The sequence below is a fragment of the Maylandia zebra genome, linkage group LG10, assembly GCF_041146795.1.
Source record: "Maylandia zebra isolate NMK-2024a linkage group LG10, Mzebra_GT3a, whole genome shotgun sequence".
NCBI classification, from domain to species: domain Eukaryota; kingdom Metazoa; phylum Chordata; class Actinopteri; order Cichliformes; family Cichlidae; genus Maylandia; species Maylandia zebra.
In genome coordinates, this window is record NC_135176.1 from 30,564,562 (window position 1) to 30,708,740 (window position 144,179).

The window sequence follows — 144,179 nt, forward strand, 5'->3', positions numbered from 1 at the left end:
TCAGGACTGCTTGGTGCAGCACCACATAATTCTTTAACTACACACTAGCACCAGACAGCAATCTCTGGCAAAAGCTTGCCAACCGGTTATGCAATACACACTTTACACTAGTGACCACTGGTTTCCAGGGTGTCACTCAGCTAGGGTCTGTAAAGCGGGATTAGCAATCAATTTCACAGCAATTGCCAGCAACCTTTGACAACACTTGCCAGAAGAGGGAAAACATATTCAGCATATTAGTTTTCAACATGCCGAACAGTAGTAAATTCTTAAATTTGTCACTACTATCTAAAACGTGTGAGGAAAAAAAGGATATTGACAATCATCTATGTTGTTTGATTTTAACTATCAATGCAAACCATGTTGAAACCACTTTAAATTTAAAGCTACTCTCCAAAACAAAGCCTGTTTTGGTTCCACACATGAGCCTTTGTTTTCCACACATGGGTAGACAGAATTGAATGATAAAAGGCAGGCATGTACAGACTCAGTCTAAATTCTAGACTACATATAGATTAAAGCAAAAAACTTGTCTACTTTAATTCAATGAACAATTAATTCTATAAATAAGATTTAATTTGGTATTTAGTTTATAAATCATTTCCAGATAGTGTTTCATGTATAATTGATTCCCCTGATTTAGCTTTTGGGTCTCTGCTCATTTTATCATATAATCAAGCATATAGCAAAAGACTTGAAGACAGTAGATTGGTTTTCTGATCTCTTAGGCATTTCTTTGATCTTATAATTACAGATATGCAGCTAATGGGCTCTTTTGAAATAAAGAATTGCCTTACTTTAGAGTATTCTTTTTCTTCCCCATATATGGTTTATTTCATTGTCAGAGGAACAAGCACCTCTGTGCTTTAAACCCTGATGTGAAATATGTAATTATCTCTACTGGATGGATGAGGTGAACAGAGCCGGTGTTTCTGAGGTGCAGAAAGAAGCCCACGAGCAACTGAGGTCTGAGGAAAATCAATGTGTAGATTAATCACAATCGACCACCTGGGTTACAGAACGTGAAGATGTCACCGCGGAGATTCACGAGATCGATAAAACATAGCAGTTATTTAAGGGTGAATTCCAAAATTAATTGGGAGGAAGTATGTGGGGCCTGAACTGAGAAGATGTCTGGCCAACACAAATGCTGCGTGTCACATTTTGAAGGAGATAAAGACAGTAAATTACTGTTTTTAAGATTTTTAAGAGAAGCATGGTTGCTATTGTGATGCTTAAAGTTGGGAGAGAAAAAAACACTAATTTTCACTCTATCGTCATTGATTTCTGCAAAATGCTTTATCTTGCAAATTTGATGAGGACTGTTGAAGCAGAAATTTCCGAAATCTTCCAATTTAAGTGGAAGTCGATGAGACAGGTTTGGGTGTAAATGAGTACACCGAGTAAATTAAAACCACTTGATCACAAAATACCTCCTGGAGCACAGAGAACATCAGAGTGCAGAGATGTAGCAGGGTGAAATGGCGGATTTTTCTTTGGTTGTCATCATCCTATCAGAGAAAGCCCTCGAGCATTTGGATAAATGACTCAAATTGAGGATTGAGCACACTGCATGCCATAAGGTGTTACTTTAAACAAGATGAAATGGAATTAAAATGATAGGCTATCTCAGGAGTGCAGAAGGAAGTGTTTTTCCTTTTCAGCATTCTGACTTTCAAGAGGGCACTTTAGCGTGATTTTTTTGGAACCCAGACTTAACACCCATCTTAGCTCCACCCTTTCTCTGTGAATATGTCAGTTTGATAAAGAATGCCATGTTATTTCCTCGAAGATTGGCCTAATTTGCAGATGTCATTCCACAATGGCCTTGGAGCCAGTCTCAGTACGGTTTTTAGAGCGCAATGTCTCCTGCAATATACTGAAAGGAATGACATTAAAGTAAAGTATGTGATAACGTGCTATTTTTTAGGCGTTGCCATGTAAGACTATCCCCCAGAGCCACACTGTTCTTTGTATTCCATTATATATAAAGTTGTGGACAGAGCTTTGTACTTCAGGAAATGTTTTGGTTATTCATATTCAGAGACTTCATCTTTGGGGTAACATGACATTTATTATCATGCTGTGAAAAAGTATTTACACCATTTCAGATTTCTTTTCCTTTTTTTGCTTATTGGTCCCACTTGTTTGATTAAGATCATCAGACAAATTTGAATATTAGATAAACATTTGTTTATTTATCATTTATAATCAAAGGAACAAAAGTTATCTAAACGTTCCTACGATCGTGGCTCAAGAGTTGGGAGTTCGCCTTGTAATCGGAAGGTTGCCGGTTCGAGCCCCGGCTTGGACAGTCTCGGTTGTTGTGTCCTTGGGCAAGACACTTCACCCGTTGCCTACTGGTGGTGGTCAGAGGGCCTGGTGGTACCAGTGTCCAGCAACCTCGCCTCTGTCAGTGCGCCCCAGGGTGGCTGTGGCTACAATGTGTGTGAATGGGTGGATGACTGGTTGTGTAAAGCGCTTTGGGGTCCTTAGGGACTAGGAAAGCGCTATACAAATACAGGCCGTTTACCATTTACTCTGTGCGCAGATTTGTTTTAATTCAGCCACACTGGAGGGATTTTGAGCATGTTTAAGGTCATGCCAAATCATATCAGGTGGGTGAAAGTCCAGACTTTCATCATCACTTCATTACTGGAAATTCTCCTTCAGGATTTCCTGGTAGAGAGCAGAATTCACAGTTCTGTCAGTTATCGCAAGTCATCCAGAAGAAGCAAAGGAGCCCAAGACCAATCACAACCACCACCATATTTAACGCCCATGGTCTCATCATATGATGTTCTTTTAACCAGATGTATCGGTTCAACTTTTTTCTCATCAGTCCCCAAGATTCAGTGATCATCAAAATGAATAAGCGTTTGCCTTTTTTTTTTGTACGGTCTCTTTCTATTTGTTGAGTCATGAACACTGGCTTTAAGTGAAAAAAGCAATGATTGCAGTTGTTGTTCTGTTTGATGTTGTTTTTGGTCCTGGATGAGTCATCGAAGGACTTTTGGTGTAATGCTGGTAGGCCGGCCACTGCTGGGAAGGTTCACCACTATTCCAGGTTTTCTCCATTTATGGATAATGGCTCTCACCGTGGTTCACTGCAGTCCCAAAGTCTTTGAAATGGTTTTGTAACTCTTTCCAATTTCTCCGCTGTGCCATTGTTCATTATTCTACAAGAGGGAGCAATTTCCCACAAGGCTAGGTATGTTTGGACATGTTTTTCCCTTAATAAATGGAATTATCATTAAAAATAGAATTTTGAATTTACTTGGCTCTCTTAGTTTTAACATTAAAAATTGTTTTATCTAAAAAAAAAAGTTAAGTGTAACAAAGAAAAAAAGAAAAGAAAACTATGTGTAAACACATAGCGAGTGAAAAAGTGACTGAAGAAGAAACACTCAATGCATCATGGGAACACCTAATGAAAGTAACAAAGGGAGGACTCAGGGTCACCTGAGCCAACCTGAACTAAATGCTATATTTGCCTAAGGAATTAAGTTGTCAAAAGATTTGGAGATTGCTGGCATTTGCATTTAAAGTTTCTTTCTGTGGACCTAAATAAGCTCTCACTGCAAGAGCAGCACACTGGTGAGATACAAGAAAAACGAACTACAGAGGACAGCTGCTGTGGATGATTAGAAGACCCTTTCTATGGTATAGATAAATCACTTCACCACATCAAGCCAAGTGAAGAACACTCTCTAGGAGGTAGGCGCATCATTAGCCAAGTGGACAAGAGTTCACTACAAGGCGTGAACCAGAAATCACCAGTTTCAAGAACAGAGAGGCCAGAATAGCGTTATTTTGGCCACACAGAACTCAGCGAAATGGAAAAGGCTTGGAACAGCTCCTGATTCAAAATATATATAACCTTATCTTAAAAAAAAAAAAAAAAAAAAACACAGTGGAGGCATTATGATTGGAATGCATGATCTCTGTTTATTTTACTGTTTATTGGTGATTTTACAAAAGACAGAAACAGCAGCCATATGAACTGAGAAGTTTATGGAGCGATACTTTCTGCTTACATATAGACAAATGCAATAATCGTGTTTTGACAGCACCTCACAGAGCAGATGGGCAGTCAGTGGATCTCAGCTTGATCGAGCTGCATTTCACTCAGTGAGGACAAAACTAAGGCAGAAAAACCCAGAAACAAACAAGTGAAGTCAGCTGCAGCAAAGGCCTGGAAAGGGGTGCCATAAAATGAATTCATTCTTATTTGATGTGATGGATCACCCCGACAGCCTGCAAAACTTCAATATTATATTTTCAGTTATGTTAATATATCCAATGCGATTTATTCCTTTGAAGAAAAGTGAGCCAGCACTTCAGTTGCATGTTGACTGTTTACTCGTACTAAAACTTGTATCATTGTCCAAAGAAATTCCTGACCTACCAGTGTGTGGAGAGCATGGCATACTACTAAAGAACTAGTACTAGAGAAATCCTCAGAGGTCCTTCTGTGCCGCAAGAAACTGAAACTAAATAAAGAGCTGCCTGATATTTCCTGCAGCAGTGGTTGTCAAGGTGAAACATTGCAGTGGTGCTATGTAAAATAACTTATGGAAATAATAAAAAAGTGATCCTCAACAGGAAATGTTGCCTGGATGGTAGCACTAAGATTAACTGGTCAGTGGTTGTTGATCAATGGTCATGAGAATTTGCATAATTAAGATTAAGGAACTGACCTCCCAGCCCATTGTTCCTCAGTGGGCTGGTTTCAGTCATTATGCTGAGACTGAAGAAGTCACTTGGATGACTGACGAAACGTTTCTCCCACAAAACGCTACGTCCAGATGAACAGAATCAACTTTTGGAGATTTACTTACCTGGATGATCGAGCATGCATCAAGACGAAGCCATCTGATGTATATTCTGATTTTCACCCAGTATTATTTTAGGGCCTCACCCCACCCCAGTGAACCTAGTTGGATAAGCAGATAAAAAACTAAATTGATGGATAATTGGAAATACTACAGAAAGAAAAGGATGTAGACAACAGTAATCTGGTTCTGAATGAATGGTATCACCTGCCCAAACACTCAAAAAATGCACATTTCGTGTAAAGATCTCAAAATAGTACATACATGTATCTCTCCTCCCTTTTCCCCCTTTGTTGTTATTCCATTAAGAGTCCCAACAGTTGCTTGCACACACAGCCTATTTGTTCTACTGTCTTCATGCATATTGTGGCACGCTGCAGAGGAACAGAGAATAGAAACAGGCTTTGATTCTCTACTATCTGGCAGCTGCTTTCACCCTGGTTCTCTTCTCCAAGCTGCCTGATTGTCTCTGGCACAGTAGCGGTGGGCGTTGCTGACTTGTTCTATTTGTCTGCATACAATTGTGTTAGCTGGGTTCATCACATGATAACAAAAATGAGAATGAGGGAGAAATAATGTTCATTTATTAGAACCATGTCCTTTCAATAAATACTACTACTATATTCTAGCAGAAAATCCTGATTCTACTGCCCAAAGATCCTAAGCTATTGTCTATTTTGTCTGCTCATCGTTCGTCCAAGGACAGAAGAGGCAGTGAAAAGGCAGCTCCGTGGATAAAGACAACATTAGTGCTGTAGCGTGCAGCCAAGTGTTCTGGGTCAAAATTCTCTTCTTCTGTAACCTGCTACAATCACACACACAAATATTTCAAGGATTTCTCTCTGGTGCAGCTTGTATTCTGCTGATTATGTGCCATGGAACAAACCTGATACTAATCAGCACCGACGTTAGCCAGTGACAAACAACAAAGAAAAAGCTCCAACTTGGCAGCGTTTGCCAAGTTTGGCTAAAGTGGTTTAAAGTGGTAAATAATGTGCACTTTACTGTCATCACTACTGGCCATTTAAGGCATTGTTGCTTTCTCGTATGCAGCCTTGGCTAAAGAAAATCTACTTGCAAATACTTGAAACTTGCACAAGATGTGTCCATCACAACAGACACCATCTCAGTCCTGTTTTTTGTCATAGTTATGACTTCCAACACAAAATTTAAAACTTTAAGACCTTCTGGTGATACTGTATTTCAGGCCTAATCACACCTAGAGACTTGTTGACAACCATCTTGCAGCCACCTGCTGTGAGCCAGTTTCACCTGGTAACAGCCAGCAACTTCCAGCCACACATCACCAATCGGTCAGGAAGTACACATTCTGCCTGAGCGACTGGAGGTTGCCCGGGGGTTTTCTAGTTCTAGTCCTACCCCAGCATTTTCTAACGACCTCTTTCACTCCTTTAGCACATTAGCATAGAAGATCTGCCACATTAAGTGATGGTTTGACAATGCTCTGTGAAGGCGATGTTGTGTCTAACATTGAGGAAACCCCATGGACTTACAGCAGGAAGTTCTGTGTTTATTTCAGAAATGCTACACTCAACAAAAATATAAATGCAACACCTTTGTTACTGCTCCCATTCCCCATGGGATGGACGTAGAGACCTAAAATTCATTCCAGATACACAATATAACCATCCCTCCCAAACAGTGGTCACAAATCAGTCCAAATGTGTGGTAGTGGGCACATCTGCTATATTGAGATAATCCATCCCACCTCACAGGTGTGCCACATCAGGATGCTGATCTGACATCATGAGTAGTGCACAGGTGTACCTCAGACTGCCCACAACAAAAGGCCACCCTGGAATGTGCAGTTTTGTCTCACAGCAAAATGCCACAGATGCCACAAGCAATGAGGGAGCGTGCAATTGGCATGCTGACAGCAGGAATGTCAACCAGATCTGTCGCCCGTGCATTGAATGTTCATTTCTCAACCATAAGCCGTCTCCACAGGCGTTTCAGAGAATATGGCAGCACATCCAACCGGCCTCACAACCGCAGACCTCGTGTAACCACACCAGCCCAGGACCTCCACATCCAGCAGGTTCACCTCCAAGATCGTCTGAGACCAGCCACCCAGACAGCTGCTGGAACAATTGGTTTGCATAACCAAACAATTTCTGCACAAACTGTCAGAAACCGTCTCAGGGACGCTCAACTGCATGCCCGTCGTCCTCATCGGGGTCTTGACCTGACTCCAGCTCGTCGCCGTAACAGACTTGTGTGGGCAAATGCTCACATTCGATGGCGTCTGGCACGTTGGAGAGGTGTGCGCTTCACGGATGAATCATGGTTCACATTGTTCAGGGCAGATGGCAGCTGAGAATGTCCCAGTTCTTGCATGGCCAGCATACTCACCGGACATGTCACCCATTGAGCATGTTCGGGATGTGCTGGTATACGACAGCGTGTACCAGTTCCCACGAATATCCAACAACCTCGCACAGCCATTGAAGTGGAGTGGACCAACATTCCACAGGCCACAATTGACAATCTGATAGACTCCATGCGACGATGTGTTGCACTGCATGAGGCAAATGGTGGTCACACCAGATACTGACCGGTTCTGGGTCCCCAGACCCCCAATAGCGCAAAAAACTGCACATTCCAGGGTGGCCTTTTGTTGTGGGCAGTCTGAGGTACACCTGTGCACTACTCATGATGTCAGATCAGCATCCTGATGTGGCACACCTGTGAGGTGGGATGGATTATCTCAATATAGCAGATGTGCCCACTACCACACATTTGGACTGATTTGTGACCACTGTTTGGGAGGGATGGTTATATTGTGTATCTGGAATGAATTTTAGGTCTCTACGTCCATCCCATGGGGAATGGGAGCAGTAACAAAGGTGTTGCGTTTATATTTTTGTTGAGTGTAGCTTTTCACGTGTAGACACGTGTAAAAGTCCACTGGACTCACATTATACACATTGTGGGCAATTTTTCAAAAAACAGTATTAATGATGTGAAAGGATATGTCTGTGAAGGTTCTCAGTCATCCAGGTCATCGTAGTCTAAGGAGCTTGCAAAGAAAAGCGTCTGGACTTCTTTAAGTTGCTTGAATACGTTTCACCTCTCCTCCAAGAAGCTTCTTCATTTCAGTTCTGGATCATTAGGGGGTCCATTGTCTCTCTTGGGGGGACACTCCCACAGAGCTTAAATCTGGAACTCTCCACCATTTGACTCTAGAACTGGAGAAGCTTCTCAGATGAGAGGTGAAACGTCTTCAGTCAACTTAAAAAAGTTCAGGCGCTTTTCTTTCCAAGCTCCTTAGATGATGTGAAAGGATATATCTTTAAAAAAAGGTCCTTCCTTAACCAAAACCAGGAAGCAAATGAAAACAGTGTGAGGCAAAGTGCAAAACTCTCTGCTGACAAATTTGTGACTTGTACCCATCATTACCCTTCCAACCTTTAAATCTACATTTTTCAAAGTCGTCCACTTTCAAGCTATTTGATAGAGTGGTATGAGAACACACAGTGTTTTGAGTTTTAGCTATAGTGTGCTCTAACATGCTGCACTACTAATATATTATAAGTACCTTGAATTATATGTTATCGCCATAACAATCTGCCCCTTGCTCTCTGCTTCTGATCATTTCTCTTGCAAGCATTATTCCTGTGATAGTTTCAGACAGCTGTCAGGGGGTGAGAAAAAAACAGTGAGTAGTATTCAGCATACGCCGTTTCTTTTATGTAAATTATAATCTTTTTTCTGAGCTGAAGAATCATTTAGCGGCAGTTTGGCTCCTGTACATGAGAGCTGCATTTGGACACCTGCCTGGCGTTCAGGCAACCTGAACAGAATATATAGCATACTGTCTAAATCTGTTAAAAGACGGAAGTGGCGGTAGCATATGTGTCGCCAACAACCAGCAAGGAACTGGCTGTTGTACAACAAAGTGCAATTTCTGCTTGTCGCTGTCAAAAAGCTGTTACTCTACAGCTTCAGTCAGCAGTTTACTCACCCAGACTGAAGGGGTTTATGAAAATATAACAACAGGCATTTAACTGCGTGACTGCGCTTCAGACAGATGAGGAAAAAAGAACAAAAAGAAAAGCTTTACCCGGAAGAGGTGATGATGATGAAGAAGGTGTAACACTAATTCTGACTGTATCATATCAAAAGTTGTACTTTAAATGTTTCTGCCAATGACTGTTCCTTTGATTGTTCAGCAATCCACCAACGCAAGACATTTCTATGATTATGTGAGAGACACATTCTGGCTTTCATTCAACCATGCACATAAAATAAACTTGGTTTTGGCTTTGTGACAACCGGACGAAAATAGATCCTCTCTTAATATGCAATTAACAAGCAGTTTGTTTTCATTCGGTGTCACATCACCTAAAAAAGCTTTAAGGATGAAACTAATATGTGCTTTTTTGTGTTCCAAACAGTCAAGCTTGTGGAGGATTTGGCTCAAAAACATCGCCACCAGGTCTCTGGTGGCCTGAGGGTGCCACTGCGACACTACAGTCATGACTTTCCATTTGTGTGTGACAGCGGGGCCATTAATAGCAGCAAAGCCCTGTGGGGAAGCAAGTTAGCTGTAATTATTCAGCTATGAGCAGAACTGGTCTGTCACACTTTCCACAGCTCCCTCGCGGAGCAAATCTTAGGCAAGGAGGAGATTTGGGATATTGCAGTCACACTAGACGGAAGTGTTTCCCCACAGAGTAAAACTGCACTTTCGTAAGGGATCATTGCAAGTTTCACTCAAGACTCTCTAAAAGCTTTATCTCCTACATGTGATTAATACATTTATTACCCTGGTTAATACACATCAAAATAAATGCTCCTGACCTAGTTCTGCAAATATATTATCAAGATTGACAAGATATATCTCGACTCTAAAGGAGAAAAATGGTCCTATTCTTTCATCACATTTTTGTTTTAGGGTTTGTCTCTAGCTTGCATCTTTACATTTCATGCTGTGCACTATTCATATCACACATCATCAAAAAGCAGTGAGAGCAATTGCAGGGTTATAATATGATAGAGGTGAATGTGAAGCTGAATGTGCTACTGGTTCAAAAGAGTGCATTATAGCTCCAGAATAAGTGGCTGTAAACTTACAAGAAAGATTACTATATTGAAGATTATCTGCCATTTGCTTGTGATTATTTATAGATTTGTGCAGAGTTTGTAATGTCAACATTTCAGTCAGAACAACACCTCTGAAGATAATAAAGGGAATGAAAGTATTTCAAATGCTATTTTCACATGAGAAAGACCAAAGAGCTTGTCCACTATTTTGTGAAGGTAAGATTGATTACATGGCAAAACAATATAGATTTAACTGATCATTAAAGAAAGACAAAGGACAAATTCAAAGACATATCCCTTCTGACTCGGTCTAAGATATGATAGCACTACCTCTGTAAAACAAAATAGATTTTAACTGGCACTGAGAAATATGAACATATTACTCCAGTATCAGCAAATTTATAGTGGCTGCCTGTTCCATTTTGTATTGATCTTAAAATCTTACTAAGCTTTAAATAGCCATGTTCTGATTTTTATGAAGAACTTGTTAGTCTCCTATATGCCTGGGTGCTTACTTAGATTGGTGCATGGAGTGCTGGTTATTCCAAGGTCTCAGTTCATAAACAAAGGTCAGTATTTCGTTTTTTTATGCTTTTAACAAATCTGATATTTTTTAATAAAGAAAAATGCAAAACATGGCTTCTGTGAAGCCATTCATAACTATCAAGAAAAATGCCACCCACCTGTCTTTTCAGTCATTTTAGATATTGACTGTATAAAAACTAATATTTGTGATGTTTGTCATGTTTTTGTAGCAACAGAATCTTCAATGAACTTAAAAAAAATAAATAAATAAAACTTCCCTGATTAATCACAGCTGAATTCATCTGCTGGACTCTACAGTATGTGTGTGCTCTAAATTGGTGTAAAAATGTGCATTTTAATATGTCTAATGATGACCATGATATGTTTATTGGATGCTGGGTCTTCAACTCTTCTGCCTAAATTTAAGAATTTGTTCATACTTGTACTGTTTATACGATTCTGCAGCTGCACAAATATGTATTCATGACTGTATTCATGAAGTAAAACTGTTTTGTTTTTTCTCCATGATAAGATAGAATAAGTACATGCTAGAAGTTTAATAATTCATCCTAACTTACTCTCCGATTTCTGCTTCATTTTCATCTCATCAATATTACTCTACCCTCACTGCATGCAAAAATCTCCAGGTTAGGGGTATTTCTGCAGTGGCTTCCACTGTTTGTCTGACCTTGATGGCATTAGACAGCCAATAATTTCTCGGGAACCATACTCAGGTATTGGATTTGCCACTCAGGTTGATGACTCACTCTGTCAATAAAAAAGTGAAAGTGCCGAATGAACTTTGGGCCTCAGCAGCTGCTGTCCTTTGCAGATAATTGTTAGCTTGCTGTGCAGGTTTTATCCCCAGACTGAGCAGAGATGATGAGTTTGCGTGACCTCTGTTTTATCAGATTTCCAATAAGATGTTTTCAGACATATACAGGTGCTGAGTCAAGGATCTGCCTGATCATAGGTTATCCATAGGTTGCCTGTTACTCTAGAGTAGCCGGGAACATATTCTCTCTGTTAAAAAATGACTAGTTTCTCACACAGATTGGGTATATCAATGGTATGATTGTTCCTTTCAGTCATATAGTTTGTGCAACAATGTTTGCATATTATTTTGGGACATATTTGAATTTATCCAACAGGTTGAACACAGTGCTTAGTTTTGAGTAGATTTTTTTCTTCTGTTCATTGTATTTTTATTCAGTTACATGAATGGATTTCTGTTGTTTGTTCTGCCTGTTTTGCATACCATTTATTGGCACCACTGACTGATACGCATTTTATTGACGCACATATTCTGCCTGCAGGCTTGTCTACTAAAAATGACACTCTTATACAACTATACAATTTTCTCTTCTCTGCATGCAATTTCTCATGTGTCACATTTGCAAGTAAATTAGTAATCAGCATATGTGTCTTTTATTTCTTTCTTCTCTAAAATGTCATGTTTTTCTGCAGCTGATGGTGGAGACAACTCATCACTATGATAGTTGAGAAAATGGAAGTGAAGCTTCTAACTTAGCCACTGTTGTGATATGATTTATTTCAACCTGAACTATGTGAAATTAAACTAGTGGAAATGGCAAAAGATTTTTTAAAAAGCAATGCAAAAGTGAAACCTTTGCTCCAATTTAAGTTTTAAAAATAGTTTAGTAAGAAAGACAACTTAACTATGTATAGCAGTTATTAAAACCATTTCACAGCTTTATACACAATAAAAACACGCTGATAAACTATAAAAAGAGCAGAGGGTAATAAAACTTACAGTAGAATCATGCGATACACAAGTGCAAAGTCAGTAATAAAATACTGTGTATTTAAGAAAAAAATATTTTAAAAAATAATTAACAATATTTCTTAAAGCTAACTATGTAGCGTGCTTCAGTTCGGCTGGTCATTCCACAACTGCAGAGTCCCTTTTAGTCTCCAAGCATGAGGTGAAAACAGTCAGCAGGTCCTTGCATGAGGATCCCAGGCTGTGCACCAGAGTCCTGAAATCCCGAGATTTTGAATCCAGTTTGCAAGAGTTTCCTAGATGAAGATAGTTATTACTATCGACTAAAAATAGCATATTTTTTGATGATAGAGATCTGAACAGATTTGAGCTCCTGGAAAAAAAATCTATGCAAGAATGTGGACATCATGCACACTCCATGCGGAGAGGTACAAACCCAAAATCTTATGCTGTAAACCACTGTGCTGCCAATTCTGGACCTCTCTGACCGAATGATCTGTAGATGTGTTTATGAAAAAATGGCCGCCCCTCCCTGAGCCTGGTTCTGCTGGAGGTTTGTCACCAAAGTGCTTGCTCATAGGGGGTCATTTGATTGTTGGGTTTTTCTCTGTATGTTTTATTGTAGGGTCGACCTTACAATATAAAGCGCCTTGAGGCGACTGTTGTTGTGATTTGGCGCTATATAAATAAAATTTAATTGAATTGAATTAAAAGAGTGCACACTGGTTTCTTGCATTTTGTTTAGAAATCAACAATAAAATGATAATGAAACTTTTGGGAGACAGGGCTGTACCCTGAGAATTCCTTTAGCTGTTAGAGAATTGCCAACACATGCAAACAAGCAAAGTGCAACTTCACTTTTGTTTTCTGTAAATGGCATAAATATCTGTTGGTTTACAACTGTTAATCAGTACACATGAGAAAACTGCTTAACCTTGCTTCAGTAGTAGTTTAGCATAGCAGAACATTTAATGAAAATATAATTTTAAAAAAGAAGTTTTTACCTGTAATTTACCAGACAACACAAAATACATTTTGAAATGATGTTCACGTAATATTTAGTTTGTTTATAACATTATACAAAAAAGTTCACTTTAAAGTCTTTGTGCCTTTGAAAAAAGTATATTTTTAGTAAATCTACACACTGTGCAGGATTTTGTCCCTCCTCATTTTCTCAAGTTGTGCCTTTAAAGAACTTGGGGCCGTGAGTAAAAAGATAGCATTGACAAAAATATATAAATAAATGAAATAAAAACTGGATAGCTCATCCATTAAATCCAGCAGTATCGGCATCAGTATCAGTATTTTTACCGCAGTCAAATTAAGTTTTTTCCTCTTATACATTTTTGAGGTCCAAGTCTTCCATCTTTAAAAGCTCCACATTTTCAGGGTTTCCACAAGGCAGTCAGGTCTCACCATCGTTCTCCCATCCTGACGATAAACAGAATCAAAATATTATCAAAATCACAGATTTTATAATAGGCATTTTAAAATGAACTGTGTCTTTGCACTCACTGAGCGTTTCGGGTGCTGGTGCTCAGGCAAGCATGTCCTTCTTTTATCTCCTTTCCCACGACAAGCTTGCGCTTCATGATTGGATTCTGGATGTCACTGCTTGTGGTCCCACCAGCTCTTCAGCTCTCAGGGACTGCACTAGATCACTGTACCACAGGGTATGTCTGGAAAGCTGTGTCTTATTCACTTGTAGCTTTCATTCATACCTTGACAACACTGAAACAAAGGGAAGATATACAGGTTCCATAAATTCTGAGACCATTATAGCTCTATTTAACAGGCTTACTGGGTAATCCTTAAGGAAGTTAAAAAAAAGGCAAACTAGCAAAACATTAATGATAATCGTAATGGTGGTTTCATGTCTAGCTTCTTCACCGTTGTTAAATATTATTGAAGTTGCATCAATAAATGTTCATCACATTGGGCGACATGAAATATAAATATTTTTTAAAGGAGTAAACTTCTTTAAAATCAATCATAGGATTAACACACTGCAGGCCACAAAGTCAAAAAGTCACGATTTTTACTTTTAGTGTGAACGGCCATGATTTTGGGTTTGCTTCGCACACTTTACAGTTTAACTGTGAAGTTTTGGCAAATGTTTGCAGGCAGATCAGCATCTTCCATGCAAAGTACATAAGACACCAGCATTATGCTAGAGAACAAAGCTATAGCGAAGAGATTTTCGGTACAGCACCGTATCTTTTTGCAACCAATTTCACCTAGGGAATGCCAGCAACCACTTGCAAACTGGTTGGGGAACACACAGGTTCCTTACTGACTGACGGTTGCCCAGGTGCAGCAAGGTCTGTGTGACCAGGGCTTTATGATTTATGAGCATGTTTTCCTTCTGTAGTGAGCCTTGACCCTGTTGCCTTACACCGGTTATGCTGGCTGCAAACATAACTACTGGAAGCAACACATACAACCCTGTATGGTGTTTTATGTTTATCAGCCAGGCAAGGACCACTTTTAACATAAAAGTATACTCTAAAATGTACTACCAATAATTTCACGAGTCTTCAGGCCACTACAGTAACAGTGTGAGAAATTAAAAAGCAAAGTAATTTGTCCATTTCAAAACAAAATCAAACATCTCTTCCCTCAGAAAGACTCACTTGAACAAAGATGACCTTTGAGTCATGATCGTTCTTTTTGGAAGACGTGTCATCTCACTGTTCAGTAAGCTCAGTTGGTGCCCTGGTTGAAGTGCTCCAGCACAGTGGTGTTGGTTCTTTCAAACAACCACAGCTGGCTGAGAGAGGCAGGGTCACACGTGTTCATGAAGACTCGCCGCTCACTCGGACTGCTATCAATACAGCTGTTACTGACGGGATGATACAGACTCTTATCCTGGAGGAAAGATAAACATATACATATTATACAAGAAGCTAACTTCTTCACAGGACATTTATTTCCTTCTTTATACAAAGAGAAAAATCTAATACTCTGTGATTAATACACATTTTAAAGCCTTATACTCCACAACGATTAAACCTATTTCTCAAACTTGTTGGTGTTCTATATGGCATATGTACGCATTACTACCGGCAGGATGTTACACTTTGCTCCTGCAAAATTTAAAGTGTCTATCGACCTTTTACCAGGCACACACTGAAATACTTGACATTTCAATTTTTATTTATTTTTTTATTTTTACTTTGGTGACTTTTTAACAAATATAAAACCTTCCTAAGGCCAGGACAGTTGGAGAGCATTGAATAGGATGAATTAGTAAATACACTAATTTTCTACAAGCAGTGAACTCTAGAATTTCTCTATTTCTGTTCATCATACCTTTCTGTACCGCCAAAGCTGGTTTCCCTTCATGCCGTGACAGTCATACAGGGTGACTGGGCTGCTGTGGGAGATGGCATCAAAGCACAGCTTCCTTGTATGTATGGGGTCACCCACCCGGATATCCTCCCTCCAGCCAAATGTTAACACCTGCAGGGAGCACATCTGAGCTGTAACAACATCTGACTGTCCTTCCTTTGTCTACGTGAAATTTCTACCTTTTTTTCTGTCAGATTGATTTTCTTGTTGAAATTGGGGTTATTATGGTAGTGTTGCAGTGTTACATGGTGTAGAGATAGTAAAGCCGATAAAATAAGCATTTTGGATTTATTTGATTTATACAATAGTTTCTCCACATCAGTGTTCAATCGATCTAGCCCAAATAGTTGGAGGTTACATTTACACTCAGGTCCATAAGTTTGTGGATGATGATACATTTTTTAGTAGTAATGCTGTACAAAACCACAGTACACTTAATCAATTAAGATATACAGTACACATATGAATCACTTCCTTTTGTCACTAAAGTTTTTACTGTCTCACCCATTAAGAGTTCATTTCCTATGATCTGTTACCAAATCCAAGTTCAACATTTGGAATCAAATCCAGTTTTTATTTTTATTGAACTTTTGATATTAAAAGAAAAATGTTTTGCCATCCTAAAACATATGGACTGCACCCTATGACCATACAAGCTGCAAAATGTTATGGATGTGATAACTGTACACATTTGGTCACCACATTCTAATTAGAAGTTTTGAAAAAACAAGCTGTTTTTCCACAGGGAAGCATATCACTTTGCAAAAGTTAGAATGAGGTAACTCATTCTCACTCACTCACTATGTGTTAATAGACCTCTCTGCATTGAATCATATCTGTTATTAACCTCTGTCTCTCTTCCACAGCATGTCTTTATCCTGTTTTCCTTCTCTCACCCCAACCGGTCGCAGCAGATGGCCCCGCCCCTCCCTGAGCCTGGTTCTGCTGGAGGTTTCTTCCTGTTAAAAGGGAGTTTTTCCTTCCCACTGTCAGCGAAGTGCTTGCTCATAGGGGGTCATATGATTGTTGGGTTTTTCTCTGTATCTATGAAGTGCCTTGAGGTGACTTTTGTTGTGATTTGGTGCTATATAAATAAAATTGAATTGAATTGAATTAATAGTACTATTAAAATGTATCTCAATTAAGTGATTAGACTTAATTTTGTACAATTATAGGATAAAAATGACAGGGCCAAATGTAATTCAAATATAACAATTTAAATAATGGGACAAATGATCGTTCTTTTGCAGTATTATTTTGACACCGACGTCTTTTCTCCACCTGTTAATTTTCTTTTTTATTTGCTGTTTGTTTAATTTAGCCCAATTAGGGTTTGGCTAAAAATGAATAGCATGACATTAAAAAGGTCCACTTTCTGTCTGTCTGTTTAGTTTTTTTTTCCTCCTTAATATACCTTGTTGGTAAAAACACACTTTCATTAACATGCTACTAAAGTAAGAAAACAAATGAAAATAATTTACCTGAAAAAAAAACAGCTTGTTAACAACCCATCATGTTGCTAGAACATCATCTCAGAGGCTTTAGGATATGAACTGAAAACCCAATAAGCTCATTTAAGAGGGTGCCCTTACCTGTCCGTGACTCCACCCCACCTCACCACGGCCTTTCACACAGTTCTCCAAGCGGATGGGGCTCCCTGACACAAAGTGTTTGACCTCCATACACATTCCACTGCCCACATTCTGTATCTGAAAAGCACATATATAACTATGATAAACTGACATAAACCAGAAACCCATAAACATGCTGAGATTACAATACACAGTATAATCTCCGCTCTTAGTCCTACACAAGTAAATCCATACACTGACTGTAGTCAGCAGATTGATTTTCAGTTTTATCTTTTTTCTTAAGTTCTTTTTTGTGCACTTCCCATGTAAAGGCTTGGAGGCATTTTTTGCCTTCCAGGAGTGTAACTAGGCACCGATAGGAATTGCAGCTTGTTAAAAATACTAAAAAATAGTGTGTTATTGCAAACGTGTTTCATCACTGTTTCTTGTCTTTTTATACCACTGAGAATTCTTTAGCGCATACCTCAATCCTTTATACCTTTTTAACAATTCTTATCAGTAATCTATTTTTCTTAAATCAAAAAACCCTCAAAACATTACAAGTTGAAACCAGTAGAAACGATTTTCCTGCCTTAAGCTAGTTTTTCGTGAACTTGTTACAGTCACATAATACATTCATGATGAAATTTTACAGTGAAATTATAGATTTTTGTTAAGTCTGTTGAAAATTTCAAACTTTGGTAATCTGTTCCTAAAAGAAATTATTTTTGGCTTTGGCTGATCATAGGATAGGGTAACTAGAGTTGTTCATATTTCCAACAGCTTTACTTCTGTGGCTTCAGTTTGGGTACATTGAGAGCAGAATCTGAATATTGTGAATACACTAATTTTTCTTTCCATGAAATGAGTTAGCAAAAGAGCCCTAAGGCATGAAACATGATTCCCAGACAACAAACAGGGGAACTAGAAGATGACGATATTTTCAAAAGAAAGCTGGAAAAATACTTTGACCTTTTCATTACGCAGAGTTAATTTTCATACATTTTGTAATAATTTTCATCTTGATTTGATATAATTATTCATCTTGCTTTTGCCACGAAAATATTCTCTGCAGCACAACTGAAACATGCTCATTAACTGTCTGTTTTCTGATACTAAATGATTTATTTGAGCTACACACCGCAGTATTATATAATATATCTATTTGAATTTATTTATAGCAGCAGAATACAATTTAGCATCCAGGTTCTGAGCTAATTACTTTCAGCAAATAGTTTGCGTACAAAAATTGGTGAGTGATTAGTAAATATTCCCTTTGTGGCTACAGGCGGATGCTCGGCTATTTAAAGGGGAGTTAATGGATTGGAGAAATAGGGAATTTTGCAGCAGATGTCAGAGGCATGTTACACATGTATGACCAAGTGCAGCTAGATGTGACTGTGTGGAGTCATGTTCCTTGAGCCAGCTGGTTACAATTGGGGGCTTGTCCGGGATTCTAAATGAAAAATCAAACACGAAACATACCCTATGCCTGTATAGTCTCTGGAATTATGAAAACACAATGGGAACAAAGTTGGATTCACAGATTTTTTAAAATGTATTTATTATTTTTTATTATGACATCTAACTGCAGACATGTATTCAGTTTAGCGATTCCATATTCATTGTACACACAAAAACCTTTCCAGATGTGTTTTTTCATTTATTTTTTAGTTTGTATCTCTATGCATACATCTATTTATTTAATTTCTCTACATATATGAAAGCAGTTTCATGAACTAATCCAGCTCTTACCTCTCCCCAAGCAGCAGCAGGAGGTTCTACTGGTGGATAGTGTTTGGGAAGATCCCAGGCCACTTCATTCATAAACCACTTAAAGCTTTTACAGTTTAATCGGGTCCTCAGCTCTTTCTGCGCTGTCATGTCACCTGCAGACAGGTGCCGATACTCAGGTCGACGCTGGTACACATACTCTGCGTATTCGTCCATCCAAACTTCTGCTACACGTTTTAGATTCTGAAATCAAGTTAAAAGGAGTTTCACATGGTTGGATTAATTCTTTAAAATAGTTTTTTGTTAGCAGACAATTCAAATTTCACACAATAGGAACCTCTAACACATTATCAATAATGGGAGTCATAAAAAAGGTTTAAGGGTCCACTTATGAGTAATGCAAACTTTAACATTCCCATTCTCTTCAATTTGTTGTGGCTTTATACTTTAATGCAGCGGTCCCCAATCCCCGGGCCTCGGACCGGTACCAGTCCGTGAGTCGTTTGGTACCGAGCCGCGACAGTTGAGGCTCAGGTGTGAAATGTATGGTTTTCAGGGTTTTTAACGGTTTTCAGCATTATTTTGTTATCGTTTTTATTGTTAACTCGGTTTTCCTCCATCTTTTCACGTGTGTTATGAATAAACCTTCTTTTTTTTTTGGTACTAGTTTTATTTTGTTGTATTTATCCGCAACACCTTAAAGGCCGGTCCTTGAAAATATTGTCGGGCATAAACCGGTCCGTGGCACAGAAAAGGCTGGGAACCACTGCTTTAATGCATCAACTATGTGTTGTGTCAATGGATTCTGAAGCTGTCTGTGTTTCCACCTGCAAACAAGTACCCTAGTATAGGTCCTTTAGTTCCTGACAGTGAGACCAATTATATGGAGAGCTGCCATGGACTGGTGTGAATTATGTTTACCTAGTATGCTGGGTTTTTTTTTTACTGTATATTTGTCTCTAGGAATCTGCCAAGACAACGGCATTTTATTGCTGCCGTTTTTGACCATTGTATTTGAGCTACATATATTGAAACTGACCTATAGAGTGCTCTCTTTGATTCAGCTTTGATTGAAATGATACCTCAACAAACGGGAAAAAAAGAACTATCCGCTTTTATGTAAAGGGTCAGGTGATTCAGGGACATCAACATTTCAATGAAGCTAAGTTAGAGACTGTTCCTCAGAAAAACAAAACAAAGCCAGTTACTTTCAGCTACACACTGAGCTATACCGAGCCATGTTTCAGGCTGAGAGCAGAGGCATACATAATGAATGGTGTTTGGCTACACCTCAGATGATTAAGCACTTTTAGACAATTTCCTATTCTGTGTAGGTGCTGAAAAAAAAATAACAAAAGAACTTAAGCTCATTCTTCACAGTAGCACCTGGAAAGGCTATAAGTTGTAGATAGTGGATACCCTGCATATTTCTGCCTCTTGCCTGGTGGTCTTTTATGAGTGAATGCTGAGCAGACTGTAAAGTACACTGAGATGAAAGAGTAGTGTACTTAGCAGAGGATGCAGAAAATACAAACCCTGCACCACTCTGTGTGTGCATGCAAATGTATAGCATGTGTGTTTACATGCAGGGTTAATGTATGTTTCTGTTTACTTGTTTATTGGGGTTAATTAGCTAAAGGTTCATTTAAAAGGCAGGGATGCATTCAGCTTCACTGCTCAGTGGACTTCAGAGGCACAGAAGTTGCTACAGTGTGTGTGTGTGTGTGTGTGTGTGTGTGTGTGTGTGTGTGTGTGTGTGTGTGTGTGTACTTTTATGAATACACACTTACACATACACATATCTACTAAAAACATCCCATCTTCCATATAACGTCATAATTAGCAGAGATCCAAAAATCATGTTTCTGTATTGCTTTTAAACCCTGAGTGTGAATACAACAAAACACTAGTTTGTCAAAAATCTGTTTACCTAAATGTTTACTCTTGTTTGAAGCATGCTGGTTGACAGTTAATCATTCATTCCTTATTAAAAATCTTACTGGCAACAATAAGAATTTTTTTAAAGGGTAGGGGGTGGTGAGTGTGAGCGAGCATGTGATGGGATGCACCATAATCCAGATTGAATACTCCTTCTAGTACTCCTTAGGATATTATAGCATTATACTACCATATACTACTGTAATTCAGTAAAATCAGAATTATTAGTCTTTTAAAAAATGAAAAAAGGAGCTCCTGGAATGGAAAAAAGGATTTTCTTTAATTGATCAGGCTTTTTATCTCATTGACTAGTTCTCTACTAGTTTATAGAATACAATAAATTGTTGCTCTATGACTTAAATGTATCAGAAGTAATGTTAGAGCCTGTGTATTTAGCTTTTATAGTATGCAGAAAATCCATCACTGATCCACTGCACATAGTGAGAAGAATTACCTTTGCCAAGCTGATCCCACCAGGCACTTTGTAGGGGACATACTTCCTATAGATGTGTCCTACCCTGGAGCAAGGGATGTCCTCCATCCGACCACCACACATCCACAGCTTCAGAGACACAAAGAGAGGGAAAGAATACTTTCATCTGATGAATCTTTATGGTGTTTAGAAGCTTTGCTCTTTAAGATTCAAAGAGATGCACAAAGGTAAAGCAAGGTGAAGGAAGGAGATGACGACAGAGATGAGCAGAAGACTGATGGCTGAGCAGAAGGAGGAATAAGGTACAGTGATTCGAAGAGGCTTATAAATCCTGGGAGACCAACAGGAGAGAGAAGATGTAATAAAGATGAGAGGACAGAGCAGAGGAGGCAGGGGGCACAAAAACAAATTATGCCAAGATGGTGACCTGACTTCACCTAAGAAGGAGGACCAGATGAGAAAAGGTCTTTCTGACAAATCACTGATACAATGCTTATGTTACGACACTATTAGAATATTGTTGGTATTCAAAAAACACAACTGGTTTACTAAAACTTCTGCCGTTTTATGGGAAAACAACATTTTTGTTACTTTTTTAATAGCTTTTAAGTACCTTTGTCTGAAGTGTTGTCTGAAGCAAAAACAAAGCATCATTGCTTCTTTTTCTTTTTAGCTGTCTATCTGACATAACAGAGACATTCAACAGTGTGTCTTCATTTTAATCCTCCAGCAATAACAAAGGCAACTGTGATGATTTGCTTACTTGGCTTTCAATGAGGAAAACAGACCATGAGAAGAAAGGGAGGCTATGAAAGGGGCGAGAAATAAAAGAAAGACTTAAATACAGCAGGCAGGATGGAAAATGGGTTTTGTTTTAGCAAAACTAAATGAATAGAAATGAGAAGCTCATTTGAAACATAAGTAAATACTATCAACACAAGTTTGAAGACAGCCAAAGAGAGAGGCAGAGAGAAAGAGTGGTTTGGTGCTGCTGGTCCTGCAAAAAAGTCTGCTAATATGAGACTAAACAGGCTAAACGTGGGGAAAGTTTGACAACTTAGACATGAGCGAAGGAAAAGAACATGTTTTATACATCACTTCTAGTTATACAGACATACATTTCATTAGTTTGCGTTTTTTAAATCGTTGAAGGATCGCGGCAAACCCTTTGAATGAACTGAGCCGATCTCTAACTGTAAACCTATTACTACACAGCAGTTCATATGTAGATGTGTAGATACAAAGAATTTTTTTCTGTAGTTTCCTGAGATGTGTGGCTCAGTGGCTCCCACCCTGCAGAGATGATAACATTGAAACTATAAAGGAACGTAGAGCAGATTGCATCTCAAATGCTGAAGACTGAAATATCAGCTAGTTGTCCTTCCAAGTCATCAAGTGCTGTCAATTCATCAAACCCACAGGCATCTCAAAAATATGCACAGTGTCCTTTGGCACTGAGTTATGGTATTACTCAGACATGTCTCAGTAGCAACATGTCACATATGGATGCTTCTAAAGAATCTCTTGCTGTTACATTTAAATGAACTATTTAATGGATTTTTTCAAAGTTAATGTTAATGCTGCTAAGGTGTTTATGTAATAAACAAAAAGCTGATCTTTTCTTAAACCTAGCCAGCAACTTATGGGGAAGTGAAAACTAAACTTTTAAGCAAATCAAAATAAAACAGAGCAAAAACAGAATTACCTTTGCTGGTGGATCAAAGCACCATGTGCAAATCTGAGATTCTGCCAGATGTTTTTATTGTTGCACAGCTTTTCATATGGCCTGGTCTAGAACCAAAATCAATAAGCTAGCATACACAAACTGTAGATTATGTGAGGAAAAACATTTTTCGAAATGTGGATTTTGAAGTGACCTCACTCTCACCTTATGATTATGAGTTTTTTATTTTTTGTCCTGTCTACATCCCCTCACCCACAACTGGTCACAGCAGATGGCTGCCCCTCCCTGAGCCTGCTGGTGATTTCTTCCTGCCAAAGGGGGGCTTTTCCTTCCCACTGTCGCCACATGCTTGCTCATTGGGGATTGTCTGACTCTGAGGTTTGCAGCTGAATTACTGTACGGTCTTTACCTTGCAAAAAACTGCCTTGAGGCCACTGTTCTTGTGATTTGGTGCCGAACAAATAAAATTTAAGTGAATTTACAGGAGGCAAGGAAAAATAGAAGCCGGTAATTGAATCCCAAATGTTCAAGGAATGTTTAGTGTTTAACTTCAAACAAGTTTGATTATTATTCAAGGATTTTTAGTGATTAAAATACATTAAAAATATTTTTGGTTTCCAATGGATGAATCATTTTCTACGGGCTGCTCTATGAGATTTTTAGCAGTACCTGCATAGCAACACTTTTTTTTCTTCTAGCAGTTTTTAATATCGCTTTTGCAATACAAGTAGATGAAATACCTATCCCGTAGGAACCGCCATAAAGACATGAATCTATTTGTGTTGGGTTTTAACTTTGAGACACTAATGTGTGCCAGTGAATTATTGATATACTTTGAATTATTCTGACAGTCTAAAAATATTAAACTGACAATCTGGTTGGCAACAAAAGGTAAATATTTCAGGTTCTGAAAGCAATTAACATAAACCTTGGCACACATGGCTTGAAAGTTGTATTTTGCTTTTCATTATGAAGACGTTCATTAAACATTAACATGTTTAATTGTTTTGCCAACTGCCGTTTCCAAGGGCAGGAATTAACAGTCAAGCTCAAGCCAAAACATAAAACCTACTCTGGCTCTCTATGTCAGGTTCAAACTTTAACCTCCTAAGAACCGAACTCTTCCATGGCATGCATTTTTAATCTCTCTTTGATATTTGGGCTGATTGGGACCCAATGAATGTAAAAATAAAGAATTGCCAGATTTTTCTTTTTTCCTAATTTTTGTTTCTAAGAAAAATGAGAGCTACATATGAGGATATTCATATAAAATTTAGATAGAACGGTAGCAGCATAATGTCCTCGTAAGTGGATACCAGGCCCTTGTAGAGCAAAACTGATTGTTTTGGTCTAAATAACCCAAAATGTGATATCCACATATGTGAACGCCAGGTCCTAGGAGGTTAAACACATTCGGGGCTCAAATTTTAATTAAACTTGCAGACTAAGCTTACAGACATTAAAACAATAAGACAAAACCACTGACTATCTAGAAATCTACAAAGAAAAAGCGCTATCAGGCCAGTTAATGTTCCTCTATAGCAGCTCGACTTTCATTAATGAGGCGTGTAATCTCGTCACATGAAAATGTGTTTCACGGTCCAAGTAACATTAAACTCATATATCGTCCAGGCATGAAGTTCTCATGACCCTGTGCTGTTATCACTGTCACTCTAGTACAGCTAGAGTCTCTCTGCTCACATGAGTGTTCACAGCTCAGTTCAAGAAAAGAAACTACAGAACCACTGAATTCACTCCAAATGCATAAATAAAATATGTTGCTGCAAGAAAAAAAATCCAGCACTGACTTAAAGTGCAACAAGAACTTGAGCTGTCTGTACTCGTGTCCAAGAATAAATAAAACATGAATGCATACAGTTTGATTTTCTTCTGTGTTTCAGTGGCCTGGTCATGTGTTTTGCTTCCACTGCATGAATAATAATGATCTAACAAAATGCTCGCAGCACTAAATCTAAAGTCAGTATACAATAGCATCAATTGCATTTTAATGCTCTGGGACTAGAACAACAATCTGAATGGACTGACCTTGTGTGGTTTTTTTGTTTGTGTGTGTGTGTGTGTGTGTGTGTGTGTGTGTGTGTGTGTGTGTGTGTGTGTGTGTGTGTGTGTGTGTGTCAGTCAGTGTTTTCTTTCAACAGGATGTTTTATGAGATGCCTTATGAGTCTGGCGTGACACCTGGACTAGATTTACACTGGATGGCATTACCTTGGCATGCTGAGGAACCTCGGAACAGTCTTTGACTGAGATTTGTCCTTTCACTCACACAGCTTCTTTGTTTTTTAGTTTTTTTTTTAAACCTGCACAGCGTTATAAAAATGGGAGCATCCCGTCTCAGGGTAATGCTGAAAAACTAGTCCAAGCATTTGTTACAACTGTAATCTGCTTGCCCTAAACGCACTCTGAAATGCCTTCACTTGATCCAAAACACTGCAGCAAGAGTCTTAAGAAGACCTAGAAAGAGAGCTAGTTCCCCAACAGAAGCTTCTTGTCAAAACCAGAATCAAGTTAAATTTGCCCAATCTTATCCTGAAAACCTCACAGTGAGCAGACAAAACAGAACATCAGCTTTTGACATTATTCTTCAACCAACTAGAGGCTGGACCAGGGTCACCTGAACTATTACCTTGCAGGCCTACTATAGATTGCTACAGGGCATCCTGAGCACTTCTCCATCTCTTCCTTTCTCTTACTCTCCATCCATTAGCTGTACGTTTTCTCTGTTCCAAAGTTTGAGCTTGTCCTGTTTATTATTTTATTTCTATCTATCACGACGTGTTTCCCCAAAGGGATGAGTTATATTTCTGTCTATATTATAGATCTCATCCCTTGAGTTGACTTTTATTGTGATTTTCTGAAATCACAAGTAAATTTAATTGACCAAAGACCAATATAAAAAAAACTATAATAAGCAGGAAGGGGAAAAATCCACATCAAACATAATATGAGCAAATACATATTATTTGATGATGTTGCCGTGGAAACAAGAACCAGAAAGCCAGTGTACTTTTTATTCTTTCAATAAGATGATTTTATCACAGGCAAGGGTAGAAAAGTTAGTCTGTAGCTGTCTATGTCCATCCAGCGCTAAATCCATAAATATGAAATAACATTCTTTTAAAAACATTTTTTTTTCAATTTATGTTTTTAGAAAAGTTTTACCCTGCCAACTATTTGGAAGTTGGCAAATGTTTTCTTTGAACAAATACCCCTTTTCTGGCTCCATCCATGGAGGTTTAATTATTTCTGCCTCCAGAGCAGCTCTGTCTCCAAATGTTTGCATAAATGAAGCTCGTCCGAAGCAATATAAAGACTCCGCAGTTGGTTTTATGCCTGCACTGTCCCTCTCACCCTCGCTGTGAGGTCACATTGCTTCTGCTCTTTGGGCCTTTATGTTCTGACATTATCTTGGTGTGTGAGCTGGAAATGCTTGGTGTTCCCACACCGCTGTCACCAGGATGGAGCTTTAGATTAACTGTACCACTGAGTAAAGTAATTGTGTTTCACATGCAAGCAGGGCCCGGCTGTCTGTGGGAGCAGCAGTTTGGTTGTAAGGATTAGTATGAGAGCCTGTTAATCTTCTCACCTCAGGAGACTGGCTGTCTGCACTATATCAGCTAATGGGGATCTTAATAAAAAGGAAACCAAATTGAATATCTGAGCATATAAAGTAGACTTAAGAGGCACAGCAAGGCATGCGCTAATAGGAAAAATTAATAGTGATAATCTTGACCAAAATAATAACCTTGGTAAAGGGTATTATCTTAATGATTACTTAAGTTAGACAGAAAACTGTATTAAAACATAAAAGCTGTTCTCACCAGGCTCAGCCCTGGGCCATTGATGGCATTAGTCTAGGCCTATCATTTGTTTCACATGCCCGGCTTCTAATCCTCACCTTTTGTTCAGACCTAAAGACACTCAACTGCAGTACAATCCATCATATTATAGTTTTAAAAATGGATTATACTTTTGCATCATGACGCATGGGTATCCAGGTATAGGTGACCTTGGTTTTTGGAATTAATCAGTCATTCAGAAACCGATTTTATTTCCACCCAGACATCCGTACATCAGTTTTCCTCTTCTTCATCTTCTTATTTTGTATAGTGTTGTCATTTATGGTAAGCATTGGGCAAATTCCTTCTCTTATATTCACAACTTTATATACCTACAGTGACTTCACCCATTGGTTTCTTGAAATTTAGACCCCAGACGGTTGTTCTTATCATTGTTTTTTGGAGTCAGAAACCAAAAATTTTGACAAATGAGCGCATTGCTATAATCTAATTCTAACCAGTAAACCTTAAGTTAAAAGATAAGGCCAGCACAGAAGCGCTAAAAGAATCATTGTCTGACATGGCCATTTACAGCTGGCTCCAAAAGCAGGTAAGTCTCCCCATTTCAGACTCCCAAGGTACTACACCCAACTCAATCAAGATTAAAAAAAAGCATGTTTACAGCCTGGTACACACAATGTTGAGGATTCTGTAGATGCTTTCACCTTTCATAGAAACTATACAGTGTCTTAGTGTTATTTTTAAAAATTATGGGCATATAAACAGCACAAAAAGGACAGAAATATGTGTTTGGTTGATTATTTCTTTGTAGTAACGGTGCTTCTAATCTGTAACTCACACGAAAACATTGGCGGACTTGTGACAAATGCTGACAAAAGCAATCTGTGACCAGCATGAGGATGAAGTGCCAAGCTGTTGTGGCTGTGAATGTTTCTTCCAGATGCTACTGAGTGAATAAATAAATGAAAACATTTGTAAATTGCCAGTATGTCTTGTTTCTTAAGAGTTCAATAATCCAATCCAGTAAATGACACCCAACAGGAGTCAATAGAATCTTTGATTTGAAGTTTTTCATGGGTGCAACCCACATATTCAAAGCTGCTTCTCAACCCACAAATGCAATTTTCCAAATGAGGTACCATTTAAGGATAATTAGACTGGTGTTAATCAACCAAACACAAATGTCCTTACTTTTGTGCTAAGCTTAGTCAGATGCAGATGTAGTCAAAAGCATAATATATAGTGTATCTAAAGACTATATGTTTTATTAGTTATATTTTTATAATTAAATTGATAAAAATGTGAATGAAAACATGAACAAAATCAAGAGGTCCAGTTCAGTGATTGGTTTACACATTCAATTAACAAGGAAAAGAAAACTGCTTTGATCCCAGGAGGAGACACAAATACCTTTGGGGTTGCATCAAGATGGGATAAATCAAAGAAGCTACCCGCTGTGGTGATGCCTTGTGTCTAAAGGGGCAGCCGAAAGTAGTTCTCTTTCACTCGAGTGGCTCAACTTACCGTGGTCTGAACTTACTCTGATACTAAATGAAGCTTATGCGTAAATTCACTAAGGAAGCTCCCTAATCAGTCATCTGCCTGCTTTCCTGGGTGTTAAGCTGCTTTCTGTTCATTACATCACTACCACTTTCCCACGCCGTCAATCTCAACACAGTCATCATTACTTTAGTCCAATCATCTCCTTGCCCTTGAGCCAATCAGGCTCTGCGTGTGTTCATTTCTTTCTCCCTTTCAAACTCTCATTCATGCAACTCATCTCCACAAGCACCTCAGTCAGAGCTCCGCCCAAGCCTCAGTCTTCATCTTCACCACCACCATCGTAAATCCTGTAACTGCTGGGATTTTGTTCTGCTATGCCATGTGTAATTGAGTCTAATTGCCAAATACGTTAATTTCTATATCTCATGTTCAGTTATTCCAAGTGATTTTTGCTCATGAAAATAAGCTCACTTTACTTCTGTTTCCAAAACAACCAAGTTGGCAGTGATACACAGCTAAATGAAAGCCTCCAAACACAGGACACATCTTTTATAGGCCACAGTCTGTGCTTTGCACCAATTCATCGGTCCTAGTGACCATACTTCTAATAATGCAAACTTTAAGCTTTAATAATAATAATAATAACAACAATAATAACAATAATAATAATAATAATAATAATAATGGCTGGACTGGTGTAGTGATTCACTGAGCTGGTGTGAGAAACATACTGATGTTATAAATGTGTGCACAACTATTTGTTCTATCTGGTTCTGAGAAACACAAAGGGATTTTCTGTGTTTCTGTCTTCTTCTACTATGAATCTGATCACAGAAATGTTTGGTGAGAGGAGAAGAACACTCCCGTGGACATCTTCCTACCACCTCCACCACCCCCCTCTGTCAACAGCGTTGACGCTAAAGTAGACATAAAAGTAAATAGGCATTACGAGTGTTTTCAGTGCTGTCTGAGCTTGTTAAGATGTGGCTGAAGCGTGTTTAAAAGAGTTAAAAGGAAACATTAGAAATACACTCTCAGCTTGACCCCCAAAGCCAGAACAAAAACAACTCCCTTGGTCCTTTTGAAAAAAAAAAAGTTTAGTATTTTATAGATTTGCCGGAGGGCAATGAAAGGATTATAACATTGTCTGGGAACACCTTTAATTTGCAGGCAATCTTTTATTTAATTTTTTTTTTTTGAACTGATGTAATCATGAAAGGCTAAAACTATGGCAGAGTGGCTCCATACAGAACCATTAACAAACAGGTTACAGGCAAGAATATAATCTGGCTTCACATCCTCAATTTAACGTCAAAAACATAATATAATGGATAATATTATCTATACATATTTACCTTAAAGGAGATCTCATACTGCTCTCCTCCCCAGATCTCCAGACCAGTGTCGTATCCTCCCAGCTCCCAGAACCATTTTCTATCCACAGCAAACAGTCCACCTGCCATCACTGGTGACCTAAAAGACCCAATGTAACACAAACAGTCACTGCTTGCGTTGCATTTCGTGAACAGCTTTTACTTAAAACCCCTCACTTATCCATAAAGAGTAGAAGCATCACAGTAATATCAATCCTGCCAAGGACAACATCTAAACAGACAAATCTAACAGCCCTACCTTTTGTATGAGGCGAAGTGTGGATTTATTCAAAATGACAAACATGTTATCAACAGTGCATATAAATACAGCGCTACTTCAGACCCGTTTCATGAATAATGTGTAGGTTAGTATAGTACTTAAGGTCAGTTAGGGCAGCTTTGTTGAGTAAAATGACATGGTTAAAAGACGTGTATTACACGTGTCAATGCTCTATTTAATGCAAAATACAGTAAATAATGACCAATGTTGGGCAATTAATTATATAGTTACTTCTTCAAAAAAGTAACTGAGTTTTTTGCAGCTGTTTACTTAAAAATGCAGCCAAGACTTTTTTTAAACAAACATTTCAAATTATTTACAGAACAATCAGCTGTTCTGCATCAAGTCTGATGCCACACAAATTAAATCATTTCTGTCCACTATGAGATAAAGGAGAACAACAGCCTGATACCTGCAGGCCTGACAACAGGAGATGTATCACTGCTGTAACACCTGTAACATTCAGCAGTCGCCTCATTGTTCTGACACACACAACAAAACTATTGACTACACTACACACTAACTACACAAGATTTGCGCTAAACGTCACAAATCTCTCACATCTCATTTTTTGATTGGTCGACATGGCACATTTTTCAACCAATAGGAAAGGGTTGGGGTTTTTTTTGGTTTTGTTTGTTCTCACAGTGGAGAGTGCTTTCGAGGGTTTTCCTTACTTTTAATGAGCAGCCAGTCACTTACTGACTAACACCGCAAAACAGAATTATTAAAGTTTTAATCTTAATTTCAATTCAGATTAGATTTTTTTTGTGTGCACAACGCAGATTTTCTGTTCGCAGAGACTGTGCCAGCAGTGCGCAAGCACGTGCGCAGCTTAGAGGGAACATTGGCTACAAGTCCAGGTATGGTTATAAAACATACAGGTTGAAAAGGAATACATCCATAAACCTTCTCAGTGCCTAGCAGGTCCATATTCAACATCCTCTATGCATTACATCCACTATCCCTCCTCTGCACATGTCCAGACCAACTCAGCTTCACTTCACTAACGTTGTCTCCAAAGTTCACAACCAGAGCTCTTGCTCTGATAAACTCGTTTCTATTCCTGTCCTAACCCTAACCCACTCCCAACAAAAATCTACCAGCTCCATCTTTAACTGTTACAAAATAACACTTTTTAAAAAATGAAACTACATGCTTTGGAAGAAAAAAAAGAGTTGATTGTATAGGAAAACATGCATCCTTCTAATATGAATAAAGTTCAGCATCTAACTTGATAGTGAATTAAATCTACAATGGACAGGTAAAGGAAATTTAATATGCTTGAATGTGGCATTAAAAGTTTTCTTGTGGAGTCTAGAGAAGGTTTTCAACCAGACTGACTCCCTCCTTCACCCTTCAGGCCACCCTTAGAGCAAAATCTACAGCTGCTTTTCTTGCAGTGGTGTTGGTATGTATGTATTCATGGGAATCATGAACTCTGACATTTACACAAGATTTTTTAATGCAAAACTAAGCAACCTAGTCAACAAATTATACACCGGAAATGGAACTGTTAGAAGTATAATGGCTCGAAGCTCACCATCCACCTGCTAACAGAATATAAGGAGAAAATGACAGTTTTGAAACAGCTCCAACAGTGCTTGGACCAAAATCACATAAAGTCTGTTTTTGTGGCCTTGAAGAAAAAAAACATCTAAGCTGGTAATTGCTTTCAATGGTATATGACTTTTGGAAGCAAAAATAAAACGATTGAGAATATTCAGAGGAATACAGACAGTAAGTCAGAGTGCATGTATTCCAAGTGGCACCCATTTCTCACCAGAAAATGAAGATGCTCTGCACAGTACAAAACCAATTAACCCACTATAGCACTGTGGTTTCTGTCTGCTGTGTCAAGATCTGTGCTGCTAAGCGCGAGACTTGTTAGCTGTTATGTGGCTGCTATACATGATTGTTGCTGCTGCACACCTGAGGCACAAAAACTGGGGCAGCAGGTAGGCACACAAACACAAGAGTACGTCAGATTTCTTGTGAAGAACTTCACCAACTAGATCCGATCTTTAACCCACAACTTTCCACTCAACACCTGACCCCAAATGGTGCAGCACTAAATCAATCAAACACTGAAGCGCATCATTCTCATCTTTCTATCCCCCAAACGAGATGCGGTCCACTTCACTGCAGAAATATCACAGCACACACACTCGCGGGTACACGCAGGTTGTCATAGCTACAAGCTTTTCATCAGGTGGAAATCGGAGGTGAGTGAGCCAGCAGGTAGTCTGCTCTTGCCAAAGTCGTCCCTGAGGAGGATCAATTAAAGGCAAACAGTGCAGCTACTGTACTGTCAGCGGTGAGAAACACTCTAGGGCTTCTCACACCTCGTGAGCAGTGAGCACAGATATGAGTCCCTTGGTGATAACAGCCAGGTTTCTGCAGTTTTCCCTCTTCAAGGGTGAAAATAATTAAATGAATGAATAAGCAGTGATTACAGAAATCTCTGTACTCCTCTCCAACACTGTTTAATGTCTTTAACACATCATAATTACTCTGGGCACACTGTGTCGGGTTTGCCTCTAACACTCGTGCAGCTTGTTTACGGTCCTTCATTTTTAAAATTAAAATAAAAACCATTTGGCGTGATGAAAACATTTATGCTTCCTGTGCCCTCTGTGGGGCACGCTACCCTAAATTAGCACTCACAGCTCCACAATGCACACACATGATAAACGAATGCCTAAGTGCAGTGTAATAAAATTAACAGATTTTCCAATTTACTTTCTCAATGACAGCAATATTAAACGAAATACTGAAAACTTGGTGGTTTACTCGGTCCATCCCTGCTTTGGCCAGCACATCAAGGTCACCTGATGCTTGATGCTTCCTACAAAACACTGGTATGCCTCTTGGGTCTCTAAATTCCCCTTTTGTTGTTTTAATCACAAAAACCTATCAGCATAAGAATATTTTGCCTGGAAACTGTCCCTGCACAATCACTTTTTTGTCCTGGGACATTTGTTGTCTATTGCAATGCTGTCAACCCTCTCTTGTCATGTTAGTTTCAGGCCAAAAACAATCAACTAGATTTTTAAATTGCTGTTTTATCATGTTTTACTTTGTCAGAGGTTTCTTCCTATTAAATGGGTGTTTTTCCTCCCCGTGTTCACCAAGTGTTACAGTCAGGTGGGCCAATGTGTTTGAGGAGTGGATCCAAAAGCATACGTATGGAAGACAAAACAAAAGGGTAACAAAAGGTGAGCCATTTATTTAGGCTGGTAGTAAAACCTAGAAATCAACTGGACAATGGTGAACTAAGGCAAAGACCAAAAGCTAAACTAAACTGGAAAAAGCTAGAGCTAAACATGAAAACTATGGCAAATACATAAACATAAATCTGAACAGGGGCATACCAAGAGCACAAACATGAACTTGAGCAGGAGCATGAAGACACAAGAAAGCCAGAGGGATACAGGGGACTTAAATACACAGGAGGGTAATGAGGGAAGTGAAAACACCCGGGGACAAATGAGCCTGAATGCCAGAGATGAAGTACGACTAAACGCACTAAACATGGAACACCAGACTCTTCACAATAAAACAGGAACAAGAAAGGGACGTAGACAAGACAACATGAGCTTGACAACATGGAACACGCAGACATGAGACACATGACAGACTGCACGGAAAACAGAAAAGACACATAAACAAGGAGACAGAGAAGAAACATAACTACACCAAAACTTAACTAAACACTAAATAGAATAATAACACAAGAACTTCACAATGTAACCACCAGAAATACAAAATAAACTCAAAAAAACAAAATAAACTCAAAATGCTGAGTCGTGGACCCAGCCTCCCACACTAAGTGTTTGGTCAAGCGGAAATTGTTTGGATTCTCTCTGCATTACTTTATATTTGACCTTTAAACAGCCTCGAGTCTCAAAGACTTACATATCATGATTTATCATATCACAGATGATATGATATGATGATACTTTTTAGCCCAATATATAACCAGTCTTCTACACACTGACTATATTAGAGGGATTAATAAAAAAGGTGTTTTACACAGTTATTTACACAGTGTTTTACGCCTACATCAATCAAGATTTAAGAGATTCTGTTTGATCCGACAGGGCAAGAAGGAAAAAAAACTCAAATTACACAACGCTGCCTGAAAAAAAAGTGTTGCTCCAAACCATTGGTCTAAATCCACATCAATGTAAATATGAGCATAGTCAGTGTGGAAAAATGTGGGGGTAAGGACTTAATTACAGCTGAGACAAAGTGAAGCAAAGGAGCTGAGACGGAGTTGCCAGTCTAATTTCAGCTTCTGTCTTAATTAAGAAAGCTCAGCACTTTGTCGTGTCACAATTATCCTCAGAAACACATCTTTCTTTCTCACACTGTCACATTTGGACACATTGGCAACATACAGCAGGGGAAACCAGTGGATTTTTTTTGTTTTGCTCCAGTCATAAAAGCAGAATTACCAAAAAGCTGCTGCATGCCAACCAGTCAAATTGCATTTTACATGCATGTCTGTGCATGTGTGTAACATGTTACATTTAACATCTAAAACGGTATTTTGTGAGGTCACAATGACCTTGACTTTTTGACATTTAAGCAGAGTTATTCTAATGGTTATTAGTTATCCTTCTAGTTCATCTAATCACTTCATTCTTGTGTCCAAGTGAAACTTTGAGCCAAACTTGCAGAAGCTCCCTTGAGGACTTCCTGAGAAGGGGACAGACAAGTCGAAAACATAAAGCCTCAAAAATTGTTTCCTGTGGTTGTTAAAGTGTCCCAAACCTACAAAACACAGATTATACATATTCATAAGGGAAAAACATCACAAATGGGCATCTGGCACCTGTCTCTAGATGTTCTCACTCGTGAAGCGCTGTTCTATAACAGTGTGATCGTACATAAGAGAACCACTAAGCATACGGTTCAGTTCATCTGTTGCTATATTCTGTATAGTTAGATGAGCACTGCAGTGCACCAGTGAAGTGTCTTCTTGGGAGGGTTTGACTTCCAGTGCAGCATTTGATGTGTGAGAGCACGGATTTTGGGAACATAAATGTAAGAGACAAAAATGTCTGTACATCATTACTAAATACAGAAGGGAAAAAGTGTTGTCAATATTTAAAGTGAGCCAATTGGATAAATGATGGATGGATGAATGAATATGAAGATGTTTTTTCACCTCTCATGTGAAAGGTTTTAGTTTTACAAGCTGATGGAGGTTCTCAGGCATCGTCGCTCTATCTACTTAACATTCAAACCTCTATTTTAGCTCCAGGTTGCGTTCAAATTAAGTGCTTAGAACTACAATGACTGGATGACTCAGAACCCCACACAGATACCTCAAGCATAGAAAATACATAAAAAGACTGCATTAGGCCACCTCTAGAGGCGGAGAGACTGTTCATCAGCATGGCTAAATACACGGACCAGTTTTAGTTAAAGAAAAAACAAAAGTGGAATCAATTTACATTCTACAGTGTTAAAAATGTATACAAAATTACACAAATGTTTTTCACCACAAAAATGAATGTATTCATAGTTAGGGGCAGTTTGCATTACAGAACTTTGATATAATTTGTGTTACTTTCATATTCTGCATAAACTGGCTTATCTGATAAACTTAGCCTTGTGCTAAGCTAGCATAATTTAGCAAACAGCTAGTAGGCCAAAGTATTCCTTGTTAAAAATATTTTACTGTAATCAATACTTATGTTCAAGCAGACAAAAAAATAAGAGCTGATCTCCACTTTAAAAAACATCCGATATATATGCCTGATTCCGCCATTCTTTTTAAAAATCCAGCAGTAACATTACTGGAGTAGGAGTGAATGCATCTTACGTAACTGTTTGAAGTACAATATTTTGAAAGTGAAAAATTCTAAACAAAGCAAACAAAAGTCATCTTCTTAATGGAAGTATCAACATCCTTATCAATACAGTAAACTAGTATCAATTTGGTGATGGGAGGCATCCTGCTAAAAATATTATCATTTCTATAGAGACATTCACTCCCCGTATCATGTCTACTTTCTGTCTGGGCAGCCCATTAGTGATTGTGTGATCCTGGCAACTCACTTACACCAGAGTAGGGAAAAAATAAGCCTCACAAACCAACATCATCTTTACTCACAAGACAAAGTACGACATACGCCTTTATTAGAAAGAGACTTTCAACAGCTCAGCCTGGATAATGAGAAGATTATGCACAATAAAGCATTTTAGAGGAGTGGACTTCAATTACTGTCATTTTATCATTCATCATTTAGGTCATTTAAATAAAATCCTTCAAAATCTAAATGCATATTTAAATGAAATAGGTATGCCGTGGAAGGAAAGCTTTAAGTCACTGATTAGATTTAAAGTGCACTACTTTTAAACTTGCGTTACTCACTCAAAGGGTTCACTGGGGTCATCCCTCTGCATCTCTGGAGGGATTGGAATCCGTTTGTAGTACATTTCCCAGTCAAACGCCCCTCGCATGGCGTCCCCTGCCTGCGTGTCATAGCCAAAGTTGTCGTGGTCGATGACGTCAATCATTGGACATACAATAGCCTTCCTGTTCTGGGCAATTCGATCTGTGAGATGCACATAGAGAGCCATTTGAATAATGTGAGTTAAATAAAAAAAAAAAATAAGACAAGTTACGTGTTTATTTGCTGTATGTTGTGATATGGACAATAATAAATGAAACTCAGTCTTGGTTAACCCTTGTTCTGTTTGGTCCTCTGTTTGTGTTATAATATTTAGTTTTTGTTTAGAGATTCATCCTTTGGTCATAACCTCTCTATCCCCTTTTTCTCTCCTTTGTTTGTATCTAAACTCACCGGCTACTTTACTGCCTTGGACCTCCCTTTGCTTTCACAACCATCTTAATTCTTCATAGCATAGTAGTAGAGTGAATTTTGAACACTGTTATGTTCAAGAAACCAATCTGAGATGATTTGAGCTTTGTGACATGGTGTGTTATCTTGCTGGAAGGAGCCAGCAGAAGATGAGTACAATGTTTTCATAAAGGGATAGAAAATAATCAGCAACAATATTCAGGTAAGGTGCAGTCACTTATCAGAGTAGGTGATATTTTTCCAGTCCTGATATCCAGTTTGGGTGAGCCCATGTGGAGTCCACATTGTGGACTGTGGACTCTGTTTCCTGTTCTTGGCTTAGAGGAAGGGTGCCTGGTGCAGTCTTCTGCTGCTGTAGCCCATTTCAAGGTTTGACACGTTGTGCATTCAGAGATGTGTGTATTATTGTAGGGTCTACTTTACAATATAAAGCGCCTTAAGGTTTGTTGTTGTGATTTGGCACTGCATAAATAAAACTGAATTGAACAGAATAGAATAGAGATGCTTTTCTGCATACCCTGGTATGTTCTCTATAGACAATAGTGAATCCTCAGCTTGTCTGACATCAACAACCACACCAAGTCACTTAGATTAACTTTCTTTTCCATTCTGATGCTTGGTTTGAACTTCAGCAGGTCTTCTTGTCCATGTTTACGTGCCTAATGCACGGAGTTGCTGCCATATGAGTGTGAGTGTATGTGTTCTTCCTTTTACTAACTTCCACATAACATTTACATTTGGATACAGCTGTGAACGGATTCTTGGCAACAGCACTCCATAAGTTAAGGTCTTTGATGATCCAGAAGGGGATAGGAAAATTGTCCACCACAGATGTAGTTTTTAAAAATGCAGCTTTATACCTGAGTTTGAATTTTTTACAGCAAACAATATACGGTAACTTTATATTTGGATTCAACAATTATTAAAATACAGAAAATATTTATAGTTTCTGCTCCTCTTTCAGATGAAAAGCATGTATCATATCAATATTTGTATTCATAATTGCCAATTCAAAGTAATGATACTGCTGCACCTAATGCAAACCTGCAGTGCAACTACAGTATGTTCACTTTTCCACAGCCTCCAGTCCTAACTCTTTCACTCCTGACAACAATCAAAGTGCCACAGTGGGCTGTAATGAACATGGCTGCTTGTTTATGTTACGCACTGGCAGACACACGTCCTATTCCCGCTTGATGTGTAAACAGCTTGACAGAGAGGTAACATGGGTCATAAGGTTTGCTGTGAAATGGTTCCAACTGGGAATGGCGCCATGCTGGGAAACCGAGTTGAACATGGGTCCTTAATTGAAAAAGGTAATTGATAAAGTGAGAATGAGGTAGTGAGCAAGTCCATCAGCCAGAAGAGGAAGCACTCAGTCTCGCAGCAGGGATAGTGTGAGTGCATGTGTGTGTGTGTGCATATATTTCTGTGTTTGAGAATGATTGGCTCTCTCTTAGTGAAAGCAATTTTGCAGCAATAACGTGACTTTGTACATTCCTGTGCTCCGTGACCTTGGGAGTGATACATTTTTCCGAGAGCGATGAAATTTGGAAATTGACATTTGTCAGATTTTGACATTTATAGATGTGTCCTTTTTGTTGCAAAAGTGAGGCATTTTTAAAACAAAAAGTTATTTTTTAAGAAAATTTGAATATTTGTGAAAGTAAAGTAATTTAAAAATATTTGAAAATTAAACTGTCAAAAAGGTTGAAATGTTCTTTTGGAAATTAAGTGATATTTTTGGAGCAATTTTTGAAAGTGAAACGTTTTGGAAAACAGAAATTTCAGGACGTTTTTGTTTATTTAATTTATTTGTTTATTACATGAAAATCACAGTGCTACATTTAAACATTCAGCCAATATTCAAATGCTGAATGACTCTAATATGTTGCCTGGACTGGCTTTTAGTTGTTTACCAGAACGTCTGTAAACATGTTTTTTTTGTTTAATGCAGTAAATGTTATTATTGTGGCCAAAATAATTTATAATAATACATCTGTGTAGAAAATGTGGAAATTCATCCTTATATTTTTGATATTTTAATGGTTCAAGAGGGCAATGTGAACTGGGAGTGTGCAAGAAGCTGGTGGATACAACTGATATATAAAGTAAACACCATTACTATAATGATATATGCTGTAGTTAGCTTGTACACAAAATATCATTAGGCTACAAACTGTGGACACAGCTCTGAGTCACGGCGAGGACCCAGTAGTGCAGTTTAACAGTGAACGAGAGACAGCAAGAACGGACAAAAACTTGGTGATTAAACTATGAATTTATTTCTCAAACTGCACCTGTGTGGTGTCTCACTTTTCAGTGGCACTGCTGTGGGAGATGAGTCTCAGTATGTTGAAAAAAATGTGCCAACAGAAAAGTGAATGGCCTCATTTGTAGTCACCTTACTTTAGTCAACCATAAAGAAAGTAGCTGAGGTAGCAGAATATTAGTCACTGGAAATGTGAACGGGAACAAACCTGGATAAACTATTAAGTGAGTCTGAAACTCTACATACGCACTGCAGTGTTTATGATGTACACATTTTATGTATACATGAACTCATTTTTAAACGTAATGTTTATCCTTAGAACCCTATATCATGGCAGCTCTATCATAACTACGTGATCATAATCACATGCATTTGCTATTTTTATTACAACAATGTGGTCTGATGTCGTACTTTGAAGGAAGCCGTCAGACTGAATTGTTATTGGGTGTGGAAATAACACCCTATCTGGCTTGCAAATATTGGTATAAGACCTCGTACCGATTTTTGGATGGGAGATATGTCATCGGCACCTCATGATTGCTGGATGGATGTGTGCAAGCGTGTTTCTCACCCAGCAGTGGAGGCAGCCAGTTGACATTAGCTTCGCAGTGTGAGTCCAGGAAGGTGATGACTTCTGCCTTGGCAGCAGCGGCTCCAAGAAGACGAGTTCTGATCAGCCCCTCTCTCTTCTTCGTCCTCAAGATTTGAACCTTAGGCATCCGTTTCATGTACTCCTCCAGTGCCACCTTTAGGTGCTCTGCAAAGAGAGGAAGGTAGAGATGATTTGAGGTAAAGGACCACTCTGCTTCAGTAGATTCTTTATCACTTTTAGTCTTTTAAAACCAATCGACCACTTTTTGCTACCAAAAAGTCGTAATTTTTTTTTATCAATACCAAGAAAGGAAAGACTCTCATATTTTCAGTTTTCTAAATACAATATTTTAATGTCATTTGAACACTGCAACAAGCCGTACATGCTGTAATTATTTTCATTCTTTTCACACTTTACCTTCACATCGATCAAGCTCAACAACAAAATCCTTCATCACCGTGCTTTGTGTAAGAAGCTGATGCATATGCTTGAGCATTTAGTTTTTCAGCACAGCACTGTCCTTTGTTTTGTACTGCAAATGTTTGTTCAGGATTAAAATAAATACTATAGTAGCATTGATCATTTTGTTTGGAGTAGAAAATTTAAATAGGGACACATGTCCACAATGCATAGACAACGAACTCTCTCAATGTATTTCTTAAGTGTGAAAGCGTTGGGCAGCACGGTGGCACGGTGGTTAGCACTGTTGCCGCACAGCAAGAAGGTCCTGAGTTCAATTCCAACATCAGGCCGGGGTCTTTCTGTGTGGAGTTTGCATGTTCTCCCCGTGTCTGCGTGGGTTCCCTCCGGGTACTCCGGCTTCCTCCCACCGTCCAAAGACATGAAGCTTGTGGGGATAGGTTAATTGGATAACCCAAATTGTCACTAGGTGTGAATGTGCAAATGAATGTGAGTGCGAATGGTTGTTTGTCCTTGTGTGTTAGCCTTGCGACAGACTGGCGACCTGTCCAGGGTGTACCCCGCCTCTCGCCCTATGACAGCTGGGATTGGCTCCAGCACCCCCCGCGACCCTGAAAAGGATAAGCGGAAGTGAATGGATGGATGGATGGATGAAAGAGTTGTGCTGTGTGTATTACCAGTAACAACATTTCAGTGCTCTTAGTTTTTCCTTGGTCCATCCATTGGTGTTACATCTTCTCTGTATCTGTGTGAGTAAATGTGTGAATGTGTGTGTACCAGTCTTGTGATTTTTCTTTTTCTGTCACTTCTTGTTTTGTTTGGTTATCACCCTCATTGTGCATCTTTGTAGTCTTTGTTTTCCAGCTCCTGTGATTGTGTGCTCAGTCCTAATTGATTCGACCTGCCCTTCACCCACTCAGACAGTAACATCCTGTCGCTCCCATCTGTCCTTTGTCAGTTCAACTGCTGACCTTCCTGCATGTCCTCTTTTATTTTTATCTGAATTACTCTTTGGTAGAATCAGCAGCCATCAGATTTGCATCTGCTACCTTTCACCATTTCCAGTTAGTTTCCCTTTTTTGTTTGTTCAGCCTGTCTGTGTAGTTCTGTCTCTGCAGTTTGGTTCTCCTTGAATCAAGAACTGGCATGTAACACAAAGACTGGCGACCTACTGAGTTTACCTTCCCTCCTGCCCATGCTCCATGCTGGTAGCCGGGATACACTCCAACGCAGTGCAATTCTGCACACAATAAGCAGTTTATACAACAGCTGTTTTGTTTTGTTTTTTTGCAGAGGTACCAAAAGAAAGTTTGGGGATAGGAAAGTTTTACTGTTCACTCACTGTGTCTACTTCACAAATCTTCAAAAAGAAGAAAAAAAAAATCTGTTCTCTGCTTCAGTTTTCTGCCTGTGGGATTTTTCCATTTTAAATGCAGAAATTACAGACAGAACATTTAACCACAGGAGCAACGAATCAGACTGATGAGATGCAGGGCTGTGATGTTTTACCTATGTAGGACAAATATCTGCAAACATGAGTGAAGGTAATCTCAGTTCAGGAAATAGACAAAACAACAACTCTAGCAATCCATTTAATGAGCAAGATCAGACAGCGTTCAAAACCGGCTGCCAGGAGATGCACGAACAATGAAATGTGAAAATCTCATTGTTAAGATCTCATTTGGACAATTGCTTGCACATATGGCTATAAATATATGACTATAAAGAGATAAACTTTACAAATATTTGCTCATACTCACAACGTTTCTCAAAGAATAGTTCTTTATACTTAAAATGTAACAAGCGAATAAAAGCGCATTATAACCTGACATTTGGTTAGGTTAAGATGTGTCACACATTTTTTGCAGAACAATCTGCAATTTGCTAAAAAAGACTGCTGAAACATTTTGGCTGTTAAAATTCAGTCTGTCATTGATTGTAATCATGTCAATGATCTGTAAATGCATAGTTAAGTGTAAGTACCATTATTCATTGAAATGGGCTGGGATAATGGTCTCCCTGAAGAGAGAAGGCTTTGTTTTTGTTTTTTTCGTTGTTACGTTTTAATGCTCTTCATACAAAATTTAAAGGCCTTTAAAAAAATCTAACCTAAAATGTGAGATATTTTATATTATTAGTATGACTGTCTGTGTAGGTGGCCTGGGCTGTTTTGTTTGTATAATAAGTACAATTAATTGCAACATTTTGACAAACCAGAGCATTACAAGTATGAAATACTATTTTACCCAACTGATATCATGGATTATTCTATGAGAACACTTAATTCTGTTATGGTGTCATGGTCTTGGGGCTGTGGTATTTTTGTGATTATTTAGAGTGTTTCTCTCTGACTTATGTTAATGATTTGAGTTTTTGAATTTCCATTTCTTTAGTGTAAAGCTACTGTGTGTAGGTATATATCTAACCTTTGCATTAGTTATTTCCTGTTTTGTTTTGGTACTTATTTGGCTCGTGTGCTTTGTATTCAGTTTTACTTTCTCCTCTTGGATTGTGTCTGTTGTGTGCTCCCATGTCTCATTTCCCTGATTGGCCTTCATTGTGTCTGTGTGAGTAAAGAGAGTCCTGTCTTCTGCTCGTCCTTTGTAGGTTTCGCTTTCCTGAATAACTAGGAAGTTGGAATTTCTGAGTTCCGAGATTTCCCACTCAACCAAGAGTTAACAATCCATTCAGAATCAGAATCCTTCACTTAATCCCTAAGGAAATTATGTAGAACAAAAACTCTCTAGCCACATAATTGAAAGGAAATCTATTAAACAGACGAACATTAAGAACAAAGTAAAGGACAAAAAATAAGTAAGAAAAAGTTAAAGTAAAGAGAAAAGCAGGAGCAACTGTAACAGGCTGCATGCATTGTTGATGCATGCACACTCATGATGGCGCACATCCAAGATGGCGGCCCTGGATGTAAACAATAGCAAATTTGTGAAACTTTCTATATCTATCTATGCTGTCACTGTTGTGTATTTGTGACTCACTACATAAGCCATACTGACCACGCTCTATCCAGTGATGTTTTTAAGCGCAAAAAACTTTTTCGTCACTTTATCTGGAACGAGCTAACTTGGACTCCAGAAGCAATACTCTTAAATTCCGACATCAGAGTTTTGAGTAATCTGGAGCATGGAATATATTCTGAAATCCAAATCCAAGAAAAATCAACAAACTACTGTTTGTTGATTTTGTTTGGATTTTTGTACAGACTTGTTGTGGGCCTTCTGCCAATAAAGCTGCCTTTTTGTTTAACAAGTCTGAATTTAGGTTATTTTCGTGCAATTTTATGACATGAAGAATCACAGTTGATTATCCAATGGGTTGGACATCAAATACCTATGCTCTGTCAGATTCTGTTGGTAAAAGATGAGCATAAGATGCGTAGGAGAGAACCAGCCTCACTGAAGATTGGAATTTGAAGCTTCGGGGACAGCAGTTGTGTTAGCCACACATCGTCAGCTAGAAGAAGATGACGCTTAGAGGCCTGTTTGTTAATTTACTTTTTCTTTGGTTTAGGCTCTAAAACACCATAAACTTTGTTAGTTTGCTAGGTTTGGGATGACAGTGTAGTTTGGGTTAAAATACACCCTTTCATAGCATTAAACACTGCAGATATGGCATCAACTCCTCACAAGGTTTCTGTCGGTCCCCTGATGCACTAGATTTATGCCATTACTAACACTCAAAAGCAGTATTTGATGCCCTGAATGAGGTTGGCATTTCACACCATGAGATGCCCTAACCCTGACCTTATCCCCAATCCTAACCTTTTCACGTTCAAAAAGCCTAAAACACAAAGACATTAAACACAAACGATGCTATTTATACACAATCCCTTAACGTCATGTTTTAATGCTAGGTGATCATTCTTGAGGATAAAAGCAGAAGCCCAGTGGTTTGAATAGAAAACCTTCTTGAAGTACAGAAAACGTGACATATGGTTTTGACAGCTTCTTTACAAACAGTCACAATACTGCCTGTCTAAAGAAGAAGACAGATAGACTAAGAGTAGCTGAAACGTTGACCTTTTAACGTCATCCTTTAGAAACTCTTTGCTTTCATGCCAAATGCAGAAATCGTACTGAGCTGAATTTGATGGAGAGGAAGAGAAATATAAAATTGCTCTGCCTGCTGCCTTTTTTAAATACATGAAGATGACCTGCAGTGGAAGGAAGAATGACTGCAGATGGTTTTATATTTTCAATATGAAGAAAGGTTAAGAAAGAAGAGCTAAACTTTCAACAGACATTAAAAAGACTGTAAATTGGTAAATAAAACAATCTCCACCCAACCCTCATTCTCCCAACTAATATTCCAGGATTTTATTTATTTATCTTTGTTTTGTTTTATTTCCAGAAGATGAAGCACTTTAGAACAGCAGCAGGGAAGTGGGATCATGGCCAAGCTTGAAACCTGGATCCCCTGTAGCCGGTTACCAAGATTACGTGAAGTACCCTCAGAAGGTCTGCTAGATGATGTTAATGCAGCACTACGGGCAATACCTACAACCACAATTACCGACACTAACAAGCTGATCTACAATACGGCAGCAGTGATCAGTGAGATGCTTGGCTACAAGTTGAACAGCGACAAGGGGCAGTACCCTCCATGGAGAAGGAGGCTAGAGGGCAAGATCAAAGTAGCCAACTAACGGAGGTGCAGAAAGGTGCGACAAATAAGGTGCCTAAGAAATACAGCAAGCTGTCCATACCTGAGGCCTTGGAAACTGCCAAGCAAAGACTCACAGCCTTGGCCAGCCGCTTGAGGAGGTACACCAGAGAGATAGAAGGCAGGAGAATAAACCAGCTGTTCTCCACAGAACCAGCAAAGGTGTACTCTCAGTGGCAAGGGAACAATAAGAGACGGAGCAATACTGGAAGAGCATATGGGAGAAGGACGCAACCCATAACGGCAATGCTCAGTGGCTAGTGGATCTGAGGGCAGACCACAGCGACCTCCCTGAACAGGGTCCAGTAACCATCACAGTGGCAGATATCCAAGAAAGGGTCTCCAGTATGAAGAGTTGGACAGCACCAGGCTGGCTGAAGAAGCTGACTGCACTCCACGAGCGTCTGGCAGCACAAATGAACCAGCTGCTAGTTAACGAGAGACACCCAGAATGGCTAACCGAAGGCCGGACGGTCCTGATCCCCAAGGACCCCAAGAAGGGACCAGTCCCCTCCAACTACCGACCAATAACCTGCCTCAGTACTACATGGAAGCTAGAATGCCTAGAATTGCACAAGATCAATGGGACCCTAAGAGCCTTCATCAGGTACTCAATGGGGATGTGGCGTACAACACTAGAGGCCAACTCCAAGCCCATAGCACAAGTCACCATCAAGTGCGGGATCTACCAAGGAGATGCTCTGTCCCCACTGCTGTTCTGCATAGGCCTGAACCCCCTCAGTGAGATCATTAACAAGACTGGCTACGGATACCGACTACGGAACGGAGCAGTTGTCAGTTGTCAGCCAGTACATGGATGACATCAAGCTGTATGCCAAGAGTGAACGAGACATCGATTCACTGATCCACACTACCAGGCTATACAGCAATGACATTGGAATGTCGTTCGGACTGGAGAAGTGTAGTCGGATGGTAACAAAGAGAGGGAAGGTAGTCAGAACTGAGGGGATTGAACTACCAGAAGGCAACATTGCAGACATCAGAATCAGAATCAGAATACTTTATTCATCCCGAGGGAAATTAGGGGACAGTTACAAGTACCTGGGGATCCCGCAGGCGAATGGGAACCATGAAGAGGCCGCTAGAAAAGCTGCAACCACCAAGTACCTGCAGAGGGTCAGGCAAGTCCTGAGGAGTCAGCTGAATGGTAAGAACAAGATCCGGGCCATCAACACGTACGCCCTGCCCGTGATCAGGTACCCTGCTGGGGTAATAAGCTGGCCAAAGGAGGAGATAGAAGACACTGACATAAAGACAAGAAAGCTCCTTACCATGCATGGAGGGTTTCACCCCAAGTCCAGCACCCTGAGGCTGTACGCTAAGAGGAAGGAAGGGGGCCGGGGACTGGTGAGTGTCAGCACCACAGTCCAGGATGAGACAACGAACATCCAAGAATACATTGGGAAGATGGCCCCAACTGACCGAGTGCTCAGTGAATACCCCAGGCAGCAGAAACCCAAGAGAGAGGAGGGAGACGAGGAACCATCATGGAAGGACAGGCCCCTGCACGGTATGTACCACCGGCAGATAGAGGAGGTGGCTGATATCCAGAAATCCTACCAGTGGCTGGACAAAGCTGGACTGAAAGACAGCACAGAGGCACTAATCATGGCAGCACAAGAACAAGCTCTGAGTACAAGATCCATAGAGGCTGGGGTCTATCACACCAGGCAAGATGCTAGCAGGCAAGGCATACATGGAACGCCATAACCAAGTGGCCGGCATAGTGTACAGGAACATCTGTGCCGAGTATAACCTGGAAGTCCCGAGGTCAAAATGGGAGATGCCCCCAAGGGTGGTGGAGAATGACCGAGCTAAGATCCTGTGGGACTTCCAGATACAGACGGACAAAATGGTGGTGGCTAACCAACCGGACATAGTGGTGGTAGACAAGCAGAAGAAGATGGCCGTAGTGATCGATGTAGCGGTTCCGAATGACAGCAATATCAGGAAGAAGGAACACGAGAAGCTGGAGAAATACCAAGGGCTCAGAGAAGAGCTCGAGAGGATGTGGAGGGTGAAGGTAACGGTGGTCCCCGTGGTAATCGGAGCACTAGGTGCGGTGAATCCCAAGCTAGGCGAGTGGCTCCAGCAGATCCCGGGAACAACATCGGAGATCTCTGTCCAGAAGAGCGCAGTCCTGGGAACAGCTAAGATACTGCGCAGGACCCTCAAGCTCCCAGGCCTCTGGTAGAGAACCCGAGCTTGAAGGATAAACCGCCCGCAGGTGCGTGCTGGGTGTTTTTATATATATATATATATATATAAAAAAAACACCCAGCACGCCCCTGGCGTGCTGGGTGTATATATATATATATATATATATATATATATATATATATATATATATATATATATATATATACTGTCTTTGCACCGATCCATATAGCCACCATTTACTGCACGAATGATGCTTTGAATGACACAAACAAGAAGTACTATGTTACTTATTTGAATAGCTAAATGCTATTAGCAAATGAAAAACTGCAGTCCTCACTTGAAAAAGCAAGTCAATCCAGTTTTGATGAGTGACATTCAGAGAATGGTCACTTCTGAGTGATAGAAACCAACATTTACATCTAACATTGAGGCTTCAGGGGAGAGCTTCACAAGCTAATGGCTAACTATGGCGTATAAAGTCTATGCCTTTATGTTCTATATCCTTTTGGTGAAGACTTTGACTGATCTGCAACTCCAAGCAAATCCTCTTTGCACTGTAACCAATGACAACTAGTGGTTATGCAGTCAGCTATTGACTGGACAACTGATTAACTATATTTATTCTATTTTTAATACAAATGGATCAAACTAATCTGATGTATACATGCTGCTGTATTTTTTAGATTTACTTCATATGTTTTGCCCACTTTGATGTTGCTGTTTGAAGACTTTTACTTTTTATTATTCCATCAAAAACTAATCCTAAATTAGTTCTCTCTGCCCTTCCTTGAATTTCATGTTGTTGTTTCCCCTTCCTGCCTTCCATTGGACTGCAGTGAAGATCATTACTTTCAGCCCATGTTACACAGCAGCTGACCTACACCCTATAAAATGTGACATTGCAACAAGGGCGGAAGGTCTCTGTAAGGTCAGCATCAAACTGAGAGGAAAAAGCAGAGTCTCCTCACTTTATGCTCATGCAATAAATCAACCCATTAACTACTGACCATTAAAAGGCTGACTCTTGCTCTTTATGAACACTCACCCCGCTCAAAGTAACGTTTACATCATCCTTCCAATGACAGGAACCGAGGCAAAATTAATCAAAGAACACTCACCCCATGTGTGAAGAGAGCTTGTATGGGGAGAGGTGAGGAAGACAGATCAGAGCATTTAATTATGATTGGTTAATTTTCCCTCAATAAATTGTGATACAGCTCGTACTGTTTACCATAACCAAGGAGGCAATTAATCACTCTAATGAGAGTGAGCTGATGTTGGCAAACACATTAGTCTTTATTAGAATGTGAAGCAGAGGAAACTGGAAGGCTGAGGCGTTGGGGCCATTTCACAGTGTATACAGCAGAGGCATGAATCACTCATCATACAGCAGGCTGGTGATAGGAGTTCAGCCTATTTATTTGGCACAGAGTGGATTCCACCTGAACTCCCGTGATATTATCCATCCATTTTTGTTAGTTTACCTCCCTGGAGTCTGTCACACACATTTTACATGAACAGTCCTGGAGTTTTCCCGCCATCTTTCATCATCTCACATAGGGCCAAACTCAAACATGAATATGTGCTTAGAAGTTGAAAGACATGACAGCAGCCCTCAGGCTTTTGTATGGTGGCCCTGAGAGGTCAAACACACTGCACCTTAAGAAAACACCATGACACAGAAAAATGCTGCAAAAGCAGAAAAAAGGAGAGTTTTTTTTGGGGAGACAATAACGTGACGGAACAACTGTGGAAGTGAGACCAGAGGGTTCATCTGTGAAAAGATACAGTTAATGTGTGTTTTATTTGCATGATTCATATAATATTGTAGAAGCATGTTTGCTAACAGCTTGTCACTTCTGCAGCTGCTCCCTCACATTATTTTCTCCCCCAAAAGACTCCCCTTGTGTTTTGTGAGCTTTCTTCTTATTTTGTATTTATTTAATTTTGTTGTGACCTTTAAAAAAAAAACAGTTGTGTTTTGTGTGCTTTTATAGAATCTATTAGCTGGTGTTTTTTTCACGCTGCAGTGCATTTGACCTCTCAGAGCCACCGTACCTTCGTCTCGGTGATGACATGAGGTTAAAATGTCAAATGTGTCAGAATAAACTTGTGGATTATGTTTGTCTTACTTTGGTTCATGAACTTAAACACTGACCAAGTGGAGCCTCCTCATAGGACTAGTGAGTCACTGCATTATCCTTTGAATATATTAGCTGTACTGTTATTATTAAAATGCCTTAATTAAATAAAATGATAGCCCACAAATCCATCACTTTGCTGAATTGTTTTATAACATCTGTAAATTCACTAATCTTTGCTCAACTGAAATCCCAGAAATTACAATTACTAACTAGTGTTGTCTCACATATAGATATGGGTTAGCTTGAATTCCAGAAAGGCTGCAATCATTGTTTTAAAGGATACTAACACTTAATAAAACGTAAGAATATCTGACTTTATGTAACCAAGATGTAACACATACACACCCTTCCCGCCCCCTAAAACACAAACCTCTGAAAGCTAAAAATAACTACTATTAAGTAAGGTTACTTTTTTATTGGATATTTTTCATTTTAGCACTCTAATATTGTAATGTTCTCATGAAGTATATATAAAGAAATAATAAAAAAAATATTTGCACCGAAGAGAGATCAGGTTTTAAGTCGTAGGGCCTATGAGCTCAAAGTCAAACACACAACACTGCAGTCCACACACGAGCAACATCCTTTCTAATGGATTAAAAAAAAAAAAAAATCAATTAATGCTGAAACACAGCAGGTCCAACATGGCACACTGAGCTGTTTTCAGGGTGGTGGATTAATCCCTAGAAGCGCTGGCACACCACCAAAGACTGGAGCCGCTTGTTTATTCCCCCAGCAAAATATTCCAGTGCCCTTGTGAACTCCATCACACTCTGTCAATTTTCTCTCATGAAATAAATTATTCTCAAGGGAGTGGCTGCGCCTATTGTAGGTCAGTTTTGCCACACTGTTAGGGACAGGAAGCACGAGGAAGTGCACGGCAAACAAATGATGTCAAGTTTGCGACCAGTGTTTCGCTGATCTGCATGTAATTTCACATTCTGTTTTACTCCGAGGAAAGCCTGATGAATTTCCTTAAGTAATTTCTTGAGTCAGCATTGGCTAGGGCTGAAGTGAGGAAAGTAAGTCAGGAAAATGCACTGAATGAATAAAACAACACCTCTTGTTCTGCTGCAGCAAGTTTGAAAGACTTAAACTGTCTACTGGGATTTCAACCTTTGCTGCAATGCCAAATTGGTGGTGTACGCCTTTAAGAAATTTGAAGAAGCCTCTGTTACCAATAACAACGAGCAAATAAATTCTCACTGTAAACCAGCAGTTGGCAGCAATCACTGCTTTCAAACAAAGTAGATCAAACAATGTAGACAGACTAACCAGAATACAATTATTAATTTATTTATTTTATATAGTAAGGAGCTTGGTCTGGCCTGATGACGTGAGATACATCCTGAACACAGTCTGCGCACAGACAGAAGAATGGCTGCCTTTATACTTCCATTTGTCAAAGGCTGAGGGTGTGGTACACATCTGCACAAGCTGTTTTCTTTTCATTGGGGACCTGACACGCTGGCTGCAGAAAAAGCTAGCAGTCGATATTCAGATGGATGAGGACAGATGGATGGATGGATAGTCCTTATTAGATGGCAGAAGTTTGGTTGCAAGTCAAAGATTTCACAGGCAGGGGAGCACAGATTTTGTCTCATTTGCGAGCTTTGTGCTTTTGCACTTTGTTTTCAGTCACATTTTAGTTTCACATTTTGCTGCTTGGCACCAACAGCTTGCCAACATTAAGTTTTTTCACATTGTAAACTTTGCACATTGAAAATTATTTTCAGAGGTATTCAGTGCCTTTACATGTGATGCCAAAGGGCCCTCAAGAAACCACGTTTTACGTCAGTGGCATAACCCTTTAACAAGTCAGCATAGGACAGTGCATCGGGAACAAGTTATAGATGCAAGTGTGGTTTTTTTAAAAGTTCCTTTTTCTACCAAATACAATTTCAATCTTTATTAAAATCAGTGATCTTAGAGCATAATCACACCAACACACTGTCACACTGTCCTGATCACTATCACACTGCAATCAGGAAAGAAACAGATTAAATCAGCACAGAGTCAGGAAAGAATAAAATAACATAGAGGTTCACACAGACAATAATCGGGTGTCAAGCTTTTAAATGGCACCTGGGACTGTGAGATAATAACATTGTATTTTGAGAACATTTTTTGTTACTTTAGGAATTCATAGTTCAGATGCCACAGCGGCAAGAAATCACAAAGGAGCTCAGAACCAGCCTGTTTTCCATTGCAAAACAGTGTCATTCAAGTCCTTACAAAAACAGAGTTTACTCATGCCACAGGCATGCCATCGAAGTACATGAACAGCTTTAAAGTACATTGACAAAACCATAACTGTCAGAAATCAGTAAGAAAAAAAGTATACAAATTACCCACTGTGATGTGTAGTTGTTTTTTTTTATTTATTTATTATCTAAGATCAAAATTAAAACAGATAAACACAACAACTTGATTTTTTTCCTTTTTTTCCCTTTTCAAAGCACAACCTCACTGAAAGATTGAAAGACAGAGATTTGTCAGTAAGAAAAAAAATGCTTTTATTATAGATGATAACTTACTGAAAAAAAATAATGCAAAAGTAATAAAAGAGATCCTTGTGTAACTGAAAGTAAACACAATAGCATCTTACTAAAAGAAGGTTACATAATAATAATAATAATAATAATAATAATAATAATACTTTAAGACTGTATGTATTAAAGCCTGTTAGGCTTATGTAGGCTTTCCACAGATCTTCTAGCATCTGCTGAAAAATTGTCAAACAACAATCTTGCATAATTTACTGACCCTAGCAATCTCAGAATTGAGAGCTTGTTTTTACGACTCTTCATAGTTATCTTTAATCTGAACCTTTAATTGTGCAAGAGTTGGAAGTCTGCTGGTTTCATAAGCTCCATCTAAATGTGCTACTTTATTAAGTAGATATGAAAAAAATCAGTGGGAATGACAAGTGAAAATAAAACTTGTTTAGAATGAGTATCACTCATCTGGAGATTAACAAATATAACAAAAGAAATGTGGGTTTGTACAAGGAATGGCTTTATTTATATAAAACAAGGAACCCTTGTATCTTGCCACAAGACTCTTGTGTGCATTCATCATATTGTTTCTAAACTCACCATCAGCCTTTTTACTTCATTCATTTTTGATCGTGTCTTACTTAGATATAAGAAATACACTTTAATGTTTTTTTAATGTCCATATTATGACATTACTACTTTGAAAAAGAGAGAACAAACAAAAAAAAAAAATGTATCATGATGGCAAATATTCCTCCCCATTGCTTTGTAAGGATGGAAATTGTGTTTCTGTACTTGTGTTTTTCAGTTTTTAGAAGAGCTCAATTTAGTTATAGGAAGAACATATCACTTATTCAATCAGCAGCAAAGAAAGGAAGGCACTAAAGGTTGGCTTAAAAAGAAGTGAATATGGTATGCTGCTTTAAAAGGCAGGCCAAGACTACATTTTACAGGTTTATAACTTAACGCAGAGGCCAGCATATACAATAGCAGCGCTACAGTATATTTCATTTAGTTTGTCTTCACACAGTAAGCATGACTTATCTGGTTGTCTCCTCTTCAGAAAGACGTTTGAATCGATCAGCTCCCAGTGATGGCTCCACATCTCTAAATGGCAACACTCAATTATCTGCTTTTGTCCTCTGTCGTCTGTCTCCCTCTCAACCTCCCTCTTCATATCACTCTCTCCCGCGTATCTCCATCACACTTCACTGAGCGCCATTACCTCATTATCTCCCTTCACCCTCATTCACACACACACACACACACACACACACACACACACACACACACACACACACACACACTTGAATGAATAAACATGGCAAAATTTGTTCTGTGTTTCTGCAATGCCTCCTCTTTCTCCCCCTTTAGTCACCCCCCATCGCTGCCTGTCCCATAAATCATCTCCTATCTCCTCATCACCATTGCTTCCTCTCCCCACTGCTCCATCATGATGGTGAGGCTGCTACTGTTGATAAGACTGTAGCTTGACACTGCTGACAGTAGCTTTCTCAGGCAGCCAAAACAACAAATCTAACTAGACTGTTCCAAAATTTTAACTGATTGTGTATTCAGTAATGTTTATATAATATCCATAGCTAAATCTATATACTGTATCTACAATAATAATAATGGATTGCATTTATATAGCGCTGTACAATTCCACTATTCATTCACTCTCACACACTGGTGGAGGCAGCTACAGTTGTAGCCACAGCTGCCCTGTGGCAGACTGACAGAAGCGAGGCTGCCGTATCGCGCCATCAGCCCCTCTGGCCATCACCAGTAGGCGGAGTGTCTTGCCCAAGGACACAACGGCAGAGACTGTCCGAGCCAGGGCTCGAACCGGCAACCTTCCGGTTACAAGACAAACTGCCAACTCTTTGAGCCACGATCGCCCCAGTATCTGTCTCTCTATATATAGCCAAAAAATGTCAGTGGGTCAGAAGGTGCATGAGTCAGCCTGTGTACCACCTCAAATGTCTTAAAAACTCCAGGACATATTGCTTTGGAATCTAGTGCAAATAATTAAGACCCAAGAAAATAATCGTAATTAAAATTTTTGATCTTGAGAAAGCGGCAGCACGGTGGTTAGCACTGTTGCCTCACAGCAAGAAGTTCAATTCCACCATCAGGCCGGGGTCTTTCTGTGTGGAGTTTGCATGTTCTCCTCGTGTTTGCGTGGGTTCTCTCCGGGTACTCCGGCTTCCTCCCACCGTCCAAAGACATGCAGCTTGTGGGGATAGGTTAATTGGCTTATCCAAATTGCCACTAGGTGTGAATGTGAGTGTGAATGGTTGTCTGTCCCTATGTGTTAGCCCTGCGACAGACTGGCAACCTGTCCAGGGTGTACCCCGCCTTTCGCCCTATGACAGCTGGGATAGGCTACAGCGCCCCCCGCGACCCTGAAAAGGATAAGCGGAAGCGAATGGATGGATGGATCTTGAGAAAATAGAAAACGGTCCATGATCAAGCACGTAGAATGGCACAGGAAAAAAGGAAAGTTTAAAGCTTTTGATTGGGTGGACTTTTTACAGCCTACCTCTAAAGTCACTCGCTCTTTCCTCTTAGCATATACTAGATCATCTGTAACGTGCACAAGTGAAAGTCAAATAGATAGATGGATAATAGATCCAAATAGATGGATTGCCATTAAACTGACCGAGCAGAATGACCACTTTCAAACATTATATAATACAAGTAAGTGCTGATTTATCACGTAATCTAATCAGCATACCATAATGAGACTGACTCATTGCACATAGGATAACTTACTTTCTCTACACTTTCCTCCCCTCAGCCCTAACCAGTCATGGCAGAATGACGCCCCTCCCTGGGCCTGCTTCTGCCTCATGTTTCTTCCTGTTAAAAGGGAGTTTTTCCTTTCCACATTCGCCAAAGCACTTGTACATAGGGGGCCATTTGCTTGTTGGGGTTTTCTCTGTATTACAGTAGGATTGTTATCTTACATTATGAAGCATCTTGAGGCACCTGTTGTTGCGATTTGGCGCTATATAAATAACTGACCTGAATTGAACTACAATTAGCAAAATGCTAATCTGGGCTATAAAAACCTTGAAGAGCAGCTACATGTTATTATTTTTCTGATTTTCAGTCGACTTGCTGAAAAGAAACAATGTTAGAAATTCTGTATGTTTTTGAAAATGGTCCAGTTCATTCTAGCCCGAGTTGGTTTTTGTTTGCTGTTCTGCGCCATGTTTAATAGCTTGCAATATTAGTAACCAACCATGTCAACAAAATATCCAAATACACACAAAATAAAAACAAACACAAGTACTGAGGGAACCCATCCACCACCAGAACGTTCTTATGAAGAAAAAAAAAAAAGACAAACAAATCAAATCACAAGAAAACACATTTGAAAGGCTGTTGAATTTTATAACGAAAATAAATAAAGATAGAGGAAAAACTGAGACATGGTGGAAATCTGACAGATTTCAGCACTCAGACTCTATTAGTGTCACATTTTTCTTTGGCTGGACTCACAGTATTAAAAAAACAACATGAAACAGCATCAGATTCTATCTTGTTGTCATCATTCCAGCCGGCAGAAAAATGGGCCTTCTTTTATTTACTGCTTTATCTTGACAACAAGAGCAACTGGGCAGGTGCAAAAATGTTTCTGGTTTCATTCAACAAGCAGCTGAGACTGGCAGGACTGTGAAACCACACTGGCACATTTGGGAATCATTTTCCATCGCAACACAATCAAAATCTGTCAGTGACATATTTCTGCAAACTTAGCAGCAGGCTTCTTGTGGTCAGCTCTACAGTTGCTGCAGGTTGGAGGCTGTACTGTTGCCTGCTGTGGAAGCCCTGCTATGTGACCACCAGACCGCCTCAACATCTGACTGGAGATAGATCAAAAGTCGCTCTGCATAGTTACAGAGTACAGGCCACTCCTTATTTGAAATAAAGTATTGCAGTGATTTGCTCAATTGATCCCATCAGGGAGTAGAAAGTGGGGAAATAATTGGACGATCAATCTGCCAATGGCAGGTCTCCATCACAGAGTAGCTGATGTGCAGTGAGATTGTGATACCACTGAATAGAACTCGGGGTTTGATTCTGGCTGTAATTCTGAGACACAAGTCCTTTTCATTCAGAATAAAAATCAATGTCACTGAAAAAAGCAACAGAGTATTAATAAGAGAGCCGAAGAAATTACAGAACAGACTCCTGATGACAACCAACAAGCATTTTCATCAGTCAAAATTTTCTACCTTTATTTTAACTGTCACTCAAAAAAACCTGTATGTGGTGAATCATCAGTCAAACCTGATAAAGCAGCAAAAGAATTTAAAAAGTGACTCTACCAAAAATTTAAGCGTACTTGCACTGTTCTTCATTTTTATGCATATTCACCCGTTGCTTCATGTTCTCTTTTTTAAATCATGTGTCCTGTATTCCTCTGTTAATCTGCGGTCTTCTTGTGCATCTGTCACTTCTTGCATGGTCTTTGTCTTCTTGCCTTGTTAGTCCCCAAACTGTTCACCTGTGCCACATCAACAATCAGACCTTTCTGTATATCTAGTCTTGTCTGCCCCGCTATATTTTGACACACACCTGACGTAAGGCTTAAAACCCACAAATTTAGACTTTGAATATACATTAAGTCACATAACCTTAAAGTCAATGGGACCAACAGGACGGCAGGCATGACATGGAATATTTACTTTATTTATTTCTGTGCTAAATCTATGTCATAGGTACATGTTAGTGTATGCCACTCTTTTTCAGGTTTCCTGTTTTCCTCTAATGACAAACATCTCTGAAACCCTATGATGCAATGCAATCTACACCACAAACTAATGTGTGCCTCCAAAGAAATGTAATTACACATGTCGAGATGTCAGCACAGCCCACAATGACCTGTTCTATTGCGTACTGTGTACTCCTATGTATTTCCAGCAGCTTCTCCACAAGGGGATCAGTGAGAGAGTAGTAATCACTGCCTCAAAATAAGGACTCACAGATGTCAGCAAATTCCTGGAGGGAGACTGAAAAGTATTGGAATGGGCATGAGGGAAAGTGTAAAGAAAAGGAAAAGCTTGAGGGTCAAATATGTTAGCTGCTAAGAGGAAATAAAAAATGATCACAACAAAACCAGAGACCTATGTCCCAGCACTGTATTTCTTTCTTTCATGGCTGACACCATATATTTAATACTGGGGACATAACCACAAGGTCATTAACACATGTTTCATACACAAGCATAAATGCTGGCAATGACAGTTAGATTAAAAAGACTTTTATAAAGTTTCACTGCAGAAGTCTAAATCAGTCCTGAAGCAGCAGGTAGCTTGGATGAGATGGACGAACGTAATCGAATGTGAAAAGATATCTGGTGAGCAGAGTCCCAGTGCATAAAATTTTCAATCCAAGCTGTAGATGACATCTTACCTTGCCCTACAAACCTTGACTGAAACACTTTCCTGTCCACTCAAACACATCCTGTCCAGCTGCCAAGAAGCCCTAGGGGAGGGTCACTACCGGTTGGACCATCACCAGATGCTAATGGCAATTGCTGGGACTCTTCTCAGCCATAATAATAATCAGGCCCCACTGTCTCCCCATAAAGTAGGTAATATTAGTCAAGGCAGGAGAAACTGAAACTCCAATCTTGAGCTGCCACTGGTTTTCTTTCCACTACAAAAGAATTGCAGAAAGTGACAGAGACCAAACAACTTATGCTTCTCCCACATATCACATCAACATCCCTGCAACCAGACATTGTAACTTTGTTAGTGGCTTCAAACAGCATGCCCTGATAAAATTAACTATGTGCAAGGAAGATTGTATAGCTGAGGTTTTTGAGAGTAAGCTGGACAAGTACCAGAGGCTTTTTGCCAAGACAATGTTGGCAAGGATATTGCCATCCAGTGGAAGTAGACTGGAGAGGCTTTGCAGGTCGCTTTCTCTACAGTTTAAAGCTTGCGGAACATGAGCGGAATGCACAGAAGGTCAGTTATTAGGATTTCAACAGAGCATCAGAAAGAGCTTCCAGGTAGACATGGATCAAGAGGGTAGAGCAATGACGCAGTTTTGCTGTAAGGCAATTCAAGGCTAGGTTTTATCTTCTGTATTTTTCACTCATAATCATGCTTAGAGAGTTTTCAGATAGTTTCTTTATTCAGGTTTCTTTGACAGCCATTACTCTCTCTTATAATAATTTCACTTAATAATTCGAAGCTGCTTTTTCTCTTTGACCATAGAGATTATTTTTGGACCAACAGTGGGAGACCTATCAAAACATGGCAAGTAGTTTACCCAAGGTAGTTGTTAGAATGAGATGAAAAGTTTTCTACTGCATCTGTTTTCTCCACTCAGTAGTCATCGAAAAATAGGAGAACAAGTGGATGACTAAACTCTAAAAGCAATTCTTTCAAGGTTGTAACAGTTCTTGTTTTAAATTTTTTTTTTTTTTAAAAAGGTAGTACATTAGGGATTTTGGGTTGAGGTTTTAGTACAAGGACACACTCCTCTGCTACAAATGAACATTCAAAGTTTATTAACCCATTATAACCCATTGGTTGTTTGGTTTTAGGTCAAAATAGCGTAAGTCATGAACCAGTGGCAATATTGAAAATTACCAAAAGTTTTTTCAATGATATTATGGACATTACGGTACTTTGTAACTAAAAACTGAAAAGCTATAAACTGAAACTAGAACCACTAACAAACAGTGGGGTGTGAGATCAGTTTCTTAAACATTAATATGTAAATTGTCATGACCATTGATGGGGAAACTCAGTTACACTCAATGTAATTCAGGTAGTTTTTTTTACACATATGCAAGCAGGAAGAGTTGTTTTCTCATATTCCATCTTCATTCCTCTTGGAGATATGAGTTAAATTTATGGATACATTTTTTATTATTATTCCCAATTTCCATGCTATCAAGTAAAGTCATTCAACACTGTATGTCACCTCTCCTTGTGAGCCAATTAGCCCTTTCCTTACAGCTTGTCTGTCATACAACCCTCCTCATCTCCATCTAAAAATCACACAGGCTATCAGGGGCGTCCCATACAAATTTCCCTTTGGTCCTGCCTTCAAATGCGATTCTGTTCTAAAATGTTGCATCGCATCAGATTCCAGTTACCTACTGAAAAGTTATATTGATGGATATTTTTACTTTAAAATAGTCTCTCCTATTGAAATACTGCCAGATAATAACTTGCATTGATGCACATCCACTTAATCAGAACAGTGTGGCATGTGTAAAGATGATCGATATAGTCTGCATTTATATTCATCAAAAATCTATGTGTATCTGGAGATAGATGTCTCCTGTATATCTGATGAACTCGCCACGAAAGATTCATTTCACCTCTCTAACAATTTGAAACATCTCGGGCCTGTTATTTCTGACTGAAGTAATTATGCTCTCAAAAATGACTATGCAAATTATAAAGAGATATAATTTTTGCTTCACTTACAAAAACAAACATAAAAATAGAACCTAGCCCTAACAAATGCAATCTGTCTTTTTAGAAAGCTTTAGAAAGCCAAATGAAGAGTCCAAGAATGAAAAGCAGAGGTGGGGCTTGACCCTTAGGCTGTAATGGTGACTACAGTTGGAAATAAAGACAGATTTAGGAGCTTTGTTGATTTGATCTAACAGCTCTACATTGTAATGCTTACATATAGCAGACATACTGTACATGCATTTCCTCTCTTTGTCTTCCATAGATTCTCTTCCTTGATCTGAGGAGAACGGAGGCAGCTCTTTGTTCTTCTCTGCATGTGTGTGTGTGTGTGTGTGTGTGTGTGTGTGTGTGTGAGTGAGTGAGTGAGTGAGTGAGTGAGTGAGTGAGTGAGTGAGTGAGAGAGAGAGAGAGAGAGAGAGAAAATGAGGGAGAAAAAGAGGGAGAGAGAGAGAGACAAGTTACAGCTACTTTCCCTGCCATGTCTGGCCATAAATCCGTGAAATGACTTGGGCTCCACCAGCAGCATTCATCGCTCATGCTCAACCGCAAATGCTAAGCTGCAAGCGACATAATTCAACCTTTTACTGAGTGAAACCATCTTTACACAGCAGAGGTGAAACTGTTGAACTTTGTTACAGTTGGAGAATTGAATCGATTTCCAATGTTGAAATAATCATGTCGGAATCCATCTGACTCAGTACTTCTAATGATAATGTAACTATATGGACTTTTTATGTTGATTAGCTTTTAGCCTTAGCCACCACCCTTTGGTTACTTAGGTGTGGTTACTTAATCCCAGACATGAGCCACATGTGGACCTATTCTAGGTAAGTTTTTGTGCTCTGTTGTAGTCTAGTATTTTTTGTGGATTAGCATTGTCCTGATGAAATAAGCAGAGCTTATACTAAAGCAAAACAAAAATACCCCCAAAAAAATCAGTGCCGACTGAGGGCCTGACGATCCCGGGCATCCGATTTTGATTTCTGGCCTTGACCCTTGTGTGCAGATATTTCTCCAGATTCTCAGACTCTTTTGCATAAGTCTTCACAATTTTACATTGAAGGACATTATTCAGATATCCTTTAACATTGTTTGGGTGCACATGCAGATTGGTGAACTTCCGCACATCTTTTCTTCAGAGAAAATCTGCCTGTCAAAGATGATCTTTTAGATGAATATTTATATGCTCTGCAAATTACTGCATTTTTTTTATTTTAGTCACATTTTATACAATTACTGGACTGGACTGGATATACTGGACTGGTAACAATGAGAGGTTGAGAGAGGCAGAGGTTGATTTGCGGGGGGGTCATTTTTGCCCTGTCCTCAACTGAAATCTGAAGAAATGTAAAAAATAGATATAAAAAAATTAAATAAAAAATTAAATTAAATTAAATTAAAAATAAGAAATTCAAGAGAGGAGAGACTGGAGGTTGGCTCCCTCACAATGGGTAAGGCCATATACAAGGAAGGTAACATATGCTTTAGCACAAAATCTGCTTCAGGGCGGAAATTAAGGGAATAAAAAGAAAATGAAGGTGCTGCCTCTTGATGTTTTCACTGCTATTTGATAGCAGGGGGTTATTTCATGGAAATTTACCTTTTCCTTGGAAGGCAGTTAAGTTTTGGCAGTTTCAAAAAAGTGAAATGGTGCTTTCCTTCACCCTCACACCCAATTTCTAACCATACCACTGGAGCTCTTGTTGCTATGATACCTCTCCAACATAAATGCCACCTGACAAAAAGAAGTTATTGTGCCATGAAACAGATGGCAGCTAATGCTGGCGTTAGTGCACAACTCGTGAGAGTTGCTTGGAGGTCTTCTTTTATCCTTTATAACTCTAAATGGAAAAATTTCACAGTGTTAATAGTCCATAAGCTATTTTGATGTCATATGCTGTTTAGTGATTAGATTAGGGTGGACCATTGCAATTTATCAGTTTTCCTGACAATGCTGGAATGAGAATACTGAGCCTGGAATGAGATTATATTTGTTCTATCTACTATAAAAGGCAGAATTAAAAATGAAACTGGTGAATGATGAGGCTCTGTCATATCTTGTAGTGCCTCATAGCAAAATGTTATCCCAATATCATTACTCAAAAAAGTAATTATTACATATATTACACAGAACACTTGTTTTAAAAGTAATACATTTGGGTATTTAATTACTCTCAGGATAAGCTAATTCTTTATACTATTCACTAAATTACTTACTCTGTAAAATGACCTCAACAAACTGCCTTATAATTACCATTTAACAATATAAACCTATAGGCTATGTTCCTACACACAAGTAAAAATCCTTATTCTAATGAGGACACATATATGATTTTTCTCAGTTTCTGTATTACACAAAACCGACAGCACAAAGCAAAGATGAAAACTAGCACAAAGAGACTTCAAAGCGATCACCACAGTGATTCTACTATAGAAACATGAACAGGTAGAAATGGAGCCTGCAGCCTGACTGCTCATCAGTTTGTTACTTGTTGAAGTTAAGTGTCTGGCTGTTGGGCTTCACTCAGCATTCACTCAGCTTTGTCACTCTGGGTTCTTGGCTAGCTTAGCATGCTTTCTAGCTACCTTAGCATGTTTGTGATGGTGCTTACAGGGAACAGAAGTTGTGTAACTCTAACTGTTGTGCAACTGTTTGCATTCTCTTCTTTTTGTGCAATTAAAATAAAAGTAATGTTGATCTCCACGCTGTCCAGCACTTAAGTCTAACATCACTTCTGGGTCCAAACTCCTCTTCAATTCCCAAACTCAAACACTACGCGATCACTGAGACAGAAAAAAAAAACAAAAAACCTCTGAATTCTTTCATCTTTAATATATTGATCACTGCGGTTGCTCTACCAAGTGTAACAATAAAGTTTTAACATCCAGGCATCCATGAAAATTTATGAAGTTTAACGATTTAGCTTATTAGTTTCCATCTAAAGATGATATACAACTTCTGACTGAGGGATTTGTGAAAACTAAAACGTACAGCTCTGCTATCACTTTGGACATAAATGAAGACAGAAAACTAAGCAACAGTGATGTTTGTAGGGTTACTGAAGTTAGGCTAGCTAATAATAAGGGTGTGTAAAGTGGTGGCGAGTTAGGATAATATAATAAACACATTAGCATAGTGAAGCTAGAGGATGAATGCTAACTTTTTTGAGCTATGATTAAATGCAATTGCATGGTTCGCATGGCAGGAAAAAGATGCTGAAAACACACCAAATTTCAGTCAGGAGAACTGAAATAGTCCATCCACAATACATTAATATACTGCTGCATGGTTTGAATTACATGCTATGAAAAACTCCTGATCCTCAGCTTCATGTATCCATTCAAATCCTTGCTAGCCTCAGAATGATTCCTTTCTGACCAGTTCAAATATTTAAAGTCTGGCAAACCATGAGCAGATGGGCTGTAGTTACTTTGTAGAAGTAACTAAAAACTGGGCTTTAAAACGTACTTCAAATTGATAGTGATGATAATAAAAACCCAGAGAGGCCAACAGTGATCACTGACTACTTTTAGGGCCTTGTTCAGATTAAATAGAACAAGATACAAGCGTTAAAACACGTTAAAAAGACAACATCCTTAATCCCTAATGAATGCAGTGTAGTTTGGCCCCAGAAGCAGGGATTTTACGTCTTCATTTAACAACTGGATTTTCCTCCTCTGATACACAAACTGAAATCAGATGATTGTAGCCCAAGTGCAAGAACCAATAAGTGGGATTGAAAGGCAAGCAGGCTCACAATTCCAAGGAACTGGACTACTGGGAACTACTTGTTCTTTGCTGGATTTCAATTATATGACCACGAATTCTTTTACCTTTTACTTCTAGTTTCTTCAAATTATATACATATATAAAATATGAGCTTACCACTCATATTTGAAAACTGGTCAACGCAAAAGTGACTTGGAAGACTGTAAACAACTACAAACATCTGCAGCAGACTGATAAGAGAGCGATAATCTCATGTGGAAAATAAGGCTGAGGGAGATCCTTTAATGATTGCATTAATATAAACTGGGGGTCATTTCTATAATTACAACATGTGTAATCTTACACACCTTGCAGGCAAACTTCAAAGTGTTAAAAATAACTGCCTCCTCATGTTTTAATTTGCCTCAGGATAACTGTTACAAGAAATGCTGGTACAGACTGAAGTAACCACATTAGTATGACTGCAGGCTCTGTAGCTGCCGTTAAGCATAGAGAGGTAACTCGGCATCAACAGAACTCACCTGGAGGGTTTCATACCATCTGTTTGTGAGTGTGTATTTTATACCTTCATGCAGACTGATTGGCTACTATTTGGTGAATGAGAATTAGATCCCCTTGTATTTCCTATCAATTTTCAAAACAGGAAGCCGAAAAAAAAAAGCTATAAGGATGAGTTAACTTTGCCTTTCTACGCATCTTAAATTCATACTTGTGCTATATACAACCTCATTAAACCGGCTAAAAACCCTTAAAGTAGCTCAACCTAATTTTTGCAAACTGCTACCAAAAATAGTTTCAGTTTTTAGATAATTGTTATGATTATTTTTAAATGTGTATTATTACTAAAATTATCATTGTTAACCAACAAGTGGACAGAGCTGAACTGTTTTATTCCTTCATTCAGATGAAAATTGGTGATCGGAGAATAACTTCCACATCCTTTCCTCCCACTCAACAAAATCATAAATTATGTATGTGTGTGTTGTTGTAGCCTATGACCCAAACGTGATGGGAAGGATTTGAACATCATTTTAACCTTGTTCAATAATTGCTTTTTTAATTTTACCACACTTAAGTTGGTGAATAAAAAAAGAATATAAAATGAGCAAACCTTGCGTGGGGAGTTTGATGTGAACAGGTATCACACACCCCGGACTGTGATTTGACTCACACTTTTCATTTTTTATTCATTTATTTTGTTTGTGCCTTCTTTAGGAACACTTTCTCTTATTTTTAAGTGCCATGTTTACCACACAAATCCTCAAACTTACTTTATACTCACTTTAACAATAATCAATTGACATTCATCCATACACATGCGATTACAAAACACCTGACGTGGGTATCATTGATTCATCCTCCATTTTTAGTTTGAGTTATTTTTGAGCTTCATAAAATTAATGTGTGGACCAGAAATTAATAACTACCTTATAAGTCTGAACCACACTTACTTCAGACTAAATGACTTTTCCTCTTCCTCCTCTCCATATATATTTTTTTGTATACGAGGGTTTAAAGCTTGACACCGTTTCGTGTGTGCACAGAATCGGTCCAGGATTACTCTCTTTGACATTGTAACACTACTCAACCAGAAACCTGAAGCAACTGAAGTTCACTTTGGCCTCATGCCTCTTAAGCCTTAATTGCTGCCAAACTCATTTCTTATCAAATGACAGTAGTGGTTAGAAGGAACGTCAGAGCAGACGGTCTGCAGAGGTTAAAACCCTTCCCCGTGGCTGTGTAATGTTTTCCCATCAATCCTGATGACATGAGCGCTCACACCCATCCCATTTTTTTCCCTTCACAAAACTAAATTTTTTTGCTTCCCACCTGTCAGGTTGTGTGAGGGGAATGATATAGGACACATTTAAGGTCTTAGCTATTCTATGTTTTGTATGTATCTATTACATATTTTACTTCAAAGTTTACTTCACTGGATTGTTATAAGTCAATTTAAAATTAAAAACCAATTTACAAGGGCTTCTAAGAGACAGTCTTAATGTACTGCTTCACTTATTCAAAAAAAAATATCTTATCATATCTTTTTTTCTGAATAGCTGTATCACAACAAAACACCAGTATGGTTTTTATTGTTTAGCCATATGTTTTGGAACACAACTTCAACATGTATCAAAACAAATGGATACTGATCCATCAATAGCTTTATACACAATGGAGTTTGTACAGCTGCGCATCTGTAACATTGATTAGCCAGACTACACCAAAAATAAATAAATAAATAATAAAACCACAGGGCCTTGACAGAGGACCTCGTGGAGTGTCTTGTGGGTAGCTTGACCCTGAAAATGGAGTGATTTCAGTTTCTGTTTGCTTTTTGGATGTTCAGCTGCTCTGGCTTCTTAGGTTACAAGGAAACAGCGCAATCACAAATATGTGTGTTGCATTATTTATGAGGACATCTTGATTTTGTTTGAAAAAACATGTTCCTGCCAAACTGAAATTAGGACTACTGATGATTTTGAATGGTTCTAATTATGTGTCATCTTTTGGAAAACTCGAAGGCTTGAAATCCACTCAACATTTAATTTACCTATACAAATATTTGAGCACAATAACACTTTTGATTGAAATGACTTAAGCGTCCAGAAACGTGAACATTGAAATCGTTATTGTTTCCACTCCACTTGGCAGCAGCAGGAGGAGGGTTTAGTCTCGGAGCTCTGATGGGTGATAACCTTTAAATGAGTCTGAGGCAGCAGAACATCTCATTACCGTGGAGACGAGAGGTAAACACATCCTTCGACGAAGGACCGTGACAAAGAGCGCTAATTAACAAGGAGTTAAACACTTTAAAAGGCCTGATGAAAGAGTGAGAGGAAACACACAGAAATGCATACACAGACACACACACAGACACCTTAATCTATGCGATGATAAGCAGAACACATTTACCGCAAATAGCTGTTGAAGAAACATTCAAAGCCAAATGTATACTGCTAATCCTATGCCAATTATAAGTTTAAATGAAGACATTCTATAAGAATGTAATCACAATCATGTGTTAACCTTATGTTGTACGGGTGAACAGATGTTCATTAGGAACAGGAACTATTCGGTATTTGCTGGGAACTACATCAATGCATAACTGAGGTAGAGTTATGACAGTAGAACAAATACCAAAACACTGTTTGGTTGATCTTTAAGATGGAGTGTCTTGCTCAAGGAAGCTGCTTTGCAGCCTTAAAATCTTCAGGATATTATCTGAGAAATATGTGAAAACATAACATTTCAGACAGTTGAGGGATATCGTGATCTCTAACCATCTCATCTAACCAGCATCTTTATCATCTGCTTTATCATCTTTATCATCTGGCCTTTCAAAGAAGGCTAGTTGGTGTGCACACTCTGACCAAAAATACAGAAAAGTTATAAGAAAGTATCTGTTACATATAGTCTAGAAAAAGGAACTGGGGACAACATCTCGACTCGATACTCCCATTCATGTGTTAAAAAAGGTGAAAGATTGTATGTAAACTCCCAAGTTCCATGTTTCATTCCCATGCAGACAAGTAAGATTGAGGGTAGGCTTTTTACCAGATTAGCAACTTTTACAGACATCTTTTCATAGACAGATTTTTCTCTTCAGTTCTAGAAATATTTCCGGGTTTTCTATTATTTTTTCCATGTGGCACCAGGCAGGTTTCTAGAGCTTTTTTTCTCTAAAAGAAAATGAAACCTTCATTAAAATACTGCATTTACTGCACGTGTGAGAAATATGTAAGAAACAAAGTCAGAAAGAGGGCAAATCCTTTCCCACAGCACGGTATATCGGGCTTTTACAGCTTAGTGTTCTTTGTAACCTTTCAGAGTTTAGAGAAGCTCTCACTACCTTTGTCACTGAAGTCATCCACCAGTATGACCTCTGTGATGAGCTGCGGGGGAGAGCGGTTGAGCACACTGTGAACAGTCCTTAGCAGAGATGACCAGCCCTCATTGTGGAAAGGGATGATGATACTGGTGTTGGGAAGCTTTTCTGCATACAGCTTCTGTCTGCAGCTAGACACACACACACACGTACACAGACAAAATAGAAATAGATGTAGCACACTTGCAAATACATATATAAACACAGCGTATTCAAGAAAGGACAAGAGCATCTTATTCATATCCTGCATACTGCCTGGAATCATTCTGTTTTTTGTTTTTCTTTTTCTTGCACACTTGTCTCTTCAGTACATCTCAGGTCACAAAGAACATGTATATATATCAGCACTCAAATGAATGTGTATGGGCATGGTGAGCAGATGGCAGCTCTACTCATTTCACTGAAATACAGGTGCAATTTTCTCTGAAAGCTCAACTCAATTCCCTTTCTATCATCTGCTATTACAGAGACAATTGCATTTGTTCACCTCTTAGTAAGAAGAAAACAAAGAACAGCAGAAAACAATTTCAAGGACTGCTTTCCAATACACTCCGGACATAGTAGTGGTGGACAAGCAGACGAAGACGACCACAGTGATAGACGTAGCAATACCGAAAAACAGCAACATCAGGAAGAAGGAACACAAAAAGCTGGAAAAGTACCAAGGGCTCAGAGAAGAGCTCGAGAAGATGTGGAGGGCGAAGGTAACAGTGGTCCCAGTGGTATCAAAGCACTCTATGGAGTGACCGCAAAGCTAGACGAGTGGCTCCAGCAGATCCCAGGAACAACATCCGAGACCTCTTTTATGGTTGAATGTCCCTTAGTAAGGAGGCAAGTTTTGTCCAAAACCCGACATTTTTGCTAGCCATCAACAAGCTGGCATAATTCTGTCTGAATATTTGGCCACTCTTCTTTTCAGAATTGGTAGATTATTTAAATTTGAGGTTGGAGCTTTGAGAAGAGCATTCTAGAAGTGTAATGCTAGCCTGCAAGAATTTGAAGGCAGTCATTTATTATTCCATTTATGCAATGTACCAGCACTACTGGGTGACAATTTGCAGAGTTCTGGAAGTCTTCCCAGACATAGTGACACATCCACATAACCTGCAACCTGTACTCATCAGTTGTTTGAACTGATGAGCTTGGAATCAGCAGTTGTTTAAAAATGTCTTGAAAAGACCTTCCAACCTCATGTAAATTCACAATTCTCCTTCTTAGATCTTCACTGAGTTCCTTTCGCTTTCTCATTGTTCGAAGTATTAGTCAATCCAGTGAGAACTATCAAACAAGTCCTTATCATGCTTTCAAAGACAAATTAGTTTTTATGGTCATGATCATGATCACTAAGGGGATGTTAATAGGCTTTGGCCTTATCAAAAACACTAGAACTTTCAGCACTATTTAATTAAACATTGAAGTGAAATAAAAGTGTCTAAATTATTTTACATTTAACAGAAAAATGAGACATCAGTCTATATTGTTACAAAACTAATCTTAATTTTGAGTTTTTCTTTTGGAATACTTTAACTGCTGAGTTTAACAGGTTTTAGTCTTTGAAAGAAAAGGGAAACAAAAGACCTAAAGTCATATCATGTGGAACACACAGTATGAATAGGGAAAAACAAGGCTGTGTTCCACTGCCTGTCAGTAATTTTACCAGCCTTGTTTAGTCAGTGAAACAGAAGCATTAAGAACTAGAAACCTTTCCTTTAACATACCAAGCAGTGACTGTGCAAGTACAATAGTTAGGCACTGTGACAGGAACGCTTTAAGTTAGTTACATCTAATAGATTGTGATGAAGCCGGAGCCTCACAAAAGTGACCGGCTGAGCGAATCTGACTATATTCACATGTTTATTTTGTGTTCTTCTTCTTTTTTTTGACAGAGGAACTTCAAAGTAAATTTCATGTCTCTACTGTTAAACTTCATCCATCCAATAAGAGCTTCTTTCATCAGCTCAGATTTACAAACATCGAAAATTTGGTCTGCCGTTGGTCTTCAGGAGGTATTGTGGACTTTACATCAGAGATTGTAGTGTTATATTCATTTTTTCACATTTACTTTCATAATGTTTTAAAAGTGCAACCATCATTTTAGATCAATTGTTTTTGAAGCTTTTTGGTTAAAGCCAATGATCTAATCTTTAATTGAGAGTTGCATAAAAAAAGGTTACAAATTTGTTCTCATCATGTATATTTACATGGTTGTCATGTGTTCCAAGGTAGTCATGTGATCAAAGAGAATAAACTGGAGCTAGGATGACAGCTTTGTGACATTTTCTAAAGCAAAGACCTTCAGATATGCTGCTAAATACATACTTAATTACTCGTGTCAAGAATGTCACCGACACGTTCCTCCTGTATCAGGGACAGTTGAACTTAGAGCAGTTATCAGCTGGCAACATGTGCTCTGACGATGGGCTGCAGCTTCCATCTTGTGCATTAGCATCGCAGCAAGAGGCAGGACCCCTGCAGAGGTGTTAATCATAAGAGGACAGTTATATTCCTGCTCTGACAGAGAGAAAGTGTAAGTGTGTAGTGAACTGTGTCAGTCGATCAATGTCTGTGTTGAACATCAGCCTGCGTGTTATTCATTCAAATAAGAACACTGGGAGACAGGCAGGCTGACTGATCGACAGGCAGCTGGCCGACGAATCTTAACAAACCTTGTCCAATTCCACAAGGGGAAGGAGTAAGTGTGTGCTTCAATTAAATCTTTTCAGTGTGCAGAAATCGAATGTGTCAGTCTCAGGTCTGGGACTGGGTGACTCTGGGGCAGTGACAACATGCCAATCACTAAGAGGCAGATGGTGCCTATAGGGCAGACCAGGTGGAGGGGTTGGGTACAGGTGTGTCTGTCTGATTGGTCACACAGGAGTGATGAATGATGGCAGCCAGTTGGAGCAGCACCAGTAATCAATGACACTCCTTCATTTAAGATATTACCATGCTAATAATTCAATTACAGCCCCACGAAACCAAGATGACTGCAGCAGCTGTCATGTAAACACCTGAAGTTTTTATGACCTTCCTAAATCTAAACACACTTCAAACATAGTGATTTCAAATCGGAAGAGAGTGTTCATAGGTATGAAAGTAACTGTGAATAGTATCAGACTAAATGTGGTCGCTCAGAATACAGAATAAGTACCTGTGTAAGGTGTACCTTTACTCGTTCTTTCTTTGTGTAGATCCACACCAGTTGGATTTGGAAATAAAGTGCATACTTGCATAAGAAATTAGCTTACTATGCGGGGATGTTTTGTGATGATAGATTCACGTTTAGTATAAGCAGGAAAACACAGGTCATCACAAGAGATGTGGCAGGTCAAGGAAAGAACGGCTTCTACAAACACTAAAAGAAAGAAACAGTCCTTGTGGAAAGCAGCTTTGAAAGCTTCCTTTCAAAGCTGCTTTCCACATGAAGGAGGAGGAAGGGTCAAGAGTCAGTGGAAAGTTCTCGTCAGGTAAAAGCAAAGCTGTGATTAAAGGTCTTTCACAATGCCAGTCTATGCTTGAAGGAAGCACACAGTTCACAGGAGTCTGGACAGGTTCTTGTTTCTTTCTCTCTCTTTTTTTAAATTCCACTTTTTTCTTGGTGTACCAAAGCCCCAGAAGTAATCCCTGACAAACACTAAACCAAACATGCTCCCTGTGACCTGCTGTTCCTGAGAAGATGAATTGATTCTTTGGGCTTTATTAAATAGGTCAAAATGTTGGCTTCTTATAAACACTTCTGGCGAGACACCAGTTCAAATAATCCATGCAGTGGCATCTGTCATATCTAATCGTAGACATGCATGTCAGTAACACATAATCATTTTCAGGCTCCTCTTGGACTTGAAGGCATTATAAAAATGGAGGAAAAAACACATTATGTTCAAAATTGTTCTTCATTTTCCAAAGTTTCATTGTAGATTTGATACAAGAGGCCCACAAGGTGAGTAATGAGGGCACACATGCTGATTTAACTCTGAACAATTTAGCCTTCAATTCTAAAAGAAAATATTGCTTGCTTTTGCTTATTTTCAGAACCCAGTCTAAAAGAAATGGACATTCATGGAAAAACAACATTTGAATGGAGAGGATGACTACATCAGAAATCCAAAGTATTCAATAAAAACTCAGAAGATTCGATTTCTGGCTTTGGAGTGCATCCATTTACCTGAAGTGCACACAGACACACACAGACACGCAACTCACTTTTCATGGCGGATGTCAGGGAGAGAGCGGTTGAGAGAGATTCGGTCGCTGACATAAATGTTGAAGCCGTTTTCCCTGTAGGCTTGGTCGACTCTGTCATTTTCTGTCAGAGGGAACGGCTTCCCCTGCTCACCATTACCTATCAAACACACATGTATAGGTCAACAAATAAAGAGAAGAAAAAATAACACATTAATTAAAAACGAAAACACCACAAACACAGAAGAGAAGTCCAACTCGGTACCTCGAACATGAAACCTCTCAAACAGTTAGCAACCAATTCAGCACATACCTGTCACTCAAAGTGTCCATGTCCAAGTCATAACTTTTCATTTTAAAGGATAAGTTGTTTTTTTTAACCTCCTAAGACCCGAACTCTTCCACGGCATGCACTTTTAATTTCTCTTTGATATTTGGGCTGCTTGGGACCTGATGAATGTAAAAACAAAGCATTACCAGATTTTTTTTTTTACCTAATTTTTGTTTCTAAGAAAAATGAGAGCTACATATGAGGATATTCGTTTAAAATTTCGATAGAACAGTAGCAGTATAATGTCCTCGTAAGTGGATATCAGGCCCTTGTAGAGCAAAATTGAGTATTTTGGTCTAAATAACCCAAAATGTGATGTCCACATATGTGGACGCCAGGTCCTAGGAGGTTAAAATATCATGCACAGTTGACATAAAAAGGGGAGATTTTTTCTAACAATCAAAATCACCTTTTATAAGATCTAACTAGGCTGTAAACATGTTTATTTCTGCTTTCAAGTTCAGCATTTTAATATATGGTTCTCTAAGACTGGACTTACTTTTGCAGCTAGCCTCAAGTGGTCGTTTAAGTACTTCCAAAATTTAAGTTGTCAAGGTTTATATTTGAAGAATATACATCACTATAGGATTGAGATCTATAAGGTCTATTTATTAATATATATGAGGTACGCAACTCTGAAAGATATTCTTAATAGATAACCAGAACTGTGTTGTTTCTTTGGCTTTAAAGGAGGTTTTTTTCCCTGTTTCTTGGTTATTCAAATCATTTGAATAACAAACATATATGTATATATACACACACACACTTGTATTTTTTTTTCAACACTTGATTTTCCAGCTTGTAACAATAATGTCTGTCTATGTCAGTGTTATCATTTATGTTGTTGAACAACTAGGACAAACAAGTATATATTTGTGTATTAAAGAAAGTAGATTAATATCAGACATGAAGGTAAAATCAAAGTGTTTAACACTTTACAAAGTATTAAAACTTGAACTAAATTTTTAATATTGATGGGAAGACAGCAAGATGTGCTAAAGCTTAAGCCCACACAAAGAACCTAGCAGCTACATTTAAAAAATGATTTGGTACAAGTGAATTCAGAATTACAGTCATCAAAATATAAATAAATGGTAAGCATAATCATTGCATTCGTCTTAGCCTGAAATATACTCAAACCAGGCTCAGCAATCCTGCATAATTAAAAAAACAAAAAACAAACCAAAAACACACATGAGAAATATTCTGCAGTGTCTATTCGTATCTTTCTGCAGAAAATACTTTCTTGCATTTTGGGGACTAAAGTGGCAGAACTACCTAAATAAAACTGTAGAAATTATCTGCCATCCAAACATAAAGAAATGTACAGTATTTTCTGAATGTCATCTGTACAGCAGTGATAAGGTTTACTATATCATATTCACCATATTATATGCCCAAGGCATAATGTTTGCAAAGTAAACAAAAGAAGAAAGAACATCGGCACAAAAGTCAAACAGGAAAAAAAAATACAGATTCAGCCTCAGAAAGCATCATATTCAGCAGAAATCCACTGAGATCCAACAGTATCTACAGTCATATTGCATTAGGCTTTCCATCTACTCCTCATCAAGTTTGAAAAAATAGTTTTAGCTAAAGTTGTTTGGAGAGCAAGGAGTTTGGATTGCTTCAATTCAATTTAAATTCATTTAAATTCAATTAAATGGTAGAAATGGGGATGACATTTGTTCTGTTGCACCTAATTAATGAGTGGCTAATTATTCATACTGATGATGTTAGCACCTTGAGTGAAGTGAGTGAAGAAGCACGTAGCCGACATTTATTCAGCATAACTTGGGTCTGCAAAGAAAAATGCAACTCTAACTTGCTGAATCATTTCCAGACGTGGACACTCTCCTCATATTTCATTGTTTATAATTTAAAGAATTTCCAAAGTATGAGAAAAATGCATATTTTCGCCTTGTGTGTTCCCACGTAATAGTCTTCAATTTGAATATAATTAGTTCATGGCTGTTGTGTTAACAAGGTGCAACAAGCTGTCAATATCGGCTAATCAGTTAATTGTTTAGAGTATGACACATCAAGTGTTTGTACAGTAACTATATAATACATATATTCAGCACATAGTTCAGATGTTTGACATGAACACATACTTGTGTGCCTAATCGTATTCTGTAATCTTTATCAATGCACAAACATTGTGAAGCTTAAGCTCATATCAAAAGTGCATCAAATTACACTGTGCTGCTTGTTTCATTAGCCACTTATCAATGCTCTCCACAAAAATATACACACAGGCGCACAGACGCTCTATAGTCAGAGAAGAGCAACAAATTAAACTGAACTGCCTTGTTCCATTAGGCAGAAATGATCTGTCTATATTCCTGAAGGTAACAACTGTGGAAAATAACTCCTCACTTTAATGGCTCATTTCAGCGATAAACCCTCTTCTACCTAGTTCTGTACTTTTCCCGGTTATTAGAAAGATCTTTGAAATTGGGATTTCTAGCCTTCCTCAGGCAAATACAAACCACACAGAGACAAATTATTTTTTAATATTTTTTGGGGGGTTGTTTTGTGTGGTCTTTCTGGCATCAGATTTATCGTTTTCATTACTTTCATTATGTTAGCAAATACAGTCACTCAGCTGATCATGGGTCTGCGCTAAGGAGAAGAAGCAAAAAGAAGAAATAGATGGAAGAAAATTGGAAGTGTATTATTCTCTGTTTTAATATTGGTCTTTATTTATTGAGAATTTACATATGAGCTGAAAAAAAAAAGAGCGTGAATGAGTGACTTGAATGCAATAATGTCAAGCATTGATTGCAAACACTCTGAAGGGTTTCCATTGTATAAGAAGCTTTAATGTGCCCTCCTAAATTGTGCACATATAAGAAGAGGACATTCATGGGGTTCACTAATGTTGCTTGCAGAACAAGGCACATGAAAGGTTTGAAAATCATCTGTTGGATCTCTTCTTAAGGTACAGTATATCCAAGGACTTTAAGATCTTTTGGTCATGTTCAAGAGTTATGGGAAGGTGGAGCATGAGATGTAGTGTCAGCAATGACACAGGCGCTGTAGTGGTCATTAAGATTATAGGAGAGTTGAGCTGAAAAGCAAAGCTTTTGTTTTGTAAATCTACATTTAAACTATATGTAGTAATGAGCTATGGTTAGTGGCCAAAACAATGATATCCAGGATCTCAAATTTCCTCTCTAAGACATCTGGGCTAAGCCTTAGAAATAGTGTGAAGAGTTCAGACACCAAGAGAGAGTAAAGTTGGTTCAGCCTGAACCAACTGAGATCTAATCTAATCACGGTGCCTCCTGAGCACCTTCCTGTGAAGGTTTTCTGGGGATACCTAGCTGAGAGAAAATCTAAGGTAGACCCAGAACTCACCGAGGGGATTATTTATCTCATCTAGCCTGAGAGCATCTCAAGCATTCTCCAGGAGGGACTGAAAAGCCCTGATGGGAAGAAGGATATCTGCAAACCTTTCTTAGCCTGCAATTTCATACCCGACTTTGCATAAACCGAAGAAAAAAAAAAAACAGATATAATTAATCTTTTCTTGATCAATATGAAGCACCACATGTCTGTAGGCCAACCAGCTCGAATAAATCACACACACTTGATAATAGGGATGCTGTGCTTTTCTGAGGGACGAACTTAACTGATCTAGCTCCCACGTTTTCTTTTCATGCCCATATTATACATCAGATTGCACCTTTATGTCATTCTTTCCTTAAAAATATGAAAGTGCAAGGATTTTCTATTCATTAAAGCTTCAGAATGTATAGACATTTTCCTCAGTGTTAGAACCGTATCAACAATGGCATGTATGAGTTTTAAGCTTGTAGACTAGATGTTTGAAGGTTAACCAGATGCATCTGAGATGTTAGGATGTTTACATTTGTCTTTATTATCAATGCTGTTTTCTCCAAGCTGTTGAAGAGCATCACTGTCTATTGAGAAAATTAATGACTCATTAAATCTTTAAACAAGGGTACCTGAAAAAGCTGAACTCACTTTGCATATTTCTAATTTCTCTATATGCTTTAATGTGGTAGTTCAAACAAGGCTCAAACAACTAATTTTCTTCCATAATAACTACAATGTAATTCTATAAAAAGATTTCAAAAGGGATGATAATCTATGTTTCCCACTCGAGGTCTTGTTGTACAAGATTAACTGTGTTTAATAATGAACTCAGAACAGCACTTAGAGCATTGATTCGCACTGGTTCTGAGAATGAGTGAGAAATCCACTTCGAGGGAATTAAGAGAAAAGCAGCACAACTTTAGAGTTTTAGTGTATGTGTGTGGCCTTCTGCTAAAACAGAGCAGATGTTCTGAAAAACAGCAGCATCAGCAAAAAGTTTGTACCTACCCATGCGTGCAGCATCTCTCCTTATTGCCTCGTAGTCGTGCCAGTCGATCCGCCGCACACCGTCAAGTCCCACCTGAGTGACCTTACGCAGCTGGTTCAACCACTGCAGTGGTACAAAAAAACATAAAAGCCTTTAAGACTTGCGTCACAACTTTTCAGCTAAACTTACCATGTGGATGTCAAGTTTTTATCACTTACAAATGGCTCCAATGATGGATCTTTCCTCAAAATCATTACACAAGTATTCCAAATGAACGTCATTCAAGAAAGCTTGCTGAAGCATTTTATTGTTGTCATTATGTTGATATGTTTCCATAGAAAACCGAGTGCTTTCTTAAATATAGACGCAGTGCAACTGATATTAGAGGAAGAGTGCAAAGGATGTTCACTTTATTGGATGTTAAACAGTAATATTGGTATCAAAAACTGCTTAAATACAATATATGGTTAATTCACGCTTTTTATATCTCGCCAGCCTTCCTGTTGTCTTTCCTTCTTAAAGGAAAGACAACTGCTGACAGCTGGGGCTTTATAAAAAGAGGAGGGGGAGGGGGATGTGCTTTTTATTTGTATAACACAGAAAATGACATTCAGTTTTCCTGTCATCACATACGCACACTCTTATCACCATAAGCCATTATTTTCTACACAGAATTAAAATGCAAAAAACAGCCATTTACAAAATTCTTCCCGCGTTAGAAATGACTTCTCAGTGTCTCGAGATATTACAGGATCACAGCACAATGGTTAATCAATTAGCTCCGTGGGAGGATGCAATTAGTGAATTGTTGTTAATACAAATGATAAGTCTGACTGCATGGAGTATTATTAACCAGGCTGTTAGCTGATACCACAGCAGAGTCAGACAAACAACGATGATGAATGTACAGCTGTTCGTTTATTTCCTCTTTGCTCTTCTGCTCAGTGTTAACACAGTCAGCCAATCAGCCAATATCCTCTGTATTTCAGTAAGTATACTTTAATAATTTATCCCAAAAATGTAATATAGTATGCAATTTTACAACACCATTTTTAAACAAAGTATATAATCACAGTGGATGGACCAATTTAGACAAAAGCCCAGATGATTACAAAGGTCATGACTAAATATGACTCTCTGACCCCAAATACATGTTTGATCATCCTTAATGCCAGACTCAGATTGTTAGGGAAAAAAAATTAGTTACCAAAATCATTATGATTCATGCTCTTGGCGCTGGGAACCTGATTAGGAGTTGAACTTGGCCGGCTGTGAGACAGGGAAAAATCGGGTCATCTACTAATTGAAAGGCCAGTGGTTTGAGTCCTGGCTTCTACAGCCAACGTATCAAAGTGTCCTTGGGGAAGGTACTGAAAGCCAAAGACTGCCCTTAATGCAATATTGTATGAATTGAGTGTATGAATTTCCATCTAAATATGGCTTGTAGTGTCATGCACATTGAGTGGTCGATTAGACTAGAAAAGCACTACATAAAAGCTTATTTATCATTTATTGTCACTGAAGTTCTCCAACTTGTGGTGATGACAGGTGGAAAAACCTCAGGGAAGGTTTTCAAATTAACTGTTTTCAACTGTTCTCTTTCCTCGGGCATCAATTAGGGCTGTTTTCTCAAAGCCGGTCGCATGAGTCATTCACCCACAAGGTGTCCGTTGGCGGCTGAGCTGGACGCATAAGGTTATGGCATTAGTGAGAGGCATCTGTCTCTTCCAAAACGTCATTTTATCAAAGTTTACACACTAACGACGAGAGACTAATCTCAACTTTTTCTCAAGAAGTTAAAGGAATTATGAGTGGGAGTGAAAATACTGTTAACATATGACATTCTGTGAAATACACAAGAAGGGGTCTCATACATTAGACCAACGAGACTAAATATCGACCACAAGATTACCAATTCCTTTATTTGTGTACAGACTTGACAGCTGAACTCTTCAGTTCTAAAATTAAATGACTGTAAAGCTTCAATTTAATGCAACAGCTCAGTCATTTCATGTGCTTTTACAATGATAATAAACTATGGTTTTTAGTGACACTGTTAGAGAGGTATTCATTTTTTTTATAATACCTGTTTCCTTAGTCTTTTTTATTGAGGGTGTGGTTTGTAGCAATGTTATATCAGACTGCACATTATGAGATGTGACCAACCCATCTGCAATGCCTAATTAAGCATTCAGTGAATGTACAGCTGAGATTTAAGTGTGAATGCAAATAGAACTGCAAATTGCAGGCAAAGTGAAACGTGCTGCTAAAGCCAGAATTCGGCCAACCAACAATAATACAGAAAAAGCTAAACACAAGCTAAAGAGAAACCTGCCAAACCAAAGAAAACTACTGGAGCTACTGTTAAACACTGCCTTGTCCTTCAAGCATTATTTGAGACAGTAAATATTTGAAGCATGATAGTTCCCAGTAAACTGTATTCTCTCTTAAATTTAATACTTGTGATTAGGGCTGCACGATTAATCGTTAGAAAATCGCGATCTCGATTCATACTTATGTGCGATCTCATTTCCAAATGACAACGATTTAAAAAAAAAAAAAAGAAAAAGAAAAAGAAAAAAAACGACGACTGTACCGCATTTTGATCCGGGATGTAATCTGCATGAAAACAAGCGCTCACTCTTCCTGCTCAACAAATGAAAAGGGCGGAGCCTTATACCACGTGATACAGAAGCTGTGCTGTGTGATGCTAAAATTAGCAGGGAAAAACAACGGAGAGCACGTCAGGGAAGACGAGAAAGTGACAGGAGAAAATCCGTCCCGGTCAACCACCCAAACATCAATAACGGGAACCTTATACAGCGCTTCCCTATACCCGTCGAACTCCCGCAGGCACAAAGAAATTACGGAGGCTATCACTTATCACCTGACCAAAGATATGGCTCCCATCAACACTGTGCAAAACGAGGGATTTAGGAAAATGATCAACATCCTAGACAAACGCTACACAGTGCCGTCCCACGACTATTTTTCTATCGTTGCACTACCTGCTCTATACACGCAGTGTCGAGCAACAGTGGAGACGGAATTTCAAGCAGTACAACATTTTGCGGCAACAACAAAACGTGAGACATTTATTGTTTTTATGTTCAGTTTCAACTGTTACGAAGTTGATGTGCAGTTAATAAGCGCTATAAATATTTATACTGGAAAAGAAAATCGTGAGAGAATCGTGATCTCAATTCTAAGCCAAAAAAAAATCGTGATTCTCATTTTATGCAAAATCGTGCAGCCCTACTCGTGATGAAAATATAGGTCCAAATCATGCTAATGAAGATGGTCTTAGCCATAGTTGAATCTGGCAATGTCTGGTGGAATCACTGTTGAAAAACCCGCAACCTGATTGTTTTTGCAATGAGGTTGTTGAATTAAAGACACCATCGCCTCCTTCCAGCTGAAGTTAATGATGGAGCACATCACTAAATTAATTAATTTAGCATCGATTTGGAGCTGCCAGCTAAAACCTCGCATTAACTTTTCTAATTGTCTCAAACTCCATCCTCATTCCTCTTTTTTGGTTCATATTTTCTCCCAGTGTGTCGTGCCAGGACCTGACAGGCAGTTAGAGTCCATCTGTGTGTTTCCCACTGAAAGGAAGCGACACTGCGCTGCCCCATTTCCTTTTGATTAAAATTTCAGCACACGTCGGCGTGATATTCCACTGGGGCTTTCTGCTCTAACAAGACCTTGAAAAACAAGACAAGGAGAATGAGAAACTTTTGTAATCTGAGTCTCTGCGAGAATCTTAGTGTGACTTTGCCTAGGTGTTATGCTGTTTTTCTCAGCCTCAGCCCAGGCACACCACATAAACACATGCAAAATAAGAGACAAGATGTGGGTGAGAAGCTGATTGAGATAAACAAAAAGACAGAAAGGAATTTAAAAAAGAAAAAAAAATCTATTTCTTCTTGCTCCATTTCTTCCCATATCTACCGCTTTCTCACACCTGCACGTGCACTCCAGAAGCAGATGCAGAGGACCACGCAAAGAACAAACAGCCGAGGGAATTTAAATCCCAGAAAAGCTGTCGTAATCACTCAACACAATAATGCAGGAAATGGAACTGGACACCACATTAACCCAGCTTTCTAGTGGAATATCCATTGCCTTCCCACAATAAAGGTGCACACATTTCAATTTATTTCATTTCAATTGAATATGGTTCAGTTGGAAATCACCATCATTCTGTATATGATGATGATGATGATGATGATGCGCCCACCCAGCTGCAAATACCAGACTGCAATGAGTACAGAATATTCTTGCATGAGCTGCTGGAGACAAGCCAGAAAATGAAAATAATGTACCTTTAGAAGTCAACTGCATTAAAATAAATTTCCCCTGATAGTTTGTAGGGATTTTTTTTCCTCTGGCCTGTGGTAATACACATGTAACCTGCTAATGACAAGGTCGCAATCATATTTTGCAACTGTCTATTATTAAGTTTTGATCTCTAATTGGTTTTACTGTTGATTTCATCATGTTTTGATGTTTGTTAATTATGGTTTCCTGTTTAGCATTCATTTTCATCCTAGTATATTAAGCTTCAATTCTCGTTATACCGGTTCACTTCTAATTCTTGTTTTACATTAGTGAGTTTTTATTCTTGTTTTAATTTTTTAGTGTTAGAGTTTTGAATTATGTTTCATTGACTTTAACATCTTGTCTTGAGTTTATTTCTGTCAGTGTCTGTGACGTCTTCTTTTTCTGTGTTGTGCTTTTTTCTTTTTCATTTTTGCAGCTTTACTTTAAATACCATTTCTGTCATTTATCATGTCAGTTTTACTTCCTGTCTGTCCTTCTTTTCTTGATTGTTTTCACCTGTGTAATTACTTCCACCTGCATCTCATTTCTCGCCTGTTAGCCATCCTTAATCGGTTCTCATAGTGTTTGCAGTCTTCCCTTTGTCACAATCCGTTAATATATCCTCATTTTAACTTTCTGTATTAACCTAAATAAAGTCCTCTGTTTCTGCATCTTGCTTTTGGGCAACATGCATCGTGACAGCTTAGTCCACTCTTTCTTCCTACCGTCTGCTGTATATCTGACAACCAAAGGGACCATGCGGGTACTGAACATTACAGGTCAGAGAAAAGGGGAGCCCTTACTGTTTAGATTCTCTCTTGCCATCATGACAGAATCTAAATAGTACCGGACAGTCCAAAGCCACCTAATAAATCTGAATTTTCTGAGTTGGTGTTCCGAGAAAGTCAGTCAAGGGTCCCAATTTGCTTGAGCCAGAGGGTACCGCTTTGCTTTCATGGATCCTTCTATCTTTGTCGGTAAGACTCGACTGCTGCTATCCCATTGAGTCTAGGGCATCCAATGTTATCTAAGCCTGAGTGCCAACTTTAACATCATTGGCCTATCTGCTTTGTCACCAGCCGGCTGTTCAGAAGGTCTCTGCCACCTCCAGTGACGTATGCCAGCAGCATATATTCTGAGAAATTGCCCCCAGGTCGACCCTCTGAACTGCCCTTCATATAGGTCGATCCCCTGCTCTTCCTGTCCCCCTGGTTGACACCTTGAACTGCTTGTTTGCACTGTCCTGTGGCTGAGTCACCTCTCTGAACCTGCCTCTTCAACTCTCCTCCTTCCTGTTTTAGTTTTGATTACTGTTGGAGATGGAATTTTGTTATTTTTACATTCTAAGTTCTGTTGTTTAGGGTTTTTTTGTTAAGTTCACTCATGTTCTTGTATTTATTAGCTTAGTCTCTTTAGAGTCTTCTTGTTTCTTGTTGTTATGTGTCCATCTCTGTGTTAGATGTGTCCCTGTTGAATTACTTGCAGATTTATTTTGTAGCTCTCCATCCCCAGCGTTGTGCATTTAGTTTACTTATGTTCTACTTTTTCTTCATCCTTAATTAGTGTCACATGTATCTAGTTTTACCAGCATTTCCCTGATATCTGTGATTAGCCGTCAATATGTGTTTAAACCCTGATTTTGTCTGCTGGTTTTTGGATTTTATTGCCTTGGTTTTTGAACTCTTATTAAGGCTGATTTCAGAAAAATCTGTCTTTTTTTCATGCTACCAGCAAGATTCACATTTGGATGGTCTGTGCCAAACAATTACCGCTGAAGGTTTTACAACAAATGCAACACGCTACAATTAAATAGGTTGTATCATTCTACAATAGCAAAGTACGTACATTAATCTTTACAATTAAAAGTCAATTAAAAACAATTAAGTCACAATTTATAACTATATATAATAATTCTGATAGAATACGGTTACAATGCTTGATGTATCATCAATATTTTTATTGCCAACTACAAAATTAAATCCTTCTTCACCAAAACCAACCAGTTTCTGAGCTTTATTCATCCCAAGGCTCCTAAATTACATTTTTTTAATCCTTATATTTATGACAACACAACGTCCAGTCACAACACACTGAAATCAGACATGTAGCTGTTTTCTAAAGATTCAAGTAAACCCAACCAGAACTCTCTTGTGTCTCACAGCGCCTCACCTGCTGCTAAGTAACTAAACACAACCCACAGGGATTTCTGACCTTTGCTTGCCCACGCCAACAGTTGAAAAAGATTCAGTTCAGTTGTATTTTTTAGCATCAAACGCATCAACTGCAGCCGTCTCATACAAGCTGCTATAAGTAGCTCTGTTCAAAAAGAAAAACAGTAAACACAGCTGTCTTTATTCTTCTCCGAGTTTTCGCTGCCTCCCTGCTGTGTGTGCTGCTGCTACTGTTTCTGATGGCTATCATCACAGAGATGAGGTTCACACTGGCACAAATACTTTTCTGCACTTTCTAACACATAATTATTCAAGGTGCAGTATAAAGTAGCAATCGACCACTGGATTAACCATAGCACTAACACGTAGCCAAGTAAAAAAAAACTGTTCTTTTTAGGCCAAAATTCACATTTTTGTTAAGAGAGGGGAAGAAAGTAAGCTATTTCACATACTGCACTGCTCTCTTCATCGTGTATCTCTTACATACAGCACTTCAAACAGTGCTGTATGCTTCCCAAACACAGTTAAGTCATTACCACACATGCAATGCAGCCTTGCACTTATTTAGACATTACCCAGTGGGGGTGCATGTCAGAACAGTTTAACTCAGTCAAACCAGAAAGGAAACTGGCTTTGACCTGCCAGCTCCTTAGCACAAAGTCCATTTGATTTATGCAGCAGAACAGCTTTAGACAATGTTCCAACCTTTTCTCATCACTGGTTACTTTATTTTAAAAAAAAAAAACCTCTCCTAGTCCTGCACTGGTTTGTTGTCATTTTGCAGTTTCTGCCCGAGTCCAGAAGGACCTGAGCTTTATATTTCTCTGAGAACGTTCTAACTGCCTGTGTTAACTCCCGTGTCTTCCTCTATTTCTAATGTGAGATCCTGTGGCTGAAACATGGATTATGGTGACCCTCTAATGTACTCCTAATGTGTGGAAAAACAAGTCAGTGACCTCTCCCTCACCGCACTCTCACTCACCAACTGGACTTTCCTTGTAGAATCTCCCTGTTTGGACTTCTTGTACTAATAGCTCTCTCCTCTCTTCCAGAGTCAGACCAGCTACCCAGAGTGACCTCAGAATCTCTCTATTAAACTGATAATCCAGTCTATTTGAGTCTCGTGTCTGAGGTCACCATTACAAATGGGCTGAAGTGTCCTATGACATAAATGTGGTGACTGAGTGGAAAATAAGAGACTGTAAAAGAATGACCAAATGACCAACATGACAGCTAACAGAAGCAAACTTCCACTCGAGGACGTTGAAACTGTCATTGTATGCATACATTTTAGATGTTTTTAAATCAGGATTTATTTAAACTAACCACCACGCGTACAACACAAGACTCCAGTCAAGCTGTTCTTACTTTCTTGACAGCTTTCTGGTGAGAGAGCCAATATTACATTATAATGTAAACAACAACAGGGTTCTTTGTATTTGCCCTTTAAAAAAAGAAAATCAAATTTGGTACAATGTTTTGATTTAATGTCCACTTCTGCCAAGAAACAGTGCCGACATTAATTTTACCCTCTTCTCTGCAGTCATACGACATAACAGCCCAGAATATGTACTGATATAGAAACTGGCATACTGAAAGTAATACAAACAATACCCGTGAGGTTTATTCAGATAAGACCTACCACGGTGCTCTTGAGGAAGACAGCATTCAGAGCAACAACCGTTACAGCTGATAAAAATAATAATAAAATGAACCTTGACATTCAAATCTCTTGTGCCAGACCTTTTGATTCGCAAAGTTTTCCACTGTGTTTTAATAGAAAGTTTAGAAAGTACATGCGACCTCACTTCAGACCATCAGTGGCATTTTGTTCTGTCACGTGTTTCTCTGCAGAAATGTTTCGGCCCTGTGCCACACAACTTCACCAGAAGAATATAAAACATGCTTAGGTGAGTCTTTGCAGAACATGTGACATCTTGACAGTGACAGTCCAGATGCTTAGAATTAGTCTCGCATGTTCTCCCTGTGTCTGCGTGGGTTCTCTGCCTTCCTGACACAGTCCAAAGACATACGTAGGGGCTGCGTTTATTAGTGATTCTAAACTCACCATAGGTTTGAACACAAACACAGGTTTGCTGTCTGTGTCTAAAAAATAAAATAAAAAATACAGTATCACCACCACTATCTTAAAACCACTGTTATTTCTAATGGCTTTTTAAGAGCTTGGCAGTTAGACCTTGCTAAGAATTGGCAATATCTCCCTGAACTCCAGATAAATAATTTCCAACAGATTATATCGGACAGGTTTTCAGAACAAACAACACATTTTGAAATTGTAGCTGCAGCTGGCAAATTTTATTACAGATTTAAGTTCATTTCAGTTCCCTAACAGGGCTCTACACTAACTTTCTGACACAGCTGCAGGCGCACCAGCACAAAAGTTAGACGCACCCAAATCTTTCAACCGCATCGCTTAACATCGCAGTTTTACATGTGCACTTCTTTGGGGGCGGAAAATTGCTGTCCGTACAGACAATGATTAACTAACAATCTTGTGCTTGTGCTTAAAGTGCTTTGGCAATATTGTAGACAATGTTAAACGTAATCATCATCTCAGCCTCCTCTGACGACCTGTTTGCTGCTGCCTGCCGCTGAAAGGCAGTGGAGAGAGGGGACACTTGGGCGGTGCATTTATCACGACATATAATATGTTTTCTGGATACACTGTCCTTTTTAAGCGTTCAAAGACTGATGGCTCCGTGTCAGAGCACTGGCTATGAATTTTGGACGGATCAGGCCTTAATGAAAAACTTATCAATGGTTCTTTTCATCTTTTCTCATTACCCATAGCTACATCCACTTATGTCGGGCCTAGGCTACTCACTAGTGCTGGGTGTCATCACTGATTTCTATAATCCATTCGATTCTGATTCACAAGGTCCCGATTTGATTCAATTTTGCCTCAGACAGTCAGAAATATTATAATTCTGATCATTTAACAGTACTGACACTTGTGAGACTTCATCAGAATTGTGAGCATCACAGCAGATGCTTTGTGTCAAAGTAACTGAGAATAAAACACAGAAAAACATGAAGGAGATTTTCCTGGCCTGGCTTTTTATATAACAGATAACCTTCAAAATATTCTGCAATTTTGCATAATTTTAAAAAGTTTTCTTCAGTATTGAACAGCAGAAATTAGGCTTTGTCCGAGGTCATTTAAGAAAAAAAAATAAAAATAAAAATTTAAAAAAAAGGACAGCGGCTGACCGCGCTGTAAACAGCGGTAGACTGGTGGGTTATAAGCGAATGAATAATGCAGAAAACAGAGGTTTGAGATGCGTAGTTTGCTGCTTCTTTTGCTGGTGGTTCAGTGAATTTTGGTTGGAGAGAGACAAAACCTGCAGCGCAGAATCTAACGCAAAAAAGACGTACACACAGCGCGGACCTGGTGCATCAGAATCAGTGAGCTGTCAGCTTTCAGCCCCGACACCGTGTCCGTCTACGTGCCGTTGAGTGAGAAAGCTGATTCCGATGCATCAGGTCCACGCTCTGTGTTTACATCTTTGTGTGGAATCCATTTATCTGCTCTCATTTGCTGTTTGGTGGTCGTTGAAATTGTTTTATGAGCTTTAACCTGAGATTCTGGCAAAATACATTTATATTTAAAAGTCGATTCAGGATTTAATGAATCGATATCGCTTTATTCAAGCTACTCACCCCCATGTCATACTGTGTATGGTTGCGTGTGTGTGACAAATAAAATTTGAATTTGAATTTGAATTCTCTATCCGCCTGCACTTTCAAATGTACAGACGCACTACATGAATATCTGGACCATGACCAATCAGAGAGGTCCCGCCCCTGATTATCTCTGATTGGTTTACACCACAATAGGGGCATAATGTGTGGCTGTTGTTGACCACACGGAGACTTTGAGAGTTGCAGAGACTTTTTTTTCGTTACTCAAACAGTTGGTGGCACTGGTGCGACCTAAGATATTTTTTTTGTCGCACCATTGAAAAAATGCCTAATGTAATTGAAAACTACTTCTCTGGCTGTTGACTGTGTCTCTCGTGTTTCCAAGTTTGCTTTAAATAGAAATCTGTGCTGAAAATAAATGGATCTAAAGTTGAATGTCCAGGGCAGAAGTTCACCATCATCACTGCTGCTGGCCAGTGTTGTAGGATGATAACTAATCAATGTGTTAGTCAGACAGACACACTACATCACTACAGAGATCTGTGTAAGAACATAAAGAACATGTCTATTGAAACCGAATCAGCAGGAAAAGGGGTAAGAGTTTTGGTATTGGAAGCTGTGAGCTTGGTTAAATATTGGAATGTCGGCCTGAGCGGGAATAAATAAATAAAAGTGTTGAAACGCAAACTAATCCATATAATCTGATGATGATTTTTCTTTTTTTGATTTAAGTTATATATTTGTCAACAATGATCAGCACACAGAACATGAAGACTTAAGCCACATATACAGTGACTGTACCAGAAGTTAACAAATGATAGGCATTCAGTCTAGAGAAACATAGTCTGGTTTGCTGGAGGTAAGTTTTCTAAAGCCCATGTATAGGAATTTATTTTATTTATGTATTAATCACATTATTTTATTGTATGATGCCTTGGTGCTACAGGATTTAAACATATTTCACACTCATACTGCAAGACAAATGGTGGGGGTGTAGTAAGGAAGTTGGGGGAAGCAGACCACTCCCCAGGAAGAGTCTTTTGTCTCTTTGAGGACTCTGGGAGGTAGCAAGGGAGTGTGAACCTTAAGGTGTGAAACAGCTGTGTACTGCCTTTTGTTCCTGGAGAAGGTATTTAACTGAGAACCATGTTAGGCTCAGGAAGACTCTGCTGACCGTCTGCCCCGCGGTCATGCAGGCTCTCCACCAAGCTTGGTTTTTCTCTTCTTTGTGTTTTGATTAATGAGTCTTAGCTACTGCTCACCGCTCGTCTGCAGGCTTTATTTAATGGAAAACGTCCACAACACCCAACAGCCACTTATTTTACTTTATTTACTCTTAAAAATTCACAGTCTGGTTCCCACAGTGGATGTATTTGTCCTGAACAAGCATTCTGAAATATATTTCATACTTCATGATAGCATTCATTCGTTTTGGAAATATACATTGTGCTTTATTGTTTAAATTAGTTAGAAAGGCAAACATACATATAATACATCTCAGTTGTAAAAGACAACATAACGACTTCCAGCTACTATGTTTAGGAGAAACCAGTATCAAAAAGTATAGCTTTAAAGGTCTTCCTGCAGCTGGTTATTTTGTTATTATATAAAACAAGAACATAAACAAGCAGTCCCTGAGCGAGACCTCAATCTCACCTTCCTACCTCTGGCTAGACACTGGAGAGCCCTGCGATCAAACCCAGCTGCACAAAAAGCACAGGAAGGAGGCAAATCAATATACAACTCCAAGCGTATGTCTAGCCCCGCTAAACATAGAAATGGAAGGGAAGTGAGTTTTTGTCTGACTTCACCATCAGAGACACTTAACTCTGTGACTGTGTTTGAATGACTCAGAACCAGCTTCCTCCATCTTTGTTCCCTGTCACAAATGCATACAGTTTAGAGGAATATTAAGAAATTATGAACTTGAATAATGTTTACCCACAAACATGGGAAAAATACTTTGTAAGCAGCAAATATTAGGTGCAAGATGAATGTTTTCATGCTATAGTTGCTATCTATCCAAAAAAATATAACCGACTTCCTCCCAGAGGGCAATTTATATTGTTACCATTTTCAGTTTTTTGTGCAAAAGTAAAAAAAGAAAGAAAGAAAAAGACGAGTCAGAAAGACTAGTACAATCGTGTGTGAACTGAGGTTAAACCTTTGAGTTCGGGGGAAAATTGTCACGGCTGGCGGAGTGAGCCGTGTGGTGTGGAGGAAAAGGAGGACCCAAAATGCAGCAGTGACTGATGATACGAATGATGTTTATTTACAAAGTGGTAGTGGCAGAAACAGGCAGTGAGGTATGACAAAACAACTGAAGAAACCTAAACTGGGAGAACTAACTGACAAACCTGAGACCATACAAAAGGGGCGATGGGCAGAGAGACGCAGAGACAGGAACACCATAGAACACAGCGATACACGGATGAATGCAGACGAGCCGACAATGAACACAGACCGACACCCACTAAATATACACACACAAGGTAATCAGGTAATCACACACAGGAGGGAAGAACAGCTGAACCTAATACACATGAGGACCGGAGGAGACAAGCTGAACACAATGACAACAGACACAGACTTTCAGAACAAAACAGGAAATCTAGAACCCGAACCAGACACAAGGGGGGAGGGCACAGAATAACTAGAACAGAGGAAAACAATCACAAAACACAAAACGCTGGGTCAACGACCCAGGACCATGACAAAAATGGCCTCCTCCAATGTCACAAACTTCAGGCTATATTCAGGCTTTCAGGTATTTTCATGTCCCTCTAGTAATAAAGATTATAAATATCAAAAGTGGTTCCTAGTTTTATTATAAGCTTTATGCTTCCTTTTTCATAAGATGGCTCAAGATTACCATCATTACCAGAGTCTCTTGGACTTGCTCAAAAAATGTTCTTCCTCCAACTTGAAAACAGATTGTTTGCTGATTTTCTACCACTTTCTGATCTGTTCTAAACAAACAGTCAGCGGGAAAATGAAAGACAGATAAACGCTATCGGACTGCTTTTGTCTGGCATTAAGAAAAATAAAGTATTACCAGCTGAGCAGTGCATCTGATAAAAAACAGTGCTGGCAATTCAATGTGCGAGGTCAATACTCCCCTCATGTGATACAATTACCTGCTTTTCATGTTTTGCTTTACCCTCTTCTTCTCCTCCATCATATTTAGGCATTTGACAGACAAGTTGATCTGAGCTAGAGGGTCAAAATCACTTTTTCCATCTTCTAAGAAAGCGCAACTTCTCTATTCACTTAAAAATCCATTTCCATCTTACAATCGTAGAACTGTACAATCAGAAGTACCAAAGGTAATTAATGGGTCGTGATTCTGTGTATAAAGTATCTTTGTGCTTGTTTTTTTCTTTGCCAGCTAACACACTCTACAAAACTCACAGCTTTTAAACAACACTTTGAGCAACACTTCAGGTATCCACTGAGTAATACTGTTATGTTACTTGAGTCCTGAGAGCCATAGTTACAAAATCGTACTCTGCTATTTCAGGTAAGTTGCAAAAGATCTAGACTATGCTTCTGGCTGATTAACCTCATTGTGACTCACATGCAAATCCTTCAAGGCTTCTGCTCTCTGTCTCATCTGAGCTAGACATGAGCTTGAGGCAGAGGACCTCCCGACAGTGATCCCTGCAGCGAGGCACTCCAAACTCCCCTTGCAGAGGAGCTCAGCAAGGCCACTGCACAGTCCATTATCTCCCAAAAGGAGTCATTATCCAAAGTCCTGCTGAGATGGAGAGAGCAGGCAGAGGACCACAGAGAGGCCAGAACTCCTGGAGTTCTCTGCTTCCTGTGGTTTCAAACTTTCTGCTCAGATATTGATGGATTACGACGCAAACACTGGTCTTACAGAATTTTTTTGGACCGCCTGCTGCTCCCACCAAGCAACATGAAGACCAAATAAAGTCTTGTGCTCCTTTCTTTGGTCAAATCAGAGAGAAATCAAAGATGAAAATATGTGGAATGTAGACAAAGGTTTGTTGTTTTTCCCAAAAGTAACATGGAAAAATTGGCAGGGACTTACTTTACTCTTTCAAAAAGTGCTTCAGTCGATGGCTTCGTTTGCAAAGAACAGTTATTTTTCTCATTATCAGAGCCTTATCTCACAAATATTATCGTGGCTAAATGGACATACTGTAGGCTGTAAGAAAGCCTTAAAACAACAGACTCATTGTAGAATTACATTTCCAAGCACCACAGGAGTCTGCCTGTATTGTCTACTACTTATTTCAGTGTGTAGAGTTTGTATCGGCTCATGTTTCATATTACAATGCAACAAAGAACAGAAAAAGGACACACTAGGAGATTCAAACTAAGATACAACGTCAGCTGGATATTTGTACACAGAAAAAGAACTTCCATAGTCCTCATTAAGAAACAGTTTAAAACTGTTCTGATATCACCAAAGAGCTGAATGCAGTGTTTTCCCCACACAGCTTAAAGGATGTTAATGTAAGCTGCTGACAGATCCAGCTGGTAAACATTTCAGATATCTGATTTTAAACTGCTCTTAATACTACTGAGCAAGTTAATATATTTTATGCATAAACTACTGCTAAAAGGTATTTGCTTGTTCCAGTGCTTGCTTCCATTCTGCTGTAAGCTGCAGGTTTTTTTGGCTCTTCAACTTCAGAATCAGCAAAAATCTAAATAAATCGAGATGCATTACAGTAGCTGCCATCCACTGAACTAAGCTAGACAAGTCACTCTAACTGTGAGGTTCTATTGTATTAATGGGACTTCAGTGTGATCAGTCTGGTGCTTTGCAGTCTTGTCATTTTTTCTTAGCCGTTTGGCCCTTTCATGGCTGCAGGGTAGCTGGAGCTGAAACCAAGGCCAACACATAGAGACACACAGTCATTCACACTCACATTTATACCTACAACCAATTTAAAACCATAAGTTAACCTATGAACCTGGAGTCTGTTCACCTTCAAAGTAAAAGTGGTGCCTTACTACTAGAACCAAAAAGGTACCACTATTACTCTGAAGGTAAATGTTCTCTTCCCAGTTTGTATCACACTTTTTCAAGTTTCACCAACTTCAATGCAAACCACAGGTGACTTTGACAATCTGCTAGCGACAACTTCACAACAACATTTTTGGTCTAGCACCCTTTTTGTAACCAGTTCCACCCAGGGACAGCCACCAATCACTCACCAAGGATTAGACACATTTTTCCCTAACAACCAGAGATTGCCAGCAGGTCATCTAGGCCTGTGTAACTGAGGCCTAACATGAGACATAACTAGAGAGAACCCACATAGGCACAGAAAGAATATAAAAACTGTACACAAAAAGGTATCCACTAGCCCGCTCTGGATTCAAACCCTTGATCTTGGTGTAGTGGGATGGCAAGGCTAACCACTACTTTACAAAACAGTGGTTAAAAGTAATTCAATGAGTAATCAATTCAGTTTTATATATGTAAATCCAAATCACAAGAAACATCATCTCCGGGTGATATAAGGTACAAACAATAAAAGATAATTTAATGTCGTTTGTTATTTTTAACAGGATGAACTAAACTGTATTTATTTCCAATGGTTTCGGTTATTTCAAAACCCGTTAGTTTTTGAAAAACTACAAGACAAATACCACAAAAATACACCCTGCATAATATGCTGGAAATGCTGGGATTGCAGCCTTCACTGGTTGTTGTGTGAATTCACATCAGCTGTTCATATAAGCTCCTTATTAAAATGTCTGAGGGAGACGAAAGCAGCAAAGAAGCAGTACTTAATGGTCACCGCACAGAATTTCTGGTCCTGCAAGCTCAAAGAGCAGCTTCCTGTCACATCTATAGCCAGAGGCAAAGCTGGCAGAAAGGCCCCAGTATCAGCCCCCAAGCACAGAACAGCACTAAGCTTCAGAAGTACACTAAAATGGTGAGCATGTTTGCCTCCAGGTGAGAAAACAAATGAATGTTCAACAACAACTGAAGAATTTCCACTACATTAAAGCTTAAATAATCACTGTGGTGAGTCCGTAACTCCGTTCTCACTACAAACTGGAATCTGTGATGTTTCATATCACAGAGGAAACAAGCAATAATTCAGCAATAAATAAGGAATGACACATGCATCAACTTTCCTGAAATACGCGAAGTGTTACACTGATAAAGAAAGAAAATTATTTTCATGGATGCATAGCACATCTGCAGTAATGACTGAGCTCAGGTTCAATTAAAATGTCACAATAAACTGAACCTCTGTGTCTTTGGTTATGAAGCTCAACGTTAGATGACCATCAGCTGCAGTGGCAACCCTGCAGTCCTCCATTCCACACCATCCTAAATATCACCCCGTCAGCAGAACTCGTACTACAGATGAGTAACTTTGCTTTGCATGTTGCCTTTCAGCTTTGCTGCCACTAACTAAAGAAACAGATGTGATTTGCACTGGCTTCCCTAATCCCACATGCTCTCTATCTGCCCCATTAGAAGCATCGACTTAGGCTGATTTGCAGGGCCACAGTCATGCTGGGTTCTCTTTTTTGAGCAGAGAACACAGAGACAGGTTGTTCCTTCCTTCACTACAGCGATCAATGCTCGGTATGGTTAAGAGGAGCAAATCAATTGGTTTAATAGAAAGAGCTGTCACTGTGCTGCTGAAAGGCATTTAGCCACACTGGTGAGTACAGTTATCTCAAGGCCATTTTGTTTTTAAATCAAACAGTGGATTTTTTTGTTTTTTTTCAGAATAAAACTTTTTCAGCATAGTAATAAAATGAAAATTCAACGCTACGCAACAAAGCATAGACAAAGTGCTGAAGTGCGGAACAACAGGTGCAGCCAAAGCTTTCAGTCGCATTAAGTGATTAGTCTTATTCAGCGCTCGGTGAAAGTAGGGCTGACGGTTCAAACACAGAGCATTCGTTCACACTGCATTCATATTGCATTTAAACATATTGCTTACATCCCAGTTTGGAAGAGTTTGCCTCATTCTCCTTGAAAACCACTCAGGTTCTCATGTATCAGTTTAGGTCACTGATGAAGCAGGAGACCACATGTTACATGGCTGAAATGTAGCAGCCCTTTGCTACATGCCCTCTCCCGCTCTCTCTTCCCCTCTTTCCTGCCCACTCTTCACTACTAAACTAGTAAATAAGAACAGGCTACATATTACTGCATTGACAACCAAATCTATAGGGAATAAAAATCAACATATCGCAAAAAAAAAAATGTTTTCAGAGTCAGTGTTGAGAATTTTTAGGTTAAGTCACATCAGTGTGCCTCAGCTTCCCCAAGTGTCTTTCAGTGACAGAGCCCAAGGTTGTCCATTTTTTACCTTACATTTTTACTTTCGGTTGTTATTGACAAAATTCTGGGATATTTTCAAGCGAATAATAAGCAAGGGTTTGAGAGGTTACGAACTGACTAAGAGATAAAAATAAGGGAAGAAGACCCACAGTAAGCATGTCAGTAATTTTCTGTTCAGTGTAAATCAAATGTAAGGCATGCTCCTTAAGTGGAAATCCTTAACCTTGGTGGTGCAAAGCTGTGGAAAGACTGTTGGCTTTAATTGTACCAGTTTGAGATATTATAGCTGTGACTGAATCTACACATAAATTGTGGAAATGAGTCCTGGGTCCGGGTAGTGGTTTGAGAATTCCCAAATGATGTTTTGTTACTCTTTACGGTTTCATGACTGAGGGTCAAGCAGAAATGCAAAAATGTGGATATGAAAAAGTGCAAATGAGGACATAGCACCAGAAAAGCCTTCTATGTCCGGCTCCCTGGGTAAATCCATCTAAGAAAAAAAAACAATAAATGTAAATGTTGTTCATTTATATCCTGTTATAACTAATACATCCGTGGGACAGATTGGTTATGAATGAGAATGTGGCTCACCCTTTTTGTATTGAATACACTCTGATCTCATTCTGATGGTTTAAGCGATGTGTAGTCGACAAGTGAAGCAGACAGAAACCAACAAGGGGAAGAAAATATCAGCTACAAACGTCTCTAACAAGACTTATGTGGGAAAAGCCTGAATGGGATTAGAGTATTGATTTTTATCTACTTCAGTGAAGCCATAACAGCCCACAGGGAGCACTCAGACGCCGAGCACAGACACACATATTGTTCCTTCCTTTTGCCCTTATTTGTTTTTTGTTCCATTTGTCTTTAGCTATTAAAAGTTTACAAGAAACAAACAGAAGACAAGATGAATGTTTGCAGCCGGTTTCCAACAGTGTAAAGGAGTTTCTGTGCCATTAGAGGTTAAAATAAGATAAATGTTAGGGTTGGATGATGATGTGCTGGCAGCCTAACCCGTTTGTCTCCCTCCTTTTCGCTCAGTCCATGCCTTTCAGTACACATGATACAGAAATAATGGCACTTTATGTCAAGTGGGAGTAAACTGGCTTCCTAATTCACAACAGCGAGCGTGATCGATGACTCAGATTTTTCTGAGCTCCAATACATCAAATGCATAAAAAGAAAAACAATAAGACAGCTCATATTAACTAAAATCCCTGATGAAGGGAATTAAATGCAAAATTAACACTTTATGCGCCTCCCTGCGTATTCAGGGTGTTGTTTAACATTCACACTACCAAATCTATAACTGCACAAACCTCTTAAGTTTCCTGATGTTGTAAATTCATCTAAGTGGCAAATGACAAGCTTTTCCATCTCTAACTTCAATCCCACATGACATGAACGCAGCACAAGTGAGTAAATCAGACAGCATTATTGTTCTGATGTTGATGTTCTCGCAGCATGATATGATTTTTTTTTTTTTTTTTACAGAGGAAATACATTTTGACAAAAACCACCACAAAGAGATTCATATACCTAAATTACATAAAAATTGCAAATCAATATCAATCAATATTTTATTTCTATAGCACATTTTAAAAGGACAGTGTCCATCAAAGTGCTTCACACAAGGTAGCAAAGCAGATTAAAACAAAGGCAACAAAACAAGTTAAAAACAATTATAGTTACAGTTACATAGCACAACTGGAGACCAGGTGGAAGTCCAAACTAATTTGCATCAAAAGCTAGCTGGAACAGGTGAGTTTTTAAGCATGATTTAAACGACTGAATGGAATCTGATATGCGGACATTGATAGGAAGATTATTCCAGAGTTTGGGTGCGAAAGCTCGGTCCCCTCTAGTCTTTCGTCGGGGCCTTTGTTGCACTAAGAGCAGTTGGTTAGAGGATCTGAGCATTCTCTTGGGGCTATACACGTCGAGAAGGTCTGCTGGGTAACTGGGCACCAGTTAAGAGGCGTGCTGTGGCATTTTGAACTAATTGCAAATGCTGGAGGAGAGAGAGAATTGGAGGCCCATGTACAGAGAATTGCAATAGACCAGTCTCGAAGTAATGAAGGCATGGATAAGCTTTTCAAGGTCTTTATGTGGAATACAGGGCTTTGACTTGGAGATTTGACGTAGCTGGTTTTTACCACACTATATTAATGCACAAATATTCCCCATTAACTTGTTGCTTACATAGTTGCATATTACATTTTCCTTAGATGAATATATTTTATAAGTCAGGAATTCCCTTAAATTACAATGCTGTGATTGCAGCCATTCCCCAACTCTCTGTGAATGGTACTCATGGCCATTGATCAGTGGTTGTTGATCAATGGTCATGAGAATTTGCATAATTAAGATTAAGGAACTGACCTCCCAGCCCATTGTTCCTCAGTGGGCTGGTTTCAGTCATTATGCAAATGTACTGTTTCTAAGGTTGGGGAAACCTGCAGTCAGCTGAGACTGAAGAAGTCACGTGAATGAGTGACGAAACGTTTCTCCCACAAAACGCTACGTCCAGATGAACAGAATCAACTTTTGGAGATCCCTTAAATTAAATTCTTTTTTTTTCTTTTTTTTTCCCCACGGAGACACGATTAGGAAAGCACACTATTGATATTTATGTACGGAATATTTATGTACAGAACGTGTGATTAATATATTTCATTTTGTATTGCCGTTATAAGGTGTAGAAACATGAAAGGTGTCATGGATGTTTATATACAGGGGTGCACATAAGTGGTCCGCATGTGCGCATCCGTTGGAGGTGGAGGAACACCAAAGTAATTACTTAAAGGAGCTTGCTTCGACATCTTTAAGAATTCTAAACAAATGTCTGTCCTCCTCCAGAAAATCTTATGTATGCAAACGCACATTGCAATTTTGTTCTTCCAAGATGGGCTATTGGAGTCTAATCGCCAAATACATTAATTCCTCTATCTCACTCAATAATGTTCAATTCTTCCACGTGATCTCTCCTTATTGAAATAGGGGTCTGGCTCTCTGTGTTCAGTCACTGGGAGGTTACTAAGTAAAAGTCGTATTTACTAAGTTCAGCATATGAATCCTTGAGTGAAAAATAAAAACTCAATTTTTTTTCTTAAGTAATTATTTTCATAAGTTTACAACTTGAATCTCTAAAATTCAGGGTTATAACTCATGTTATTATTATTATTTTAATCTTCAGTAGCCCTAATATTTCCCCTACTGTTTAACTGTTAAATTGAAAAATGGAAAGGAAGCCTTTTCTGTCATAGGCACTATATAAAATGGACTGTGCTACTGTGAGATCACCCACTAGTTTTGAATTAGCAGTTTTGCCCCTGACATGTTGTTTTGTGAAGACAAAAGTCATGCTGCATCTACAAAACGCATAGGCACAATGCAGATGACCTACTGATCATTTTTGCAAACTAATAAAATAATAAATTTTCATTGAGTAAAACTGAAGCTCAGATTTCTTTGACTATAATATGAGACAGATAAGTACATTAAAAGGCTTCAACAGGTACCAACAGCACAGACGTGGCAGAAACATCCAGTTTATTCATTCATGTATCGGGACGGCTATCGGTAAAATGAGCCACAGCCCGCACTGCAGCATCCAGGTGGATGAGTTATAAAATTCACACCAGTCAGAGTTCTTATGAAGGGGAAAATATGCAGACAGGCCAAACTCTTTTTAGAGCCAGACAGTAAACAAGTGTTTTTAATGCTAAAAAAAAAAAAAAGGGGAACTTGCTCAGTTTTACATCTACTATGTGAACTTCAAATTTTCATAATTGGCACTGGCTACAGCCCAAGAGGTAGATTTCTCTGTTCAGTCAAAGGGAACTGAATACGTCAGGCAGTAGATGATCAATTCTAATCACTGGCTCTCATCTACTCCATTGCAACAGTGGGAATGGAACAGAAATCAATGCAAGCATCAATAACAGGAAAGCTGTGATTGGGCACCTTACACTGATGACTGAATGCAAAAACATCAAAAACATTAACGCAGGCTGGATTTCCACAAATCTACACATAAATCATGCTTAAGTGGTCATTTTTACTTCATGGTTTTGAATGTTGTTTAATCCCTCAGAGAAACTGAGCTGATATATCTTCATCACTGAGGGAATGTTAAAGAAAAAAAAAAACATTTCATGCGTTCAGTGTAAATTTGACGCTGAACATGTGGCTTTTCTTCTCACACATCAAGGAATGAATGGTTTTGTCAAAGTATTATGTACAGAGACGCTGGATATGTTGAGTCTAAATACTATGAAAAAGTTTTAAATGAATTTGCAATGTTGAAGCTTTTTTTATGACAGCCACTTCTTCTCACTTAAAGGACTACCAATCAAGAGAAAATTAATTCGAGCCAAAAATTTCATTGGACTGATTTTAAATTCCAAAAGCCTGTCAGCAGTATGAGCATTAGCAGCCTTCCTCTGTTTTCATTTTATAATTTACAAGAAAGAAAAAGAGAACCTCCTTGACACTACTGGAAGCTTGCTGCATAAACATTCGTCTTGTCTCTCTTATTAGAGGTGAGGCGCATCGAAGCGTTTGCCAATGACTGACGGGCAGGAAGCCAGTGTTGCTGTGCTCTTCACTCGATACATGCCTTCTACATATGATTCTCAAATAAAGGCACCTCAATGTCAAATAAGAGTGAAAAACAGTTTTTAAATTTACAACATCCTCCATGTTTATAACTTTACAACAATGCTGAATTGTAATGGAAGTGCCTGAAATGTCAAGCAGATGCCTCACGCCAGCCGCATACCTTTATTATTTTATTTTATTTTTGTACCCTGCCTCTCAGGTGTGGAAGCCTTAGTAAAATAAATATTGCATTTTCTTTTAAATAGAGTACAGTACAGACACTACAGCAACCAGGATCATCATGGTTTTAAAAGACAAAGCACTTTCACCAATCAGAAAGAATAGTCATGAATATAATTTTACGATCTGGTAGATGCTCCTTATTATTCTTCACATGACATGCCAACAAATTAGTTCCTTAATATTAATCAATAATGAGGGATTCAAAGCTGACTGCCAGGAAGCTCATGCTGAAGCACGTATAATCCCACAATGAAAGCATCTACATTTGTTCATCATAAAGAAAACTCTCAGTTCCACTACACTAAAACCAAGCTAAGCACAGAAAAACAATCAATATCCAGACAGTGAAGATGATTAACTTTGAATGCCAGACTGTTACACATCTCATTGTTTAATGTGTTGAAATAAAGCAATAGTGCTGAAATCGTCCTAACACCCAACAAACTTTGTCTTGCGATCCTTTAGGTGCCTTGGCTCTGTCCATGGTGCTGAACCTGAGCAACGCTTGTACGCTCTCCATGGTGCTGAACCTGGGAACACATGGGTTTCTTTATTCTATGTTTCTTTTTTAGATAGTGGTAAAAGAATGTGTCTTGTGGATATTCTCAATAGTTTTCTAGTTTTCTTTTTTTCATATTTCCCACTTTTAAAGTCGCCTATATGAATATTTTCTCTGTTTCAGATTTCCCTTTCTCAACCAGTCTACTGAAGCTACGCTCTGTCCACACTTTACAAGGCTTTAAAGTAAGGCGAGGGTTGCTTTGTAATCTCACTCTTCTGCAAATTCTACTGCACGTCTTACTATTTTGAGTGAATGACGGCTACCTTAAGCAACACTGTGCTACACTGTGTTTCACGTCTCACTACATTATCCTGAACCTGATCCTGATTTTACAACATATACGGAAGATTGGATTACATATTTTCCTTACTTGAAGTGAATTCTTACGCGTTTTCTGTAGTTTAAAAGTCTCCTGTATGAGAGTGTGTTCTTTGTTTCAGATGTCCCAGTCTCAACGAGAATAAACCGAGGCTATACCGTCTCCCTGCTTGTCTTTTAAACCGAGAACAAGTGGACACAGTGAGGAAACACGATGCATGTATGTTTTTTAAGACTGCCTTTAAAGTCTTAGCACCCCTGCGTGACACGGGGAGCGTTAAAGCCGAGCTTCTCTTACCTGTATCGGTGCATCCACTGTGTAGAGAGAGTTGTCAAACACTCGGTCCCTGTACAAAGACCACAACCCGACGTTAGGGAGGAATAACAGAGCCGCTATGAGCAGCCCGGCGAACTGCAGCAGCCTCTTCTCCTTCCGCCTCATCTCTGCGGGAGAAAGCGCGCGAAGCAACGGCGGTGCGAACAGCAGGGTCCCGTCTCACCACTTTTCCAAGCGGAGACAACTTTCGCTCTGACTCGAGGAGCGAGCTGCTTTTAAGCTAACTCTAATACCCCACCAGCCGGGACATCCGGGTGAGAGTTTCAAAATAAAAGCACACGACTTACGAAACGCTTTCACTTTGGTCTAACGACAAAAACTAACTTTCAAAGAGCGACGAATGGTGGCATTTGAAGATTATATCAAATGAATCCTTTCTCTTCTATTATACTCTGTCTTGAATGTCAAACCAGTTTCAAGATTTCAGCGACAGAAAGCCATATTTCTCTTTCTAGTTCATTCCATCTCTCAATGATGCACTCACAACACTACATTAAAGGTCACATTGTGGGATCTGAAAACGGTTATGTAGATGGCTTCTTGTGCCTTTGTAGTTTCCTGTGTGAAACGTGGACACAGGCATTTTATATCTGACATTGAATCACATCTTTAGTTTGTAAGCAGCAGATATGAATGTGACCAGACATTTAATGAGCATTTATGTCAGGAGTCTTTCAAGCTTGAGCACAAATGGTGCTTTTCTCTACAAAAGTCATAGTTTTTAGTGGAAAGACATAGATGGTAGAGCAGCTTGAGGAAACGTCTACTGCCTCAAAAGTCTCGTTTTTTTTTTTAACCTTTTTTTTTTAACCTTTTTAACCTGAAGCTGTTGAACAATTGTTCCTGCAAGCTGGAAAATGGGGGTTGACTGGTGTTAAAAAAAATCCACCAAATTGCACAGTGTGAAGACTCTCCGTGTGCGGTGTAGAATTACACAGCAGGAAGGCACACAGAAAATGTTCCACCTTGCATTTCTGAAAGACCCAAATTGGCTAAGCTTTCTTCTGACATTTCGTCCAGACTCTGCTGTCTTTATGAATCGCTGCGATATGTAGAAATATTTTCTTTGTATTTCTTTTTTAAGTTTACGAGTATTATATTTAATTGGTCATCGAGGTTAACAAAAGTATAGCAATCGGAGTCAGTAGGTCTATTCAATACAGTAGATATGAATGTAGCAGAGCAGTAAACAATTAGCTTAATTCTTATTGACTGGATTGATGCTTTTGTTTTGAAAGGCTAATTAGCAATTTTCCAGTGGTTTCCTGCTCTGTAAAACCTGCTACACTTTATAAACCACGGCTTGGTGGGAAACCCCAGTTGCTCATGTTTGACTGTGTTTTAATAATCAGGTATGCAATAAAACATAAAACAAAAGATAAAACATCAAGAGCCATTTCAATTCTTCTTTTTGATAAACACAGCAATTTCTTTTTCTCACAGTGACCCTCTTATGTCCTGCCTGCTGATCTCACCCAGCAAACAAACTGGAAAGTCCCACTAAAACGGGAGCGCAGCCTTTAGGACTCATGTTATGATGTTCTTCAAAGACAATGGAAACTAAAGACCAGTAGTGACAGTAGTGAAGGATTTTTTTATTCTGTATCACTGGAATGGCTATAAATAGAAAGTCACTTCAGGCATATTTCATGTTCACATGTCATGTAATACATAGAAAATGACTAAAGCCTGGGGCAGGGTTCAGGTCATTTTCATGGTTTTGTAAAAGTGTGAAATGGCAGATGAAAAGGAAAAAAAATGCATAGCGTTAACATGTAGGGTGACTTCATGTGTACTGTTACACTATTTCATGGTATCATTTTTACCTGCTTCTGCTTTCCAACATGTACTGTGTTTTTGTCCTTTTAAAGTCCTGTTAATTCTATCAATCAAACAATAGAAACACAGGGCTGCTGCTATTTTAGTGATTTCCTTTGCAAACTCTTCCCGTATTCTTTCTTCCATTTATCCTTTTTTCTTAGTGCTGCATTTGCAGACAGAGGAAGTCAATGTACATAATTAATGCACTATGAACAATGTCAGTCCCTCATCAATTTTCATTAATTAACACAAATGATGATTGAGCCTGGCCTGGTAATGAGACATTCCACTATTCTAGTTGAGCTCATGCAGAAGGTGACAGGTTTTTTTTTTCTTTTTTGTTTTACCAATTACAGCAACCACAATCAAGAAACATGATCCCAGATCACTTTATGAAGCCGCATGAGATGAAATTAGATGAGATGTGATGAGATCTTGCCACTCTGTGTTCATCAAATATCCTGTATGATCTCATATTTAACTGTTTTGGTCTAATCAAACTAAAATGAGAGCACATTGCCTGTATTTTACAGTCTTCTTTAGCCCTTTAAAACCAGAACAATAAAATAACTGCCAGAAATCTTTAATTTCTTGATAATGGAGTTTTTGTTGAACCTTTAGACAGAATATATAATAATATATTAAATTTTAATCTGCATATATATGTTTTAATTAGTATCACATTTGCTACATAAGCCATATTTTTGCAATTTAGTCATTAAAATTGTGCCATGCAATTTACATAATTTTTCGGGGGTAAAAAACAAAAAACAGTGCCAAACAACTGTGTGACCTGTGTAGCTCCACATTGAGCTACACGTCTGCTCTTTTTATATGTTTTATGGTATCTGCTTTGACTTTTTTTCTCCCTCTTTACAACATTTCTTTTTGTCAGAATTTTATTGTTAAGCTGGGTACACCATTTTTTTCTGTTTTCACTTAAGGCAGATCATATTCAATCAACAACTTCCACTGCATATAAATGTCAGGGGTAGACATTTGTTCAAACACAAGTAAGAGAAATGAGACACTGTAGACCGACTCAGAGAGTATTAGAAAGCGTGCGCACGGGTGTGAATGCCTCTGAGAAGACACACACACTGAGCGCAGGCTTAGTTCTTTATTTATAGTGAAAGTAAGTTACATAGTACTTCCTCTTTTAACAGAAAGGGGAGAGGTCAGGCATTATCTCAGCTTATCTGACCTTGCACACATACACTGAAAATAACGATGCAGAAGTATATCATGCTTATCTGACATCACACACTGAGGTAAGGAATGCATTATGTTCTCTTTTAACAATAAGCTTGGTTATGTGAAAACATATGAACACACAGAATATAAGGCACACTTGATTATATTGTATTATAGAGATTTGGTTATATTGTATAATGTAGAAAATCTCTTAACAATAGCATACAATAAATGCATAAATAATTAAATGTACTGATTTTTAAGTAATTTTTTTAAACACTCAAGCATCATTTTTGGGTGGCTGTAGCTCAGGAGGTCCTCTACTAATTGGAAGGCTGGAGTTTTGATTCCTGGCTGCTCCAACGTGCATGCTAAATATCCTTGGGCAAGATACTAATGCCAAGTTGCTCTACTATGCATCCATCAGAGTGTGAATTGAGCATTGAAAAATGTGCTTGTGTGTGAATGAGGCACGGTGTAGGCTATAGAGTCCTTTGAGTGCTCAGCTAGATTAGAAGGGCATTATATAAGAACCAGTCAGTTTTATACATTTGAGTTCATGTCACCATAGACTGTATGTTAAAGATGCATACAGTAGCCATCACAGATTGATTTCTCACACCTTGACTTGAGATGGCAAATGCTCCATGTGAGACTTGGACTGAATAGAATTTGATATCCTTAAGCAGTCAGATGAATCGCCAGTTGCTATATATTAGAAAGAATGCACTTTGTTGACAGTCTGTTCCTGTCATGTTTATTTATTTATGCATTATTTATTTCAAATGCATATGATGGTGACCAATGAAGGCAAGGAATGAAAAAAAAGACTTCTGCATGTGCCCCCCCCCCCCCAGGTTTGCCCTGCTTTGTTTTCTAACCACGTACGATTGTACAATAGTTAGTCATCTAAAGCCTCTCGACCCAACTCAACCAGCTAAACAGTGAAAAAAAGCTGGTCAGTACAGAAGTGAGAGTAAAGGTTTTCTTTTCAGTTGATAAACACTGAAATTTGTGAGTGAAATTTTGATCACCTCTTCCTGACCTTAAACTGCCCCATGATCCCTTCTTATTTCAAACGTCAGTTGATGCTCCCTTTTTTAACCTCTGACACACACGATGAACAAATCCTCATTTCTAAGCTACTCTAATCTCCTATAACCCCCAAATTTGACAGGCACAGACAGAGCATACACAGACTGGAAAGAGCTAGTTTAAGTTAAATGAAGATTAGCTACATTCTTTAACAGAGTGGACTTGAAGCCAGGAGTTTGACCCTCTCTGCCCGCTAATCGCGTCCTTTGTATTCCTGATCTGGACGCTGAGAAAAAGGAGAACAGCTCATTCCTCTCTCGTTCTCTCCATCTGTACTGGCCGGAGTTGTGACAATTCAATCTGTTCTCCGTCTTCCTGCATGAATTATGGATGAACCTTGCAACCTCTCAATGTGGTGGGGATTTAGGCTTAATAACCCCTCCTGCTCATGTCACTCTCTCAGTGTGGATTTGAAAGAGGTTGGGGGAAAAAAATCAAGGTAATTTGGAGAGCATCAAAGCAGAGGAAATGGGGGTATTATTATCCTCTAATGGCAAACCACTGATTGACTCTTCCTTGCTGAAAGCCATTAACAAGGCCCATTCAGAAAGGGCTGGGCTATGACTTCCTTGATAAGCAATTACCGATGCATCATTCTTTTCCAAGGAACTGAGCCATGAAATCCGAACCCACAGGTCAAATAAACAGAACATTTTCAGCTAGATTTTTTTTCCCCATTGGAGCAACAACAAACAAAAGCCTCAATTACAAAATGCCACTACAGTCTTCCACCTTGTTATCAAAGTATAGGAAATTCTGCCCACAATTCCTCACTAATATAGTAGTGTTAAAGTGAGTTAACCTCCTAAGACCCGAACTCTTCCACGGCATGCATTTTTAATTATATTTGATATTTGGGCTGATTGGGACCTGATGAATGTAAAAACAAACAATTACCAGATTTTTTTTTACCTAATTTTTGTTTCTAAGAAAAATGAGAGCCACAAATGAGGATATTTGTTTAAAATTTCAATAGGCTCCAGGCCCCGATAAGCGGCCGCCAAGGAGTGAGCCGGTGTGTACCTGGACGCCCATCCCCGGACACAAAGAACCACCAACGCACCGACGTCTGAGGGAGTCCGCCACTGGCAGGGGAAGTGGTGGTGGGGGAGATAGGCCTCCAAACCTTGGAGGGCCTGAGATGTCCCCAGAGAGGTGGCGTCTGATACCCAACCTGACATATAGACACAGACATACAGGCACACACATATACAAACATCCATTCCCACCCTCATGCTCTCATATGCACTTACTCCACACTCAACCGACGTGGAGACAGACATAAAGAGACGCTGTACACACGATCACACTCCCCAAGCGTACTCTACAAACCGGGTCTAGGTACCCTTGCCCCTGGAGGGGGGAACTGCACCCAGACCCAGGTGGTGTTACCCTTTTCCCTGTGGTGGGGAGAAGCAGACCGCCCCGACTCCGCAGCAGCAGGGAGGCCCCACACTCCAGACCCCAGTCGGACGGCCAACTCCTCCTCCTAGCCCCCCGCTCCAGCAGGCTGCAGAGAACGGGGGTGAGAGAAGACTCCAAACCTCCCTCCGCCTGCTCATTGTAGTGTCGATGCATGTGTGTTCTAAGGTGCATTTAAAACCCAGGAGGGCATGGAGCTACCTGCCAGAGAGCAGCAGGTAAGCGCATGGTCCCTCCTGCTAGCCCTCAATGTCTACGTGTATTTAAAATTGAGAGGTGGGCAACGACGCCAGGGGTGAGGTGTACACCCTGATAGTAATTTGGATTCCGTGTATCGTGCCCACCCCCAAGATCCTATATGTATGTGTAATGAGAGTGTGAGTAATGTGAATGTCTAAGTTGTGGGATAAAATTGAGGCAGAGGCAGCCAGAAGGGGACAGGGGGGGGTAGCCTCCTCTGCACCCTGGTGACATACCCCTACTCCAAGGCCCTGCATGTGTGGGTGGATGTGGTGGAGCGGGAAGAGGGAGGCAGCTGGAGATGGGGAGGGAAGGAAGGGAGGGGCAGGTAACCCCTCCCTGGGGCCAGCTCCCCCTGCAGAGAGTTCCTGAGGAGAGGAAAGCTCCTGCAAGATGTGACAACCTGCCCCACCAGTTGAAGAGCCCCCCAGGTGGCTCGACGCATCGGCGGCACCCTGCACCAGGGCTGGGCCCCGACACACCCACCCGCCCACAACCCCGGCAACACACCAACCAGGACCCAAGCCCCCGAGGCCCGGCCAGGGCCCCACCCCAGAGACGGAGCGCCCCCAGAACCTCACGCCCATCCCGGACCCACCCAGGGGCAGCCAGGCTACTAGGTCAGTAACCCACGTCCGTCAGCACAGACCCTCCCCTAGCCCCGCTGCACGCAGCCACGAGGAAACCGTCACCTAAGAGCCAACAGAGCCCCTAATTGGCCATGACCGCTACCCCGGGTTGAGCCCCCCCAAGGAAGATGCCCCCAGGGAACCCCCCGACGCCCTAAGCCTGTCCCTACCCCCACACCAATCACAACAGTGAAGGTGGGACCAAACTATGACCCCCCACCCCCACTAGGTGATGGAGCTGATCAAAGGAGCAAAAACCGAAAAAAAAGCCAAACCGAAATTGCTAAAAAACAAAAGTGCAGTTCTTTAAATGGCCACTTGAGGCTGACTTTAAAGGTGCATTGGTTGCTGTAGACTCCCATGATAAACCATTAGAGGAAAAACAAATATTTATTGCCTGGGATTTTTTTTTTAAAAAAGTCTCTATGACAAATATATTTTATAAAACTATTTCTTTGAAATTTTACACACGATGTGTGACGCATTATCAGGTGCATCATCATCGCTTGTGGTGTTGGCGTCTTTTGACAGTTTGCTTTTCAATTGCCTGACAATTAATAATTCAAGGTTCAAGGTTCAAGGTTCTTTATTTGTCACATGCATAGTTATACAAGTATAACACACAGTGAAATGTAGCCTGACACACTCCTCGACATGTGCAAAAAAATTTTTTTGGGGGGGGAGAGGAAAAACATTATATATATATATATATATCGTAGTGGTTAGACTACACGCCTTTGGAACAGAGGATCGCAAGTTCGATTCCTGCCTGGGGCGTCTGTATCCAGTAAGGGTCCTAAGGCTAGACCCCCTATGCTAAGCAAGCCTACCACAGACATGAGCGAGACAGATAAATATGAAGGCATGCCGGCTCGGACGTCGCCCGGATCAACAAGGTCCGCGTCAGGTGTTGAGGAACCAGGGCACCCTGACGAAAAGTGGGCTACTGGAACAAGAAGGCATCGGTGGGCAAGAGACGAAAACAGGGCGTTGTTGGAATGCTACTATGCAAGTAACCCCGGCGGAAGGGGCTACATGAATAGGATGAGGGACCTATGGATTCTTCGATACCCAACATCCACAATGACGGCGAAACAACTAGTAGCTCAGTGTTCCAACATTCGAAAGAAGGGACTGCTCTCACAGCTAGAGATTGACGAGGTACAACACAAATGCTACGGCAAGGAGGAGTCAGGACGCCAGGTCGGGGGGAGATATCATCACCCCCACCCGAGATTGGGTACATAGCCCCAAGTGCGATAGGAGAAGGATCGTTGAGTGCGAGAGGAACTGACCTGAAAAATAGGATCATGGCCAAGCTTGAAACCTGGATCCCGCGTAGCCGGTTACCAAGATTACGTGAAGTTCCCTCAGAAGGTCTGCTAGATGATGTTAATGCAGCACTACGGGCAATACCTACAACCACGATTACCGACACTAACAAGCTGATCTACAATACGGCAACAGTGATCAGTGAGATGCTTGGCTACAAGTTGAACAGCGACAAGGGGCAGTACCCTCCATGGAGAAGGAGGCTAGAGGGCAAGATCAAAGTAGCACGGAGGGAGGTTAGCCAACTAACGGAGTTGCAGAAAGGTGCGACAAATAAGGTGCCTAAGAAATACAGCAAGCTGTCCATACCTGAGGCCTTGGAAACTGCCAAGCAAAGACTCACAGCCTTGGCCAGCCGCTTGAGGAGGTACACCAGAGAGATAGAAGGCAGGAGAATAAACCAGCTGTTCTCCACAGAACCAGCAAAGGTGTACTCTCAGTGGCAAGGGAACAATAAGAGACGGAGCAATACTGGAAGAGCATATGGGAGAAGGATGCAACCCATAACGGCAATGCTCAGTGGCTAGAGGATCTGAGGGCTGACCACAGCGACCTCCCTGAACAGGGTCCAGTAACCATCACAGTGGCAGATATCCAAGAAAGGGTCTCCAGTATGAAGAGTTGGACAGCACCAGGGCCCGACATGGTTCACGCCTACTGGCTGAAGAAGCTGACTGCACTCCACGAGCGTCTGGCAGCACAAATGAACCAGCTGCTAGTTAACGAGAGACACCCGGAATGGCTAACCGAAGGCCGGACGGTCCTGATCCCCAAGGACCCCAAGAAGGGACCGGTCCCCTCCAACTACCGACCAATAACCTGCCTCAGTACTACATGGAAGCTCCTGTCAGGCATCATATCGGCTAAGATGAACAGGCACATGGGTCAATACATGAGCGGGACACAGAAAGGAATTGGCAAGAATACCAGAGGCGCAAAACACCAGCTACTGGTAGACAGAACAATCAGCCGAGACTGCAAGACCAGACTGACCAACCTGTGCACTGCCTGGATTGATTACAAGAAGGCCTATGACTCAATGCCCCACAGCTGGATACTGGAATGCCTAGAATTGTACAAGATCAATGGGACTCAATGGGGATGTGGCGTACAACACTAGAGGCCAACTCCAAGCCCATAGCACAAGTCACCATCAAGTGTGGGATCTACCAAGGAGATGCTCTGTCCCCACTGCTGTTCTGCATAGGCCTGAACCCCCTCAGTGAGATCATTAACAAGACTGGCTACGGATACCGACTACGGAACGGAGCAGTTGTCAGCCACCTCCTGTACATGGATGACATCAAGCTGTATGCCAAGAGTGAACGAGACATCGATTCACTGATCCACACTACCAGGCTATACAGCAATGACATTGGAATGTCGTTTGGACTGGAGAAGTGTAGTCGGATGGTAACAAAGAGAGGGAAGGTAGTCAGAACTGAGGGGATTGAACTACCAGAAGGCAACATTGCAGACATAGAGGACAGTTACAAGTACTTGGGGATCCCACAGGCGAATGGGAACCATGAAGAGGCCGCTAGAAAAGCTGCAACCACCAAGTACCTGCAGAGGGTCAGGCAAGTCCTGAGGAGTCAGCTGAATGGTAAGAACAAGATCCGGGCCATCAACACATACGCCCTGCCCGTGATCAGGTACCCTGCTGGGGTAATAGGCTGGCCAAAGGAGGAGATAGAAGACACTGACATAAAGACAAGAAAGCTCCTTACCATGCATGGAGGGTTTCACCCCAAATCCAGCACCCTGAGGCTGTACGCTAAGCGGAAGGAAGGGGGCCGGGGACTGGTGAGTGTCAGCACCACAGTCCAGGATGAGACAACGAACATCCAAGAATACATTAGGAAGATGGCCCCAACTGACCGAGTGCTCAGTGAATACCTCAGGCAGCAGAAACCCAAGAAAGAGGAGGGAGACGAGGAACCATCATGGAAGGACAGGCCCCTGCACGGTATGTACCACCGGCAGATAGAGGAGGTGGCTGATATCCAGAAATCCTACCAGTGGCTGGACAAAGCTGGACTGAAAGACAGCACAGAGGCACTAATCATGGCAGCACAAGAACAAGCTCTGAGCACAAGATCCATAGAGGCTGGCGTCTATCACACCAGGCAAGACCCCAGGTGCAGGCTGTGTAAAGATGCCCCAGAAACAATCCAGCACATAACAGCAGGGTGCAAGATGCTAGCAGGCAAGGCATACATGGAACGCCATAACCAAGTGGCCGGCATAGTGTACAGGAACATCTGTGCCGAGTATAACCTGGAAGTCCCGAGGTCAAAATGGGAGATGCCCCCAAGGGTGGTGGAGAATGACCGAGCTAAGCTCCTGTGGGACTTCCAGATACAGACGGACAAAATGGTGGTGGCTAACCAACCGGACATAGTGGTGGTAGACAAACAGAAGAAGATGGCCGTAGTGATCGATGTAGCGGTTCCGAATGACAGCAATATCAGGAAGAAGGAACACGAGAAGCTGGAGAAATACCAAGGGCTCAGAGAAGAGCTCGAGAGGATGTGGAGGGTGAAGGTAACGGTGGTCCCCGTGGTAATCGGAGCACTAGGTGCGGTGACTCCCAAGCTAGGCGAGTGGCTCCAGCAGATCCCGGGAACAACATCGGAGATCTCTGTCCAGAAGAGCGCAGTCCTGGGAACAGCTAAGATACTGCGCAGGACCCTCAAGCTCCCAGGCCTCTGGTAGAGGACCCGAGCTTGAAGGATAAACCGCCCGCAGGGGCGTGCTGGGTGTTTTTTTTATATATATATATATATATATATATGTAGTATATACATTGGGTGAATGTGCAGCAGTAGCAGCAAGCAGGTGAATTCTGTACATTAATATGAATAGACATCTGACTATTGAATAGACATATATAGACTATATGAATAGACATCTGACTATAATGTGGCTCATTCCCTGCTGAATTTTACTACAGACTATGCAAGAAGTACATTTCAATGCACACATAATCTTGTTGGATAGTTACATACTTCTGGTATTTTAATCATCATCATTGTATGCTATATTCAGTAGAAGCAATTGCAGGGAGGTTTTTGGTGCAGCATCCTGTTTGTGACTGATTTTACGTGGCAACAAGCAGGAACCTCACCCTTGTCAGGTGTTGAGGAATACACATTTCCCTCTACAAACCCAACAGAAAGCGTCCCTGACTGATCTGAAGGCCATATTTTAAAAAAAAAAATTTTTTTTGCCCAAGTTGGGTTGCATTAACTGACAGCCAATTAACCCAAATAACAATAATGATAATAATAAAGATGTCAAGGACCTAAATGCTAAAGTAGAGGTTTCCAAACAAAGTTTCAAAAACAAATGAGTTGCATCCCATTGGCATCTTTTGTATGCAGTCTTTGTTTTTCATTCACTGTAGTTTTTTTCTTTTCAGTCACTGTAGTTCATTAAAATAGCAACTATGTTTCATAAGGACAATAAATTGCAGGCAAGCATTGCTGCCTGCAATTTATTGCTCCTGCATGAAAGACTACATTTACAGCACATAAAGAGAAGTTTTCCTCAGCTGCTCAGTTTTGGGTGACATTTGAGTCTTAAGCGCCATTTGAATCCAGTTAACCTCTAGTGGGATTTTGTGGTAGCTGATGATTTAAGTCATTGATCTGTATGTGATCTCGGCCTTGCCAAAATTACAGGATTTGGTCTGTGACAGAATTTCCACAGGAAAGTTATGTAACCTTTCACGGTTGTCATTTCTAATTTGATTGAGTAGTGAGTCTCATCCAGCATGAAGAAGAAGACTATAAAGACACTGGAGGGAAGATGAAAGTGAATGTCTCAACGCTGTTTCCTCTGTTTTACCCCACGTTTCTCTCTTTTTTTCTCAAAAAAAATCTGTTTTACATACTTTTTTCACCTGTCTTCACAAGCTGTGGGTAGTGACCAAAAGAATGAGATTGCCGAAACAAGTGGAGGAAATGAGCTTCCTCTGATGGGTGACTGGCCTATTGAAAAGCGGGCATACACTGTGTGATTTTTTTCAGTTGCGTTATTCAGCTCCTGCTCAAACTGTACGACTGAATTTCAGGGGTTAGACGTTCGTAGGTCACGATGCATGTTCTCACACTATACGGCCCAATGCTCTGATGTGACCTGAGTGCTCACCATGTCCATGACATGAAGTGATAACATGAAGGTTGTAGCACAAAATCTGTCTCTCGCTCTCCCTCTCTGTCTTACACACACACACACACACACACACACACAATTTTCACAGTTGTTTTTTTTTTTTTTTTTTTTCTAAATGACATCAGAAACAGCAGTATGCGACATTACGTGATGGCAGAGCTAGTCATAGATATCAATATTTACTAAATAATAAACGATATTGTGCAGCACGCAAGATAGACAGCGCACAGTGTGCTTTGAGGCAGCAGCCAAGAAAGCTTTAGTCCGCGTCTGTGAATACCCATGTGTGCATACCTGTGTGGATCAGCATGCTTGCATTCCAAAGGTTTCTCCATGTAATGATCTGCTAGGGAGTGTGGGGGGGCCACAGCCCCGTCCTCCAGGGTGTGAAGCGGGTATGGAGGAGATCAAAACTCCAGACATCCAGAGGCCCCCAGAACACAAGAGACCATGGAAGACCAACAGAGGGGCAGCCGCGCCACTGTTCCAGTAAGAGCTGAGGAGAGTCCCAGATGAGGGCTCGCCCAGCAGCCGCGGAGCAGAAGTCAGGGGGAGTTGCAGTGACGCGCCCGTGAGCTCCGCCGGCCCCCAGCTGTGCCTGAGTGACCGAGCCCCAGGCCGAGAGGCCGGGGGCACCCCACCTCCAAAGGGGGCCCGAGCGAGCCCCAGGCCCCAGGCCCCGACAAGCGGCCGCCAAGGAGTGAGCCGGTGTGTACCCGGACGCCCACCCCCAGACACAAAGAACCACCAACACACCGACACCTGAGGGAGTCCGCCACCGGCAGGGGAAGTGGTGGTGGGTGGAGATAGGCCTCCAAACCTTGGAGGGCCTGAGGTGTCCCCAGAGAGGTGGCGTCTGATACCCAACCTGACATATAGACACAGACATACAGGCACACACAGACACAAACATCCATTCCCACCCTCATGCTCTCATATGCACTCACTCCACACTCAACCAACGTGGAGACAGACATAAAGAGACGCTGTACACACAATCACACTCCCCAAGCGTACTCTACAAACCGGGTCTAGGTACCCTTGCCCCTGGAGGGGGGAATTGCACCCAGACCCAGGTGGTGTTACCCTTTTCCCTTTTCACAGTTGTTGCTGTTGTGATAATTTTAGGAGGCCACATCAAAAAGCCTCAGATGAGCTTGCCAAAGTTCTACAAGTTGGGCCTCCATCATTTGTGTCCAGATCACATGCTGCACTGCTAGTTGTGAGGTGTTAATCGCTTTTCATTACCCCATGTATACTACACGATGCACAACCCACACAATGGTTGCACAAGTGAAAAATGGTCTCAAAATGGGCCAAAAATTGTACAGTTTATGCTCAGCTTTAGAGATAGGGTGAGAAGTTCAGCCATTCTTGAAGGGCTCAGAGTAGAGCTGCTGCTCCTCCACATCAAAAGGAACCAGTTGAGGTGGTTCGCACATCTGACAAGGATGCCTCCTGGGTGCTTCCTGGATAAGGTGTTCCGGGCATGTCCCACTAGGAGGAGGCCCCGGGGGAGATCCAGGACATGCTGGAGAGATTATATCTCTCTGCAGGCCCCGGACAAGCTGGAGGAGGTGGCTGGGGAGAAAGAGGTCTGGGCTTCTCTGCTTAGGCTGCTGCCCCACGACTGGCCCTGGATAAGCGGAAGAAGATATTGAACCACCAACCTTCCAATAAGTAGATGACTTGTTCTACCTCCTGAGGTCATATCTGACAAGGATAGGCAAAGGAAGGAAGGAAGGTAGGAAGGATGGATGGATACTTTTGTTTTCACAAGCCATATCTGACCCACAGTTGGTAAAATGAAGGAGGACAGAAAACATTTTTACCAGTAAAAAAACCCCCAAAAATACCACAGAGGCTGTGTTTGTTAAAATACACCTTCCTCTTATGAGATTTAAAGTACAGAAGGACCAGAGAACAGGAACACATTAAACAAATTGGGCTGCAGTTGTCTTTTTATATTTATATATTTTTATATTTGTATAAAAAAAACATTACAGTATACTGCGGCTTGGCAGCGTGTTTTTAATTCTATTTCATGCACATTGCATCCATCAGCTTATATTTTTATAGTTTATATATCCTATTAGATTAGGCAAGGCAAGGCAAGTTTATTTGTATAGCACAATTCAACAACAAGGTGATTCTAAGTGCTTTACAGAGACATTAGAAACAAGAACAAATAAAAAGCATGATTTAAAATTGATTAAAACAAGCAAATAAACTAACTAACTAATTAACAAACAAACAACAAACAACAGTATATAAAATCAAAACAGATAAAATCAGAACAGTAGATAAAATCAGTAGTTAAATGTAAGTTTTGAAATTTAAGCTTAAAGTGTGGATTTGGTGCTTTATTCAAATGCAGCTGAGAACAGGTGAGTCTTCAACCTGGATTTAAATAAACTGAGTGTTTCAGCTGATCTGAGGCTTTCTGGGAGTTTGTTCCAGATATAAGGAGCATAAAAGCTGAATGCAGCTTCTCCGTGTCTGGTTCTGACTCTGGGAACTGATAAAAGACCGGATCCAGATGACCTGAGGGATCTGGATGGTTCATACTGGGTCAGGAGGTCATTGATGTATTTTGGTCCTAAACCATTCAGAGCTTTATAGACCAGCATCAGAACTTTAAAGTCTATCCTCTGACGGACAGGCAGCCAGTGTAAAGACCTCAGAGCTGGACTGATGTGGTCCACTTTTTTGGTCTTAGTGAGGACTCGAGCAGCAGAGTTCTGAATGAGCTGTAGTTGTCTGACTGATTTTTTAGGTAGACCTGTAAAGATGCTGTTACAGTAATCAAGCCTACTAAAGATGAATGCATGGACTAGTTTTTCCAGGTCCTGTTGAGACATCAGATCTTTTATCCTTGATATATTCTTGAGGTGATAGTAAGCTGACTTTATTATTGTCTTAATGTGTTTTTCCAAGTTTAGGTCTGCATCCATCACTACACCCAAATTTCTCGCCTGGTTTGTGGTTTTTAGATGTATAGATTGAAGTTCTCTGGTGACCTGTAATTGTTTTTCTTTGGCGCCAAAGACTATTACCTCAGTTTTGTTTTTGTTTAGCTGGAGAAAATTGTGGCACAACCAGTCATTGATTTCCTCAATGCATTTACCAAGAGCCTGTACAGGGCCTCGGTCTCCTGGTGACATTGTAATATATATTTGTGTGTCATCTGCATAGCTGTGATAGTTTATTTTGTTGTTGTTTATAATCTGTGCCAGTGGGAGCATGTAGATGTTAAACAGAAGGGGTCCCAAGATGGAACCTTGGGGAACTCCACATGTGATACTTGTCTGCTCAGATGTGAAGTTACCTATTGATACAAAGTATTTCCTGTTTTCTACGTATGTTTTGAACCAGTTTAGTACAGTTCCTGAAAGACCTGCCCAGTTCTCCAGTCGTTTGAGTAATATGTTGTGGTCAACTGTATCAAATGCTGCACTGAGATCCAGTAAAACTAGGACTGACATTTTTCCACTGTCTGTATTCAGACATATGTCATTAAACACTTTGGTCAGAGCGGTTTCAGTGCTGTGGTTCTGTCTAAAACCTGACTGGAAGGCATCGTAGCAATTATTCTGTTTTAAGAAGTAACTGAGCTGTTGAGAAACTGCTTTTTCAATGATCTTACTTAAAAACGGGAGATTTGAGATCGGCCTGTAGTTGTTCATTTGTGTCTTGTCAAGATTGTCCTTTTTCAGTATAGGTTTGATTACAGCAGTTTTTAGTGATTCTGGAAACACACCTGATAATAAAGAAAAGTTGACGATCTGTAACAGGTCTGACTCTAAAGTCTTTGAGACCTTTTTGAAAAAACTTGTTGGCAGGACATCTAAACAGCAGGAGGAGGAGTTCAGTTGACCTAAGATGTCCTCCAGGTCTTTGCTGTTAATAGGTTGAAACTGTTTCATGGTGTTTAAACAGTTTTTTGGTGGACACAGTACATATCCTGGATCTGCTGTTGATGTACCAATTGCTTGTCTAATTTTTTGGACTTTTTCAGTGAAGAATTTGGCAAAGTCATTGCAGGCCATGGTCGAATGAAGTTCAGCTGCCACTGACACAGGAGGGTTTGTTAGCCTGTCAACTGTAGAAAATAAGACCCGAGCATTATGGCTGTTTTTAGTGATGATGTCAGAGAAGTAGGACCTCCTTGCATTCCTCAGTTGTAAATTATAATTGTGAAGTTTCTCTTTATAAATGTCATAATGAACCTGGAGGTTTGTTTTTCTCCATCTGCGCTCAGCTTTCCTACACTCTCTTTTTTCATTTTTCACCAGTGTGGAGTTTCTCCATGGAGACTTTTTCCTTCCAGAGATAACCTTCACCTTAATGGGAGCAATAGTGTCCATTACATTTAACATGTTAGCATTGAAGCTATTGACGAGCTCATTGACTGACCCTCTGGGCAGGTCAGGTGTTAATGGGAAGACCTGGTTAAAAATTGCACTACTGTGTTCAGTTATACACCGTTTTGTGATCACTGTTGTTGATATATTTGTGTGGGCTGAGATTTTACTTTCATTGAAAACACAGTAATGATCAGACAGGCCCACATCAGACACAGTAACCTTTGAAATGCTCAGGCCTTTGGAGATCAGTAGGTCAAGAGTGTGTCCTCTATTATGTGTGGCCTCTGTTACATGCTGAGTCAGCCCAAAGTTGCCCAGAGTGTTACTCAGGTCTTTAGTCCCTTTGTCCTGAGGGTTGTCCACATGAATGTTAAAATCCCCAGCAATAATTACACAGTCAAAATCAACACAGATCACAGACAGCAGTTCACTGAGGTCATTAAAAAAGTCTGTGCAGTATTTGGGAGGCCTGTAAACATTAAGAAACACAACTTTGGATGGGGCCTTCAGCTGTAAAGCCACATATTCAAAAGACTGAAAACTTCCAGGAGATAGCTGCTTACATTGAAATGATTCATTAAATAAGACAGCAACCCCTCCTCCTCTCCTGCTCGCCCTGACCTCACTGATAAAACTGTAGTTAGGAGGGGTCGTCTCGATGAGAACAGCTCCACTGTTACTTTGGTCCAACCAAGTTTCAGTTAAAAACATAAAATCAAGGCTGTGCTCAGTGATTAAATCATTAATTAAAAATGTTTTCCCAGCTAGAGATCTAATGTTTAATAAAGCAAACTTAAGTGTTTTAGAGGTATTACTTGTCCCCTCGTGTTTGGGAGCAGTCTGTGGCACACAAGGTATGTTTACTATGTTTAAAGATCTTTTAGATTAGTGTATCTTTGTGAAATTGTGGGATTCCAACAATGCAGAGTGTTTGACCTTCAGAGATATAAACATTTCACACACATTATGTCTTTTTACATAGATTTCATACCTATACTATTTATTTGTTTCACTCTATTCAGTTAGAGTCTAGAACCGTGTTTCGTGACCTGCAAAACAAATGAATAGGTGGTTACTTTTGACAAAGTTGTAGCACAAATATAAAACATGAGGGCACACACTGTTGACAAAACAAGCTCTCTTTTCTATAGTAGGTGTGTGTATGCATGTGTGTTAGGTCATTAATACAGCTATCGAACCACAATGTTTCAAATGATGAATGCTGCCTCTTGTGCCATGTGTGTACTATTTTTGTGTCTGCCTTTGGAATTGACAGTGCTGTTTTTACTCGAGCCCAACAGTGATTAGCCGAGCATTACTGCTGGCGCTGTTCTCCGGGAGACAAAAGCAGATAAATGTAGGCAATTATTTCTGCTTCAGCAGCTTTAGCTAAAGTACCATCTCACCTTTCTGTAAGCGAGAAACTGAAATCCTACCTGGGGAAAATTAAAGATGATCCATTCGCTCACTCCCTCTCTTTCCCTCCCCAGCTTGTAAAATATAACAACTGCAATGCACACTATCTGCAGGGATTCGATAAGGTTGTTGAGTGATACAAGTGATTCAAAAACTGCTTCTTTTGGGTAATGAGTCATCAGCTTTACTACCTCACTGTCTCCAGTCTGCAAAGTGCATCCTATTGTCAGCTGTTTACGATGTCTGCAGGCAAGCCAGTCTCACATTAAGATGTGTAATAGCTACATTAGTCCACAGGGTAAAACATATTAGTTCTATAATTGTTGCATTCCTGCAGTTTTTTTAATTGTCATTGTTACTTCACTACATCAACTTTTTAGTGACTGCCAAGATTATTTTGCTTTATAGATGGAAAGAGTCAACATTTCTCCAAACCCTGAATTGGACAAGCAGTCAAGAAAATAGTTCTCATTTATAATGTAATCGTTCTAATATAGAACTATTATTTATTTATTTATTTATTTATTTATTTTCACTGTTCATTTTAAAACCTGCTCTTTCGTTAGATTTAAGCACCAAAAAGCAAGATAGCTTACATAATAATAATAGTAAATAAAAGCTATTGACAATTAAGCTATTACAAATTTAGGTGCAACTGGAGCTCATCTGCCAGCTCAGCTTGAAATCGATCGAATCAATACTTTCAGCAAACCTCCTTAAAAACAGACAAATGTACAAAGACACAGTAGCACGTATTGGCAGCAGGTATTACATTTGTTATATTTATCTACGTTTTTATTGCCATCTGGTTAGCTAATGTTTGCCTTGCCTGTAACAGTCAGTCACAGTGCTATTCCTTTTCTACCCCTTTATGCATCATAGTTGTTAGACTAGTTGTGTGTTTATAGCGTCAAACTTTAAATCACTGTTAAAATGCACATCATGACAATGTCAATACTGCATTTCACTGCATCTTTGCATTCTGCTAATCAGCATTTCACTGCAATGACATGAATTTGAATCAAATCTAGCTTTCATGTCAGAAGCAAAATCCATTGTATTTTATACATGTACAGTACAGAAAATGTCAAAGGCAAAGCTATTCAGTTTCTTGTGTGAGTGTATGTAAATGGGCAGAGGAATTTATTTCTCTTGCAATGGAGGGCCACCTAAAATCTTGCCTAGGGCACCAAAGTGGTTAGAAGCAGGACTGATGTAGGATATAGATGTAGGAGGACATCAAGCACCCATGAGTGCCTTGAAAACTGCCACTATTCCATTCCATTCTGTCCATTCAATCAAACTCTATTGGTCTATTAACCATGTACTAACTCTGTTGCCATTTCAGACCTGCCACTCCCACCTCTCTGCTTTCCCTCCAGTATGATCACCTTTGGGCTTTTAAACCATCTCCAAATCCTGGAGTTTGATTTTGTCTCATCCTTCAGCCCTGGTGGTTTTTTAGGCCCAATTTCCTGAATCATCAGAAAAAAAAGGTATCCTCTGAGCTTTACTCCTTAAAAAACATAGAACAGCACATATAAATATACAAAAGGCAATAAAAAACAAGAGACACAAGTAGTGAGACTGTTCATTAATCAGCAGATGCTATAATGATCCATTGACTGTTAGCTTATTTTCAAGCAAAGGTGCAAAGCAATAATTATCACGTAAGGTGCCTGGCTCCTTGAACCAGGGTTATCAGGGGTTTTTCTCATATTTCTCTCTTCTTCAAGTCTTGAATGAAGAGTAGATAGAACTGAAACAAACATTTATTTTTAGGTCCATTCTGCTACTGATACATACTTTAGGTTTCTGAATATTAAACTTGTTTCTGCCTTTCATAGTGTGTAACTTGAAGGCCCTGAGCACTTTCTCGCACACTGAAAACACTGGGATGATAAAAAAAATTTGAACATTACCTAATAAGACTGATTCAGGACAGACAGTTATTCTAAACTTTTCTAGCAGTCCTTCACAAACAGGGAACAGTCTGTCTATTCTCTCCATCTGTCAGCTGCTGCTGGCTCTTCCTCCTCCTCTTCCTCACACACTGCTGAGTTTTCCTGGTGGATCATCAGGGGTGCAAAGCCTCACAGATGATGTGCAGCAGTGGGTCCCTCAGTCTGTCCTCACTCTGGACACTTGCAGTTGTCACACATGGTAATCAAATGTGTGATAAGCTGCAGGATTCAAACACAAGTGTAACTTATAAACACATGTTCATACTTTTATTACACAATCAGAGAGAAAGAAAAAGAGAGAGAGTGCAGGACAGACAGGTGACAGTCTCAGGTGTACACACTGCTACAAAACAGCACAAGAGAAGGAGGATTTAGTGTTTGTGTTATTACGAGTGTAAACAAGAAGAGTTCCAGATGGTGCAGTGGACACATGTGTGACTGCTGTGATTAAAGCATCTTTCTTTCAGCTTAACGAGTGAACCGTCAGCTCGTTCAAACACACGTTAAAGTCCGTTTGGCTCGACACCACCGAACAGAGGCAGCAATATAACATAGCTAACATTAACAGTTTGGGGAAATTTGGGGAAATCGACGGTGCATTTGGCGACCACATTTGGAGTACACTTCGGATTGGGGGGGTGTCTAAACTCATAGGCTGCATCCTCCTGAGGCCGCATTTGTAGGCCGATTACGTCACAGTGACGCGACGAAGGCTGTCCAAATTCGTAGATGTCATGGTCCTGGGCCATGTTGGCCCAATATTCTTAGTTTGTGTGTTTTTGTATTTTGTTCCCTATTTATGCCTTGGTTCCTAGGTTATTTAGTTAAGATGTTCCTTATTTGGTTACCTCCTGTGTGCCCCTGTGTATCTGTGAGCCCTCGTCTCTCCTTGTGTTTTATTCCATGTTTCCCCCAGCCTGTTATGTCTGTGTTCTCCCCGTGCTCTCTCTCCTCCTGTCTGAACCTCTGTGTACTTCCTGTTTTACTTTGACAGTCTCTCGTCAGTATGCGTCATGTTGTGTTCACCCCGCCCTGTCTCGTTACGATTATCTGTGTCAGCTGTGTTCCCCATGTGCTCCCACTTCCCTCGTTAACCCTCTGTGTATTTATGTGCATGTCTCCATCAGGTCAGTGTCGCGTCGTCAATGTCTTCTCCCCGAACCTGTGTGTCTTTCTGTGTTCCCATGGTTTTCTGTTAGCATTCCCAGTTTAGTTCTGTTCCTTTGTGAAACCTGCAATAAAGCAGTGATTTTGAGTTCAGTTCCTGCCTCCGTGAGTTTTGCGTTTGGGTCCTCATCTGCCTCCACACAGCCGGTTCATGACAGTAGACTCCTCCGAATACAACTGACAAATGCGTCCTCCTTTTCCCCGAATTTGAAGGATGGGTCGGGCGTGTGCTTCATGGCCCACCATATCCCAGAATTCATAGCGCGGCTCAGCCAATTCCAGTTTTCAACAATGCAACAGCTCCTAAGTTTTTAATATTATTCTTATTACTCTTTCTGGGGTCGTGTCCAAATTCATGGGTTGCATCCTCCTGAGGACCCGGCCTTCACAGTCTACGTGGGCCATGTTAAGTCAAATTGTTGAATGTTGTCATTGTGTTTCTTAAATTTGTAAAGTCTTAGTTCAAGCAGTATAGGATCAAAGACATTCCTTTGATCCTTTTTTATTGTAAGCGTCCTGCTTTTATGATCCTTTTGGTGAGCAGGAGGCCACACACACACACACACACACACACACACACACACACACACACACACACACACACACACACACACACACACACACACACACACACACACACTGCCTTGTCTTTTGTAACCAAGGGGGTTCTACGATGGGAGGTGCTTGTGTTGTATTGTGTAAACTGTAACTGGGAATAAATAGCTGCCTTCCCTCGCTAGCAAGTAAAAGACCAGTTAAAGATGTTCTGTCTTGTTTTGTCCTTCACGAGAATAAGTTAAAAAAAAAAGCAACCCTCGGACAGCCAAACCCATCTGTTCTCTGATTGGATTGTTACATTTGTGATTGACATGACATTGACCAATCAGATGAAAGGAAGAAAAATAGAGTCAAAATTCGTACTTGTAAATTGCAGAGGTTTTTTTTGGCTAAGTCCACACACAAATCTTTTTTACACATACAAATCCTGATTTACAAGTACAAAATATTTATGACTACAGTTTGAGCCCATAGAAGCCACGTTAATGACAACGTGTACAACCATTGGAACACTAACAGTTTGTTTTCTTCCTGAATACTATCGTTGTTTATATTTACTACAGGAAGAAATGGTAAAAACTGTGTTTTATAAGGAAAACGCTCAAAAGCACTCATTGCCTGTGAGCAAAAACAACACCCCCAAAAACAACTAGGAAGGGGGAGGTTTTAGGAGTGACGGAGGTGTTTTGAGATGTGAGAGATTTGCAACGTTTAGTGCAAATCTTGTGTAGTTAGTGTGTAGTGTAGTCAGTAGTTTTGTTGTGTGTGTCAGAACAAAGAGGCGACTGCTGAATGTTACAGGTGTTACAGGAGTGATACATCTCCTGCTGTCAGGCCTGCAGGTATCAGGCTGTTGTTCTCCTTTATCTCATAGTGGACAGAAATTATTTTTTGGAGTGGCACAAATAATTTGTGTGGCATCAGACTTGATGCAGAACAGCTGATTGTTCTGTAAATAGTTTGAAATGTTTATTTTAAAAAAGTCTTGGCAGCATTTTTAGGTAAACAGCTGCAAAAAACTTTGTTTGCAAAACTTTTTTGAAGAAGTAACAATTTATTAATTGCCCAACATTGGTCATTATATACTGTATTTTACAGACAGAGAGTTACAGGACTATCTCCCAGACCACAGACTCATACTCATAATACAAGTCAGAGCAAAATAAATAAATAAATAAAGTTGTGTTTTCAAAATTGGAGTTAAAGTTATTTTTACTTCCAATAGTGTTAACATACTGCACAGGTCATGAACAAGATTTTTTTTTTAAATTTTCATTGTAGCAGTTAATTAAAAGTAGTCTAACATAAATGTAAATGCTGTAATTTAATTATTTTAATAAAACATGTAACTTGGATGGATTCGATGCTGGCGTGACCACAGTGCTCACGTCTGCTGTCGCTCACAGTGGTCCAAGGGACCGCTCAGGGAGTTTGTGTGTTTGCTCAATGTTAGCCTGATTTTGTTCAGCTGTGTTCCCTGGTGTGTCCTCTTGCCCTAATTACCTGGTGTGTATATTTTGTCTGAGTTTCCCTTTATCCTCTGTCACACGTTGGTTGTGTTCGCCCTTGCAGTATGGTTTAACTGAACATCATTGATTTGGTTTTTCCAAGTTTTCTGGCTCACATTAGTTTACCACCTAGTTTAAGTTAAATAAAACCACTTTTAGTTTACCCCTTGTGTTTCCAAGTCTTGTGGCTCCAACTCGGTCAGTCAGACTGTTGGTTAACCGTCAACACAATGGCATTTCTACACAAGTCAAATCCAAAGCAACATTATAAGTTAAAATTTGAGCAGCATATGAGTTTTGATTATTTAAAAATAATTAAATATATACAGCACCTGAGTCAGCAGGATTTGAAGAACTGATAATATTTGCTTTAAACAAAATGTATTTCATCCATGTAAACACAACTAATGAATGTCAGTGGTGCTATTGTAAATATTGTTTTACTGTTTGTTGTAGGCACATTAAAGGGGGGGGGGGAAAGAAAGATTGAATTTAATCATTAATATTGCCTACATGACCAGAGCAAAATTCCCAGACTAAAACTGTCTTGCTGCCTTTGCTTTTTTTTCTATCAGTGATAAAGAGGCTGGATGGAATACTCCATACACAATTTATGAAAGTGCCCTTTCTTAATGCCGTGAAAGGTCAAGAAGTGGTAATTCACTAGAGAAATTACCGTTGCACATGGCAAGACTGGCGAAATAATATCAGGCACTACTGGTATGCTGAGTGGAAGAGTAGAACTGAAGCAGAATTGTTTTATGGTTCCACTTTACTATTCTCATCTGATGCTTTCTATATAATTGCACAGCTTCCCCAGCGAAATCTGCACAGTGCAGCAATCTATCATGTGGGGAAGCTCAGAAGACATTAGGAAGAAGAATCTCTCCACAGAGGAAGCCATAAAACCTATACATACTTTAAAATACACTATTTCGTTTGAAACTATCTGTCCTGTACACCGGAACAAGGAGGGAAGGGACAAAGTCATCCACAAGATCTTAAACTCAAACAAGTGCAAAGAAATATACTGTGTGTGTGGAAAAAGTCTATAACCATTTGCAAATGAGATTTCCAAAACTGTCTTGATGACGTGCAACAATGAAATACAGCCAGAATAATTGACAAATTATTTAAACAGATTTAATAGAAAATGGTAAAAAGACAACATGTCACATTTTGAAGCATGAATTGTATTTATATTATTTTAAAACAGTGATTTTGAACTTGATCCAAAGCTTTCAAAAAGGTTGGGGCAGGTGTATGATTTCAACGGGATTGCATCACCGCTTTTTTCACTCTGTAAGAGTTGAAGGCTGAATGTTTTCCTATTCTGGCCTGATATAAGGCAGGTCAGTTTATCACTTGGTACCATGCTGCTGGTATACATGCAGAATGCAATGAAGTACTGTTGTCATGCTGTAACAAGCAAAAGTTATTTCTGTAAAAACCTTCTACAGAGTTCTAGTGTTGTTGTCCACTCCAGTCAGTATTGCATTTTTCTACGTGTTTTACTTTTTAATTCTATTTCATTGCTATCTTTAAAAAGTGATTCTAATTTCAGGTTCATGATATTTAAAACGCCATCATCTGTATAAGCTTCCCATATGAGTCGCTAAGTACGATATCAACACTTACACTAGTTTGAAAAATGCAGGAACTTGGAACTACCAAAATGCAATAAAAGGGGTAAAAGTGCTGTTCTCAGTGTGCGAGCTGTTAATTTTCTGGCCCAGTACCTGCCCCATTATTTGGCGTGGATGTGCGTGTAATGTAATGGCGCGTAAAGTGCTTTTTTTTCCCACTCATATGTGCGTCTTTGGAATCAGAGCAGATGGATCAAGTTCTCCATGTTATGTAATGTAACATATACCTCTAATACCCTCATAGATGCTAGTTTTTGAACTGTGAGTTGATATCAAGTCAGGTCATTGGACAGACCACAGATCAGTTTTCTACTTCGTTTTAGTTCATCTTTAAGTTGTTTGCACTTTTTTCCCTTAAATGCATCATTGAGTTTTAACTTATATTTGTGGATCTTCTGCCACTGGTTTTCAAAAGCAACTTCTGCCAGTTATTTTCAAAAGCAGTTTTGAAAACCATGCTGTGATTTCGTGGAGGCCGTGGTGTCCCAAAGATTGCAGCTGTTTGATATCAGGTTTCAGCCACATGTTCTGTGTACAGAGATTTCCCCAGATTTTCTTAATCTTAATGAAACCCCACAGGCCTGCTGTGCCAGGGAAGAGGATCTTAAACTATTGCTCAAAAAGCAGTGGATGAGGGGTGTTATCAGTGGCGCCACTACCAGGTGCTGAGAGTTATTGCAAAGGCTATCAGAACAAGGGTCTTTTTCCAGCAATGCTGCTTTTATCAAGGCTGGGGAGAAGATGCAACAAGACACAAACCCTACAGAGGTTTCTGGGAACAGCACAGGACTGACAGCTTAAGGTCGACCTGAGGACATCATAGCAAGGCTACCCTCAGGCCTGACATGGTTCTAATGTCAAACTTCCAGGCAGGTGGTCCTGGTGGAAGGGAGTGCCCCCTGGGAAAACTGGATGGGAGAAGCGCTTGAGGAGAAAGTGGCCAATTACGAGATGGAAGACCAATTGTTACCCCACTGATTTTGGTTGCTGAGGTTTTTCCAACCTGTCACTCTACCAGGCCCTCAAGTTGCTGAGGATCAGAGGAATATATAGCAACTTGAGGGATCCATCAGGTACATCACTTATATAGCTGGGGAGGCATCAAGCTGAACATGAGACAAAGAAGCTAGTGACTCATCGCCCTAAGCTGGCTCACCTGACCAGGTGTGTGATGTTGAAAAGACCGAAAACACCTGATAACTCATAGGGTATGTCACTGATGACGTGCGTAAAATCAATTTCACTTACATGCATTCACGAATGAATATGACCGTTGTACAGAAGCAAATTGATGGAAAGTTCAATAAAGTGGCCTACAACATTAAATTATGCCACAACTCTTTGATTGCACTGAATTCTATAAAAAAAAAAACAAATTTGTTGCTTTAACGGATTCATTTAGGCACTAAAAATCTTCCAGCTGGACTTTTTGTTTTATTAAAACATTATCACTTTTGTTCAGTGGCGTGTGCCAGCCAAATTAAACATTTTCCATGCAGGGATCCTTCTGTGCTGACAATAATGGAGTCTGCTCTCTTTGTGTTAAAATAATTATCTGCTATGTGTGTTTCCTCAGGCTCATGGTGTAACTAGCAGACAAAAAAAAGATGAGATTGTTTCCTTCCTAGAGCTTCTCCTGGACCGGTGCCCTCTATATTCTCTGATCCCTCATCACTTACATCCCTTACATCACATTAAGTCTCTCAGTGTTTGTTTATATACCCTTATTTATAGCTCTGGCTGTAGTTCTCCTACCTTCTTTGGAAAAATCACAGGTGCTGCCAGGCAGTCATATATCTGTCTCTCCTAGTAGCTTCTGTTCAATGCCAGCTGTGGGATCAGAGGAGAGATCATCAACTGCAGCTTCTATTATTCCCATTCTCACACTTCTGTTGCCTGTAGTTGTTTTTTGGGGCTCTCCTGTGAGCCACTTCTGGACTCCAACCCAGTCATAAAGTGGTTCTCTCACCATGCAGTGTTGTCCAATGTTTATGTGTTTCTATATTAATGTATTCCAGTATTTCCAGCTTCTTTTTTTCCAGAATAATTTTGGTTCGCCCAGTCTTTGTTTTACATCATTGTGTGTTTGAATCATCTCTTTTCCATCTTTTTTATGTTGTCTCACTGATTCATTAAAAAAATGCATTATCAGAATGTGTAACCTTTTTATTCCACATCATTATTTCTAGTAAGGCGAGTACTTTTGCAAAGAAACTTCTGCCTCCTGCTGCCAGTCATTCCCACATTTACAAACCTGCGTAAAAGGAGACAAACTCCTGTCACTTGGCCTGCCCAGCTCTTATTTCCCTCTCAGCATGCGTTCATGTACCTGTCATTTGTCTGTCTTAGAAATAATCTTTTCTTGTTTTCACACTTCCACCTTTGTCATCTACAGCCAAGTACACCTTGTTCTTGTAGATGGGGGAGAGCCCGTCTTTAGACCCTATCCTAAAAGTGAATGTAAATGGTAGAATAGGTGATGGGGGGAAAAAAACAAATGTGTGAAGCTTGACGAATCTTCGACAAGTCCCAGGAATCCAGTGATTTAGTCCTTTGCTCTGGCGCTATGTTTTCTGGTCTAGGTGCAGGCCCACTGAGGGGATGATGATATTTTTTGAGCTAGTGGGTATTTGAGTTAACTGAATCCGCTTTCTGGTGTCATGGCTGATCACTGAAATGATAGTGTGCATTGGTTTTGGCTCAGTGTACATATATTAATAACAGCTTCAAATCAGAACCTGACTTTTCAGCTAAAGAGTCTAAAGCTAGCCCCCTTATGGAGTGACAGGTGGAACCTCTGACATTGAGGATCAGGGCTGGTTCCTGTCTACTATAGTCAACCAGAACAAAAATAGGTGGGCAGGGCTCACACTGATTCTTTAAAAGAATAACATGACTAATATACACACTGAGAGGCAGTCTCTTTAAACCCTCCGAACAAAACCTTTCCAGCCTTTTGTGTCCAAATTCTTGCAAATACTGCTTTCATCAATGCTACTACAGCTGCAGTAAAAGCAAGGTGATAGTCAATGTTTAAATTTTATATTCACCCTCCAGTTCGCATAGAAACATAAGCATCTCTCCATGAGGGAAAATCAAGGTTCTCATTAGAAAAGCTCATTTCCATATTGCTACACAAAAAACATTGCTTACATAAAAGTACATGAGAATGTAATGAATAACAGTTCAGCGCCATAATGCACATTTAATTGACACAAAGGGTTTCCTCTCAGTGGCTTCAGCACAGTCATAAAAAATGTAAATGAGGAAAAATCTCTGACTGATTTTTAAAGAACTCGTTTGTTTTTCTGACCACAACAGTAATGATCTACTGTTTCATGAGAAATGTTAACCCAGTGAGAGAGAGCACTGCAACACATCTTACAGCAACACAACTGCTACACAGGTAGACTGGTTCTACACAGACTGCACAGAGGAGAGTGAAAAATGAACGATCTGACTCAGCTGCTGGAGTTACAGCAGGTTAGATGTTTAAGCATGTCATTTTTTTATTTTTTTAATGCATTTGTTTATTTTTTACAAGCCATATGTCTGTGCTTTTCTGGTCTTGCTCTGAGCTGAGAGCAGAACACCTCCACACGCTCAGACACACAACAGTCTGTTTTGGACCTCTTTGTGTTTGTACCTCTGATCACGTAAGAGAGTGGGCGGCGGGATACTCCAGAGGAGGGAGTAGGCTGGCTGCCCAGTCGGGAGGTTTTTTTATGTTTAGTTTTCTCAATTGAGTGGACACGACACCCTGTTTGGGTGGGCTGAAATAACTGTGTTCTCCTAAAACCTCACTTGTCTGGTATTCTCTTTGCTACCAGAGTGTCTGTTGCCATCATTCCTGAACCTTAAGAAAACAAACAAACAAAAAAACAGACGAGGTGGGGAAGTAATTTAAATATAAATAATTATTATTGTTACTATTATTGTAGCAACTGTTGTTATCAAAAAGGGAAAAACTAATTTCTCACTGACCATATCTGCAAAGATTAGACCTTGTAGAACAGGGGTGTCAAACTCAAATACACAGTGGGCCAAAATTCAAAACTGGAACAAGGTCGCGGGCTAACGTTAATATTTATTGAAAAAAAAAACTTCCTCCAGATTTAAGAATGAATCTCTTCTTATGGACTCAAACAAGTTTTGCTGAAAAACTGAATATGGAACAAGCAAAGCTTAATACAACAAAAAAAACACACCCAGCACGCCCCTGCGGGCGGTTTATCCTTCAAGCTCGGGTCCTCTACCAGAGGCCTGGGAGCTTGAGGGTCCTGCGCAGTATCTTAGCTGTTCCCAGGACTGCGCTCTTCTGGACAGAGATCTCCGATGTTATTCCCGGGATCTGCTGGAGCCACTCGCCTAGCTTGGGAGTCACCGCACCTAGTGCTCCGATTACCACGGGGACCACCGTTACCTTCACCCTCCACATCCTCTCGAGCTCTTCTCTGAGCCCTTGGTATTTCTCCAGCTTCTCGTGTTCCTTCTTCCTGATATTGCTGTCATTCGGAACCGCTACATCGATCACTACGGCCGTCTTCTTCGGTTTGTCTACCACCACTATGTCCGGTTGGTTAGCCACCACCATTTTGTCCGTCTGTATCTGGAAGTCCCACAGGATCTTAGCTCGGTCATTCTCCACCACCCTTGGGGGCATCTCCCATTTTGACCTCGGACTTCCAGGTTATACTCGGCACAGATGTTCCTGTACACTATGCCGGCCACTTGGTTATGGCGTTCCATGTATGCCTTGCCTGCTAGCATCTTGCACCCTGCTGTTATGTGCTGGATTGTCTCTGGGGCATCTTTACACAGCCTGCACCTGGGGTCTTGCCTGGTGTGATAGACCCCAGCCTCTATGGATCTTGTACTCAGAGCTTGTTCTTGTGCTGCCATGATTAGTGCCTCTGTGCTGTCTTTCAGTCCAGCTTTGTCCAGCCACTGGTAGGATTTCTGGATATCAGCCACCTCCTCTATCTGCCGGTGGTACATACCGTGCAGGGGCCTGTCCTTCCATGATGGTTCCTCGTCTCCCTCCTCTCTCTTGGGTTTCTGCTGCCTGGGGTATTCACTGAGCACTTGGTCAGTTGGGGCCATCTTCCCAATGTATTCTTGGATGTTCGTTGTCTCATCCTGGACTGTGGTGCTGACACTCACCAGTCCCCGGCCCCCTTCCTTCCTCTTAGCGTACAGCCTCAGGGTGCTGGACTTGGGGTGAAACCCTCCATGCATGGTAAGGAGCTTTCTTGTCTTTATGTCAGTGGCTTCTATCTCCTCCTTTGGCCAGCCTATTACCCCAGCAGGGTACCTGATCACGGGCAGGGCGTACGTGTTGATGGCCCGGATCTTGTTCTTACCATTCAGCTGACTCCTCAGGACTTGCCTGACCCTCTGCAGGTACTTGGTGGTTGCAGCTTTCCTAGCGGCCTCTTCATGGTTCCCATTCGCCTGCGGGATCCCCAGGTACTTGTAACTGTCCTCTATGTCTGCAATGTTGCCTTCTGGTAGTTCAATCCCCTCAGTTCTGACTACCTTCCCTCTCTTTGTTACTGTGATATTATTCTGTTATCATATGTTACCTTATATATGTAATCAAAAGTAGTTGAAGTATGATACTGCTGTAGATCATATTATACCCTTTAACATAGAGTGTGTGATCAGTATGTAGTCTTAGTTTGCATTATACTTCTGACCTAAAAGAGTGTGAAAATCATTAGATCTATTGGATTGACCTGTATTACTCGACACTGTTGAATGTGTTACACTGTTTCTTGACATTTCATACTGCTGAATCATGAAGAGAATGTTGTGTGCAGAGGACCTTGTGCCGATAATAGAAGAGACAGACCACATTCCACACCCCCACCTTACAGAAAGCAGAGAAACAACTGCCGAGGTCATAACTTAGGCGCTGTAACAGAGAAAGAATGTGATGTTTTGGCTTTTACGACTATCTGGGGGCCACTAGAGACTATAAAAAGCTGAGCAACCCGTCACCATTTTGAGACATGTGCCTGACCCTCTGGTAGCATCTCTCCCGTCCGGACGTTGTAATGCTCTGACTGTTGAATTGTATGGAAATAAATGATTGTTGATTGAGCATTGATACACCGAGTATTGTCCCTCCTTCAGCCCAAAGATTCAAAGAATTGGGAGATTTCAACAACTTGGTGCCGTGTGACCCGGATCTTTGGTGTGCTGAGGAGGTGTAGATTTGGCCTTTGGTGAGATCGTGGGGCAAAGTGAACAGAAGGCCGGCCTAAAACAGAAAGGTAAGCACAGCCTGTTGTATTATAAATACCAAATGTGCATATTGGGCTTTCCAAATTAATCTGTTCGCTGAGTCACATGTATTTTCACAGTAAATTTGTCGGTGTCTGGTTTTTGGCGCGAGAAACTAATAAGACACTACGTTGAGCTAGTTGCAGTAAACTGCTTCTACCGAGAAACTAATAAGATACTACGTTGGACTAGTTGCAGCCACTTTACCTTCCACATTTAATTTTGTCTAATACTGGCTTCTGTAGCAATAATACATTAGAATTTCTTCTGAAGACGCGGCCATTAGTTCAGTACATTGAAGTCGAGGTTTTGGAGTTGTTTATGGTGTCGGTAAAGTCCTGGCTCTTGCCGGCTATGAAATAGAAGTTGATTTAAGGAAAAGCAGATGCTGGCTCACGGTGCAGTTGAACACTGGCAACGCGGAAGCGAAACACGTCCGTAGGTTTGGTTTATGATACGGCCGTGTTCCGGTGGTACGGCCGTGGAGTGCAGTAGTGGTTGGTGCTAGTTTTAGTACATTGGATAGAGGTTTGACGGTGGTTTGTGGCGTCAGTCGAGTCTCAAGGGCTGCGGTCATAAAACAAAGTAAAATTTTACTTGCCAAGAAGTACATAGAGCAAAACCTGGTTTATGATGTCAGGTATAACTTCGGGGATGCAAGCATCACTTTTATGATGCGACTTTGCCCCGTTGTGGCGGTCATAAGCGCAGAGAAAGGGGTATTTTGGTCTATGGTGCAGTGTGCTTTAAGAAGATCTAATAGTTGAGCTCAGAGGTTTCTGTGCAAATTTCTGCTGATGAGAGGTGCTCTCTGTGTGTCACACTGATGGTGTAACGCGCTGTGTGTGTAAGGCGCGCTCTGGCTGTGGGTGAGGCGCGCTCTGAGTGTGCTTTTTGTGTGTGTGAAGTCTGAACACAGTGACAGTGACGGTTGATGTGTTTGATTAGGAGGACGCTAGAGCAAAGACACATTTTAGGATCAAAGGTTGATGCCTAGTGTACCTGTGGAAATAATTTTGTTCATGGTTTGGCAACCCCCCTGTCTGTAGATGTGCAGGCAGGTTAAGTGCCGAGGTGGCGACTTGGGAACTGAGGACTCCCGCATAGCTACGGAATAACACTGGGACCGCAGCGTAATCGCGGGTTCACATTTATTCCGGACTAGAACAAGACACATTTTGCGAACAAAGGTTGAGTCTAGATTAGTAAAGAAATATAAAAAGGTTGAATTCCTCATTTCAGTGGTTGAAATTGTTGTGTGCCTGTCCCCTGACGAGTGTGAAATTAAAATAAAGAGGGAATTTGGAGCCACATAGAGATAGACGGGCATAATTGGGTGTATTACTCTGTGGTGTAATAAAAATAAAAAGGAGAGATAGTAAGAGGTGTGCAGTGGAGAATTATGGAGGAGTAGAGAGAGGAATGTGTTGGGAGACTGGCGTACAGTTTACGCTGTCAAGGTAGGCGTGTTGCCTGCTTATCTGTTTAACATGTGATGAAAATGAAATTAAATAAATCTCTTAGTGTGTTAATACAGGAAGCTGCGGACCTGGACCAACTGCCCCCACAAGCACAGCGGCTGAAGCAAAATTATAGGTAATGGGAACCACACCCAGCACGAATCAGCACCTGTGAAACAGACAGCAGCAAGGAGAGAATTAGAGGAGAAATTAAGAGAAGTTTTAACACATAAAATTGGGGCCAACGGACTTGTGGAGGTTGGGAAGGCGTCCGGAGCATCACAACAAAAAGGTGAAACAAAAACACGCACAAGCAGAGAAATCTGAGAGAAAGGCTCCTTTTAAGGTAACGCCTAGTTTGAGAAAAGATAAAATTAACCTGCCTGCCTACAAATGCACACACACGCAATGAAGAAACAGCTTACACTCATGAACACGTGAAGATTTTCCAGCAAGGCTAAAGCAGCGAAACTTAACATACACCTGTTGTTAAAGGATAAATACATTACTGACAAACTCTCTGGGTTGCAGGACAACAATTTAACTTCAAAGAAAAAGACACTGGTCTGACCAACCAGTGAAGACATGACAAATTTAGTGGTAAAAGATTCAAATTGTGACATGTTTTCTGCTGATTGATTGATACAAGTGATTACTGAATGAAAGAAAATTTCTTTTTGGGCTTTTAAACATGATCTTAAGAATTTTAACAGGTGCATGTTGTCCTGTCAACTTGGTGGGTTAGGAGTTGATTATATCGGGAGAGAAAAAACAAAAACAAAAAAAGGGGGAGAGAAGGCTGACACAGGGCCTGGTCCCGGTGTTTCTCCCCTCTCGTTGTAATACAGCCAACACAACATCATTTTCCTGTTCGTTTGCTTTTGTTTTTGCCTGTTTTTGTTTTTTGTTTTTTCTCTATATATATTTAATTACAGGCTGCTTTGCCGGCCCTGAAAGCCGAGGCTGACTGGACTCCTGCTCTCCCCCATACGTGACACTGACCAAATGCTGCAACAGCTGGACCCACAACAACGACCTGAGAATGTCAACAGACCTGCAGGAATGTGATCTCATGCAGCCGAGACGGAGAGCACTAAACCTAAGGCCCGTTTCACTACACGGGGGAAAATTCCCAGACTGCGTCAGCTGACAGGGCTCAGCTGTGACGAGACGCCCGCCAAGCCCGAATGAAAAGTAAGGCCGAGCGAAAGAATGCTGACCTTGATAACTTTGCATTCACACTGTGCAGGACAGTGATGGACCAACACGGATGATCGGGCGGCAAAAAGGGCGTGACCGAGACAGGAGGAGTAACTGAGGACAGAAGGCACCTCAGAATGGACAAAAAACACAGAAGAAGATGCAGGTTTCACCTGCGGTGAACATCGACACTGGAGAAAGGACTGCCCCAATTGGGGTCAGAACCAGGACGGACAGAACTTTGAGCAGCAGCAGCAGCAATGGTCGCAAACAAACTGAAAAGGAGGGGGGCAGGACCCCAGGGCATGCTTCAGGCAGTGGTTTACCCAGAACACCAGAACAGGAAAGTGATGAAAAAACACACACACACACACACATGTCTCCAAACACACAGATTCAAAATGAAGTGAAATACACACATGAACACGTGCACTCGTTGAGTGAGTGAGAAATGACACACACACACATATACACATACACACACACACACACACACACGCTGATGCAATGAAGAATGCTTTGCTTATGCTGATATGCAAAATGCTGCACACAAACATCCCAATGCATAATTTTTATGAGGAGCCATTGATTACCATTGATTACTTAGAATGTGTTATATGTCACCCAGAGGGCATTTATGTAGATTTTAGGAATAAGGTCTAAAACGGTTTGGTTATGAAAACAATGTCTGTGCGTGATGTCTGTTTATGGCTCAAGGCCTTGACTGAATTCTTTGCTGTGCTTCACACAGCCCTGATGAGGAACAGTGGCACAGAGTGAAAATGATGAATTAATAGTGTAAGTTTAGGTTGGAGTACGGCATTTTCTGTGATTGAGATTAATTCAAGGAGGAACAAAAGGTGTTACGGCACCTGAGCTTCTCATTCCCACACAATATTGTCCCGGCAGGAAGCAAAACATTCCTGTGAATTTCTGGTTGATTTTTTGGTTTTGCTTAGCGCTAGTTTGATGTTATCAGTGAGCTTTGGCTTGTGTTCTTTCTCGTAAGCGAGAGAGGGATAGCTTTATGCTTGGACATGTCTGCAACGGGCCCTAGTTTGTGTTATTTTAGTAGTATTTTGTTGGTTATGTCTGTTTTCGTTTTTGTTACAGTGCACTGAGATAAGAAAATCTGAGAGGTGTGATCCACCGGTGGTGATATGTTGATATTTTGTGAGTTCATGATTTAACAATCAGCTCTTTAAACCAGGCCTGAAAGATTGAAATTTAAAGCGCTATAAAATATTATTACTGTAAACAGTTGCAAAGTGCGCTTCTCCATGATTGTAATTGGCTTGGGAGAAATTCACCTATAGGGAACACTGATCTAAAAGGATTGCACCGAGTCAATCCGGTCCAAAAAACAACAAGGAATTGTTTTCCTTTTAAAATGATGACGTCATCTTGCTGGTGATGGAGGCTCGAATAGGTTGCGCGTGAGACTCGGTTATCAGCAACATCTGGTATGAATGTGTGTGGAGGTATGCATGTGAATGGACTGTGATGGACTGACGACTAAAAGCTTTGACTGACTTGATACTGAGACAATGACTGCACCAACTTTAGGATTAGTAAATGCCAATAAACAATTCACCCAGCCAGCAAGAGAAGGGTGGATGCTTCGCTTTGTTTTGTTTTGTTTTTTCAGGAGCAGGAGGATAAGAGAGACTGGAGGAGGAGACTGTAGCTTCACATAAGTATGAACTGCAGACTTAACACTGTGGTTGCTGATTTTGAGTTACTGATGTTTGCATTAAGAAAACTGTGCTATATTAGCTGTGTTTTGATTAAGGTATCATGTTATATTATTGGGAATGCCAAATGCTACAGTGGAGATAACTATTGATATCACTCATGACTCGAATATGTTACTATTAACCACAGCAGGCCACTGTAAAAAAGTCAATTAAATTTTATAGAGGAAAATCGCCAAAACCTTAACAATACCTATGAATGACTGGCCACATTCAGAATAGAGATATGCCATAACAAACATTGGTCCACGTGATTTAGGTTCTCATTTGAAATAGTAAGTTATTAGATGTAGAATATAATCGACAGGGACATTTGATAGGATGTGGTACTGCAAAAGAACAAGAGCAAAGTAAAGAAAGAAAACCTATTGTGTTTAGTTTGGATAAATTCAGATTAAAATGTACCATTATGCTCAGAGGATCAATATGAAATTCAATATATGCTAATTTTGTAGGAAGTACATGACTGATAACTGTTCTGTCCTGAGCTTTTGTTTCTATAGCACCCACTTGACTACACCAACAGTTTCTCGCCACCAACAGGGGGTATTTGCAAAGAATAGGGAGGAATATCATCAAAACTGGGAAAGGTAAGCCCTGAAGGGGGTGATGACACCATAACTTTCACTTATGGTCAAATTCTTAAAATTTGACCCCAAACTGGAAAATTCTTCAAACATTTAGAGACAGAGTGGATAAACATAATGTCGCAAACCACATAAGGATGGAGCATTTGAATCAATAAGATGGTGAAATAACACGCAGTAAAATGTGGATCATGTTGATTATGTTTATTCCAGTGTGCAGAGGAGTCAATTCCCTTCACAAAGTTTATAAATTCACTTGAACCAAAATTAGGAGCACCCGGTGCTGCAAGAGTTAATAGTCACAATACCCAAGGATAAGCACAAGAGCATGACTGATATGATGGGACTGGGATTTTGCTACACTTAATTATTGCAGACACAACTAAAACTAGAACTGTAACTAATCAAAACTAAACTAAACTAGCAAACAATTGGTAAAAACTGATTAAAACTGATATAAAATTGAAAATCTGAAGTCGAAGCTAAATAAAAATAAAAACTGATGAAAATTGCAAAACTATTACAACCCTGGTCCAGACTAAGATGGCGTTGGACATCTTCAGGGCAGAAAAGGGTTGGTGTGACCAAGGTGTGGTTTGGCTTGTTGTATGTACATTTCAAAAGGTTACAGCTCTGGATGGACCAGTTACCTGGGCATGGAAGGATGACAGACTTTATTACATAAGGAGAAGGGAAATGTCCGGGATTGAAGATACTTTCTGAGATATGATGTCACTAACCTTCTCTTTTAAGTGCCTAGCTCCGGTGAATTGACACATGGGAGTGTGTCAAAAAGGGGGAAGTTGAGTCCGAACATCAAACAATGGTTTTATGAACATCTTAAGACGTTATTTCTGTGTTTAATAAATTAGCTATGGTAAAACTTAAGCTTATAATGTGTTAGACTTAGAAAGGGTTCATTAATTTTTGATTACTTTTACACACACATAGATTATGATTAGAATAGGTCCTGAACATAATATTTTAAACCAAATTTGAATCATTAGAACAACAATGGATAACAATATTAGATTATTAAGCCTAGGGAGAGAGGTGTTTTGGTTTTCTGTCTCTTGCAGAGAAAGGAACGGACACCAGACGGGGACACGGAGATGTGAGGACCCTTCACAGCAGAGACAGATGTGGGGACTGCCGAGACAGCAACTGGGGTCAAGTGTCATGACGTTTGGGCTCCTGGAGAAGATGGATCCCACAAACACAGCAATAACCATGAAGGGGTTGGCGAAAACCAGGAACACCAGACCAACGAGGTTCGAGAGGCTCTTGGCAAAAAGGGGGACACGGCGGTGACCCCAAAACACACAGATCTTTGTTTGAAATCGGGGCAGAATAATCCCCAGAACTGTGCAATGACTAAAGGGTGGTCTAACCCCGGAGGTCGAAGAAAGAAGCTGAGAATCACCCAACTGGAAGACACTGGTAGCTGCAGCAATAAAAATAAAGGTTAAAAGCTCCTTAGACAGAGGTTCTAGTCTAAGTACATTTGAAAGGTATAAGGGGGCATTAAAAAGGGGGTGGAAAACTGGAGCACCAAAATAAAGCTGTGGGAGAATTGGGGAGTGATGGGAGTGTCATCTGTAACTGCTGTTATGGTTGTAAATCTAACTTTGCTTGCATCTGAACTGCGTGAACACAGAGGTCATCCCACATATGGTCCACCCGTTAAAGGGGGACAGAGGGCCTCAGGACCAAGAAGAACTGGACCTTGCAATGCTGGAGTGTATGTTGTAAGTGATCTCTTTGAAGAAAAGAGATCAAAGGGGGAATTGTGATATTATTCTGTTATCATATGTTACCTTATATATGTAATCAAAAGTAGTTGAAGTATGATACTGCTGTAGATCATATTATACCCTTTAACATAGAGTGTGTGATCAGTATGTAGTCTTAGTTTGCATTATACTTCTGACCTAAAAGAGTGTGAAAATCATTAGATCTATTGGATTGACCTGTATTACTCGACACTGTTGAATGTGTTACACTGTTTCTTGACATTTCATACTGCTGAATCATGAAGAGAATGTTGTGTGCAGAGGACCTTGTGCCGATAATAGAAGAGACAGACCACATTCCACACCCCCACCTTACAGAAAGCAGAGAAACAACTGCCGAGGTCATAACTTAGGCGCTGTAACAGAGAAAGAAGGTGATGTTTTGGCTTTTACGACTAGCTGGGGGCCACTAGAGACTATAAAAAGCTGAGCAACCCGTCACCATTTTGAGACATGTGCCTGACCCTCTGGTAGCATCTCTCCCGTCCGGACGTTGTAATGCTCTGACTGTTGAATTGTATGGAAATAAATGATTGTTGATTGAGCATTGATACACCGAGTATTGTCCTTCCTTCAGCCCAAAGATTCAAAGAATTGGGTGATCTCAACATTACCATCCGACTACACTTCTCCAGTCCGAACGACATTCCAATGTCATTGCTGTATAGCCTGGTAGTGTGGATCAGTGAATCGATGTCTCGTTCACTCTTGGCATACAGCTTGATGTCATCCATGTACAGGAGGTGGCTGACAACTGCTCCGTTCCGTAGTCGGTATCCGTAGCCAGTCTTGTTAATGATCTCACTGAGGGGGTTCAGGCCTATGCAGAACAGCAGTGGGGACAGAGCATCTCCTTGGTAGATCCCGCACTTGATGGTGACTTGTGCTATGGGCTTGGAGTTGGCCTCTAGTGTTGTACGCCACATCCCCATTGAGTTCCTGATGAAGGCTCTTAGGGTCCCATTGATCTTGTGCAATTCTAGGCATTCTAGCTTCCATGTAGTACTGAGGCAGGTTATTGGTCGGTAGTTGGAGGGGACCGGTCCCTTCTTGGGGTCCTTGGGGATCAGGACCGTCCGGCCTTCGGTTAGCCATTCCGGGTGTCTCTCGTTAACTAGCAGCTGGTTCATTTGTGCTGCCAGACGCTCGTGGAGTGCAGTCAGCTTCTTCAGCCAGCCTGGTGCTGTCCAACTCTTCATACTGGAGACCCTTTCTTGGATATCTGCCACTGTGATGGTTACTGGACCCTGTTCAGGGAGGTCGCTGTGGTCTGCCCTCAGATCCACTAGCCACTGAGCATTGCCGTTATGGGTTGCGTCCTTCTCCCATATGCTCTTCCAGTATTGCTCCGTCTCTTATTGTTCCCTTGCCACTGAGAGTACACCTTTGCTGGTTCTGTGGAGAACAGCTGGTTTATTCTCCTGCCTTCTATCTCTCTGGTGTACCTCCTCAAGCGGCTGGCCAAGGCTGTGAGTCATTCCTTGGCAGTTTCCAAGGCCTCAGTATGGACAGCTTGCTGTATTTCTTAGGCACCTTATTTGTCGCACCTTGCTGCAACTCCGTTAGTTGGCTAACCTCCCTCCGTGCTACTTTGATCTTGCCCTCTAGCCTCCTTCTCCATGGAGGGTACTGCCCCTTGTCGCTGTTCAACTTGTAGCCAAGCATCTCACTGATCACTGCTGCCGTATTGTAGATCAGCTTGTTAGTGTCGGTAATCGTGGTTGTAGGTTCAAGTTCAAGTTCAAGTTCAACTTTATTGTCACTTCAACCATATACAGTTTAAAAATACACAGTGAGGCGAAACAACGTTCCTCCAGGAACCAAGGTGCTACAAGACAAGTTAGTGCAAAAAAAATAATAATATATAATATATCTAGTAATAATATTGTGCAAAAGAGCATTTACAGGTTGGTGTGTGCGATGGTTTGGTGGTGTAGGTCAGTGTGTTTGCGCTTGTGTTGGTTAGTCAGTCCAGTCTCAATGTTTTGAGGTATTTGAGTTAAGCTGAGTGATAATGTTAGTGTATGTGTGTGTGTGCGTGTTTATCAGTCAGTCCCTTTTTGCTGAGGAGACGGATGGCTTGTGGAAAAAAGCTGTTGCACAGTCTGGATGTGCGTGCCCGAATGCTTCGGTACCTTTTTCCAGATGGCAGGAGTGTAAAGAGTGTGTGAGAGGGGTGTGTCCGATCAGCCACAATGCTGGTGGCTTTGCGAATGCAGCGTGTGGTGTAGATGTCCTCAATAGAGGGTAGAGAGACCCCGATGATCTTCTCTGCTGTTCCCACTATCCGCTGTAGGGTCTTGCGATCTGATATGGCACAGCTCCCAAACCAGACAGTGATGCAGCCGCTCAGGATGCTCTCAATAGTTCCTCTATAGAAGGTGGTCAGGATCGGTGGTGGAAGCCGGGCCTTTCTCAGTCTTCTCAGAAAGAAGAGACGCTGTTGGGCTTTCTTGTGCAGGGAGCTGGTGTTGAGGGACCAGCCGAGGTCCTTCTCCAGGTGTACGCCCAGGAATTTGGTGCTGTCAACGATCTCCACAGAGGAGCCGTTGATGCTCAGCGGTGAGTGGTCGCCTCGTGTCCTCCTAAAGTCAACAACCATCTCTTTTGTCTTGTCAACATTCAGAGACAGGTTGTTGTCCTTACACCAGTCCGTTAGTCTCTGCACTTCCTCTCTGTACGCTGACTCGTCGTTCTTGCTAATGAGACCCACCACGGTCGTGTCATCAGCGAATTTAATGATGTGATTTGAACTGTGTGTTGCTACACAGTCATGAGTCAGCAGTGTGAACAGCAGAGGACTGAGTATTGCCCGTAGTGCTGCATTAACATCATCTAGCAGACCTTCTGAGGGTACTTCACGTAATGTTGGTAAAACCACATTAGAATGAAAAATGCTTTCAAACTCGCGAGGACCGGGATTTTGTCCCCATAAGGGCTTTTGGCCCCACAAGCATAGTAAACCCTTGGCCTCATCAAGAAGGAGAGAAAGGTTTTAAAAAGGGGCAGTACATGCAAAGTAGCCTTCAAAGATGCTCCAAATGAAAGAATGTTGTGGTGATCCCAGCAATTGGTGAATAATTGTGCAAAACATCTACAAGAAGTTGTTTCTCTCCAAGTGAGCATTGTTACTTTTGGTTTAGTGTTGGAATGTTGAATGTTGTAGAAAGCATCATTGATTGTAGTGTTTGAATTGAACTATCTGCTTCATAGCTCATAGTAATGCATGGGCTGTGAAATAAGAGTATCAGTGCAACCATCAAACAGATGCTTCTTTTACTATTGTCTCTTGGAGCTTTTCAGTGAAACAGTCTCACAATTACACTGAGAGCTTTTCCTGCTTTTTACTCCATAATACAGGCACCACTGAAAGTGATGCTCCCATTATGGGGGCTTGAGTTTCACCTTTGACAATAGAGGACCTAGAGTTTGATGTGAACAATTTCATCTTCCTCCATTAGGAACAAAAGTGAGAGTGCCTGCATTCAGCAACGTGGTTCTTCACTGACTTTTTGCAGCTCTTTTTCTCTGTGCTGTAAATCCTCACAATGCACTTCAGCCACGCATCCCCATTTTCAAAATTATAACCACCGGGGGAAAAAAAAGTGCAATTTCAACCGTGCAGCTCTAATACTTTGATCTTGCTGTGTTTAGAAGGCTGTCTCTCCCCCTCTGTTTGCTCATCTCTGTCTCCTTTGTTTGTCTCCTTCTAATTCTTCATGAACCACATTGAGTGTTGATCATACAGCCAAACAAATATGTCTGCTTCGCTGCACTCCAAACACCCTTGAAAAGCCTCCCACTCTTCTGTCGATCATCTGCTTTGTCTTTCATTTCCTAAGTTTTTTTTCTTCCAAGTGCTACCATAATACTTTAATCATCTGAAGAATCCGTGGCCTTAATGTAACTGGCATATAGTGTTTGTCAACTTCAGAACTGTGAATTTCCATAGGATGGAAAGATGCAAAGAGTTCTAACGCCTTAGATTAAGTCGACCTTAAAAGAAAATGGATGCACAGACAAGAAAGCATTGCATGGTTCTTTATCTGCACATCTATTGTTGTTGAAGGATGATTGATTGTTTATGATATTACCTCACCATATACATAACAGAACATTTATATTTGTGGGCACCAAATTTTGAACAGGCCTGACATCAGCAGTCTGGGGGGAAACATTGTGCACTGCCCCTGGGGCAGGAGGAAATTTGAATTTTACCGAGCTGAAGATGTCATGTTAATTTAAGTTATAGTGTGTGTGCGTGTGTGTGAGTGATGAGTTGAGCCGTATGGCATTTAGATGAAATTAATACTTAATTGAAACTCTGACAGAAAAGATACCGAGGCTAAAAAGTGCAAGAAGTTTTGGTGGACGTGGTATTGCTTGACTCAAAGATGACCTGGGACCTTCTAGGTGGTTCCAGGTCATCTTTGAGTTTCACCAAATTAAAAATGGTGCGCCTTGATAAAACCCCGCTTTGTTTTTTGAAATAAATGAACACATACACACATACACATTTTTACTCAGTTGTATATAGTATTTGTATTTGTATTCTATTTTTATCTTATTGTATATTTATTTTATTTTATTCTACTGTATATAGTATTTTATTTTATTCTATTCTGTACAGTTGTGTACTGTATTTATTCTTATTGTATTCTAATTTTTGCCTCATAACTTTTGCACTGTCCACTTCCTGCTGTGACAAAACAAATTTCCCACGTGTGGGACTAATAAAGGTTATCTTATCTTATCTTATCTTATCTTATCTTATCTTATAGTGAAAATCCACTGACTCCTGTTCTCTGTGAAACGTCCTCCTGACAGCAACTATTGATGCCATGTCAACTTAATTAAGACATTTTCCATACCAAATAAGGTGGCAATAATCAATAAACTGACATCCACATACAATACTGTTTAAAGTACCCATCAATTCTTTATATCATTCATCTTTTGTTCTACGAAAATTGGAAACAGTTGAAGTGATTTATTGAAACATGTGCAAGCATACATTGAAATCAGTAAATAAGGCACAAAAGGAAATTTCACATTTCTAATGAGGATGAAAATCAGTTTTTGCCTGAATTGTCTCAGACAAGCTTCGTACATTTCTTTTTTCTTTTTCTTTTTTTAGCCTTCAGGGATAGTTCTCCCATCCCAATCTTTGGATGTTAGCAGACTTGTCTTCAGTTCTCTGTCAAGATGATCCTGATGGTGTGATACTGCATGTGTTGTTGTTCATCTGAGGCTGTATTTGACTAGTTTTAACACCAGTTAGTGATCTGATCTGTTTTTGTAAAATATATTTATTACATCGTGATAGTCCCCTCTCCTTCCATTCTAAGGGTTTAACTTTCTCTTTGCTGAGACTGCATACAGCACATTTAAACATCGTCCTGTGCTGCACAGCAAACAAATATAGAATAACACAGAACTAAAATATCTATGAAATAGGTTTAAAGATAAGACTTCACAGGTCCTTGCAATGTGTAAACTGATGTGTAAAATCAGCCAAGTGCCCTTTAACTAGATGGAGGAGCCAGTGTACCTGCCTGCAGCGAAATGAGGTAAATGAAGTGTTGGACATTTAAGAATCAAGATAATTAATTATCAAACCAATAATTGACTTTTCAGTCATGAATAACACCTCATTACTCACTTTAGACAGTGTGTACACCTCATGCGCTTCACAAACAGATCATGAAGAGCTCTTAGTGAATGAATAAAAGAGCATTATCAAACCTTTATTCATCACCACTTGTAGGTGAGAAAATCTGGGTTTAAAAATAATAGACTCAATAGATTTCTTTTTTTATCCCACAGTAAATTCTACAATACATAATTGATTTTTCAGTGTGTAAGAGATGGTGCTGCTTCTTGTATGGTTATACTTTCATAAGCTCGACAAGTTACCAGCTTCATTTTAAAGCCCAGAGTGACTGTGATTTGCAGTGCAGCTCTCTGGCATGTGGCTGTGTTCGCTCTCCGGCTGTCAAACATATTTTAAAAAACAGCTGCGGTATAGGGCAACACATCTTTCATTGATTCATTGACAGGTGGAGGTACACATAATGCGAACCCTGACTGGGCATGTGACACAAGCACTGACAGGCTCGCACACTCAGGGAGAGAGACAAGCCGATTAAATGACATGTTTAAAAGGTATAACTGATTCGAGATTCATCAATGGCATTGTGACTGTTTCTCATCGATTTCACATGCTTTTAACCACCACCTGGCTGTTACTAGCCATTTTCAATCCCATACATATCAACAGTTGGTGGCCTCCTCCACCTACTAGAAGTACATTATATAACGATTAAATGGAGGCTGTGTCACCCTGCTGAGTGGAAATAGTACTGTACAATGTATTCTCTTGTTTTAAGCGTTACTGGTTAGGTGAAGTACTTTGAGTTTAGGAAAAGAAATGGAAACAAAATACAGCTGTTACCTGTTGTTTTTAAATGCTTTCACAATCTTGCCCTGCCTTACTCCTCTGAGCTTCTTGGACTGGACTGATTCTTATATAGCGCTTTTCTACTCTCCCGGAGTACTCAAAGCACTCTATACAACACGCTACATTCACCCAGTCACACCCATTCTCACAAGCACTACCTCTATACTGAGTGCTTTCTAACTACACTCACACACATTCATACTCCGATAGATGCATCTTCCCTAAACACTCTGTCGGTCTGTTAGGTCAGCTGACCAGCTGTTCCTGGAAGTACAGAGATCCAGGAGGAAGCTCAGAGGGGACACGGCATTTTCTAGTGGGATAACTTGCACTTGCACATTAGAGAGGCCCCTCCATTGTCCACTCTTAAAACACGTCTTAAAAACCGTTTTTAATCTTTGGCTTTTGACCTCAGTGACACTTGGTTTTTTCTTGTAAATTAGTTATTAACGAATTGATTGTTTTACTTTTTTCTTTTATTTGGCTTTTATTTAGTTCCAATATACACTAGTTTGCATCAGGTGTGGTTGTTTTTAAGAGAGATGGAACACGGGATAGCAATAATTTCTTACTGAATGAGCAAGAGCGACCTGGTGATACTATGTATGTCACTGATAACAACCAATAACAGCGATTATGCTATTTGTTAATCGTAAATTCTATTTAGCTAAAGTATTTCTTTATATATTATTTGCATTTGTATTTATTGACTGCTTGTTTGTAAAATTTCTACTAACAGTGCATTTACCCACTTACTGTCTCTGTGTTTGCAGGGACACTAAATAGTGATATACATATGCAAACATATATTCCATTCCATCTGGCAAAATTCCCATCATATCTTCTTTTTTACTTGAATTGACATCTTTACAGGCGCTCCTAAATCCTCTTCTTCTTTTTGATTGAGCATGAGAATGAAACTCATACTATCTTTTTTCTCTCGTGGAGCTTCTTTTGCATTTAACAGCTTTAGATCCCCATCTGCATGATACCACATTAGGGCAGAGATTAGAATTGCTCAAGCGAGGGAAGATATGGTCAGAATGAGTTCATGAATAAGGGAATTCTCCCATTCCGCCTTTTTCTTTCTGCCTCTATTTCCTTTGTGACTTTTTCTCATGAAAAATGAGCAAAGTGATCGTTTCCATATTGATTAGCAGGGAACGATTTAGCTTCTTATTCCA

General features: G+C 40.1%; 1 protein-coding gene across 1 annotated transcript; it reads right to left on the reverse strand.

Annotated features, from left to right (window-relative positions):
- Positions 1-11,603: 11,603 nt before the first annotated feature.
- On the reverse strand, positions 11,604-99,137 carry LOC101481763 (polypeptide N-acetylgalactosaminyltransferase 10). The gene is made up of 14 exons (XM_004556819.2): positions 98,877-99,137; positions 75,423-75,525; positions 70,760-70,898; positions 66,521-66,687; positions 39,540-39,725; positions 36,246-36,429; positions 29,560-29,677; positions 21,220-21,327; positions 18,849-19,070; positions 17,115-17,231; positions 15,484-15,633; positions 14,805-15,039; positions 13,687-13,902; positions 11,604-13,602 (listed from the first exon to the last, which is right to left on the reverse strand). Exons 1-12 carry the CDS (start codon positions 99,018-99,020, stop codon positions 14,875-14,877), a joined length of 1,803 nt encoding a protein of 600 aa, XP_004556876.1. The 5' UTR covers positions 99,021-99,137; the 3' UTR covers positions 11,604-13,602; positions 13,687-13,902; positions 14,805-14,874.
- Positions 99,138-144,179: the final 45,042 nt, after the last annotated feature.

What these genes read in the sequence shown, in the direction of transcription:
- LOC101481763 (XM_004556819.2), bottom strand. Translation starts at nt 99,020, where the DNA reads ATGAGGCGGAAGGAGAAGAGGCTGCTGCAGTTCGCCGGGCTGCTCATA. An exon ending in CAGTGGATGCACCGATACAG is followed by an intron (nt 75,526 to 98,876) that starts GTAAGAGAAGCT and finishes GTACCACTGCAG; the next exon opens with TGGTTGAACCAGCTGCGTAA. An exon ending in CTGGCTGCCTCCACTGCTGG is followed by an intron (nt 36,430 to 39,539) that starts GTGAGAAACACG and finishes TGCATCTCACAG; the next exon opens with ATCGAATTGCCCAGAACAGG.